Raw genomic sequence first — 132,029 nt, forward strand, 5'->3', positions numbered from 1 at the left:
AATAACCTGTAATAGAATGTAATCTGTAAAAAAAAACCACTGAATCACTATGCTGTACACCTGAAACTAATGCAATATTGTAAATCAACTAGACTTCAAATAAAAAAAAAAAAGACTAAGAATAGCAAGCCAAAAAAAAAACAGTTTTAGGTTTTGGTTCATACTTTGGCCTGGTCATTCTAATTTCTGAATTGAGCCTGTCTCTTATCTAAGAGTGAGCAGAATAGTTAAGAGGCTTTCCTGGGTTTTCTCCCAGGAGCAAGAGAATAAATTCTCCCTGCCCACTGGCCCAATAAAGTATAAAGGATGGCATCATGAAATCAAACTTATCAGGTAATCAAAATGCAACTTTATTCTTTTATTACATGGAAAGTTGTGGTTGTCATATAATATATAGTATATAATATACACAATAACATGTAAAATATGCAATACAGAATATGTACAATATACAATGTATAATGTAATGGGAGTTACACTCTCCCCTCCAATGGGACTAAATTACAGGGACCCAGGATTTTCCCTTCAAAGTCCCCTCAGCCTTCTTGACTCCAATCTAGAACAGCTCTACTCCCATCCCTTTGCCTCTGTACCACCAGTAGCCTTTCTTTCTAGGCCTCTTGAGACCCAGTTCAACCCCACCTACGGGTCCTGAGCACTTCCTCTACTTCTGGGGAAGGGGGAGGGACCCAGAGCCTTGGTCTCCTGTACCAGCCCTGGCACAGCCTTCTAGAATACTCACCACCTCGCTGACCCGCCAGGCAATCTCACTCTCTGTAGCGGGCCGAAGAGTGTCTCAAAAAAATTCACGTCCACCCAGAACCTCAGAATGTGACCTTATTTGGAAATAGGGTCTTTGCAGATGTAATTAATTAAGGATCTTGAGATGAAATTATCCTAGATTTAGGGTGGGTGCTAAATCCAATGACTGATGTCTTTACAGGAAGAGGAGAGAGGACACAGAGTGCACACAAGAGGGAAGAAAGCCATGTGAAGACAGAGGCAGGGACTGGAGTTAGGCTGCCACAAACCCAGGAACACCTGGGGCCATCAGAAGCTGAGAGAGAAGGAAGGATTGTCCCCTAGAGCCTTCAGAGGGAGCATGGCCCTGCTGACACCTTGATTTCAGACTCAGCCTCCAGAACTGTAAGAGAATAAACCCCTATCGTTTTAAGCCACCCAGTTAGTGGTACTTTGTTACAGCAGCCCTAGGAACTAATACACCATCTCCCCCTGTCCTTCCGGCTATAGCAGTATTCAATGGCCAACCCCCTGCAAGAGGAATGCCAAGGCTTGGGCTGGGGCCCAGTGCCCTCTGCCAAGCTTGGTAGGAGTGGGGGAGGAGGATGGGCTGTGACTTTCAAATGACCTTTCTCCATCCACTCTCCCCTGCTGAGCAGCCCCGGGAGAAAACCAGGCATCTGCTCCCCGGCCACCTACCGTCAACAACGCACCCAGAGCCCAGGGGGCCCTTCCTTCCTACTCCCAGTAACCTACCTCAGTCCCGTCCTGTGGCTGGGGAATTTTCCATCCCACCCCCAAGTCAAAGTCAGTAGATTTAATCATTAACAGGGCGGGTGTTAATTAGCAGGGTAGGGTGACCGTCCATGCTGATGAGGACACAGCTGGCCATCAAGAACGGCTGACCAGACAAGGGTGGGAAGAGCAGGATCCGGCTAAAAAGGGGCAGGGGGTGTTCTGCAGACCCCCTCCCAATGCTGAAAGTTTTGAAGCCCCCATTTCTTCGTCCCTGCCTTTTCCAGAGTCAAAGGAGGAAACATTAGCTAAGATGATCTCCTCTTTACTCGTGTTCCTTTCACAAGAGCTTGATGGGTGCCAGGCACTGAGCTAGGCGCTCTGTGGACATCACCTTATCCCACCTTCACTAGGATAGTAGAGATACCAGTTAATTACAGATAAAGAAACCAAGGCTCAGAGAAGTTAAACATTTTGCCCAAAGTGGCAGAGCTAAGATTTGAACCCAGGAGACGGTTATCTGAGCAATCAGAGGTCATATTGACCTTCCTCCTTCCCTGATGCACCTCATTCTTGTACTTTCACTTTGCAGTATTTGTCATTTATAATTACCTAGTTACCCTACTCCACCCGGAGCCCTGCTAGGCTGTAAGATGCCAGCGGACAGAGACTGTACTTGTTTTGTGCTCCACTGTATCCCCAGTGCTTAGCGCAATGTCTGGCACATATAAATACCTGATAAAGATTGGTTGGAAGTATAAATTCAACCTGTTAGAGAGCTGGGGTGGAAGGTGAGGGATTGGGTCTTCTAGACTAGTGATGATCACAGGGTTAAAATGCATTTCAAGAGGTCCTCTGGTCTATGCCCCTGCTTCAGGTTCAGCCGTTGCCTCCAAATCTGGCTTATTGGGGAAAACATTGGCATGGGTTCAAGTCCTTGGGAGAGCTGCTTCCTCTCTCTTGGCCACAGTTTCCCCTCTCTAGCTCAAGGAGGTTGGGTTGACTGATTTTTACGTCTCTTCCACCTCTACCAGTTTGTGGTTCAAGAAGAGGCAAAGCATTTTGGAAATGAGCATCCCCTCAGCTGGTTTGAATCACCAGCTCTGGCCCCATTCCCAACAGTGCCAGCTGCAAGGGGGTGTGCACCCAAGCCTGGCAGAATCACAGCAATGGGTTTTTTCGCAGGCAAACCAGGACTCATGCAGCTGGAGGAGGCTGGGCCTTCCAAGTCATCCCCTGAGAGGCCACACACCTACTCCAACGGTGCTGCTGGGGCTCACAAGAAGTTCTGGAAACTTCTCTTGCAGAGATGGCTTCTAGATGGGCTTTGGAGCCCCAGGGGGCAGACAGCCTCACTGCAGGATACCCACACCTCAGTTCTAGATCCAGTTCTGCTCCTCACCTGGTTTCCTTCCTTCTTCACAAGGCACAACCCCTAAAGACTCTCACTCATTTCCAGGAGAGCAAAGCCACCCCAAATGACAAAGATTCGCTCCCCAGTAAGGATTTTTCAGAGCAGATGCCACCAGTTCTGAGATGATTCCAAAAGAGTTTCCAGAAATGTTTGAGAAACTGCAGCAAATTGGTAGGAGCATATGGCTTCCCAGGGGACCACTTGGATAGGGTCATTACTCCTTTGGGTGTATAAAGTCCTCAGAGCTGAATGCGTGGAAAGTGCTCATGCATCATGTTTTCTTTTCTTTTTTTTTTTTTTTTTTTTGAATTTTATTTTACATCATGTTTTCAACAGGCAGGAGTTTAGCCCTGCCACACTGGCCAGCAGGGAGACGCAAAGGTAGAGGTAAGGGCTTGGCCTCCTGGGTTCTAGTCATAATTCCTGCCCTCCTTCCTGGTTGGGCGTGGGGATTAGTGAATTAATGCAGGAGAAGGTTAGTGGGGGGTGAGGATGACAGACAAATAAAAGCAGAAATGCGGAGAGCCACAAAGAGCAGCCACATGAAGCCAGAGTCCAGCTTGGAGAGTAGGGGCGGGTGCGAGCTGGGAAGCAATTGCATCACCGAGTCACATCCCTGTAACCTTAAATATTTCATGGACCCAGAAGTACACCACGTGGAACAGCTGCCGCTCCTCCGGTAGGGCCGGGACTGCGGCAGGGATGTGAACGCTTGCACACACACAAGCACACCTTGCACAGACACGTGCAAGCCAGGGAAGGGCTGGGACGGGGCAGGCTCCCCTCTTACTCATTCTAGGAAGGGCTCCAAGAGCAGGCATTGCAACTCCCAGCCTCATGTGCAAGCGACCCACGTCTCCTTCCACCCACAAGCCCAACAGACACCACAGTCACCCACCCAGCTCCGGGCATAAAAAAGGTCAAAACGACATCACAGGCCTTCACAGACAGACCCCTTCCAGCTTGTGCAGCAACCCCAGGACCAGAGGCTGCAACCAGCCACACTCCCCTCCCCGCTACCCATAAACGTTTTGCCCACTCACCCCCAGGCGCCTCCCAAGCCAGAACCAGGAGCTGCCTGTCCTCCCTCCCCGCTCTCTCCCCTCCTCTGCCTCTACCGCAGCACTGGCTGCTCCCAGGAACCCTTGTCCTACACAGCCCCCATCAGCCATCTCTCCAAAGCCTGAGCGCTCTGGGCCCTCTCCTGACCTGGAGCTTTCAGCGGAAGGGAGTCTGAGAATCTGGAGCTTGAGAAGGGAAACGCAAGGGTGGATGTGAGGCTTTGGGAGGAATTTCCATGACCAAACCCAAGTTTGAAGGGAACACGGCAAACTGGGTGACCGGGGTGGGTGTGGAGGGTCTTCTTTTGAGAACCTGGAAAGGTGACTCCCGTAACTCTGCTGTCCTGCCAGGAGATAACGCGACAATAGTAACAGCAGCTATCAATTAATTGAGGGCCTTCTATGTGCCAGCTGCCTTACCTCCTATGATACTCAACCTTATCAGTTAGGGACAATTCTGCCCATTTTACAAATGTGGAAATCAAGCCTCAGCGAGGGGCATCTGAGTCCCCAGAGACAGGGGTGTGGGAATCCTGGCTTCAAGTTCCAGGTTCCAGGGTCCTGGTGGAATGGGGTAGGGGAGGGACAAGTCACCTATTTAAAGGACACCTTGGACCCTGCTCTGTGTATGTGTAGTTAGGAGATGGCTGAGCGGAGGGAAAGCCAGAGAGAGCACCTGGGTCCTATTGGGCCCCCTTGTCCCCCACCCTAACCTTATCCTCTTGGCTTCAGTGTCTTCACACACCCTCCTTCCAATGTCACCTGGGAGGAGGGGAGCAACTGGAAGGGAGGGATCTGAGGATCCAACCAGCTGTTATCCAGACTGGCCCTGCTACCTCAAAGAGAGCACAAAGGGACCATGCACGTGTAGGCTGGGTGTAGGGGGTCATTCCTGGAGTCCAAGTGACAGCAAAACAGGGGTGAATTAACAGCAGATAGAGGTCTGGCTGGCCCACTGGGTCCCTATAACCCCAGCCTTGCCCTGAGAAAAGTGAGCCAGGCCTGTTTTGTGTAAAGGGATACGGTTAGGGGTAAGGGCAGGGGAGGTTATTTTGGGAGGTAAGACGGAAAGGGGCAATGTGAAATCCAGGCCAGGGAAGGGCTGCCTGGAAGAGGAAGCAACTGAGGATTTAGGCTGACCACTTAGAGGAGAGGATGATCCCAGGGTTCCCAGAGAACCAGGCATCGATCTGTACGGAACGTGCCAGTTGCTCAGTTTAAGACTAAAGAAACAGATCTCTGGCCCTGGCCTCTGCCCAGCCCCTCCCTCAGAACTCCCTGTGCCCATTTCTTCTCCTCCCCCAAAGATGCATCCAGCCCTGTTCCTCCTCAGTGCCCAGCACCTCTCCTCCCTCTACCCAGTGGCCCCCAGCCCCTGGCAGAGTGTCCACCAGCTCCGGTGAATATCCTATCTCTCTCACTCACTAGTATTGACATCTTGGTCCTACACCAAACTAGTAAGTTCTTCACACAGTCTCACCTCCATCCCTTCAGTTACAGCAGATCCTTTTCATTATTCTGCCAATAGTGGAACTGGAAACCAACCCCATCTATAAACAAGCCACCCCACCACAGGTGTTTCCCTCTCCATCCCCGGGGAGCATTCTCCCCTGGCAGGCCTTTCACCTGCTTTACATCCCCAGAATTTAGCAAGCAAGAAGAGAAACCTATTTCACAAGCATTACTGGCTCCCCACCCCCATTTCTCCTTCTGCTGAGTCCCAGATGGTCCTGCTCCCTGAGCCCTCCACCCACTGCCATCAGCACTTCAAGACAGAGGCTCTGGATATACCCTCTAAGGTCTTCTGTTCCCCCTCTCGCTGCACAGTGAACCCAGACCTGTGCCCAGACCCCACGCCTCCCCTCCAAGTTTCCACCTCCGCTCTAGCGGTTTCCTCTCAGTGGAAAGTCCCTCTCCTGGTCTAACTTTAATCCCTCCTGCTGCAAGCCTAGATCCCCTTTCTTTCTTTTCTCTATGAGGCGACCCCTTTAAGATCAGAAAGGAAATCTTCCTCTAGCGTTTGCAGTCTCCTCTCTGGCAGCGCCCTTCACATTCCCAGCCCCTCAATTCTGCCCCAGCCTGGAGAAGTTCTTCGTGGCCGCTCCCCACCTCCACTCCCCGCCCAGAACTCTGAGGATCCCCGGATACCCATCCGGGTTGTGTCCACTGCGACCGGGACCCAGGTTCGCCCGCCAGCGGGGCGGTGACCCCCGCCAGCCGGCGGCGCAGCCACCACGGGGTTAAGGCTCCGGGCGTGGGGAAGGGGAGGGGGCCGGGAGGGGCGGGTGCCGAGCCAATCGGCGGCCGCGGAGTCCCCGGGGCCGCGAGCCGGGAGCGCTGAGCCGGGAGCCTAGAGCCAAGCGCGCCGGGCTGGGGCCGGGCCGGAGCGGAGCGAAGAGGGAGCGCTCCCGCCCCAGCCCCGAGTCCGCCGCCTGCCCGCCCGCCGCCGCCGCCGCCGCCGGCCCAGCGGCCGCCGCCCCAGCCATGGAGCAAGACCACAGCCCCCGGAAGATCCAGTTCACCGTCCCGCTGCTAGAGCCGCACCTTGACCCTGAGGCGGCGGAGCAGGTGCGGAGCGGGGCGGGGCTGCAGGGAACTCGCCCCACAGAGGACGAGGGACCCCTGGACTGTGCGATCCGAGACCCTCGCTCAGTCCTCCCTTAACGGTGCGCCCCTGCGAGCGCCGGCGCGCTGTTTGGGGGGGGGGTCTTCTCTCCCCTCCCCCACCGTGGAAGCCCCGTCTCCCCGTCTGTGCTTCTTCGAGACGGACTGAAGGACGAGTGCCTGCCCTCGAAGCCGGTCCCCGCGAGAGTCGCTCCCTGCCTCCCCAGCCCTGGGGGAGGGGGCTTGCCTGAGGACACGACCCCTCCCCCCTTCGCCAGGCTTTCATCCCCTACCCAGTCAACCCCCCCCCCCAGAGTTTCTGAGCTCGGTAGGGGCGCCCAAAGGTGTCGGAGGGCCTAAGGGAGAGGGCAGGTAATGGAGGGAGTTGAAAGAGGAGAAAGAGCCCCCCCAGCCCTCTCCTAATTGGGGGCGACCCTGCCGGACCCCAGAGGGTGAGAACAAGAAGGGGCTGAGGAAAACTGCGAGGGCCGGGCTTGGGGGAGAGGAGTGGTCGTGTCTGCAGGCTGACTCCGCCGCGCTCTGCAGGTCTGGACACTGGGTCCTTATTCTCATCTCCTGCCCTTTGGATCGGTAATGGGGGGGGGGGGGGCGGGAAGGGGAGGGCATGGAGAGAATGGCCCTGGGGAGCGCGAAACGAGGGCTTTCTCGGGGCTGGGGTCCGAGCTGGGCGTGGGCAAGGGAGAAGCACTGTGCTGGCCTGGGCTCAAGGGGTGGGAGTCCAGGGCCCTGGCCCAGCCTCCCGGCCTGGCCTATTTTTAGCTCCGAGCAGCCTGGCAGAGGCGGCAGTGTATGAGACTGTGTGAGCAAGTGTGTGTATCAGGAAGAGTGAGCATGTGCGTGGAGACGGTGACCACCCGTGGTCGCTACTACCGCCCATTTGCCAAAGGTTTGCTCATTTGCTCATTGCTCCATCTCTTTTCGCGTTCTCTATCCATTTGCCTAGACATCCCTGTTCCTAAAGACTATCCATTTCCCGCAAGGTCACTTCTCTGTTTCCCCCAACCGGCTGCCAAGTCTCTGGCTGGGCCTCCCCACCTGAGAAAACTCTGACCTCTTGGGATGGGCTGGAGAGAGTGTTCTTTCTGCTGTTCCAGCTGTTTGGTGGAATAAGGTCTGATGTGAAGGGAAAGGTTGGGTACACACGCTCTCCTTATAATGTTAGCTTCCCAAAGTGTGGGGAGGGGTTAGGGACCTGTGTCTCCATCCTCTCCCTGGCCTCTGGGGGGAGCCGGATCTCCAGACCTCTAAGGTGTGACAGTAGGAGGGAGGGTGGTGAGACTGCAAACCTCCTGAGGATGAGGAGGGTGGAGAGCCAGGAGCATGGGAAGCGTCCCCTTGGGGTCAGGAAAAAGGCTCTTATGCCTAGGGGCAGTGGGCTGGCTAAGATAACCTCAGACCCAGGGAAAAGGGCCCAGGAGTGTGAGCTACGGGCTCAGGGGTGAGGTTCCAAGCAGAAATGCCTTCCACTGGCACAGCCAGTGCTCACTGCCTGACGCCTGCCTCTGTTTGGTGTTAGATGTGGCAGGTGTAGGTGTGCGTTGGGGGAGGGCAGGCCAGCTGGCCCAGGGCTCTGGGGAGCAGGGGAGGAGGATGAGGCAGTGCTATAGAGCCAGAGGGAAAAAGAGCTGGAACTTCAGCCTGCTTTTCTCTCATCTTCAGAAGTCTGTGACTGCTCAGCCTGAAATTCTACCTGCAGTCTAACTTCAGCCCCCCCTTGCTGTGTTACCCAAGTGTGTAGGCAAAAAGCTCCAGGCTTGGCAGGAACACCTAACCCAGACTGACATGAGAGGGTGGCAGGGGTTGGAAACTCTGAGTTATGGAGCACAGAGTGGCAGGCGATGGAGGGGTGCCCACAACTACCAGGTCCTTGGCATAACTGGTTTGGAAAGAAATCAAAGGCAAAGGCACCAAATGTCCTTGAGAACTAGGATTTGCTATCGGGGCAAGGAAAATAAGAGACCGCCTACTCATTTGCTAGTAGTTCAGGTGCCTGGGAGGTACTTCAGGAAGTCTAACTTTACTGCCTCCTGCTGTAGGACATCAAAATTCTCAAGGAGTCTGAGTGCTTAGAAATCTTGTCCAAGGCAAGGAAATTGGTTAAGGGACCTGTCCAAGATCACAGAGCCCAGCTGCCCTCTCAGAGGCCCTTTCTGTCAAACTTGCAGACTCCTTCTCAGGCTCCCAACCCCCATTAATCCCCACCCCCACCGCACCCTCTCCCTGTCTCAGCTCCCCTCCCCCAGGGCAGGAAAGAAATAGAGAGGAGTCCTCTCTTAGGAGAAGGATGGCCTCACCCCACATGCACGAAGCGCACTTGCCCACCTGCTGGCCCCCAGCACGTTTGCACCAGGAATAGCCAGCGACGGACTCACAAACAATGTCTATGCAGTGCATGCTTGTATGCACACACAAACACACACACTGAACTGGTATTGCCAGGGACCTTGAAATGCCACCAAAAACAGATACTGCTGGATTCTCCTAAGAAAACAGTGCCTACCCCAACCTACCCCCATTCTATGTACCCATTTCTACTCTCAGGAGTCCTTCTCTCAGATTAACCCTGCCCCCAGCTAGGGCTGATACCCACTTTCTGCCCTGGAGTGAGCTGCAGGGACTCCAACCCCACGGTACCCTTCACTTTCAAGCCTCCAGAGTAACAGAAAAAACTACGTGTCCCAAGAGTCCTTGGACTGACTTCAACAACAGTCAACTTTATTGGCAGCAAGACAAAAGAACAGAGGCGGGGAAAAGGGGCTCAGAGGCCCAGCAGTCAATCCGCTCTTATCTGTTACTTCCTTAGAATGGGACCCCAGAGCCCAGGATAAGATTTTTCAGCTTAGCTTTAGTCCCTGACCAGGGTCCTGCCTCACGCTTCTCCTCATATTATATACCATGACAAGGATTTCTCCAGGCCGTATTTCCTGACAAATCAGAAAGGCAGTGTGTACAAGGATAGGGAGGAGATGAGGGAGGGAGGGGCATGGGCCAGGTGAAGGCACGTTCAGACCTACCTTCTCTGTGCTGTCCTCCCAGGCTGGGTGGGGATCGAGGGGCGCTCTCCGCAGGTGCTGGCCCACGACAGGTTCATGTCCGTTTGGGGAGTGGGCTGGGAGACCAAGGGGAAAGCTTTGTGCCCTCTCGGGTTATTTCTGACCATTGATCCAGGATGGACGGAAGGACAGCAGGCCAGAGATTGATGCATTAGCACAGATATAGCTGCTGAGATGGAGAGCTGGGGCCAGGACCCGGGGAGATGCGGAGACAGAAAGGGGGTTGGGGGAAGCAGGGAGTGGAGGTGGTCTTCTGGGTCCCCAGGGCAGAGAGACGGGCCCAAGAACATCCACCTGGAGACCGTGGGTTCAGTGTAACGTGGCACTTTTTGAGGTGTGCTAAGTGGGCGGCCTGGATTATGTTGCTGAGTGTGCGCGGGGCTGTGATGCTTCCACGTGTACTTGACCTCTTCCCTCAGATCCGGAGGCGCCGCCCTACCCCTGCCACCCTCGTGCTGACCAGTGACCAGTCATCCCCAGGTAACCCCAGGATGGGTCGCTGAAGGGAGTGGGGGCTGCTGAAGACAGCTGGGTCCCAGTGAGAGAAGGTGGGTGTTAGACAGGAGGGCACATCTGAGGAGCCTGCGGTCTCCTCAGTCCTGGAGGCAGGGAAGTGGTGGCTGGGTTAGCAGGAGGATTTCCTCTGCTTTGGAAAGACAGAGCAGTGCTAGGAAGGAGACAACCTGGTTCCTAAGCCCCCCAGGAGTTGGGGTGGTCAACGGAGTGTTGGTTGCTGTGGCAACAGCCTTCCAGGTTTCTCCAGCAACTGAGAGGCTGCTGCCCCCACCGCCAGAGGCGGTGACAGCTGTGAGGGGGAGGGACCGTCGCCATCAGCTATTCTCATGGCCCCCAGAGGGGAAGGGGAAGGTTAGAAACAGCTCAGGGAGCAGCTGGCATTCTGGTCACCAGTGTCTCCATCAAGGTCTGGGGAGAGAAAAAGGTCTCAGAGAATGTCAGGAGCGCTGGCGAGAGAGTGGAAGAGAGGTAGTGATGGTAATGAGCCGGACTGGAATTCAGGATACCTGAGTCTCCAACTTTCCTCCAGCTACTAAAAAGGACTGTCCTGGGCCCTGCACAGGATAAGTTTGCTGTTCTCTATCCGGTGTTCCCTCCTAGGCATGTTTCAGTTCTGGATTGGGGTGGGGGGCTGATTGGAAGGAGACAGGGAGGAAAAGAACAAAAGGACCACAAATCCTGCCTTCGAGAACCTCCAGGTCTGAGGCAAGGATGTAGATGCAGACTCACCACAGAGGCAAGGACACGACTAGAAGCAGGAGGTAAAGCCAGCCAGCAGAGCAGGAAGGAGCTGGAGGGAAGAGGCCGGGGACAGCCACCATCAGGGCCAGCTTCCTAGGGGCAGATGTGAGGCACGGATCAGGAAGGAGGTGATTGCAGAGACTCCTCCCCTTGGGAAGTCAGTCTGTGGGACCCCCTGGATTTCCCATCCTCAACACTTTCTCCTTTCCCTCCTTCCCTCAGAGGTGGATGAAGACCGGGTCCCCAACCCGCATCTCAAGGTGAGCTGGCCCCTCCCGCTCAGCCCAGCACAGAGAACCCCCAGACTCATTAGAAAATTATTACTCAACGCCCCCATCTGTAGGACCTTTTGTCTCCCTCTTTCTTGTACCCACCCCCCACATGTTCTGGAGTGGATGTACACACATGGTCCTCTACGTTCTCCCACACACCGTCTCCTTGCTCACCATCATGGGGGTGGGGGCCGAGGAAGCAGGGGTTTTCTTCCCCCACTTGCTGAAGCCCACACCTACCCCCAGTCTCCAGTCCCAAAGCATGGCACGGCAGGGAGGAGGGCGAGAAGGGCGGACGCCCACCTGTGCTCTGTGCCCTTCACAGTCCACTTTGTCCATGTCTCCACGGCAACAGAAGAAGGTGACGAGGACAACACCCACAATGAAAGGTTCGGAAGACCCTTCCCCGCTATGCCTGATGCTGAGCAGTGGCCGGGATGACCCCTTTGGAAGGAGTCCTTGGGAAGTCATTAAATCTGCCTTTATTAAAGGAGAGTTGTTGCTGGACCACGCGGGGCTGCATTCCAGCTCTGCCACCCACTAGCTGGGTGGCCTTGGAGAACCTGCTTAACCTACAGGGGCCCTGAATACTACCTCACTTTGGCAGTTAAATAAAGTATGTGAACTCACCCGGCATAGTGCACAGCACAGAGGAGGTACTCAAATATTTCTTGAATCTAAATTGAGTCTTTTCTCCTGCCCCCAAAGGAGACCAGGTATCCCAGCAAGTCAGGAGGATCTTTTGATCTTAAAGGCTCTTCCTTTCCCCTCCCTTACCTTTGAAAAAAGTACATTTTATTGTCTAGCTTTAGTCCCTCCTTATTGCCCAGCAGATGTCCCTCCTTGTTCAATCTCAGACAGGAAAGTCAAACCACATGGGCAGTGTGTGCTGGCCCTCTAGTGGGGCTGTCAAATCTGAGGGTCCATGGAGGAGACTGGGCAGTCACGTCCATTGCTCTCTCCCTTTCTCTTCGCCCTCAGAGCTCCAGATGATGGTTGAACATCACCTGGGGCAACAGCAGCAGGGAGAGGAGCCTGAAGGAGCCGCTGAGAGCACAGGGACACAGGAGTCCTGCCCACCTGGGATCAGAGACACAGCAGCGGAGTCGCGGCTGGGCACCTCTGGGAAAGCACACAGTACGTTCAGGCTGGGGAGGGACCAACCCCAGGGGAGGCCAGCCTTACCCGTTGTAGGGAGGGGCCTAGCAGTAGCCAGAAACTGTCTTGAGAGTATGGATTTTTTGCATGAACGGTGTGTGTTTGCATCTCTTCATCTTTCTTTACTGAATGACACCATCCCCTCCCAACTTGGACTGCAGAGCTCCCTATTGTATCGGGGGAGCCCGCCAGAATGGGAGCAGCCTTGACGGGCTGGGATCCTGGCCCTGCCACTTTATCAGCCCAGAGGTCTTGAGCAACTTAACCTCAATCCGTAAAGTGACAATGATGGCGCCTATTGCATTGGGTTGTTTGTGAAAATTCAATGAGACTGGTCCTTAGCCCAGCAGCGAACACAAAGTATGCAAGAAATGGAACCTGCATGTCCACGAGTCCTTATCCCAGATGCAGGCCAGAAGTCAGAATTTTTCCAGTTTTATGAAGGTGACACGGTATATATACCATATGTTCCATAATACCCCCAGCAGAGCCCCCTGTAATCAAACACATGAATATTTCTGTAGGGACATGAATGGTCACACTAAGTGGGATAAATAGGCTCTCAAAAGCTCATCTCTGTTCAGGTCAGGTTTAGCCACACTTTGAGATCATACCCAAAATTTTAAGCTTTTTTTTAGACGGTTTTTTTTTCGATTGCAGATTGCAGATTTTTAAAAAATAGTGAACCTAAGTAGTCCTTGTGACCAGAGAAAACCCTGTTGGTCTTGCCCCGTTGCCCTCCGCTTGGTCTTGGGCTCCTCTCAGGGGTCGTTGAAGTATGGGCTACGGTGAGCAGAAACAGCTCCCTCCCTCCAAGCCCTCCTGAACACTACCTGTCCCTCCCACCACCTGTTCTCCCTCCTCAGAGCCTGCAGAATCCATCCCTAACACTCAGGAGAGGGGCAGTGAGAAACCCAGCACAGAGGAACCCTCAACCCGTAGACCACCACTGGATTCCCAGGGAGCCAGTTCGGTAAGACCCCAGGGCTGGGCTGCCCGGTCTGCAGGAGAGCAGGCTGTGTGGAGAGGGTGAGGGCTAAGATCTGGAGTCAAGGAAAAGGGGGACAAAGGACCAGCTTCAGTCACTGAAAAGCTGTCCTCTGTGGCCAGAGGATTTGCATCTCCCCGGAAGGACAAACGAAGAGAAATGGGATAAAAGTGCAGCAGGAGGGATTGAGGTTAGACTCTGTCTGAGGATTTCTGGCTCCTGGAATGGGTGATGGAAGTAGACCATGGATTTTCTGATAAAGGGCATATTGGAACCCAAAGGAAGATCCTCACCTGTCCAGGCTGGTGAGCAGTGGTCCTGCCTGGAGTGGAGACACTGATGAAATAACCCCGTGAGCTCTGATTTTACAGTCTCCCCTCCCCTGTGTAGACTGGACACGGGGCCAGGGACTGGTGTCAGACATTAGAAGTTAGATGCCTAACGGGATGGTTGGGCACACCAGCAGGGGAGGGGACAATAGGACCTCAGGCCTCTCACTCACCTTCTCTTTCTACCTGCTTCCCTCGCAACAGGTCTGAGAGTGAAGGAGGTATCTTGGAATCAAGACTGCAGTTGGGAATGCACGGACACTGGATTTGTTTCTTACTTCTTCACTTTTGGGGAAAATCTCTTGTTTTTAAAAGTGATAAATTTAGTGTTAAGTCCTTGGTATTTTCCTTCTTTCCCAACTTGGAGAATCTGTTCTCCCTCCCGTCTTGTCCTGCCCTCTCTGTAACCCCCCTCCCTCTTGCCCAGCTGCCTCCAGGAAGGAGGAAATAAGGAAGCTGGGCAGGAGCCTTGAGAAGGGAGGATTTTTTTCCCCAGCCTTGCCCTGACTTGCTAGGGGAAGAGAGCTGAGGGTCAGATAGGTAGGAGGACTGACTTCCGGGGTACCAAGAAGGAAGGATGGCCCCAGGCTCTCTTCATATTGAGGAAAAGATACAACCACCTGGCAGGGCTGCCCTGAAGCCTTGGAGCCCTAAGGCCCGGCTGGCTGCGACGCTGCTTTGGGCGCCATCTGCTGAACAAAGCCGGGAACTGCACCCTGGCACTTAGCCCATGGGAAAGAGGCGGGGCGTTGCGTGGATGCCTCCCTGCCTGCCCTCCAAGCCTCAGTGATTCCCAAGCTGCAGGATGTGTTCCCTCTCCAGCTGTGCGGAGACCACCACCCAGATTCCAACCTGTTAGCCAAGCTAGATTGAGGACACAGTGGCTATTCACGAAGAGGCCCTTGCTGGGAACTGGAAAGGTCACCTCTCCCCCTTGTCCGAGACACCGAGGGGCCAGGGTAAATGACGAAAGCTGAGCAGAAGTAAAGAACCTTCCTCAGACCCCACAGCCAGGCCTCTCCTGTCTACTGCTTTTGATTTTTCCAGGCAGTGGAGGGGAGAGGGGAGGAGGGAAGGCAAGATTCACCCCTCTTTACTGAAGAAGTAGTGTGATGGAGAGAAAAAAGAACTTCAGAAGTGTAAGGTCCCCTTCTGCCACCCTTGCTGTGCACCTCAGGCAAGACCTCACCTCTCTGGGCCTCCATATATAGCAGGATGAACACCGCACCAGGGTTTCATCAGCTTGAAGAGACAGTGCACGTGAAGATGCCCTGTGCACTTTCACCCGGCAAACAACACACACAGCCAGGCCAGGTCTCCCTTCTTTATTGATCTCTGGCTATAGCAGGATTCTGGGAGACCAAGGGCGCGGGTGAGTCACATGCGTCTCTGCCCCACTCAGGGTGGGGTAGGAGGGACAAGTGGCAGGTGGCAGGTCTAAGAGACCATGGATATGACTTCACAGGAACAGGGCCCACTGTACAAATGCATGGTTGGTACAAGACAGGAGGAGGGCAGTCACCTGGACTTGGGCCCTTCCTGGGACAAAGCGGGGTGAGAGGAGCCTGAGGAGAGGAAGGGGCAGGCGCCTGGCTGGGCTCTCTCCAGAGGACACGAGAGCAGCAGCCCTGAGCCCCTGCCCGTCTGCCTTCCACCCGCCACTCCCCACTTGTCCTGGGGAGGGGCCTCTTGGGCCGGGGCTAGGAGGGGGAGGGACCCTCTCTGTCAGCAGCACAGGATTACTGGGTTACACCTCACCCTCCCCATGCGCCCTTGACCCCAACCCAGCTCTCCCGCCTGTGCTCGTAGGATGTATCCTGAAGGTGCTTTGCTGGGGAGACTTCAAAGCACTTTACAGACATTGGTCGGATGGGAGCCTCCCAGCCCCAGGGGAGAGGAAGGAGGCAAAGGGTTCAGGACTCAGCCAGGGCAGGTGACAAGCCCCAGGGGCCTAGACCAGTCCCGAGTCCTTGGGGACCCCAGGAAAGGCCTCCTCTCAGCCCCTGGTGGCAATGGCTCCTCTTCCCCCGGTCACCATTTCAGAATGGGAGAGAGGGAAGATTGCAGGGTCTGGGCCGGGGATGGGACTGAAGCAGTGCAGGTCTGGGGTAAAGAGGATGCCCCCCATTCCCAGGCCCTAGAAAGGTACCATGCCCTGAAGGAGCCCACTCCCCTACCCTCACATAGGGCTCTGAAAACCCCCAGCTTCTTATCCTATTCCAGCCCTTCCCAGGGGAGGAAAAGGGGGACCCAGACCTGCCAGCTAAGGTCTGGGGTGGGGGCTGAGGAAACCCCCAAAATGTATTGCTTAGAAACTTGGAGGCAAAAAGGATGGGGGAGGACCCAGGGGGCTGGCATCTCCAACCCTCCCCCTCAGGCCCTGGGAAGCCTCCAGGAAGCTCCCCTCCAGCCGATCATCTGGTCATAGGGAGAATCCAGAGGCAGGGGGGATGGACACAGTGACCACTGGGAGCCTGAAGTTCCCCAGTCTTGCCGCTGGGAGATTAAAGTGCGCCCCAGTGGGTGTCGGATGGGGACAGGCCCTTTCCCCAATCCCGCAATCTCTGGCATTTGTCCTTCGGGTGGGTTGTCTGTTCCTCGACGTCCATGCTCCCTTGGAGCAGATGGGGGAGCCAGTCCCGATGGATGGTGCTGATGACATCGAACACTTCGGACCCGGTGAGGACCTGGAGGAAGAGGAGACACCTCGGTGCTCTGATCTCCGCCTTCATCTCCAGCCTGACTTACCTTCCTCGGGTCCCACCGGATCCCCACTCAGTCCCGCTTACAGTTGAGCAAAAAATGCCCTGCAGAAGGAGCTCAGCCAGGGCGCGAGCGGGGCTGGATTGAAAGTCATGCCCAGCTGACCTCCCGGAGCCTTGGCCCCTGACTGCTGCCTCTCCCCAAGCCCTCACAAAGGAGCTGCTCAGCCCCACTCCTCTCCTCCTGCAGGTGGGCAGACTCTGCTCTGCACTCAGGCCCCGGCTCGGGTCTGTGTGTTCACTTCCTCCATATCCCCGCTGGGAAAGAGGGAAGGACCGCCTTGCATCCACTGAACCCCAGAGATGACCCTTCAAAGAGGCCTGTGGGACACCCCGTTGGCCCGACTCCCTGCAGAACCTTAAGCCCTTCCCCGCGCACTGCGACAGGCTCACCTGGGCCAGCCCCCGGCTAGTCCAGATTCCCGTTCTGGCTGTGCTCATCGTCGGCAGGGGAGGCTGGGGCCTCTTCCTCACAGGGGGACAGCTCGTCAATGGACATCTGGTTGGTGACGCCTGCAAAGGGGCATGAGGGAAGCTGGGACCAGACCAAGCAGTATGTTTCCCCCAAACCCAAGGAATATGTGGAGACAAGTAAGGGATTCTCACACATCCCCCTTCCTTGGAGCTGAGCTATGTTCAACCCATGCCCACCCGGGAAGAGCCTCTCCAAGCTTGCTAAAATGCACAGCCCTCAACTCCCACGTTAAGGAAGAGATGTCCCAGCCAGGGCCACCAGGTTACCACATCCACAGGGCACCACTGACAGACCGCAATGCGCATGGGGTCCCTCGGGTCGTGGCATGTGGCTGTCCCTATCTTCTCTCAAGTCCGCATTCTAGAACAGTCCAGGCCAGTCAGCCAGTCAGTCGTTCCTGGGGTCTTACTGCAGCCTAGTCAGTTCCCTTCCCAACTCAGGGAAGGAGTCAGACAAAGGGTTGCTTGACGGGCTTAAGGAAAAGGGACCCGCTACTGCTGCGTCAGCCGCCCTCCCCGCAAGGCCTCATCCTCCCAATGGACCCACCGCTTGCCGCCCGTTCCTTCCATTTCTGCTTGTTCTCCTGAATGTATTTGGTCCAGGTAGAGCGGAAGCTGACCACGTCGGGGTTGGGGTCTCCCACTTCCACATCCAGAGAAGGCTGGCGCCACTGGAAGCTAAAAGCCCCACCCCCAACATTGCAGAGGTCAGGCCCTGCCCACCCCAGAGCCATCTTCACAGCCCTCGGAGTAGAGGGGATGGAAGACCAGGAGGCTCAGGGAGCCTCATCCTTCTCTTTTCCCTCTGCTAGGCACCCGCAGTCCCCATCCCTCTCCACACCTTCCCTCCTACTAGAAGGAAAATAAAAGCAGATTAGCAGAAAGGCAATAAAGACAGAGCTAATGGGAGAGATATAAATACGGCGGAGGGAACACAGGTGCAGACCACACTCCCTGCCCCCCATCCTTCCGCCCCTGTGTGTGACTCGCAGTAGAGGGGCTCCCACTTTTGGGGTCGCCTGCTTCTCCACGCCCGCCATGCCTGTACCTCCTCCCTGGGAGTCGGTGCTCTCTGTGGGTCCCTGGCTGCTGCGGCCACCCTCACCTGGGCTGGGTTTTAGACTTGGAGTCTTCATCCCCCATGGGCTGGACACTCTTCTCGGCCACATCAGTCAGCACAGAGAACGTGGGTTCCACGATGAAGTCAATGAAACCTGCAGTGCAGGGTTAACACAATGGAGCCATCTGACCTGGGGGGCTGGGCAGAGGATACTGCCGGCACAGCTGTGCCCCCGGCTGCATGTAAAACAGGGTCACCTGGGGCTGAAAAGTTCCCGGTGGGGGCAGCCTTTGTGATGATGTCTTCACGACCCCAGAGAACTCCACCCCAGGACCCCATGCTCTAGCACAGGGGGCTTGCCGCTACGGGAAGAATGGCTTTGAAGGATGCGGACTTGGAGAGGTCCTGACCCGGCCCAGCCAGCATCCTTTAGCCTTCGCCACTCTCTCCTCCCTGCGGGAAGGGACACTCACCAATCTGGGACTGTGCCACGAGAGTGGAAGTGCGGTCACAGAGCGGAGAAAAGGGCAGGCCCAGCTCTGCCTCTTTGTCACCCTGGGGGAGCAGACAGGGCGGGGAAGCACCTCAGTCTACCAGATCGAGGTGCAGCTGGGGGTAGAAGGGGCTGCCGGGGGAGAAGAGGGATCTGTGTGCCTTTGACCTGGAAATGAGTGGCATGCAAATGCCACTGCCAGCAATTACTGTTAAGCTTTTCGGAGATGACATTGTATCCCATGGGTCTGGGATCAGGTTGGCAGCGGCAGGCCACTGAATGAGGAGCTGGAGTAGGAACAGGGAACTTGGAGAACAGAGGGGAGAGAAGGCCCCATGGGGGGGCGGGGTGCGGGGGCGGGCAAAGAGGCCTCGTACCTGGCGGAAGAATTCCTCCATGAGGGCCTTGGTCCAGCGGCTGTGAACCGACCACTGCTTGGTTGGGTGGCTGATGTCAGCAGTATGGAGCAGTAGAGACAGGGCCTTGGACTTATCAATCCTGTTGGGGCAGATGGCAAGGGGAGGGAGACTGATCTTTTAGGAAAAGGAAGCTTGGACCATTCCTAACTTCCCATCACATGCCCTCTCTCAGATCAAACTTCAAACACCCTGTGAGGCTAGACACACACACACACACACACACACACACACACACACACACACATTTACATATGTATAGGAAGCAGCCCAGGCTCTCAGAATCAAAGGGCCTGGGTTCGAATCCCCACTATACCTATCACACACTAGCTGTGTGATGAAGAGCAAGTTACTTAAAATTTACATATTTCATTCTCCTCAATCCTAAGTGGAAATAATAACAGAATCTGCCACATAGAGTTGTTCTGAGAATTAAATGACATACAGCATATAAGTATTTAGAAGAGTGTCTTGCACCTAATAAGTGCTTGGTAGATGTAATCTATAATTATTATTATTATAATTATTATTATTATTTCCCAACAATGACACACTCTGACACTGCACACTCTCCCACACACAGACACCATACATTAACACACACCTTCAGGACACACAAACACAGTCTGTTCTCCCTTACATTTATATACTCCCACCCACTTTTAAGCAACATTAGATGTAATTATGGCATTTCTTCTGTGCTTTTTTTTTTTTAACCTCACATGACTCTACCAATAGCCCTATTAGAGTAGGAACTAGTGGCAAGCTATTGTGGAGGGAGGCATTACATTTTCACATTTCAAAGATACAGAAATGAGTCCAAAGAGTTGAATGCTTTTCCATTACATTCCAGAGTAAGCCTGACCTGAAGCTGCCCTGAGAACGCCCATCTCAGACCCCCAGCCCAAGCGCTCTCCAATAGACCGGCTGCCTGGGCTGTACACAAACCCAGGGCCACGTGCACACACATCACATACACGAGATACACTCAGATAGCTGGAGCCAGGAGAGTTTCTATATCCAGGTAAAGACTTGTCACACCCTTTACCCATGTGGATGCCCCCTCCCCAATTCACACACCCCTCACTCTGGCCTATGCCCAGCCACACCCCACCATATCTCACCTTTCCAGCTGCTGCAAGGCTGTCTTCATGGACTTCACTTGCTGGAAATGGCAGGACATGTCTGTGGCCAACACCATCTCAATGACCAGGGCCCGCAGCTCTCTGAAAGGACAGAACCCAAGTATTGATCAGCACTGCTACGCAGGAGTTCCGGGAAGTGGGAAAAGAGGGTTGGGGTGAGGGGGTCTCTAGGGATGCCCACTCCTGGCTTCTGCTCACACGAACTCATCCTTGGTGAGGTTGATGAAAATGTTCATCTCGTCGTCCTGCATCATTCGGAAAACAGAGCTGATGTGGTGATTCTCCAGCACGGAGCGATCATTGTACAGGATGGCGCATTCTGACCTGCAAAGCCCAAGCCACCGTGTCCGGCCCTCTGCACCTCCACTTGGCCCCTCCTGCCCCTGCCGCGTCCCCATCCCTCACTTGGTCTGGATGTGGAAGCTGTTGGTAGTGCCGGTGTGCTCATAGTCGTGGATGGCTGCAGCAAAGATGATGGCCAGGACCTCGATCTCCGACAGGCAGTGCTGGGAGAAAGAGACAGACGATGAGAGGGGGCGGACCCCCTGCCAGCCCCTGCCCAAAGACCTCCACACAAAGGCAGGACCGCTCAGCCCAGCCCTTCCATTCTTCGAGGCCAGCTCTTGGGCTAATGCAGCCACGTTTCTCAGCTCCCGGAATGGCCAAAGACCTTCCTCCATCCCAACCAGCAACATTCCCATCACATGCCGGCACACATCCCCAGCGCTGCCCATGAAGTTACGGTCTACCCAGGAATACTCTAGAGTGAGTAAGCCCAATCTGACTCTGTAAAGACTTTGGGATGCCAAAGGAGAGGAACCAAAGAGAGAAAAAAGGAAATGGGAGTAAAGTCTAGACTTCCCGGTTCTGCAGCCATAAGACCCTAAGTCACAGAAGAGTGACTTCCAGGGCACCTACCACCATCCCTGTGCGGAGCAAGAAGCAATGGACCGTCTGGGTAACGTCAGCTGCATGGATCTGGTTATGGTAAGGGTTCTTGTACTTCCCATAGCCTGTCTCCAAGGCATCCAGGAAAGTCATCAAAAACACAGTGGGAATCTGCAGTAGGACGGAGGAAATCGAGATTTGTGGAGGATGTGCGGGAATGGCAGCGGCCAAAGACAGAGGTCAGCAAGGCCCTTTCTTTGGAAGGCAACAGGGCATAGGAGAGCGCTGGCTCCGCAGTCGGGTGAACCTGGGTTCACATCCTGGCTCTACCACCTGCTGGCTGTGTGACCTTGCGCAAGTCACGTGCCTTCCTGTGCCTCAGATGCTTAACTGCAGGATGAAGATAATACCACCTACCTTGAATTTAACGAGATAAGCACAAGGCACTTAGTAAGTGTTCTCTAGAGAGTAGCTATAATTATTATTATTTCCCTGGAGATTTTTAAGAAGAGGAAAAAAGTTTCCCTCCTACCTTCCAACCACTTCACCCCATCCCCAAGCCAATACACTGGAGAGGGGCTCAGAAGCAAACGAAAGAATAAGATGACCCGGAGAGGCCCCTCTAGCCAGATGTGGATCACCCGCTCCTCTGAGAAGCCTTTCCCCACCCTTCGACCACCACACACACACACACCCAAGCACCAGGAGCCAGAGCTCTGTCGGGCCGCGGGCTACTCAATCCTGTCTCGGTCTCTGCATATGCCCTGGTGTACGTTTGCTTCCTTCAAAGGCCCAAGGTTCCCAGAGGGCAGGGCTGGTGTCTGTACCTGTCCCTAGATCTCTGAGGCTGCGAGGAGAGCGGGGTTCAGGACTTGAGGAAGCTTCTGTAGAGATGCACAGTAGTGACGAGACAACAGAGGATGTGCCACTAGTCAGTCAGACCCTAACATCCCCCGCCCCAACCCCTGGAGGGCTGTGCCCCAAATTCAGGGAATTTTAAAGGACTGTTTCCATGACAACCGCCCTTGCTTTTGCGTTGCCATGGTGTCCCTGGAGGAAGGGAAGGGAAGGGGAGGAGCATGGGAGGGGCTGGGTGCCCAGGAAGGGAAGGTGGAGCTTGAAAAGGGCGGCTCCAAGGGGTTCTCTACTACTAGAGCAAGAAGGCTCCTCTCTCTCTAACTGCCTTGGAGCAAGGTGGGCTGGGGCTAGGCCAAACCCAACGTGATGCAGTTACTCTCGGAGTTCCCCGAACCAGTCCTGCGGGGTGAGGAAGCACCCGGAGAACTTGGTGTCTGCAGTAAGCCTGAGAACCAGTCTGGAGAAACATGAGCTGGGAAAAGTCTTAGGAAAAATAAGAGCCTGCTATTCTCCGTCCTGGAGAGGGCAGGATTGGAAAGAAGAAAACGCAACTGCGGAAGAACAGGGCTCAGAGAGGCACTGAAGAAACTCTCAGCTGAGCATCTCAGGGAAGTTCTGGAAACCCCTTGGGAGTTGTAAAGGGAGGAGTCAAGGGTCAAGGAAAGGCTCTCACACACCAACAGTCTGTTATAGTGGAGTGGAGGCACAGGTGGCCGGGTGGCCTTCCAGAGCCCTCTGGAAGGGGCCCTCCGGCTGGACTCCTTTGACCCCCCCCAAACCCCTCAGAACACATATGCTCTCCTCCACCCTAACGCCTACTGTCACCCCCACCCAAGTGCTCACCAAATATCCCCATGGCGACTCCTCAGCCCCCCTCACCCTCCACTTCCAAGTGTGGTTTTTCCACATGCAAGTGATTTTTTACCAGCCCCTGTTCCCAAAAGACGCTCCCTCCTGGCACAGGATCTGAAGAGGACATTAATCCTGTACACTTCCTGGCCAGCCAAGCTGAATGGAGCAAACGGAGTTCACACCCTCCCTCCCCTCCTACAGCCCCACCTGGCCTTGCCAAGAGCTGACCCTCTCCCTAAAATTCCTCGGACAGAGACTAGAGCTGGAGGGGGAGGGGAGGGAGAGGCCCCCCCCTCCCCGGAAACAAATGGAGAGACGCTTGTCCTGCAGGGCACCAGCTGAGAGCATCTGGCCTCTAAGCCTCCAGCGTCCATGGGCAGGGGCAGGAGGGCTGGAAACAGGGAGCTGAACTTGCAGCCAGCCTGGAGAGGACAAGTTAGGGGACAAAGCAAAGGGCGAGAGTGCAGAATCCTAGGCTGGACAGTTGCAGGGCTAGAATCTTCCCCTAGAAAGCAATACATGAAGCCAGAGGCTGGGACTGCAGCAAGTGAAGGAAAGGCTAGACTGGGGTGTGCACGGGGCGACTTCCCTGACAGTGAGACGGAGCCAGGGAGCCTGTGGAACCTGCTGCTTGTTGGGACTCTTTGAGAACAGGGTGGTGGGAGTGGAGAATCCTACCCAGAGGCAGGGATAGGATGCTGCCCGACCTTAAAGCGGCTGATGAGGTTGTGCCGAGTCAGCAACTCAAAAACAATGGTCCTCAGGGCGTGGTCATCAGCTGCCCGGTTCAAGGAAAAGACATCAAAGCACCAGAGATCCAGGTTCTGTGGAGAAACAAGGAACTAGGCAGGGAGACTCCCAAGGGGGACATCCCCTGCAGCAGCAAGGGCTGCAGGTAGACTTCAAGGAGGACTTCCCAATGGTTACAGAGGCTTGGGAAGCAGGAAAACAAAGCAGTGGTAAATAGGCCTCTTTCTTCCCAGATATCATTCAGTATGGGAGTGACAAGAAGTCAGGTGTGTGCCTCTCGAGTGGGGAAAAGTTGTTTTGAGGAATACGGAAACAACAGTTAAAAGGGAAGGCAAAAATCATCCCGTAAAGAGTCTGAAAGTCCCAAGGACTCTTCCACCCCCGCAAGCTTCTCCTCTTGCCTGAAACCCCCGGGATCACCTTGAGACAGTTGAGGACCGCAGTGGAATAGGTGGGGCCCACAGAGGTGTACGTTCTCCGGAACATCCTGAGGGAGAAGAACGGAAAGGATCCCAGGTGTGAGGTCTGGGAATGGGGTCAGATCAGGCGGGGCTGTGCGGATAGGCCGTGGGCATGTGGGGCTGGTGGTACAGTGGGGTCCTGGAAGACGAGGGTGGCTGGGAACGAGGGACACAGCGAGGGGTAGAAGCGGGCAGGGCGTGGGTGAGCCTCACCGTTCCACGAAGATCCCAGCCTGCACCGCGTGCACGATGCTCCGGAACTTGGGCTTCTCCTCTGCTCGGCGGCCTTTGGCCCGGGCCTGCTGGGTGAAGGTGGAGGCCAGCCAGTCCCGCACCTCCGAAGGCACCGCGTCAGACCGCAGCTCCTGCAGCTCATCCTCCGTGTCCAAGATTTGCCTGAGGCCCCAGAAGGGGAGTCACAGAGGAAAGACGGCAGGTGCTTCTGCAGCCTAGAGGCCCGGGCCCAGCCACACCTTGGAAACTCTCACACCAGCTCTCTCCCTTCTCTGACCCTCCCTTCCCTTTCTTTCGCTAAGTCTTTTTACTTCTGTTTCTCTATCTGATGTCTCCAATAATGAAACAGGTCACTATGCGAGGTAGTGAGCACTCCAACTCTGGAAGTATTCAAGCAGACAGTGGAATGGATACCGCCCGTCGAGGATGCTACAGACCGGCAGCACTGTCCTCCGGAAATAAAATGCAAGCCACGTATAAGTTACTTTAAATTGTCTAGTAGCCACATGCAAAGGTTAAAAAAACAGGTGAAATCCATTTTAATGATAACGTTTCTTTAACCTAATACACGCAAAGTTCTATCATTCCAATGTGGAATCAATATAAAAATATTAATGAGATCGTTGACATTCTCTTTTCAAAATCTTGTGAAATCCAGCATGTATTTTACATACACACACATCTCAATTCACACTTGCCAGGTTTCAAGCCCCACAGCCATGTGTGACCAGTGGCTCCCACCCTGGGCGCGCAGGTCTGGAAGGCCTCCGCACTGGGAAGAAGGTTAGGACTAGATGAGCTTCAAGGTCCCTTCCAGCTCTGGAACAGTGTTCTCTTCTTGATGTCTGTGTTTGTCTCTGTCTCTGCAACTCTATGCCTGTACCTCTGCCGATATTTCTACCTATAGATCTATCTGCCCTCCCGCCCCTCCTCCCTGCTCTGCCTGGGTCAGGTTTCTGTCTGACTCCCCGGCCCTCCCTGAATCACTGTCTCTGTCTGGTATCTTTCTCCTCTGTGTGTGGGTTTCTCCCCGCAGCCCCATGTCACCACTCTCACCGCGTCTCATTTATGTAGACGGCCTCCAGCAGGGAAGCTGTGTACTCCAGGTTTTTCTTCAGCTCCTCAATGTTTACCTCCCCATTCTCCAACTGCTTCACCATGTAGCGCAGCCTGTAGGGGCCCGGGTACAGATAACCTGCTTAGGCGCTGCCACCTTGTCAAGAGAACAGGATACCTCTAATAGGATGCATTTTACAGAAACAGCCTCAGTCTTCCATAACCCATTAATCTTTCTCATAGAATAACAGCAGCTGGGCTTCCCTGGTGGCACAGTGGTTAAGAATCTGCCTGCCAATGCAGGGGACACAGGTTCGATCCCTGGTCTGGGAAGATCCCACATGCCGCGGAGTAGCTAAGCCTGTGCGCCACAACTACTGAGCCTGCGCTCTAGAGCCTGCAAGCCACAACTACTGAGCCCACGTGCCACAACTACTGAAGCCTGCGCGTCTAGAGCCCGTGCTTCCCAACCAGAGAAGCCACGACAATGAGAAGCCCGCGCACCACAACGAAGACCCAACATAGCCAAAAATAAATAAATAAATAAATTTATTTTTTAAAAAAAAGAAAAAGAATCCGCCTGCCAATGCAGGGGACACGGGTTCGAGCCCTGGTCTGGGAAGATCCCACATGCTGTGGAGCAACTAAGCCCATGCGCCACAACTACTGAGCCTGCGTGCCACAACTACTGAAGCCCGTGCACCTAGAGCCCGTGCTCCGCAACAAGAGAAGCCACCACACTGAGAAGCCCATGCACCGCAACGAAGAGTAGCCCCCGCTCGCTGCAACTAGAGAAAGCCCACGTGCAGCAACAAAGACCCAACACAGCCAAAAATAAATGAACAAATTAATTAATTTTTTTAAAAAAGAATTAAAAAAAGAACAGCAGCTAATGTTTTTCATCACAGGCCATTGCCACTGCCTGTACTAAGTTTACCTAGCCCCCAAAGTTAAATCTCGGGCTTTTCCACGGTCCCCACCCCCCTCTGACCTCTCAACGCCCCCCTTTTAGTCAGTGTTTCCTGAAAACTCTTGTTTAGATTGCCCGGGGCCCAGCAGAATTAGGCAGGTACAAGCTCCCAGGGTGATGTTTTGGGGATGCGCTGTTTCATAGTCTGAATAACCAAGAGCTGAAACTGCTTATTTCCCCCTAAGAGAGGGCTTTGGGATCAACAGCCATCAAAAGAGCCCCAGCATTCTTTCATTATGTCTTTTGGTCTTGGCGGGGAGGGGGTACATGTCCACAGCCCCTCTGTCCCTGGCAGGGATGGCAAAGACACAGAACAAAGACCAATCTGAATGCTTTCGCCTGGCCTCACTCCACCCTGGCAGAGCTAATCGATTATGATTCCAGAATCCATCAACCAGGACAAAGCAGGGTTAACCCCTGCCTCCCCAGTGCCACTCCAGAGAGAACCTCTGGCCAAGGGTGACTGTACCCATCCCCTACCTCTGCCCCGTGGCAGCTTCCCACAGAGCCAAAGTGGGGAGGGTGGGGTTGGAGGTCTCACTTACTGGATGCTTTGCCTGAAGGAACAATCCCTCATATTTTGCACTCATGAATTCCGGGGGATTAACAGGGAGGCTTCTTGAAAGTCCGGTCTGTGACTGCCTGAGTCCAGCCCAGGCAGTCACAAAGCAAACAGAGCTCTCTGACTTTAGATGGTGATTTTAAAGAAAGCGATGAAACATTCCCCTCTGGCTCCTTCCCCCAGCCCTGCCCCACCCCATCCCACCTAAAACCAAGGTGGCGTGAAATGGTGGCCAGCACAGTTCCCCACTGAGAGGGGCTTCAGAAACCCAAGGTCACCCTATGAGTCAGGGAGGAGAAGAGAATGAGTCAGGGACCGGAGGCTGAAATTAGCATCGATTCCCAGGGATGCCGGGGGGAGGGAGAACAATGGCATTCCTGAACAGAAGCTGCTCTAGAATCCCGGGGTCTCAGCAGCTTTGGAATAGGGGCGCCCAGAATAGCCAGCCCCAGGAAGCGTCACTGGCCAACTCTCACCTCAGGGACCAGCAGTCCTGGCCAAAGACAGGTCTGAATGCAAATGGGGCAGAAGGGAAAGGGGAAAAATGGGTGGGGAAAGAAGTTGGAGGGTGACGCTGCAGCCTCCTCGGTGGGCTATCTTCAAATATCACTTCCAGCCTTCCTGCTGCACCATCTCCATGTGGAAAGAGCAGGTGGTTCAATAAGGAAGAGTCCGGGTTCAGTAAAGCTCAGCCCCAGCTCAGGCTTCATTAGGGAGGAGGAATAGAGGCTGACAACATAAAAGGCTTTCCAGGGGGCTTCCCTGGTGGTGCAGTGGTTAAGAATCCGCCTGCCGATGCAGGGGACAAGGGTTCGAGCCCTGGTCTGGGAAGATCCCACATGCCGCGGAGCAACTAAGCCCGTGCACCGCAACTACTGAGCCTGCACTCTAGAGCCCGCGAGCCACAAGTACTGAAGCCTACACGCCTAGGGCCCGTGCTCTGCAACAAGAGAAGCCAACTGCAATGAGAAGCCCACGCACCGCAACGAAGAGTAGCCCCCCGCTTGCCGCAACTAGAGAATGCCCGCGCGCAGCAATGAAGACCCAACGCAGCCATAAATTAATTAGTTAATTAATTTAATTAAAAAAAAAAAAAAAAAGGCTTTCCAGCCAATGGGCTGGAAAGGAGCAACTGAGAGCTGACCAGAGATCACAGAGGAAAGAGATACACTCTGCCATTGGGGCACACGGCTTCCCTCTCCTGGTCAGTCCCCATGGCCAGGGACCCTCAACTCTGGGGATGCACAACCCAGGGAGAAAAAAAGGCCTCTGGTCCCATCTCTTCCCAATCCCAGACCCAGTCTTCCATTTCCATCAGCCCCTTTTACAGCGGAAAACTCTGCCCACTAGGGGTCAATGCCCACCACCAAAGTTCTTCTTTCTTGAGCCACCTAGGGAAACACGCATTCCAGCACAAGCTCCCAAGTGAACAGCCAAGCCCATGGGTGCTCATTTGCATGTATTTGCATAATCTCTGACAATGCTGCCAGCTCTACATTCTAAAAAGGGCTTTCTCCTACATTATCTCCTTTTGTCTTCACAATGGGCCTAGAGGGAGGGAGAGAGGGAGGCGGGAAGGCAGTGCTGCCCTGATTTCCAATGCAGAAACCCAGGCTCCCAGCACAACTCTGGGAGGCAGGACTCCTGGATGCAGACCTTTCACTTCCTGGCTCTGAGTCCTGGGCAAGTCACTAATCCTTCATCAGTGTCTATCAAAGTGTGGCCTGTACTGTGCTCCGCAACGAGAGGCCACGATAGTGAGAGGCCCGCGCACCGCGATGAGGAGTAGCCCCCGCTTGCCGCAACTGGAGAGGGCCCTCGCACAGAAACGAAGGCCCAACACAGCCAAAAATAAAATAAATGAATAAATTAATTAATTAATTAATTTAAAAAAAAAGTGTGGCCTGTAGACCACTGCATCTGAATCACCTGGGATACTTGTGAAAATTTTAGATTCTGGGCCTCACTGCACACCTATTGAACCAGAATTTCTGAAGTTTGGGTCCAGGGATCTGCATTTTTAACAAACATCCCAGATAATTCTCATTCACACTAAAGTTTGAGAAACTTTATTTTCAAGCTTCAATTCCTTCATCCGTTAAATAGTGAGGATAATAGTAAACCACCTGTTAATAAGAGGATTAAATGAAAGAATGTATGTGTACAAACCTGACTTGAGCCTCACAATCTCCTTATGGGGGAGGTTATAAGACTCGTCCAAGGTCACACAACTTGTCAATCTCACTCAGGTCGGCAAGCCTACAACTCACTCTACTGGAGCCTAACTGTGTCCCAAACACCAAAAGCGAGGCTGGACCCCACTGCATCACAGCTCCTTCAGGGTCAGTCGTCCATCCTTCCCGGGGTGATGGTGTCTGCAGACACCATCAGACCCCCAGGAAACTGGGGGTGTCTTGATGGCACTGACAGTGACTTTTCTATCCTGGCTGCTGCGCCCAGAGCACATAGTACATGCTCAGTAAATGTTCATTAAACAATAAAAGGGAAAGGGAGCAGATTAATCAGGTCGGGGGCTATCTGCCAGCACTCCCAGTTGAGATCTCAGGGCTTGGGGAGCAGAGTGCGGTTGTAGGCTGGCTTTCAACACACCCCTCCCTCCAAGTTCCTCCCATCTCCATCTCTCGATGTTGTCCAGGAGCTCTTTTACAGCTCCTGCTGAAATCTGAACCCAACATGATCCAGACACCAGAAGGAGGAGGGGAGGGAGGAAAAGAAAGATTAAAGAATAAATTTGCCAAATGGGGAGGCCAAGGAAGGGACCTGGACTCGGGCAGCTGGAAGGAGCCAGGTGCTGAACTTCTCCCTCCTGAAGTTACATAACTCTCCCCACGTGTCTCCCCACGGCACTTCCTGGCCTGGCGGGGGACCTCTCTGATTCTAACGCCCTTCCGAGTTAGGATCTCCACAGACCCCCCCAAAGTCCACACCTTGGCATTCATCTGCTTGGACGAGCAGGATGTTCACCCCTGTCCCGTCCTCGTCCAGACCTAAGGAAACCTGCAAGCTTCCCAGCAGCCCTTCCACTCCACTCCTAGCCCTGGTTCACCACCACCACTTCTCTCTCCTTTATCTTCAGTCCCCATACCACGACGGGAAAGCCTCAGGTCCTGACTGCTGGAGGCCCCAGTCTCTCCCAGCTCTAGGCAGCCAGCTGGAAAAGGCAGCTCTGAATAGTAATAATCCCAACGCCCCAGAAGAGTGCAGCTTCCCCAGTCCCCATGGGATGATCTGACGATTTCCAAAGTCCCCTGCCACTACTTCCAGCACCCACACTCCCTGAAAGATCACTGTAAGTAGGGGGCTTAGGACAGGGCAGCCTCAAGCTAAGAGGCTGGGAGTTGAGAGAAGAATCCTATTTCCCTCTGGAGGTTTTAAGACCAGATGAGGAGATTTTGGAGGAATATGAGGTCCTAAATGATGCTGGGGGGGTCAGGAAGGAGAGAAAGAGGGGAAACACTGCTAAGTCACCTGCCACTGCTAACACACACACACATAGCATATGGGGCTGTCAAATCTTGATCCCTCCCCTCCACCAAACTACAACTGGTAGACCCACAGCAGCCTGTCCTCCTCCCCCCATCTCCCTTCCTCATCCCTGGCGCCTACCTGAGGATGGGGCCCTGGAGGTGACTCCTCAGCACAGGAACAGGGCTTGCCATGGGAATCAAAGTTTCCTACTTCAGAGTATCAAAATGCTGCCCCCGGGCCCCCTGGGCCCCTGAGGGGAATGGCTCCCTCTTGGGTCCCTGACTTCCTCCTCCAGGTCTCAGCAAAAGTGACTGACCAGAGAGAATCTGGGGGAGGGGAACAGGAGGAGCCTGGCTGGAGGAAGGAGTGATGAGGCAGAGACCCAGCCCACAGCAAGTGGGTGAGAGGCCGCAGGAAAAGTTTCACATCTGAATCAGACTGAAAACAAGAATCTGTTCTCAGAAGAATCCCAGAAAGGACAGAAATAGTACAGGCCAGCCCCTTGCTCTGAGGAGGTGGGGCTCCTCTTTGGGGAGAAGGAAAGGGTTAGCAGGAGGCTTAAGGGTGCAGGGACAGGGAACCATTCTGAATTTGTCCATGAGAGGAAGTCTGTAGTGAAGGGAAAGGGCCCTGAAAGAGCCCCTCAGCGAGGCCAAGGCAGATTCGGCTCCCTCCCAGGGTCTTTTTCCCTGGGGCCATTCTTCAAAATGAGCTTTAATCCACCTGAAAGGATGGAAGCAAGACAGGAAGAGAACTACAAACTGCAGGAGAGGGGCTTGCTAAAGCTAGGGATCCGGGGATCCTTACCCAGAGATCCGCTCAACAGGGAGGGAAGCCCCCGCCCAAGTAGTGACTGAAAGTCAGAAGGACTTGCTCATCGAAACCGAGAGGCTGGGCAAGTTTCTTTAATACTCCCAGCCCCAGTTTCCTCATCTGTAAAACGGGGACTGGGGAATAACCGTGAATTAACTGGAGAGAGGTCAATCCAGCCCAGAGGGAGAAGAGAAGTGATGGGATAGCCTAGAAAGTGTCTGGGAACCAAGACCCCTCTTCCTCCTCCTGGCTTTGCTCTCGCTCAGGTTAGGAAGAAAAGAGCCCGGCCTCTGCGGCGCGAAGTGGACGTGCGTATACAGCTCCAGCCCGCCTCCGGATTGGCTGTGGGGTGACGTCACCAATACAAGTGCATTGGGGTCGCAATTGGTCAGCGGAGGGGCGAGGCGGGGCTAAGGAGGAGAGCCGGAGTGAAGCCAAACGCAGCGGGTGAAGAGAGTTCTGCTCGATTACAGTCTCCTTAATCTACGGCCTAGGGCTGGGGGTAACGTGGGGATGAGGAAAAGCGACTAGAGGGGATGAGTATGACAGGACAAAGAGAAAAGAAAAGAAACGGGCCAAGAGCCAGGATTTTATGATGAGAAGTCTTGCTCCAACCCCGCACACACCTGGCCTCGCACCCCTCCCCACCAAAAGCAGGGAGAAATTAAAATACGTTGTCACTGTGCCATAGCCTTGAAGGCTTATAAACAAATGAAGTTTGGGAAATTACTGGGACCAGCGGAAGTGGGCTTCAGCAGCAACAAGAAGCAGCAATGCAGGTTAAACGTCTACAAAGTTGTGTTCTAATAAACTCCTGGTAGCCATGCAGCGCGGCCGCTGCGCTAGGTAGTGTTTTTAGAGAGAAAGGACTAGACCCAGAGTCAGAGACCTAGAACTGCCACCCAGGGGATGAGGGACAAGTTATTCAGCCTGCCCCGTAGACAAGCTCGCTTGGAGAGATACAGATGGGGTGGGAGTGGGGCCAGGTGGTACACCAGCAAACACCAACCCAAGCCAGCTCCCCTCCCTCACCTGACTCCAGGCCCAGCCCCCTGAGCCAAGTAGGCACTAACCTCAACCATCCTACTGAAAGGTAGAGATTTCTTAGACTAGAAAAGCTCTAGAGAGGATGTCTTGTCCATCCCTCTGCTCTCTTGCCCAGTAGAACCAAAGATGGTTGTACAAATAACGGCTTACCACATCACCCCACGTGCATACATGCTGCATCATCCCAGCGTGCACCCCGTACATGCTCATCCCAGCCTATTATCTACTGTTCCTAATTAGAAAGGATATTGATCAACCACCATCCCTTCCTGGGAAAAAAAATTGTCACACGTATCCACTCACCCACACATATACGCACATGCCACACTCTACCTCTGTCTGAGCTAAGGAGACTGTTCCCTGGATGGGAGGCAGGGCATAGATGTGATGATCCCAGCATGAATTTTCCTTCAGCCCTTAAATGTAGTTTTAAAATAGCAAGGAGCCCAACTATAATGCCTCCCTCCCCGGTCCATCCCCACCATTCCCCACCTGCACTGAAGAACAGGAGCTGAAATAGGGGATGAGCAAAGCATAGGAGACTCTGCCTGTGGTCAGAGAAGAGGGGTGTAAGGGGGGGTGGGTGGAGGGGTGCTGGGGAAGGGATTACCTGGCTGATCTAAAGGCTCCAAAATCTCAGAAATTGAAAAAAATCAAGGAAATCATCTAAATCCAATAGAAAAAGGATATGAATTAAAATCAGGAGATTTTTGCCTGGACTTTAGCACTATGTGTGACCTTGGACAAGACACCCTGGGCTCCAGTTTCCTTGTCTGTAAAATGGGTAAATACACACTTCATAGAATTCTCACAAGGATCAAACGAGATCATATGAAAGCACCCTGGGAACTATAAAGTGATGCATAAATGCAAAAGATTGCTATTTAGTTTTTATTTTAGTGAGTTCATTACAAGTCCTCCATGAACAAAGTCTAGTTCATTACAAGTCCTCCATGAACAAAGTCCCCTGTGCCCACCCTTGTACCCAGGGCCCCTGATGTGGAAAAGCCCAGTCTCCCCGCCACCACCATTCCAGATGTCTGGGTCTCCTCCCTGGCTCCTTATTCCAGGGACCAGGAAAGCAGCGGAAGCGGAAGCTGGGGACATGCAGAGCATGGAGCTCCAGAAACCAGGAACAAGCAGATCCCCACCTTACCCAAGCACTGCCGCTCCCCTCACTCCCCTGGCTTCCCACTGCTATAAAGGCAGCCCCAGTTCTGGCAGCTGGCTGGGCACAGTGGCGGGGGTGGCTCCGGAGATAAAAATAGTCCCCCCCCCCCCGGTGACAGAGCTGGGGTGCCATCCCGGGTGGCGGCAGGCCTCAGGTTGACATGGCAGCGGTGGTGAGAGATCTCCAGGTACTGGACAGAGGAGCTGGATGGAGGGAGGGTCGAGGGAGAATTGGGCAGGGCCTGGGGAAGGCTGGTGGGTAGTGGGGGAAGGACAGGAGCCAGGCGAGTGGAGGGAGATGAGAGAGAGGGGCAGGAGGTATTAAGGGGGCAGGGAAGGAAAGAAAGGACACTTGAAAAGCGCTGCTGCAGAAGGTCTGGGAAACACTGAAGAAGAGGGGGACGAGTCGGCTCACAGCCTGCGTGTGGCTGAAGGCAACTCCCCCTCCGCCTCCTGACCAGACGCCCTTTCTAACACGTGTTCCTAGCAACGGCCCAGCACAGCTTAGATCAGCTGAGGCGGGGGTAATCTAAGCAGCTGGAGCCTTAGCCCAGACTAATAAGGACCCAGATACCCCAGCTGCCTGCCCAGCACACAAGTGAGTCACCTCTCCCTCAGGCTTCAGCCCTTGAAGGAGGGAGGAAATAGGAAGGGTGGGCAAGAAGGTCAGGGGAAGGCTAACCAGAGAGGAGGCTCCCAGGACCCAGCCCAGAAGACCTCTGTCTCTGGTTCACTTGCTCACTCCTCCTCGCCCTCCCTGCACTATTTAATTCTGCTCATTAACCACCTCCGCATGGACCACCCCACCGGCCCTCCAAACCACATCCCAACAGATGTTCCCAGCAGATGCCCTGCTTCCAGGGGACCTAACAGATGTTGAAGGTGGCCTTGGATGGGAGAGTGAGTTGGAAGCTTGGCAAGGTACTGACTTCCAGTGTGATGGGAGCAGCTCTAGATTGTGAATCAGCAGGATTTGAGTCTGGCCTCAGCCCTGCCCCCCACCTCACCAACTGTTTCTGGGCCTCAGTTTCCCCCTCTGTAACACATTATGGTTCTCAGAGTCACTGCCTGGGTGGGAGGCACTAGGGAAGTAGGATGCCTGGGTCTCGAGTCCCTGGTTGGAGTTTATCTTTCTGACTGGCTCACTGCTTCCCCCAACTTAGCCCTAACCTGATGCTTTAAAGGAGGAGGGTGGCTTTCTTCTTTACCTTAGGAAGGTTACATTCTAACCTCCATGAACTTTCCAGGAAGTTCTCCTGCATATCTATCTTCAGTCCATCTCGCTGCAATGAAAACAACAGCATTTTCTTGGCATTTCAGAGAAGAACAGAAAGGAAGAGAATGGGCAGGACGAAGAAGTCTTTGGGGTGAGTCTGGTGCAATTTGATTTATTATATTTCTTTCAGATTGGAATTTCTAAAGCTACTGCTTGTAGAGAGACGGTTGGAGCCTGATGACACTGTTGGCATGTGTGCTTACTCAACCCAGGCCCCGAGAAGTTTCCAAACAAGGTGGGCGCAGAGGAGAGAACTAGGCAGATGGTACCAAGTTAGATGATCAAGAGATGATAAACAGGGGAGCAGAGAAGCCAAGGAATAGGAAGGAAAGAAGCTTCTCTAGTCCCCAGGTCCTGCCTGCCAGAGAATCATTAAGCCCCCTGGAAGCCAAGCTCCCTTCCCAACCTAAATGGTGCCAACACCAGCTGGCAGGCTAATCCCACTGCAGCCACTGTAATTATTTGCAAGTCTGACTTCTCATTGCAGCTGCGGAATCAACTGACCTGGGGGCCTGGCTGGATCCAACAGTACCACCTGAGTACCCCCTTTCTAGCTTTTCTCCCAGCCCTGAGCCCCCAGGCCTCTCCCTGGATACGCCCTTTCTCCCCCAAGCCTGCTTCTGCACCAAAACCCCATCCCAGCTCCCTCAGTGGACCTCTGCCAGGTCTGGGATGCTGAAGTCATAACCTAACCTGCTGTTTTCTTCCCAGAGAGGGAGAAGATGCCGCTGGAACTGAGGGGAGAGGAGCAGCTGCAGGGCTGGGGACATGGGAGACAGAGGGGCAAGAGCACCGGCACTAGGGACCTTCCTGCAGTGAGTGGATCACAGCTCGCTTTTCTCCTTCTCCCTTCTCAGTAGTCCTTCTTCCCCGTCAAGTCCCATCTTTGCCCCACTCACTATTCCCAGGATTCTCCCCCAGTTCTCGGGGACCATTAAGTCTTCCTCCCTTAGGGGACAATCTCATTATATAACAACTGGGAGACCAGTCTCCCAGTGGTCTCACCTGCAGCCCACCTGCTGCCCTGGTTCTGTCCCTCTTTCTCTGCTGCTATCCTGAAGAGAGTTGGAAAATAGCTACTCAACTTCCATACCTGCGAAAATCAGCCCCCTGAGATCCAAAGGCAATTACCTGGCTTCCTCCCCAGAGGAGCTGGGAGGATGAGGTCACTGAGAAGGCGAAAGAAAGACCTTGCAGAATACAGGAGTTGAGGCTGGGCTCATAAGGCGGCCCCAAAGGGTGCCTGCAGCAAACTTGCCCTGAACCATCACTGCAACAACACCTGAGCCTGGGGAAGCCGGCGGGGGAGGGGTGGGGTCCTGGCTCCTGACCGAGAGAGAGAGGAAGAGGGACAAGAGAGGAGAGCAAAATAGAGCCCAGCAGAGACAGAGAAATGAGAAAGAGATGGGAACAAAGGAGGGAAGGGGCAGAGGAAAGGCTGCAGGAAGACTCAAAGAAGAGGAAAGCAGAGGGAGCAGAGAAGCTGCAAACAAATCCTTGACGATCCCCTTAAAGACTCAACAAAGGGGGAAAGATCTGTTTCAAGGCTCCCGGCGCCTCCATCCCAGTCTGATGGGAATAGCCAAAAATATAAAGAGCAGAAGATGAGACACAACCCCTCACTGCATTGACTTCAGGAGCTCCCTGGACCGGGGGCGGGTGGAAAGGGTCTAGAGACATCCAAGCTTCCTGAGTCTGTCTGTCACCTGGCCTTCCAGTCCGGTAGCATCATCCCCAACCTACTTCACCCTCCTCCTGGCAAAAGTGATAAGTGGCAACCTCAAACGTGGGATCTCCTCTGTCTTTTTTAACCGGCCTCCTGGGGCTCCCGGGCAAGCAGAGTGCTTTTGGGTTCTAAGGGACTTTAGAGATTCTCTAGAATAGGATGTGTCATACCTGGTCATATCACCCTCAGGCCTAGAGATTTAGGATAAATGCCAGAGGGGAATTCCTCCAATGCTCATAGAACTCACCAACAAGGTCCCTAGGCTCTCACACCCACCAAAACTTAAAATTGCTCCATCCACTTCTAGTTTGACCAATCGGAAAGAGATGACAAGGAGTAAGTTTCTCTCTTTTCTTTCGACCTCAGGGGCCCACACCCTTTGTGGGACAGCCCTCTTCCCACCCCACCCAGCCTTCTATTCTCTAAGCTCAGTCACCTGCCTCACCCCCTCCAGACAACCACTCATCAGCAAGACTCTTCCAAATCAGGTCCCAGACACCAGGACTCGAACCTATTAAGTCATTCATATTCCTGCCTCTTGAGTCTTTATTTTCTCCCCATCCAAGCCAATGGCCACCCATTTATTCCCATTCCGCTGCCTCTTCACACAGCAAGCTCTCCCATGCTGAAAGAACTTCAGACTTTATCATTTAACAGCCACTTTCATATGGACGCTACCAAATAAAGAACAGAGACGCAGAGATTATGTGACTTCAAGATCATGCAGCTAATACTTGGCAGAGTGGAAACAAGAACTCAGGCTCAAGTCTCCCAACATTCCCTCTGCTCTTCCACTGCCACCACTCTGGTCCCTGGTCCCCTCCAGCCACCTGTTCTGACCAGAGGTTTGTGAAGTTGTCCCCTTGGTCTAAATTTGAGTTCCCGTATCTCTGCACCTCCCCCTCACCTTACTGCAGGTGTTTTCCACCCTCTACCATCGAGAGATGCCTCATTCAAGACAAAGCTGGTGGGGGCAATAGCTGCCTCATTCAAGACAACAGAGGGGGATATAAAACCCAGGGAGGAGGGATTCCCTTTGCCATGGTTGGATATAAAGGAAGAAGGGCCAATGCAGGGAGGAAGGCACTAAAAATCATTCCCGCCGAGGCCTGGGAGAAATGATGCTCCTTTTTCTCCAGAGGTCCAGGGAGCCAGTTTATCCTGCAGTCTTCATGGCAGCTCCACAGCCATATGCAGAGAAAGGACAGCAGCACAGTTTTCAAAACTGGTAAGAGCCACAGAAGATCAGTCCATGGGGCATATACAAAATGAAGACAAGGGGTGGGATAAATCAGTGAGGCACCCAGCCCAGTCCCTGGGCTTCTTCCTCCTGTGCATTCGATCTCCCCAGGATTGTCCAAAATTTGGGTGTGTCACAAACACATACACCAGATCACACATACATGTTATCCCATTACCTATACACATACTCACGTACACACGTACATCATCTCATTCACACATAGGACAATTTCAGGTATTCAGGTAAGCGCGTGTTTATTATCCCAACATATTTATTATCACACATGCCATTTATAAACATAAAAACAGACATCGTCATGGAGCTCACACTCCACCAAATGTCCTTGTCACGCACATCAACCTTTACCCAGATTCATATGTATACACGTCAGGCATTCACAATTTCATCCTGATACGTCTCGTTCATATATCCAGATTGTTTCTGTATCCTCTCTGTAACTCCTTCAGTTCCAGGCTCTGTTCTGAGGTCCTCAAAAGAGAGGACCACACCTTTTGTACATCACCCTCTAAAAGCAACAACAAAAACAACCTCTCCCTTTCTTCCATCCCCATGCCTACTCCCCTCACCCCCTACACACAGGAACACACGCAGCACAGAATCAGAGACAGAACTGGGCTCTGTGACATATACAGGTATATTCATTCATTCATTTGTTCATTCCTTTATTTAAGAGCAATTTTTGAGTGCCTATTATGTTCTGGGTCCCACACTAGACTCTGATGAAACAAAGATGGGCAAAAATAATCCCCAACTGGGTCCTTGCTCCAGGTCCCCTGAAATGACCTTGAACCACAGCTTAGGACATTGGGTCTACACCATGGGACCCTGAGTGTACACCATGTGGAGAAAGGAGAAGAGAAAGGGATTGTGTCTATACTATCCCAAGGAAGAGGGAAGTTCTGTCTGTAAAATTCCAGGAGGAACTGGAGCAGAGAGAAGAGAGTGATGCTTGTACTATCCTGGGAGAGAGAGAGAGAGAGATCATATATGTGCTTTTCCTGTGTAGGTAACCCCCCACAGGAAAATATGAGGCAGATACCAGAATGGTTGAATTTTACCATTTGGATGGGTGTGGCAAAAACGAGGAGTAGGGTGCCTTCTCTACTCTCCACTCCATCTGTTGGAGTTGGTCCATATTACAAGCTCCACAGAATCAGGGACTGAGTCCATTTTGTCCACCACTATATCCCCAGCATCCAGCACATCACCTGCCCCACAGGGGGCACTCAATTAATAGTTGTTAAATTAGTGAATGAGCTAAGGATGGCAAACCAATCTCTGCTCATAGCTTTTCTTGTTTCACAAAAGACACCAAAAACCCTTTCAACTTCTACTGGCCCTTCCCCACACTCCTCAAGGCCCTCTGGTCTCAGAGAAGGGTGGGCAGGCAAGTCCAGTCCTCCATCTTAAGGTTAGAGATGCTGAAACTCATCTGGCCAACCCATCATCCCTGAACTGCCTGTCTCAGCCTCTCTCATGCCTCAGCCTATTAGTCTGCTTAGGTAGGAAAATCTTCCTGCTAGGTAGAGGTGAAATCCCACACTTAGAGACTCTCCAGCTAATATGCTCCAGATTCTGAATTTAGCTTTGGCAGAGTGCTAGTACGGGAAACAGAATTCCTGGATGCCCTTCCCAAGAAGAAATTGCCCTGGACAATTATATTCCTATGGGCTTTTTTAACCAGAGGAAAAAACACCAGGCCCAGGTTCCCTAAAGAGAATCTTGATGTCCCAGATTAGAAATTAAAAGGGTCGTAGGGGTGGGGGAGATAGGATATGCTGAGCATGGGAATCTATATATTCCATCTGTCTTCATTTCTGTTCAGTATCTAGTCCTGAGATGATCATGTCCATCTACCTCTTTCCAGACTAAATAGCCCCTTCCCACCCAGGCCTATTTGGGGACAGTGGTGACTGGGGGTGAGGGTGAGGGTTCTATTTCCATTTAAAGGAGGAAATGCCCTCTTTGCTCACCTCTTCAGAAACCACTCGACCCTGAGAGTTGTTTCCCTCTCCTACCCAGCAAAAGTCCTAAATCCTTTTATTTCCCTTCATCTGACTGGCAAAGCGCACACACACACACACACACACACACACACACACACACACACACACACACCCAATATTCAAACAGGGCCAAATCTAGTAAGCTATCAACTTGGGATCTAACTTGATATCAAGATCTGCCTCTGCTTTGAAAAAGTGAGACTGGGAGTCTATTCCTGGTAATTAACATTGAGGAGATGGTACTTTTCTGGGTAAGTTATTACATGTAGCTAGCACTCTTAAGGACCAGATTGCTGAAGTGAGTGAAAACCAGAAGTCTCATCAATAAGATTAGTGATCCTCGTCCACAGCGATCTCCTGTAAGGACACCTCAGCCAACACACTCTTTAGGGGCAGCTGCCTCTACTCCCTCCTTTCCCTGGGTTTCAGTGCCTCCTTGTGAGCGTCCTCTTCTCTTGCCATTGACCACTTCTCACACTAAAGGAAGAAATAGCAATTTGCTTACAGAAAAGACCTGTGGTTAGAAAGGTGTGGGAGAGAGTGAAATGGTAGAACCTGCTCATTTGCAGCTGTCCCTTACCTGGAACGGAGGCAAGGGAAGTACATGATGAGCCACTAGTGCTGTGGGGAAGCATCCTGGGACACCTTGAATTCTGCCACTTATAGACCCTGTGGGCCCTTCTTTGCCTTTTGACCACTTCCCTACCTACCCTTCTTCCCAGCTTAGTTCCTGTTAACAGAGCAGTGTTTTCTGTCAAGAATCACCCGGGGCTCCTCCCAACAAAAATCAGTTCAATCCGGTTTTCCATTTCTTCATCCCAGAACCTCATTCCAAGGCTGCAGTTCATGGAGCCCGCAAATTGCATTGGTCAGAGACACCAGAGGAGGGGACCGAGAAGCACATTTGGATTCCACTATGGCACATTTGTTGCCCACTATGCCTCCATTCTCCCTACGGCCTCTCTAAGCAGCTAGTGTGTAAATCAGACCCACGGGCCCCATATAAAGGCGTCATCTTATCACCACAGGTGAATGCTTTTTAAAAAACACAATCATAAACATCTATCCATATTCTACCCCCATCTCTCCCTCTGCCGGAGCCCAGAAATGAAAAACTTCAGTGCTCACCATTGAGAATGCTGGGGAGGAACTGGGTTTGGAGGCTGTGTTTCCTGTATTTCCTCACCAAACATCTGCAGCCTCTTTCCTAGGGCCATGGGAAGTCTTAGCAGGGAGAGGAGCACTTCCCTAGCTCTGGTTAAGAATCAACAGACTGCGGAGATTACCCGATGGCAGCTGACAGGGAGATAAACATGATGCATGGCTTGTCTTTGACCCAATCCTCTCCTTCTCTGATGAGCAGGAAGAAAAGTTCCTTTCCTTCCCTGGAACTGGAGTATGAGACACCGGAGTCCTCCCCTTTCCCATTTATTCCTCCCCACATGCCCTCTTCCTGCAACAATAAGATGCCTAAATGTGCTTGGAGATCCTTGGGAGACCCTACAGCAACAAAAAGGTTTTGACAGTTACCTTGCCCCTGTCAACAAATCTCTCTTCACCACCACCCCAGCTCCCAGGTAGGGGCTCCACCCCCTCCTCCTCCAGATCCCAGGTCGGGGTTCCACCCCTTCTCTAGATCCCAGATGGGTCCCCCATTATTAATATTCAGAGAGGTGAGCAGCTCAGGTATGGGGTGCCCCGCCCCCGCCCATCCCCTCCGCCCCCCACCCCGTTGGATGCAGGAGGCGGAAACCACCAATCCCAGTCGAGATACATATGACCCACAGGTTAGCACAAGTATCCCCATGCAGTAGAGCTGCAACTGTGTGCAATCACTCTACACACACCTCTGTGACCCTGGGACAGTCATGCACACACATGTGATGTGTCTCACATCTGCACACCCCTGCACATGGATACGTGTGAGTCAGCCTGGCACCTCCCGAATGCTGCCTGTCCGCGGCCCTGCCACACCGCAAATATTGTGCCGCCTCTCTGCGCTGCATGTGTCACCCGGGGGGTCCGCAGGCACATCGTTAGCTCTGCAACTCCTAAACCCGCTCCAACCGGCCGGCTTGCTCCGCACATGCCTTGCACATGTGGTCTGGCCACGCGTGTCAGGGCAGCTTATTTCCTCTCACCTGCCAACATGTGTGCCCGAGAGAATCCAGCGGCCCGGCTCCGGCTATCCCCCGCCTTTCCAGGCTCCCTAAGATCCCTTCCCCCAACTCCCCTCCCCGGGGACTCACAGAGACCGAAGCTTAATCCACATCTTCTTGCTGGGGGCTGACTTCAGCTCCAGGTCTGACGGGCAGTCCGACTGCAGCATCTCGGGAGGGCTGCTGGGGGACAGCTCCATGCTCAGCCTCTGTCTACGGAACAGAGGGAGGAGACAGCCCCGCGGCTCAGCCTCAGCCGCTAGCCGGGAGACCCGCGCCCTCCATCCCAGCCCCTTCCCACCTGCGGCTGGCGGGGACCAGCCAGGCCGGTGTCTCTAGGCTCGGCCCAAGCTGGCAGAGCTGCAGTTCCTGAGGCTCCTCCTCTCCCGCTGCCCAGCCGAGCTCTGGGCTCCCAGTCCAAGCCCTCCGCGCCGCCGCCGCCGCCGCGCGCTGCCGGAGCCGCCTCCTCGCCTCTCTCCTCCTCCCCGGGCCGGCTTCCCCTCCCTTTCCCCCCTCCCTTCTCCTCTGCCTGCGCGCTCGTCTCTCACTCCTCGCAGCCTCTCCTCCCCCTCCCAGAGGAACGCTTGGCAGCCTGGGGCACACACAGCCGGCTGCGCCCAAAGGCGAGTGCACGCACGCTGGCGCCGGGTGCGGGAGGCTGCGTGTGCCCCACGCGGGTGGATGTGAGTGCGTGTTCACGGAGCGCAGCGCAGGCGGCGGGCGGCAGGACTTCGCTCTGGACGGTGCTGTGGGTTCCCTGGGTGCGTGTTTTGAGTTTCTGTGTGTGTGCGTGCCGTTTCAGAGCCGCCGGTGCGTCCCAGGCGTGAAGGAGGGGTCGGGGACGAGTCCACAGCTCTCTGCCTGGGGTCCTGTGCACTCGCTGAGTGAGGCCACCCACCACCAGCACCCAGCCCCAGACCAGACCCTGGCATGTGTGGTCCTGCCTTTGAAGCGAGAAGTCCAGCGTCTGCTCTGAGTGGCCACGGTAGCTCACTCCTCTGCCCCCGTTCCCTCAGCGCGGTCTTCCTGACACGCACCCATCATGTGGCCTTCCCCCTGGTGCCTCTCACTACCCACCTGGCGGGTGGGAGTTTCTCCTAAGCTTAAAGCTTTCCAGAGAGAATTCACAAGAGCAGGCCGCACCCCATCTTCATTTGGCTATAGATAACTCCATAAGGGCCAGGAAATCATTCCTATCTCATCTCAACCCCTGCTGTAGCTTTCCAGTTTATTTCCTCTTATTCTGTCTTCTGTGAAAGAAATCTAATGGCTAAGGGCCCAACACAAAACAGTTTAGCAGCTTAAAGCATCTGTAGAATGTATGATCTGGAATTTGAACTCAAGACTTGTAACAGGGCAAAGCCTCTTCCATCAAATTGAGTCCTACCTGGAACTCTGGCAGGAACCACCTTAGGGTTCCTTAAACTTCTCCTCCTTAATGACCACCTACTTTGGCATTGGGGAAAATCCTATATAAACAGAAAGTGGAGATGTATTCACTAACGAATCCATGATCCCAGAATGTGAGTTTAATTTCAAGAACTCTGGAGGTTGGAAGGAGGGGTGATAAGGAAAAGATATGTACTCCATTCTAAATATCGGGTGGAAGCTCCCCTCTTCCCAAGCAATGGAGGAGAAAAGAACAGAAGTGGCAGCGTGAAGAGTCCCAACATAAAATGATTGCCTTCTAGGCAATTAGGTTAGGTCAGGCCTTCAGACCTGACAGGACAGAGAAGTATCAGCAGAACCAGCTCCCAGGAAATACAGAGGCAGAAGGAGAGAGCAAAGTCAGAGATGCAGAAAAAAGCAGAAAGAATACTGAGACTTCAGCCTCTCTGGCCGTCTAACTTCAGCACACACCGTTTCCCCTCCTGGCCAGTGGAACTGTCCCAGCCAAGACATAGATGCCTCTGAGATCTGACTCCTACACAATCCAGCTCTCAAAACTTGAGAGCAATCACCTTCCTTATCAACTGAAAAATAATGGGCTGGAAACCATAATTCTTTTTTTTTTCTTTTTTTTTTCTTTTTTTTTGGCTGCATTAGGGGTCTTTGTTGCTGCGCGCGGGCTTTCTCTAGTTGTGGCAAGCGGGGGCTACTCTTTGTTGCGTTGCGCTGGCTTCTCATTGAGGTGGCTTCTCTTGTTGCGGAGCATGGGCTCTAGGCGTGCAGGCTTCAGTAGTTGTGGCTCACGGGCTCTAGAGCACAGGCTCAGTAGTTGTGGCGCACGGGCTTAGTTGCTCCGCGGCATGTGGGATCTTCCCGGACCAGGGCTCGAACCCATGTCCCCTGCATTGGCAGGCAGATTCTTAACCACTGCGCCACCAGGGAAGTCCTGGAAACTATAATTCAAAAGAACTGCAAAATAAGATTACAGCTAAAGAGCTCTAATTAGGAAAGTAGGATTAGAGCTAAGGAGCTCCCCAAATTAGGCAGGTATTTCAAGTAGAAGAGGTGGGAAAGAGGCAGGAGATGTACTTCCCGAGGGATCTCTCAACATTTCTTGTCAACACAGTGGCATATCCCATCCCTGCCCTCTCAGGCCCCCAGGTCCTAATCCAGTTTAAGAAAAGGAAAATTCACTCACACACACACACACACACACACACAAATTATTCATGAAAGATACTTCAGAGTCCATCTAGTCTCACCCCATCCATTTAACAAATGAGAAACTAAGCCCAGAAAAAGTATGTGGTCCCACAGAGTCAGTGACAAAGCCAGGGCCAAGTCTCCTAAACTGTTTCTAGTGCTTTTCTGTTCTGTGGCTCTCTTTCTCTTTCTTTATCCCCGGCTCTGGCATTTAACCTCAACCTCATCCCTCTTGTTTCAATCCAATCCCATTTCTGCCTTACCCTACCTCTAGAGAGGTAAGAACAGGGTATGTCCGCTGCATTCATAGGCTCAAAAGACCACCACCATTCTTCTCTCCCTGTCTTTTCCCCTTGTCCTCCACCCCCAGCTTTCCCAGGCTCCTTCTGCCCAACCTCATCCCTCTCTTTTTCAGCTTCCAAACTGCCTCTGCCCCAGAGACCCTGCCTCCTCACTCCCCTAACCCCAGCCGACAAGTTTTGAGTTTGATAGAGACCAAAAAAAAAAAAAAAAAAAAAAACGATGCTTTGGCAGCGGGTGGCGGTGACGGCTGGATGTGATCTGCCTCCTACAGGAATGCTATTTAAAGGGGCAGCCTCACAATCCTCTCCCTCCAAAGTGACAAGAGAAAAGCCTGCTCCTCAATCTCTCCAGAGCTGCAAACTCAGCTCAAGTTAACTTCTGACTTCCTCAGCCTGCACCCTGGCCTGCTGCTTCTGCTTCCTAGTTAGGTGGGAGGGAGAGCACTTGACAACTCATCGAGGCGTGGGGGCTGAGGGGGGATTCATCCTCATCTCCTTTGATGACAGGTACTTAGGAGGAGCAGGAGGCCCTGTGGGGCGGAAGACTGGAAGAACACTCGTCCCCCAACCGCGTGAGTGCATTTCACCCAGGTGCCAGCTTCTTCTCAAAGTCAAACTTTGTTGGAGGAGAACTGATCTAGGCAAGAGGATCTAAGGTGAGGGAAGTCTTGTCCCTAGCGGGGACCTCCTTCCCTTCTGGGTCCCCGTGCGCAAACCACATTTGTTCTTTTCCTCCCAGGCAAAGTGCCAAAGGGTGAGATCCCCTCGGCCAGGCCCCGGCACCCCCTGCACATGAAGGCTGTCCTCACCCACCCACTGGACTGAACAGCGTAGTGGGGGAAGCACTGTTTTTACTGCCCAAAGGAACGGGAGCTCCTCTGCAAGCATCTCGCCCGGGGTCTGGTGGGAGGGATAATTCTATCTCATTGCCGCAAACAAGTTAATGGAGATTTTAATGAAAACACTGCACTGATGAAAATGCTGAGGCTAGAACCTACTCTCTGCCTGTGAGACAAAACAATCGGGGTCAGAATTTCTCCTTGATAATTCATTCTGCAGTTCCTTTTAGGCCTACATAAAGCGAGCTGGGGATCTGAGAGCAGAAAGCAGTTCATCGTTGATTGCATCCCAGACTGTAAGAGGTCAGAGACCCTCCTGGCCAAGGAAGTAAACTGCCTAAAATGCCTATGGGTCCTGTTACCTCATCTGTCCTCCACCTCTAGACAGTCACCTTTTGTTTCAGGTGGTAAAGGCCATATCTCCTCACCTTCTCCTGTTTTTGCTCATTCTCAGGTCTCTGGATTCTAACAACTAAGTCTTCCCAGATGAAGAGGCAGTCGGGGCAGGTAGAAAAGGTCTAGGACTGAATGTCATATTTGGGTCCCAGTTCCAGATGTACTGCTAAACATGTGACCTTCATTAAGTCATTTAACATCTCTGAATCTGCTTACTGGCCTGAAATAGGGAAGCCTTCCCTGGCTACCTTGCAGAATTGTCTTAAGGATGTGAGAGCACTTTGAAAATTTTTATGTGGTAGAGAAGTGTGTGTGTGTGATTATATGTTTATAAAAAGATATTATGTCATTATTACAGATATTATGTCTACCCTCTATTCCCCTGCAGCAACTTGTCTTGCTGTCCTCCTTTAGAAAAGGAGGACAGATTTGTGTTGCCAGGGGTTAGGGAAGGGGAAGGGGGTTGCAGGAGGGACATAAAAGAACAATATGAGGGGTTCCTTTTTTAAATATTTATTTATTTATTTATTTGGTTGCATCGGGTCTTAGATGTGGCGCATGGGCTCTTCTTTGTGGTGTGTGGGCTTCTCTCTTGCTGTGGCACGTGGGGCTCAGTAGTTGTGGCACACAGGCTCTCTAGTTGTGGTGTGCGGGCTCTAGAGTGCATGGGCTTAGTTGCCCTGTGGCATGTGGGATCTTAGTTCCCCGACCAGGGATCGAACCCGCGTCCCCTGCATTGGAGGGCAGATTCTTAACCACTGGGCCACAAGCGAAGTCCCTGAGGGGGTTCTTGCAGTGATAAAACTGTCCTGTGTCTTGACCATGGTGGCGGATGCGTGAACCTACATGTGATAAAGCTGTACAGAGCTAAATACACACAATGAAACGAGTATTGGGATTGATAAAGTGCTGTTGGCAACTTGTGATTAAAAAAAAGATGTAAACATGAAAAAAAATCCTGGTTATGATGGCATAGTATAGTTTTGCAAGATGTTACCTTTGAGGAAAACTGGTAAAGGTACATAGGATCACTCTGTATTATTTCTTACAAGTGCATGTGGATTAACTATCTCAATAAATATTTTAATTAAAAAAAAGTTATTATGTCTACCCTCTATTCCCCTGCAGCAACTTGTCTTGCTGTCCTCTGGGAGGCTCCTTTTAGCGATTCCACATGTATATGGAAAAAGGATCTCCCAGCTCCTCAACGAGAAGATGCCAGCAGAGATATAAGAGGGAAAGGGTAGTTGCTCAGATATTTCTGAGCTTTCTCTTCCTCATCAACTTTGCCGTCAGTCTCAGTAGGCCTGACCCTGAATCACTCCTTAATGTCCTTTCCATAGCACAGAAGAACAATTCGCTGACGCACGAAGCAGGACCCTCTGATGCTTCTATCCTAAAGAGTAGACAACTGTTGCTAAGAAAAACCTGTGTATTGATTATGGCTGCCAAGTTTAATGAGTATTGACTAAGCCTGGGTCTCGAGAAATAAAGATCAAACACACAAATATCTAAAAATAGCTAACAAATAGCTTTAATGAACTCCCATGGATTTCCTGAAAACCAAAAATCGCTTCCCTTTTATCATGGAAGTATAGACATGACCCTAATTAATCAATTAGTTAATTATATTTGCCCATTCCAACCACTCTAGACTTGTGACATATATGATCTGTTGCTCCAGTCCTCCCTGGCACTGGGTGCACAGAAGTGCGGGATGGGGGCCACTGTTTCCTGCCACGGAGTTAACTAAACCTAGTTTAGTGCTATCTTGAATGCCCTGGGCTTTGTGACACTTGAAATTCTAATTAGTGCAGAAAAGGGCTAAGCTGAAACAGCTTGTACTCCCTCAAGTATACCTACTCTCAGGGCCCTGTAACCTAATGAGGTCTATGAAATTTAAGATCTAGAAGAGAAATCCCTGCCTGGAGCAACAGCTGTACCCAGGATGACAAGGGGATTTGGGTTAAGTTAGTCCCTCCAAACAGGGGGGAGAATACCCCCAAATGCTATGTGACAGAAACTCACATGACACTGGTCCAATTAGTTGTCCTGTGACCTACAATTAATCTAGACTGACCCTCTGCTCTGGGTTGTGGCGATGTCAAGGAAAAGCAGGAGGGGTTAAAGTTAAACAGATGAGAGGACTTAACTGGTTACCTACAAGGTGTGGTAGGGCAGGTGAGGGGGGTTTGGGGCAGTGAAAATCTCTCAAGAGCACTTCCTCGTTGCCCCTGCAGGATGCAGAGCTGGAAGCAGAGGAAGAGACTCACGGCTCCTACAAGAGCTCCCACAAGGGAAAAAGGGGTTCCTTTCCTACTACTTTGCAGTAGGGGCAGGCCGAACGCTTGCTGAACACATTTGGAAAAGGAAGAGAGGAGATAATCATCCTAATGAATGTGCAGGAGACAGAAGCAGCTCCAGTGGGAGGATTATAGGCTCATTATGGTTTAATATGATGATTGATCATCTCTGCCTGCCAGCTTATCCTATAATAGTGATGAAGGTCGAAGAGACCCATGCCAGTCAGAGCTCAAGCTCTAGTCCCCAGAAGACAGAAAACATACTTGTGTGTCAAGATTTTTTCATTGCAAAAATTCATACCCGTGGCCCCAATCCCCTAACTTTTTTCCATTAAAAAATCCTCCACTCCCCGCCCCAGTGGGCCCCACTTCTCTATGATATCTCAGCCCTGGGCTGTTCCCCCATATTCCTCTTCACCAACTCTGGCTGATCCTCTCTCTAGTGACCCCAACCCATTCCCACCCTTTGAGAAAATAGCCACAGTTTCCAGTGCAGCATGGGCTGAGTTAGGTCCAAGGGGCCCTTCAGTGGGTACTGGCCGACACTCGGTTCAGGTGGAAGGCCCGGGATACCTCCCGATAGGCATTTCGAAGCAGGACATATGGGAAACAGGACTCCAGCATGTCCAGGGTCAGGAAGGAGGATTCCTCCACCACCTGGAAGAGAAAGGGCCAAGACAGATGAGGACCCCAGGTAGGGCATACCTCAGTGACACCCTGTTCCTCTTCATTCAGTTCCCTGGGCCCTCTGGGGTGCTTAGAGTTACAAGTGAATGGGGTTCCCAAGGCACTCTCCCCCCCCCCCCGTTCCTCCCACACTTCATTCCACTCTAGGAAAGCAATGTGGCCTCTTCAGCTCCATTATAATGGCCTCTGTGCCCCTCCTCAGGGTTATATAAAGAGCTCAGAAGCAGAAAGCAGGAAAGAATCACTTCTCTAGCAACGGAAAAGCTCCCATTCTGGATGCTAAAATACGTGGGTGAGCAGCACAGATGCAGGTAAGGATGGATAAAAGAGCTAACGACAAAGCTCTGCAGAGAAAGAAACAGTTGCCACTACAGGCCAAGAAAGAGGGGTCTGGAATCCACACGGGTCCTCTTGTGCTGGGCCTCAGTCTCCTCCCTCCCTTAGTGCAGTGCTTGGGGAACAGCAAGGATGCTGCATAAAGGAGCAGGCATGATTAATTAGTTTAATTAGAAGCCTGTGTGCTGCGGTAATCCCTGCAGCCCGCAGAGCCAAGCGGAATGATAGATGGAGATACCTGGGTAAGATGGAGGGAAGCGGGGCAGGGGGATAGTAGCGAAGAGCAGCACAGCCTAGCGTTGGGCCAGAGGACCCTCTTCCCTAAGGAAGGAACAGGGTGTCTTTCCTTCGGTACTCTCCTCACCCAGAGGGCCCCCTTCCCTAAGGAAGGAACAGGGTGTCTTTCCTTCGGTACTCTCCTCACCCAGAGGGCCCCCTTCCCTAAGGAAGGAACAGGGTGTCTTTCCTTCGGTACTCTCCTCACCCAAGAGGTTGTGGGACTAAAAACACACTCTGGAGAGAAGTGTCCCATATCCTCTGGCAGTTCACACAGATGGGCCTTCCCAATATGTCTGGTGTTTCAAGTCCTGAAAATTCACTCAGGGAAGAGAATCTACCGTCTCTACTCTAACATGTTTCTCTCCCTGAAGCCCTTTCAAGTTTTAAAATTTGTAAGATACTGCAGTTCTCAAACCATGCACACACAGTACACACAACAGCCTCAGAAGAGCAGACACCACAGGCTGAAGGAAAGGAAATCTGCCCGTAAAACTGTAGCTCTGATCTTGGGCTGGATGACAGAAAGAATTTCTTGCTACACACAAGACTTTCAAACCTAAAGCCAGGAGAGAGATACGACCTCTTTTCCAGGACATGACCCTTGGGTACGGGGAAATGAGTGGTGGCTTCAAGAAGGATCCACTTGCCCAAGACTTCTAATCTCCGCTCTATTAAGCACAGAAAATCACAGGGCTCCTAACTGGAGGAAATTCATGGTAGTGGAAACAGCCCTAGAGTGAAGGCCAAGAAATGGGCTCTAGTCCCAGATCTGCCCATATATTCTGGGGGAGACCTTGGATGTCATCTTTGCCTCCCTCTCACCTATGAATTGTGAGGACTGGATTAACTGCCAGCATCTGATCTGGTTCTGACATCTAGGATTCCATGATTCTATGAGAGTCATTCCTTCCCCCGTGACACCCAAGCCAGGAGCAATCTGACAATAGTGGGGGTGGGCACTGCCCAGGCTTGACAGCCAAGACAGAACGACCCCACGGAGAGAAGTGCCTGCCCAGGATTTGGGGCTACATGAGTAGCCTCTTAACTCAGAATACAGCTCCTTCCCTTCAGTCACTTCCAATTTCTCTGTGGAACCATTAGCATTTTAATTGCTTTGCAGCAGCTAGGCCCTCTGTCTCTTCCCTCCTACAAAAAGTGCCTGGTCCTAGCTCTGTTCCAGCTACTTCGCAGGCCTGTGATGCCATAAGGGGCAGACAGCTTCCCACACTTTGGGGCGGGGGGAGGGGGGCACTCAAAGCAGAGCGAGGAGACAGCACTGAGCGGCAATACAGCATCACCTCCAGCCTCACAGAGGTGAAAACTGCCCAAGGGAATGAACAGGAATGCCTAAATCATCCAGAAACTAAACTAAGCAGCGGAGAGAGGGGACTAACATTTATTTAGCCTCTCTTATGTACTAGGCACTTTTATACATACTGTCTCATGAATCCTTGCCCCTCTATCATAAAGATAATTGCCCACTTTCATGGCTGAGGAATCAGTCTCGGAAAGGTTACTTAACTTGCCCTAGGTCCCACTGCTCTGAAGACTGTGCTCTATCTAGCATACTACACTTGCCTTCCCTCTGCCCTCCTTTGCCTCCTGTGCCTTCTCACCCCTCACCTCACCACCCCCCCCACCTCAGGTCCATTCTCTTCTCTTCTCCATCATAATCCTTAATCAGCCCAACCTAGGCCTCTTTCAAGCTGGAGAAACTGAGACACAGATACCACTCAATGCCTGTGTATTTAAAGAAGGAGACCCAGAGGGAGTTCCAGGCTTGCCTGCCCCTAATATTTGTCGGCCTGGCCAAGAGTACAAATGGAAGCCCATGTACCATATGACTAAATAAATCAGACAAACTATTCTTCCTTGTGACCTTTGCAATATGTAGTCGTCTCTCAATATTCATGGGGTACTGGCAGGGGATTTGTTCTAGGACCACCCCTGGAACTAATTCAGGGGATTCAGATACCAGAATCTGTAGATGCCCAAGTTACTTATATAAAATGGCATAGTATTTGCATATAACCTACAATATGTTCCCATATACTTAAATCATCTCTAGATTACTTATAATACCTAATACAGTGTAAATGCTGCGTAAACCGTTGTAAATACAATGTAAATGCTTAAATAGTTGCTGGTGTGGGCAAACTGAAGTTTTGCTTTACGGAACTTCCTGGAATTTTTTTTTTAAATATTTTCAATCCATGGTTGGTTGAATCCATGGCTGAGAACCTGTGGATATGGAGGGCTGAGTGTACCTTTACAATTTCATGGAAGACAGGTTTGAATTAAGAATTCTTCGACCCCCCAGAGTTCTGCACCAGAATAGGGGGAAGAGAGGGAATCAGCCTCCAGCCTGGCCCCCTTCTCCTCCCGGCCCCAGTGCGGGGGATCTGTATACACACATAAACTTCCTGTCTGCACATTTAAACTCCAGCCATACATTCCGTGGGCTCTAGAGCACAGTCTGCCTCAGTAGGATGGACTTGAAGAAGCTCAGCACAAGCCCTACAAGCGGGCTGGAGCTGCTTAGCAGAGAATTCTGAGGCCCTAGAAATCTTTAGTGGGGGCTTCAAGGTGGGACACAGGCTCCAGGTGGGCATGTCCTCTCCCTGTAGGCCAGAGGGGGGCCACTTAAACCCAGGGCCCCAGACAGGAGCCTCTGCTGTCCACGTCTAAGTGCAGCACTAACCAAGGGAATCAAACTTTAGAGCAAAAGAGTAAGCATGTTGAAGAGGGAAACAGGGTCAAGAGGAAAAGATTTTTTAAAAGTTAATTGGGTCAGAGTTCCCAGAACTTTCTGCCAAAGTAGGGGAAAGGCCACAGCTTGGGAAGACAGAAGAGACAGCAGGAGCTGTCTGATTCATGGCCCACCTGGCTCCCTGCCTTACAGCTTTTCAGCTAAAATCCCATCCCTCCTCTGAGCCCCCATCCCCCTCCCCCAGTTCAGCTGTGTGCTACTCAGCACCTTCTTCATGGTACGCTTAGGAACAAGAAATACAGCGGTAGGAAGTGGTCAAGTAAAACCAAACATGTACTGGACAGATAGTTATGGATGAGGGACACAGCTGCCCCACCACGTCAGACTCAAGAACACTGCAGGGAAAGGGGCCCAGTTAGCTAGGGGCTGGGAAGACACTGTCCTGCAGAGAAGTCCTCGAAGACTCTACTACCTTGGGATTACAGGACAAGTCTAGAATGTTAGCCAGAACGTAAGGCCTAGACCTCCTCAGGCAGAATTAAGCTCTTAGTTAATGCTTTTGGGTGATAACAATGGCTGGGAGTCAAGGACCCTAAAGAAGAACCTCCTACTGGCCCTTCCTCTAAGACCAACTTACACCAGATACATACCAAGCGCATGAGCAGAGAAATGGATTCCCGATTTCTGGTTTTAAGCTTGTCAGTCTCCTGGCCCAGCTGCAGGAGGCTGACGGAAGCTACCTGTAAGGGAAGAATTTGTTAGGAAGCAGATTTTTATGGTCAGAGTAGGACAGCCTCAGACTACAGAAGTCAACAAAAGATCAAGGAGGTGAGTTAAGAAGTGCCGGGATGTTCCTGGAGGCTCAGGGTGGGCAAGCAGCAAATCCCTCAGGTTTCAGAGATGCACACTGCCTCTAAACTAGCCAGCGCAGACAACAGGAGGTTGCTGGGGATGCTGGAGGAGAGGCTGCAAGGGGCGAAGAAAGAACCTGCAGCAGAGGCAGGTAATACTGTATGCCAGGAGATTAATCTCTTTTCCTAGGCGGTCTCCAGACACCACTGTCATCAGACTGTTTACAGCTGACTCCCCACCCGACCAGAGACAGAGCTGGGCCTCTGATTCAGACACAGTGTTCTTGGTATTCTCCTCCTGTCAACTCCTGAATGGCTGTCCTCTTCGTTCACCTTCAGGCCCCCAACAGATCAAAGAGGGAGAAAGAAATGTCACTAATTGCATCCCAGGCCCAGGTTACCTGTATTTAGCAAACAAAGAGGGTAAAAGGGGAAAGGTGGCTGGGGGGGGAAGGGGGGGCAGGTGATTCCCTTCTCACTCCATCTTAGAGATCTGGTGTGAATCCTCTTTCTATCCAAGATGCTCAGAGCCCATTTTGTGTGGCCTGTTGTCCCAGTTTAAATAGAGACCTTCTCACTAAGCTTCCAAGTCCCTGGCATGTTCTTCTCAGGTCAAGAGTGTGATTCCCTAGAGCATATGATCTACTGTTTCCTCCTAAAAGAAGACAGATAAGGACCTAGTTTTTAAATCAGGACCATGCTTTGCAAAAGAATAAGCTCCCTATTGCTGAGAATGCTCAAGCAGGCAGTGGGTACTGGACCATGTTTCAGAAGTGTATGGAGGGGATTCCTCCATGGAGTATTTAGAATGGGAAGCTCTGGGGCCTCTTTGAACAAAGGAAAGAGATTACTTATTCTGTGATTTTCCAGAGGCAAAACTTAGATCAATAATGATAGCTACAGGGAGTCAAACTTCGGCTAAAAAAAATTTTAACAATTTTTTTCAAACAAATTGGACATAACCTATAGTAAAATCAGCTGCTTGATTGTAAGTTCCAGTCCCTAGAAATCTAGACCAGTGATTCTCAAAGTAAGATCACAGGATGGGCAGCACCAACATTACCCGGGAACTTGTTGAAAATGCAAATTTTCCAGCCCCACCTCTTATCTACTGAATTAGAAATTCTCCAGGTGATTCAGACTTACAATGAAGTTTGAGAATTTGAAAAAAGCTTGACTTTTTATCAGTATTAGAGTTGAAAAGGGCCTTATAGATTATAAAACTCAGCGTCTCTCCAACTTCACTGTGCATCTGGTCTCCTGGAGACCTTGTTAAAAACAGAGGCCTGGACTCACCCTAGAATATTCTAATTCAGTAGGTCTGGTGTAAGGATCAGAAATCTGTATTTTAACAAATTCCTCAGGATAATGTAATGCACACCAAGGTAGTGAATCATGGATTCAGTTTAATCTTTCTATTTAATAAATGGGAAAGCTGAGGCCCCAAAAGTTTGGGTCTTCAGAGATCACACAACTGCTTAGTGGCAGATCCAAAACTAGAACTCAGATTTGCTAACTCTTAGTCCAATGCTCCTTCCAAGTATTTGGGCAGAGGCTGAAATACCAGCTGTTAGAGAATCTAGAAAAAACCCCTGCCTTTCACAAAGTGGCCTCTCACTACTTAATGAATAGGATGGGAGGTTAGGCTCCAAGGCCTGCTCAACAATAACTGTCTATGGATTTAAGTCAAACCAATTCCCACCAGACTTTGCAATCGTCCATTCCTTATAACGTATACCCACTCACCACCAGAAATTCCTTGAGGTGAGTTTCAATGTTCTTGTTGTAGAGGGTGAAGAGGGCAGCAGACACCTGGATGATGGCTTTGGTCAAGCAGTGAATATTGTTGCTGTAACCTAGGTTATTATTGACAAAGAGGGAGAGAAAGGAAAGGAAAGTGAGCCACCCCAGGCGACCCCAGCTGGTAACTTCTCGTTTTTTCAGGCTGGGCCATCCCTATTTGACACCAAAAGGGCTGGAAGGCATTTGAGGATTAGGAGAAGGATATTCCCATGTAATTTCACTGGAATTGAATTTTAGGGATAGTTCATTCTCGAGTGCTTTTTGAAACAGAACTTTACATCTGAGTCAGAAGTCTGTGTTTTCCAGACAAATGTCTCCGTCTCATCTCCCGACCCCAGGACACTAACCTAAACTGCACTGGTCCCTCAAACCTACTCCTGGGCTTCCCTGGTGGCGCAGTGGTTGAGAATCTGCCTGCCAATGCAGGGCACACGGGTTCGAGCCCTGGTCTGGGAAGATCCCACACGCCGCGGAGCAACTGGGCCCGTGAGCCACAACTACTGAGCCTGCGCGTCTGGAGCCTGTGCTCCGCAACGGGAGAGGTCGCGATAGTGAGAGGCCCGCGCACCGCAATGAGGGGTGGCCCCCGCTCGCCGCAACTAGAGAAAGCCCTCACACAGAAACGAAGACCCAACACAGCCATACATAAATAAATAAATAAATAAATAAATTTATTTAAAAAAAAAACAAAAAACCTACTCCTTACTTACCATCCTTCTCAATGCTATAGAAGGAAGCTGGGTCCATGGCAAGGAGGGGGAGGGAAACGGCAAGAAAGATCAAGAGCAGGCAGGCCACCTTATATTCTTCCTCAGGGGATGACGTATCTGGAAAGAAGGAAAAAGGAAAAGAGAGTAAGGTCAGCAAACAGGAGTTTTCTTCCATGGGGTCCTACTTCGCAGAATTACTAGGAGGATCACATGAGAAAATATCTGTGAAAATTACTTGCAGAGCACTATAGGCAAGTCATGACTGCTGCAGGGGACGGTACTAGCTTCCACTGATGGCGAGAGGCCTGAGCCCTGGAGGCCTCCCCTGGTGACTGAGCACAGCTCTTGGCAAAGGGTTCTGCTGACACGCAGTCTGAGGGCACTCTGTCAGCTGCCTGATGGGGTACAGAGGCAGGAAGGAGAGGAAAGAGTCTCACCAAAACCGAGAGAGAAGAGGGAGAGCCAGTCTGGCAGTTTTAAAAGGGCTTACTACCAGCCCCCTGATTCCATCCTATTCTGAGTGTGTACAAGTATGAATGTGCTAATCCGAGGAAATGTGTAATGGAAATATAAGAGACAAGTGTGAGTCCAGGGGAGGAAGTGCATGGTGTCAAGGTGATTTTAGGGGAGGGGAGAGCACAAGATCATTCTGGGGAACTTGGATGCTATACCACACAACTTAGTATGAATTCACGTCTACTGTGTATTGTTCGCTCATCGTTTCATTTGCATGACTCATTTCCCCAACCAGATTGTAAGTTCCTTTGAGCACCTGCTGAGTACCAGACTCTCACTTAATACTTTTTAGCTGATTGACAGATCAACTGGTTAGAATCTGACTAGAAATCTAAATTGCCTGTGGAAGTATTTTCTGGGGATTAGAGACTATGCTTTAAGTCTTTCCTTAGCTCCAATTTTATAACCTCTGAATTCACAATCCCAAATAAAGGCTTCTTTGAGATTGACATTTTTCCACCCCAAAATAGGGCCCAAGCCCTCCGTTGTCCCCTTTCCCCAATCTTACCAGTTTTCAGATTGGCAATGGCAGCCACCAGAGCTGGGTCAATGTCACAGCCCACCCCTGCAGCAGATGCCAGCTCAAAGACACTCAGGGTCACCTGGTAGAGAAGAAAACAACATTCTGGAGGGTATCCCCTGGAGAGAAGTGCTTGACAGAAGCTACAGGCAGTCAAGACTCCTGGATCACAGATTTTAAACTTTTGGTGTCCTATCATCTTTTCTAGGTATTCCTTTCATAGATCTCCCTAACCTACACGGGAAAGAGGAAAAAAAAAAAAAAAAATCCAGTGCTTTAGCTTGGCATTCAGATTCTCCACAGTACAAATTTATTTTTTCAACCTTATTTCCTCAAATGCTTCCTACAGTCAATGCAGCCAGGGTAATTTATTCACTGTCTCCAAGCTACAACTTACTTTCTTACTTGCATGCTTCGGTTCATGTGCTTCCCTCTTCTAGAGTGTCCTTTCTTCTTGAGAGATGATAGAAAATATATATATTGGTCCCTGCCCCTGGTTCCTGACACAGGGCTCCTAAAACCCTTATAATTTCCTAAGTGATAAAAACACTAGGAGCATTTTTTTGTTCTTATGCGGCAACTCTGGGTGCGCTCCCCAACAGCTCCTGGATGGCGGCTGGTCACCAGAAAGACCAAGCTTGGTTAGAGGCTGGGAATTTTCATCCGCACCACACCCCCACTTCTCCAGAGAGGGGAGCGGGCCTGGAAATGGAGTTAATAATTGATCATGCCTACGTGAGGAAGCCTCCATAAAATCCCAACAGTACGGGGTTCAGAGAGCCTCCAGGTTAAGAACACATCCACGGACCAGGAGGGTGATGAGCCCAACTCCACGGGGACAGAAGCTCCTGCCCTCAGGATCCTCCCAGACCTCGCCCCATGTATCTCTCCATCTGGCTGTTTATCTTATATCCTTTATCACATCCTTTAATAAACTGGTAGATGTGTTTCCCTGAGTTCTGTGAGCCACTCTAGCAAATTAATGGAAAATAAGGAGGGGGATATTGGAACCTCCGACCTACAGCCGGTTGGTCAGAAGCACAGGTGACAACTCAGGTTTGCAACTGGCTTCTGAAGTGGGGAGTAGGTGCAGACTTGTGGGAGTGAACCCTTAACCTGTGTGATCTGACACTATCTCCAGGTAGATAGTGTCAGAATTAAGTTTCAGGACACCCAACTGGTGTCACAGAGAATTGGTGTGGGGGAAAAACCTCCACACATTTGGTGACCAGAAGTGTCAGAAGTAAAGTGTTCTGTGTGAGAGGAAAGAAGACTCTCAGGAGAGAAACACACAGGTAAGAACTGGGTTTTTCCCTACATAGGAAGGAAAAAAGTCTAGAGTTTTTCCTATTTACCTCTCCTCTACTTATATCTAAGTGACACCCACACTTGAGGCCTAACTCAAATCTCATATTCTCTATGGAGCCCTCCCTGTTGACTTCAGCCCAAGCTCATCTCTCCCTCCTTAACCTGGCACCGCTTACTTCGCAGTGATCACACGCAGCACTTGGTATCATCAGTTTTCTTTTCAGATTGGAGGTGAGACGTATGGCTTATCTCATCAAATAGATTACAATTTTTTTTTTAACCTCATGGAATAGAGAGGGGAGAAAATGCCTTTGGAGTGAGAAGATCTGGGTTCAAATCCTAGCACCACCACTTACTAAATGTGTGACCTTGGCTAAAAGTTACTTAACTTCTTCGAGCCTCCATTTTCTCATCTGTACAAGTGGGATAATGATACCTACCTCACAGAGTTGCTGTGAAGATTAAATTAGACCACATGTGTAAAGCATCTACCCTAGTGACTCACAGAGTCACCAAGAGACTAATAACCATTATCCCTTTCGCTCTACTTCCTTTCTCTCAAAGCCAGGAACTCTGCATTTCTTTTATCCTCTCTAGGTTTTAACACAATGCTAAGCACATAGAAGGCATTCAGTTAATACTGATTGATTGATTCCTGAATCCCTCACTGTACTTAGAATCAGGTTCCCAAGATGTAGCCCCAAACACCCACCCACCCACCCACCCACCCACAAAGTACTCAGACCCCTTTTGAGGTTAAAAAAAAAAAAAAAGGACTTGAAAATGTTCTGAGAGAACAAGGATAACTGTTTCAACAGTAGATAACTAAGTAGAGTATCTTATGCAAAGAACCCCACAGACATAACAATAAACACACTGCCTGTGGTGCTGGACACAGGAAGTTAACCTCAGCCACATCCTGCTCTGCCCTTTATTTAAATTCCCTACTAACTAAATAACGCTGCTTGTGGCACCCATGACCTAGGAGATCAAGGACCTGGTCCATGACCTGTGGTTTTCTGGAGGAAGAAAGTGATCATTGGAGGAGCTTCTGTTCTCTTCTCCTAATCTTCTCACCCCTCTGAGGCAGTAACAGAATCTCTGACGGACAGGCCATCACCCGCGCCCCCCCGACCTGCTTATTCTCCCAGGCAGGCAGAGCCTAAAGCTCGGAGCTGCCTGGAAGATGCCAGCTAGACACACTCCTGACAGGCCAGAGCGTTCAGCCCCGCCACCAACAGCTGCCCGAACCCCAGGCTCACCATGACACCAAAGACCTGGCCTGAAGGAGCAGCCCGCCCAGTGAAACGTCACCCCCTCAGGGCCCGTGACCCCTTGACCCTCATCATCTGATTTCAGGCAGAGAGAGGGGAAATGTTCACAACTCTTTTGACCTCAAGGTAAAGGAAGTTTTTTTTCTAAGTTTTCTTTTTTTTTTCTGACTACTTCCTGTTAACCAGTTTCCTCTTCTCACAGACCTCCCTCCGTTGACGGAATCAATTATAAGAGAAGTGCCCTGCCCTGTGCATTTGAAGGTCCTTGTTCCCAGCCTTCAGCTGTATTTCCTGCAAAACATACTTGTTTGTTCTAGGTGATTCAAAAGGCAAGCTGACGTGAGGTGGGGGAGGGGGAATGGATGTTTAACTAGGGTGCTTACAGAGTCCCCTCCGCCTTTCCCCATCTCTAGAGGAAATGAGGCCCAAGGCAGGTGACACACGCACAGAGGAACCAGAATGTTTCAGAACTAGGAGGAAGAAAAGGCCAGAAAAAGACAGGAAAATCTGAGGGCAGGCAGGGTGGGTAGGAATGGAAGAAACAAATTTTACAAAAAGTACCCAGGCTCCTGACTAAAGAGGGGACTTGTCTGCATATAGTTGGGTATCTAATTTGCACATCTTAGGAGAAAAGCTGTAGGAACTATCCTAGACCTTACTCCTCTCCCTCCAGTAACGTTTCCCTAGCCCCCGCAGGATCTCCCCAGGGCTCCCCAGCTGTGCACCCTCGCGTCTGACCAACGCCCCTCCCTCCACAAAATCTTCCCCAACGTGTTTCTATTCAAATTCTGGCTCTTCTCCCTGCAGTATTCTTCAGAGCCCTCTCTCCCTTACAAGATCCTAGCTCCATCCTTTTTCAACAACAAAAATCTCCTAATTAGATTCCACTTTGCACTCTCCCGTACCTTGATATCTGTGTCTGGGGTGACAAACTCCTTCAGGCACTCAATGGGACCCATAAGAAATGGGCAGTGGGAGGAGAAAACCTGGAGGAAAGAGAGTACAAATGAGTCCAAGGGACAGTGGCCGGTGCCCTCAAACAGGTGGAAACAAAGAAACAAAAAAAGGGCCTCAGCTTAGATAAGAACTTAGCCAGCTTCCCATGCTACTTCTCTCCTCATGCGTCTAGGTTTCTTCAGCTCATCTAGCCTCAAAGAACTTCCAGGACCTCTACCGAATTAAGCTGTGTTCTCCTCAATGCTCACCAACCCTTTCCACAACTTCTCACACAAGCCCTACCCAAGGCTTTATCCTGTGGCAGCCCCCTCTCCCCCAGCTCACCTCCCGAAGTCCCTCTTGGGCCATGGCCCTAAAACTGAGGATAACTCCAATGATGGTCATACGCTTCAGCACATTATCAGCCCCTGAGGAGAAAGAAGAGCGTTCAAGAAGAGAACTTAGGAGAATGGCAACGGTGTTGCTTCTTCAGACCCAGCCTAGGCCCCAGAGCCCCCAAAACCCATCATCCACAATGCTTTTCCCACAGTTCCTTCTCCCTTTAGGAGACGTGCTCACCCATCAGCTGGGGAAGCAGAGAAGCCATCAAGTCTGCCTTGCTAAAGTTGGATCTGATCTGAACAAGTACATCCATGTTTTCCACCACCAGCTTCTGCAGCCAGGACACAGAGCCATTAAGCACAAAAAGATGAGACCCATGGTACATCTTCCCCCCGGTCTCCTACCCCTACCCTTCTTCCCCCGGGGGCTGGACCTTCTTCCCGGGGACTTGCTTCCACAGTACCTTCAGCTCCACAATCTGAGAGGTCACATGCCACATCAGGTTTTCACTCAGGAACTTCATGCCATAGGGGCCCAGGAGTTCAGCCAAAGCCCGCAACTCTGCAATAGAGTTACAGAGGTCCCAGGTGGGACTCAGAGGACACTGGTGCTTTTGCACAATAGCTATAGGGTAACGTGAACACCTTAAGTGTTTTTCAGCAAGGAAAGGAAGTGGGAAGTTGGAGAGCAAACGTAGCCTGAAATCCTGTATTCAGGTGACAGGTCTGGCCTGCCTGTGGGACAACTTACCCTCTCCCCACTGGTACTCACACCAAGATGTACCACAAATGATAACCATTTACTTTTCATTCCTATGAGAATCTAGACTTTCCCAGTCCCTTTACATGGCACCAGGGCTTTACTCTTGCTGCACTAGCTGCACTAGCTTTATCAGATGTTAAGCCCCTCTCTGAGCCTCAGTTCACTTCTCTGTAAAATGAAGAAATTAATATCCACTCTGAATACCTCACAGAGTTGATATGATAGCATAATCAGTACACATCCCCAGACTCCCAGCTGTCTTTTCCCCTAAATTCTTCTTCCCTCAAGTCTGCCCTATTACCTTATCCCTCCCTACCCAGCCTGCTTCTGGCCCGTTGTGAATTAAACAAAACCTGGCTGAGGAAATCCCACGTTAGAAACACTAGTGACAAATTCAGACAGGGAAGAGCTCCAGCTATGATCTTTGGCTATGGGCGGTCCCAGCAGAGAAAACCATAAAGACCAGAAGTAACAAGAGACCAGTAGAGGAAAGGTGAGTTTAACATAGTTAACAAGAGTTCAGAGGGAAAAGGAAATCAAGGCTCCACACTCAAGTGTTTAAAGGCAGGACCAGTTGGTCTCCACCTCTACCATTGACAAAGGAAGTGGAACTGGTCACAGCAGCTGACACAGAGCCTCACGTGGAATAAATACTAAACATTTTTAGAGTCACCTATTTACGATAGGAACAACTGAGCTGAGAACTAGAAAAGGATTTCCTAACTGGCCAACTTAGATAATTCTAAAATGGCTGACAGAGAGGCAGAGGGGCTGAACTGCCTTCTCTGGAGAGAAGACACACTGATCTACTGATTTGGATCTGCCAACTCTCCTTACTCTAGTCCTCTCTAGGCTAGTAACCCTAGGGCATCCTTCTCTATCCATCTATCTATTTTTGCAGCAGCATTGCCCCATCACCATGGTAACCCAGGGAAATTGGGGTGGGGGTGGTAAAAGGGGGAATCAGCGTTACCTCCTGCTGCTCGTCAGTTGTCAGCGAGACCTAAAGCTGATTTTAGATGCTGCCTACAGTCTGTGGGAGGAGTTGATAAGAAGGGGACATCTGAAGCCTCCAGCAGGTAAAGGGTAGGGTCAGCTCACTGATGGAGTCAGTATGAGGGTAAGAAGAAGGTAAAGCTGGAAAACAGAACTGTATACTCTGACTTTCATAACACCCCCCAAGGAAGGGGAATAATGGGGAGGGCAGGGTCATTGAAACATCTCCTACCTGTCTCAGATACCACGCGGGGTCCATGATTTATACGGAGGTGAGAGGAAGCAGGAAGCAGTGGGATAGTTCATGAATCAGTCAGTCAGTAAAACAAATCTATTAAAAAGGATCTGCATGGCTTCAAGCCCTCTTTAAAAAGAGGATAACTTCCCAACTCATTCACGACACACTCATCTGCCTGCCTTGAGACACAAAAGCACTTCTATACACTGGGAAGCAGCGTGACAGAGTGACTAAGCACCCAGGTTCTGGAATTTGACTGCCTTGAGTTGAAATCCCAGTTCTACTATCTATGAATGATGTATGACCTTAATCAAGCTCCTTAACCTCTCTGTGTCTCAGTGTCCTCATCTGTAAAATGGGGGTAATAAGAGTACCTACCTCAAGGCTGCTGTGAGGAGTAAAGGAGTTAAATACATGTGAACATTTAGAACCAAGCCCACACTAAATGTCATCCATTATCTCATCATCATTATTAAACATCAGCAATCCAAGCACTAGCTAAGGCTCTAAAACTTATCCCTCAGGGAGAAGATGCCATGACGTCAGACCACTGTTTAATAATTCCAAACATCAGAATGTCCTCCTTACATTTATCCTTTACCCCTCATTATATGTCCTACTCTTTACTCTTTGTGGAAATGGAAAATAACCATTTACTACCCTTCGAAGAATAAATCCTTTCAGTGACTTGAGTGCCCCTGCCTAGCTCCTAACTCCCCTCATCCTCCCTCTCCACCTTCAACTCCCAAGCCACTCCTCAATTCTGGGTCTCACTTGAAATCTCTTTTTACTGTCCCTAAGGTAGAATCTAGCAGAGATCTAGGAGAGTACAGAATGAGCCTCTGGGAAGGTAGGAGAATTTAGATGGGATCCATAGGTTAAGATATTGTATTGAGGGGAAAGGTTCGGCTCCCTGACAGGAGACCAGGCTCTGGGCTCACCAGAGATGTCAGAGAACTCCTCTGCGCTGAAGTTCTGCTCCCCTTCTCTGGGGAGGCTGATGAAGGCCTGCATGGCTGGTGAGAGGATAATGGTCCCACTGCTCGCCTGTCTAAGCAGACTTTCTAGGTACCTACAAGGTTCACAAGAAAGCACAGAAGATTAGTGTTCAATCCTTTCTCCCTACCACCACCACCAGGCTCAGGAAGAGAAACTCCACCAAAGGCTGGGGTGGGGAGAAGAGACTCAAAGAAGACAGTACAACACTCTAATTAACACCCCAAGCTGTTGGCTCAAAAACAACTGGCAGTAGCGTGGTTCCACTTTGCCTCTAATCTGCAGGGCATTTGGCTGTGCTGTCAGACGTAATGGTGTGCACGCCCTACCACCTTTTCCAGCTACTGCACACCCCTCACCTTTGGCCTTCCTCTGTCAGGTGAGACAAGCCTAAGCTGACGAGACAAAAAATTCCTACTAATTGGGCTCCTCTGAAATATACTTAGCCTCAACCTCTCCAACGAGAGTGTTGGACTAAGGGCCTAGGACCCTGGAAGCAGGTCTCAAGTCAAACCTCCTGGACAGAGAGAGGCCCTGTGAACACTTGTCATCCAGTCTCCAAATATGCCCTCCTGACCTTTGGGCAAGCTGAGAAGGCCTCCAGCCAGTGTCAGCAGAGGGCGTGGCAACGCCTGCCACTTACCCAGGCACTAGCTCCGGGCCTAGGTCTTACAGAAGTCACAAGCTAACCAGGGGTAGGTCAAAACCAGCACTCAAACGTGAGGGTTTTTCCTTTTAATTTGAATTAGTTGTCAAATTTTGGAAACTGAGAGATTTTACATTAAAATAAGGATTTAGTGGGGCAGCGATCAGATGGAGCTAAGTGGCGGCTGCCGCCTTTTAGAGGGGCATGCCCTCTCCAGCTATTCAAAGTCCCCACCTAGCCCACAACACCCATTTACCTTACCTGCCAGGCCCCTGTTGGCATTTTATTGTAAACCTTGTCTCAGTCTTTCCCCCTCCTCAGGGGGTTCTTTGCAGCCGGGCTCCTGCCGAGCTGATACTGGATTAAGAACGCCACCCAGTGGCTTAGGGAGGTAGGAATCCAGCTCCTCTCCATCCTTAACCCTCAAAGGAAATACTGCTGACCCCTGTCTCCTCCAGTCTGGGGGAGGAGGCCCCTTTCGCTATGAAGAACAATCTACTAGACGTGACACGGTCATGTCAGGAGGTAAGGAGCAGGTAAGGAGACAGTGCTCCGGAGAGATGGTGTGAGACAGAATGGTCTCCAGGGGGAGAAACTGGACAAAGAGAGAAATAAAGAGAACTTCAGAAAGAGGAAGAGAGATCACTTGAAATGAAAACAGTAAGAATCCAGAAAAGGAAGGTTAAGGACGGCAGATTAAGAGGAAAAGGGTCAAATTGCTACAGAGTAGATCAAAGGATGTTACATGGAAGCTTAGAAAGAGACCTCATGGTGGACAGAGGGGATCTGATTTTGCCCCAGCTTACAGCTCCAGTCCGTGGGCAGAAACAAGCTTCTGTTTGGGGGTCTATGACCCTAGGAGCTAAAATGCCTGGTCCCGAGGTCCTACTGCATAAAGGAAAAAGTGCTAACAAAGAAGTAAGGCAGTGAGAGAGGATAAGCAACACTGACCAATTTGTGTAGAGAGTGGTGATAGTCTGTTCCCCACACGAGTCCAGTGGCTGCGTCTGCTGCAGGAGGGCGTTGCGGATGACTCTGGACACATCTGCACCCAAAAACTGGGCCAGTGACTTTATGAAACCGACGTACGCTTTGACTCCCGCCAAGAGCTCAGAAGGCCTGGCGATCTCCTGGGTTGTGGCATTGTAGCCAGCCAGCCACACAATGGCTCTAGGTGACAAAAACCATAATCACAATCATAATGACAAACACAGTAACAGTTATCACATTTATACTGTGTTCTGGGTGCTGTACTATGATTTAACTACACGCATTATCTCATGTAAATCTCACAGCAACCCAATAAGGTAGGTACAATTATTATCCCCATTTTACGGATGAAGAAACTGAGACACAGTAAGCCACTTGCCATCTGTGAAGACCACACAGCTGGCAAGTGGCAGAGCTGGGACCTGAATCCAATAACATTTGATTCTCAATCACCATGCTCTTCTGCCTCCAACGGAGAAATTAAATCAGGTGGTAAAAGACCTGGGCTCCCAAATGCCATCTAACTGTACATGCTTGCTTACAACCTCCTGCATTCTCAGGGCCAGCATTTGTCTTTTCTCCTCGGAAAAAATTAGTTCCAATCACTGTCAGAAATGGAAAACCACACCCAGAAATCCTTAGAAGTGCAGTGCAATCCCAAGTGGCCACAGGATGCCAGGTGCAGAGAGAGTACACTTGGCTGGCACACATCTATAGCCAACCTTAGAGAAGGCAGAATAACTGTCCACACTGTACTATTTTAGGGGCACACCAGGAACACCCCTCCTCACTGGACTCCCAGCCCCTTCCAAAATACCTTCCCCAGGAACCTGAGAATTCACAATTAGAGTCAGTCCTCTGCCTGAGGCTTTCTTCCTTGTTAAAATGTAAACAGTAGGGGAAAGAGGGACATTAGACTTTGCCAACACAAGCTTTTGTCAGTCATCTGCACATCAGTATGAAAGAGTCCATCAGGTTCTCCCTAAAGCCATAGATGTTTGGGAGTTTTTTGTTTGTTCTGTGTTTTTGGAAAACTGTTTATGGCAGGGGAGGGGAAGGGAACAGAAGGGCCTACTCCCCAGATGAAAAGGAAAAGAGAAGAGGTACCACTTGAGGAAAAATACTACGGAAGGGACAGACGGGAGGCAAGCCTAATCTATTTTAGAGTTTTCATTGAGGCCAAACCTTTAGGCCAACTTCCAGGCTTTAGGAACCATGATGCCAGTGACATGCTGCTCCAGGGCCTAAAAACCATTGCCAGTTTCTGAAGGTTTACGCATGAATGATTATCAAATTGTCATCTTCTTGACATTTTATATGCACCTGAGACACTTCCTTCCATATAGCTGAAGTGTACAGAATGAAAACAAACTAATTTTACTGTCACCCAAGCAAAAAACTAATTGAAAAATTAGCCTGCATCTCCGACAGTCAAGGCACAGACTCCTAACTGTTCTCCCTACTCCTGTCCTTGGCCCCCCTAGTGCAGACAGAGTGAACCTACTGAAATGTGGAGTGAAATCATGTTCCTGCTCTGCTCAAACCCTGCCTAGGTTCCCCGTCTCACTCAGAAGCAAAGCCAAAATCCTTACAATGGCATAGAGCCACCTGAACAGTCAGTCTGCCACTCCTCCAGCCTCTCTGACCTCACATCCTACCAGTCTCCCCCGGGCTCACACTGGTCTCCTCCTTGTTCCCTGAACATACCAGGCGTGTTCCCACCTCAGAGCCTTCGCACTTGCTGTTTCCTCCGCCCAGAATGTCCTTTCCCCAGATAGTCACCCACTTGGCTTCCTCAATTCCTTCAGGAGTTCACTCAAACGTCACTTTCTCAAGCAGGCCTTCCCTGGACACCCTATGTAAAATTTCACCACCACCACCGCTACACACTTCCCATCTCCTTTTCCTGCTTTAACTGTCTGCTTAGCACTTATTTTCTAATCTACTATATATCCTACATTCTTATTTTGCTTGTCTCTAGGGGAAGCTTTATGTGGCCAGGAATCTTTATTTCTTTTGTATACTGCTGTATTAACAGCTTCGAGAACACTGATGACACACAATAGATGTTCAATAAATACTTGTTAAGTGAATGAATAAATATACTACGTATTGCAAAATGAAACACAGAAGACTAGGAGATTATTCATAAAAACTTTTTCCCCTCACTCCCCTAATTTGCCTACTATAGTGCCCAATTTCAATATAAGGACTGTTCCTGCAGCTTCAGGGAGCAACAGAATGAGAGGAAAAGTGGAGGGAAGGGAATTTATTTTGTTGAGGCCTATATATGTCACTCATTATTATCTTTAATTTTCTACCAATTCTCAATTACAGGTAATTCTCATTATAAGGTAAATATCATTATCCTTACTCTATAGGGTAGGAAATAAAGGCTCAAACAAGTTAGATAACCTGCTCTGATGTCTTAGCTAACAGCATCAACACAGATCTGCTGACTGCAAAGGCCCCACTCACCCTACTAAATCAGTGATGACCAGTTCTGGTTGTTCATCAAAACCACCTATAGAGGGACTTCCCTGGTGGTCCAGTGGTAAAGAATCCGCCTTACAATTCAGGGGACATGGGTTCGATCCCTGGTCAGGGAACTAAGATCCCACATGTCATGGGGCAACTAAGCCCACGCACCACAACTACTGAGCTTGAGCGCCTCAACTAGAGAGCCCGTGTGCCACAAACTACAGAGCCCACGCGCTCTGGAACCCGTACACCACATCTACAGAGTCCACATGCCCTGGAGCCTGCACGCCACAACTAGAGAGAGAGAACCCGCACGCCACAACTAGAGAGAAGCTCACGCGCTGCAACGAAAGATCCCACACGCCTCAGCGAAGATCCAGCATGCTGCAACTAAGACCAGACGCAGCCAAAAATAAATTAAATAAATAAATAAATAATAAAATAAATCTTAAAAAAAAAAAAGAAACCTATAGAGGTTTGGGGTTCTTTTATTTATTTGTTTGTTTGTTTATTTATTTATTTTTGGCTGCGTTGGGTCTTCGTTACTGCGCGCGGGCTTTCTCTAGTTGCGGCGAGCAGGGGCTACTCTTTGTTGCAGTGCACGGGTTTCTCATTGTGGTGGCTTCTCTTGTTGCGGAGCACGGGCTCTAGGCACACAGGCTTCAGTAGCTGTGCACGCGGGCTCAGTAGTTGTGGCTCGCAGGCTCTAGAGCACAGGCTAAGTAGTTGTGGCACACGGGCTTATTTGCTCCACAGCATGTGGGATCTTCTTAGACCAGGGATCAAATCCGTGTGCCCTGCATTGGCAGGCAGATTCTTAACCACTGCACCACCAGGGAAGTCTGGGTTCTTTTCATTTATTTATTCTTAATAGAGATGCTTGGGACCTATGCCAGATTGACTGCATCAGAATGACCACCAAGATGGATCTAATGGAACCCAACTTTGAGAACTACCATACTAAGCAAACAGAAGACAACAAAAGAGTGATACCTGTTGAGTCTGGCCTCCAGATGGCTGCTGAGATACTCAGAAGGGAAGATGGTGTGTTCAAATACACAGAAGCTGTGTACATGATTCATTGTCAGCGCCAATTCTGTCAAGTTTAGGTGTAGCTTGTCCATGCTGGGTAAAATTGAGAAAGTAAAATGAGCCTCCATTACAGGTCTGGCACTGCCTGCTAGTATCTGGGGAGGATCTGTCAGGCCCATGACCCTCAGACCCCTTTCATCTTCTGGAAAAACTCAGCCTAGAAGAGTACACATTGATGGTGACTTCAAAGGCAAAGTAGAAAATTCATATTTAAGCGCTTTTCCATATCTGTCATTCCCCACCACCACTTCCGCACTCTTTTGCTGCATCACCTTCCCTCTTTCCTGTTCTCCCTTCTTTGAGGTAGTGCCCTGCTGGCCCCCTAAGGCCTAGGTCCTCACTTGGTGACAATGCTGCGGTTCTTCCGGTGACTCTCAGCTCCTGGTTTGTCCCTCTCAGGCTCTCCTTTTCTCGGAGTCTGCCTCTGCTTCATGGTTTTCTTGTTTTTGGCCTTGCTGATGGTAGTGGCACAGTGCTTAGGTAGAAGCTTTAGAAACAAACACAAGTGAATGGAGATAATGAGATTCATTCCTAAAACTGCCGAGTAATCCATCTAACAGTTATAAATAGGTCCCTCCCTTACTGTCTGTTCTTTTCTCGTTCTGCCTTTCTCTCTCTTTCCTTCCATGCATCTCTTCATTTGGAATTACTCTTAGCGCACGATAGCATCCATGAGAAAACTGGTTTTCTTGATAGTCACACTTGTTTTTTTTAAAATCCAAGCTTCTACTGTTTCCAAAAAATCAAGTCTACCTTGATGGGCAAAGGTGCGTCAACCTTGAAACTATGCAAAGCTGTCTGTGGTAGATTCTGAAAGTAGTTCCAAAAAACGCAACTCCATTAGTAATGGCAACATCACTATTTATTCAAAATGATAACTTTGGAGGTGCCAATACTCATTTGCAAAAGTTTTGGTGTGTGTGAAAATAATACATAATGTTTTAGTCAACCCTGATACAGCACTGAGCAAATATCTTTAACCGTGTCCTTTGCATGTAGTTGGTATTCAGGTTGAGCAATGAATATACCCATAATTGTACTTGTTTACATATCTTCCTTGCATTAATTATTAAATTTCTTTCAAACATGTATTTGTACACTTTTCTCCCTTAAATTGGGACGTTCCCCAAGGGCAGAAATTGTGTACCTTTCCTTCTGGGACCCCATCCCAAAAACCCAGCACAGGGCTTAGTGCCCAATAAATACCAAATAATATAGCAGCTAACATCTATTGAGAATTGCATACCAAATATTTAACATACGCTATTTCATTTCACCTTTATGATACTTCTTTTAAGAAACTATTTTTGGACTTCCCTGGTGGCACAGTGGTTAAGAATCTGCCTGCCAATGCAGAGGACACGGGTTCGATCCCTGGTCCAGATGGATCCCACATGCCGCGAAGCAACTAAGCCTGTGCGCCACAACTACTGAGCCTGCATGCCACAACTACTGAGCCCGTGCACCACAACTACTGAAGCCCGCGCACTCTAGGGCCCGTGCTCTGCAACAAGATAAGCCACCACAATGAGAAGCCCACAAACCGCAATGAAGAGTAGCCCCCGCTCACCACAACTAGAGAAAGCCCACACGCAGCAACGAAGACCCAACACAGCCAAAAATTTAAAAAAATAAAAAGAAACTATTTTTATCCCCATTTTACATATGAGAAAATGGGAAGGTTAAGTAATAATATAACTGTGCATATGTATACACACACACATACACATGCACATGCACACAACCTGACTCCCCTCCTACCAAAGTTGCTACAAAGCCTGACTCAAACCCAGGAAGGGTGGGTAGTCTAGGAAACCTGAAAGAATCCAGGGCAACAGCGGAACAAGTTCTTCATTTTCAAATTTCCTATAAACTTAGGTTGAGCTAATCATGACCGGGTGCTATGAGTCAGTCAACGGAGGGGAGGGGAAAACAACAGACAAAGACACAAAAGTAAAGCAGAAATTTCCAGCTGAAAATCAGCAAACAGAATCCAGAAGCAAAGTGAAGAATAACATTATGATGGTGAAGTATGTTGAATCAGTGATTCAATATTAAAATCCATTAACATAATTCAAAATACTAATAAAATCAGGAAGGTTGACTCCTCAAAAAAAAAAAAAAAAAAAAAAAGACACAAAAGCAGCCCTGAGGATAAACACAGAGGAGGTGCCTGAAAATGTTCAGATAGCTACAGATTAGGGTACAGGTGGACAGAAAGGTGAGACAAGACAGGTGATCTGGGGCCACTGTTCTAAGTATGTGTACACAGGGCAGAGAGAGGAGGGGAAGTAAATTAGAAAGTTAACTCATCTCTTGGAACACTTCAAATGAAAGCACAGATTTTGTTGCAGTGCAGCTGTTCCGATTAGAGTATTTTTAGACACCTCTATTGAGCCCCAAGGGAGTAAAGACTGCCGATGGGACTACACTAAAAAAAGAAGCCTGCCATAAACTCATGTACACAAAAGCCCTAGCCCTACCTGAAAGGGTTAGAGAACTTGGTGTTTGAGAAGAAGATAAAGGTAGATAGAGGGGAAGGCGCCAAGGGACTGCAGAGGGCAGACTGAAACAGAGAGAGGGCTGAGCCTACCTGCTCACTCAGGTTTCGCTGTTCAGCACAGACCTCCAGGACACAGTTGCTGGTCTGCTTGGCCAACTCTTCCAGGAAGGAGTTGCAGTGATGAAGACCATGGTTCTTCAGGTGGGGGTACTTTGGGAAAGAGGACCCAAGGAAGAAACTGTCATCACCAGGACAACCACTTCTTCCTCATAATACTGTTCTGAGCCCCAGCCTGAGCCACCCACTCCCACAGAAGAAGAAAATGAGACCCAGAGAGAGTACACATTCTACATAAAGCTGAGACATTTAGGGACTTGCATCAGATACCTATGTTTGTACCCTTCCTGGGACCAAAATCAACCCTTGGAATTGCGTTTTGGGGGAATAAGAATGAGATGTGATTAAAGAGATGACAGGGTTTGGAGTTCAGGGTACTCACCTCCTCTGGGCACATCTCATGAGTGCAGTGGACAAAGTGAGCACAAATCAGGGGAAAAGCAATGGCATAACGCAACATGGCAGGTTCCTCCAGGGTCATAGCAAACATCTTCTCAAAGGTACGAAGATGAAAGCTGAGGAAAAGGGGGAAGGACACTTACAACCAAGGTTTAGGAGCTGGTCCCTTTGAGATAGAGAGAATATTCATTCTTTCAACAAATATTTATTGATATTCACCCCTCCCTCCTTAATTTCCCTACCCTTAAGGTAGACGGGAACCCAAGAAACTCAACCCTTTCAGACTTTTTTACTGGATCCCAGGACAGGTTAGTATTGGGTTGGCCAAAAAGTTCGTCTGGTTTTTTTCTGTAAGATGGCTCTAGTAGCACTTAGTTGTCTTTAACTTCATTTGAAACAACTTTTGTTAGATTGTATTGTGACAGCTGTCATTATCAGCATGCCTTTAAAAAAAACTTATCAAAATTGGTGAATTTTTGTGTAGCCATTTTAGTATTGAAGATGAGAGAAAAAAAGCAACATTTCTGGCATATTATGCTTTATTATTTCATGAAAGGTAAAAACGCAACTGAAACACAGAAAAAGATTTGTGCAGTGTATTGAGAAGGTGCTGTGACTGATCAAAGTTGTCAAAAGTGATTTACGAAGTTTCGTGCTGGAGATTTCTCGCTGGACGATGCTCCACAGTCGGGTAGACCAGTTGAAGTTGATAGCGATCAAATTGAGACATTAATTGAGAACAATCAGTGTTCTACCACGCGGGAGGTAGCTGACATACTCAAAATATCCAAATCAAGTGCTGAAAATCATTTGCACCAGCTTGGTTACATTAATCGCTTTGATGTTTGGGTTCCACATAACTTAAGCAAAAAACAAACCTCCTTGACCATATTTCCACATGTGATTCTCTACTTAAACATAAAAAAAGTTCCATTTTTAAAACAAATTGTGAAGAGCGATGAAAAGTGGATACTGTACAATAATGTGGAACGGAAGAGATCGTGGGGCAAGCGAAACGAACCACCACCAACCACACCAAAGGCCGGGCTTCATCGAAAGAAGGTGATGTTGTGCATATGGTGTGACTGGAAGAGGGTCCTCTATTATGAGCTCCTTCCGGAAAACCAAATGATTAATTCCAACAAGTACTGCTCCCAATTAGATCAACTGAAAGCAGCACTCAACGAAAAGCGTCCGGAATTAGTCAACAGAAAACACATAATCTTCCATCAGGATAACGCAAGACCACATGTTTCTTCGATGACCAGGCAAAAACTGTTACAGCTTGGCTGGGAAGTTCTGATCCATCCGCCGTATTGCACCTTCAGATTTCCATTTATTTCGGTCTTTACAAAATTCTCTTCATGGAGAGGATTTCAATTCCCTGGAAGACTGTAAAAGGCACCTAGAACAGTTCTTTGCTTAAAAAGATAAAAAGTTTTGGGAAGATGGAATTATGAAGCTGCCTCAAGAATGGCAGAAGGTAGTGGAACAAAAGTGTTAATACGTTGTTCAATAAAGTTCTTGGTGAAAATGAAAAATGTGTCTTTCATTTTTACATTAAAAACCGAAGGAACCTTTTGGCCAACCCAATAATACCTCCTTCCCTTTTCTTGTACAAAATTTGCTATTCCTCCCTCAGAACCTCTGCATGATTTGGGCCCTGATTTGGAAGTCCCTCAGTATTACTAATTCACATCCCTCTCAAAATTTGACACTCAGGCTCCAGAAAACTTTCTCTGATTAATTTCATGAGACTGATCTTTCCTCAACCCTGTATTCTCTCAACATCATGCACATTTGCCATTATTATGTAGATGTCCTTTTCACATGTGGGTATTATACCTCCCCACTCATGCTGAATGCAGAGAGCAGAGCCAACATATTGTGTTGTGTGTTTGATCCCTCAAAGGGTAGAGTTATGAACAACAGTGGTCACTTAGTAAAGGCCGAATGATACCCAAGGAAGACAAACTCATTTGCATTCTCTAAAGACCCTGTTCCCCAGCCCTCCCAATTATTTTCAGTCCTCTCCACTAAACTTCCAAGTTTTCCATGTCTCTTTTAAATCACAATGTCCTAAGAATAAAAAGAAGAAGGAGGTTCCACATATAACCGTGAGGAAAAGACAATCAATGAATTATCCCAGAGAAGAGAAGGCTGTGTAAAGTCCAACTGGCTTTCCTAAAGAAAGCCAACACAAAAGGGAATCAACTTCAAATTCCTACCACTTGATAAAAGCTGGAAAGAAGAAGCTGTGGAGTTTGAGCATCCGCCTTTAAAGAGATCTCAAAGAAAACAAGCCTTTCCCGTGTATCTGGGGGAATTAGAGTCCTCCACAGAGGCCAGGCAAGAGATCGGGTCAATTGATAAAGAGCTCTGAGTCAGGACATACCAGAAAGTAGATAAATCAGAAGTTTCCACCAGCATATTCTCTACTGAGTCCAGCATTTGAGAGTGAAAGACAATGAGGTTCATCACCTTGGCTAAGTCAGGGTTCTCGTGCAGGTGCAGGGGAGCCTTAGCCACACTGGTATACGCCTATGGTTGGAGTTCGGAAAAGGGTGGAGAAAAACAAGATAAATGAAAAAGACTCCCAGCCTTGGGACTACAGTTTGGCTGGTATTTGTCCTGTCCAATCAGCAGTTTTCAGTGTTGAATCATTCCATACAGCAGAGCTTAGGAGTTAGAAAGAGAAGGGATTGTGAGGGAGAAAAATTCTTGAGAATGGGGGACCATTAACAGAAACAGACCTACCTGTAGACGGAACCAGTCCAGCCTCAATCCAGAAAATTCAAATTTTTCTCCATTATCAACTGCAAGAAAAATAGAAGTTTAAAAGGAAATAATAAAACAGCACCTCTATCCAACTGCATGGAATGGTATAATAGGTCCTCTTCAAAGTCATCTTGGCTATTCCCTGGCTCAAGAGATCAATATTTCTAGACAAAAAGATGTTTGCCCTCACTCTTCCTCTTCCAATTCCCTCCAGTTACCTTGTTTGAGATTCAGAGAGGAGAGAGTATTGACGAATGAGGACATTATGATGGACTCCTCCTCAGGACACACAGACAGGTTCTAAAAGAGAAGGTGGAGTTACCGTCAAGGAGGTATAAGTTCCACCAGGAGAGAAACAAGGACCACAAGGCTCAGTCAGTGTATGAAGGTAGAAAGAGCTGCCAAGTGCCACAGACAAAGAGAAAGAGCCAAACAAGACATGGAGGAAACTCCCTGAGTTCCCTGCCATGCTAACACCCAACTGCCCTTTACTTTTCTCTCCTATTTCTATGCAGCCTCACTTGGGGAAAAAAATTGCTAAGATTATTAGTCCTTTTTTAAATTTTAACAAACGTAGAGGGGAAAATCAGGCTTTTTGACACACAATCTACAGAGCATGAGATTCAGCCAGGGTGGCCCCCAGGGGAAAATGACCAGGGATCACCCCAAAATTTCCAAAGTATCATCAATTAAACATACTTGAATGATGTCACTGAGCACAAGAGCATCAAATCTGGCCAGGTACTGAAGGTGGTATTGCTCTATCACCTTGATGTGTCTTCGGACCAGAGCCCTAATCTCCTCCAACAAGAAAAGCAGTTCTGCAATGCTCCTACAAAGTTGAGGATGAGAACAGAGAGCTGTATGAGACTGAAAACGTGACCCGAAACAAAGACAGCGACAACAGGGCAGAAACTGAGACCTCCTGAGGTCATTTGATGTCCCCCCGTCCCTTTTCCCAGTCCATCTAAGGTCAAGATTCTTAACCATGCCAAGTACTAACGAGTCAGTGTAGTCCTCAGGGGTCTTCGTCTTGGTGACATTTTCTGCGTGGCGAACCAGCCAAGTGACCTCATCACGAATGAAGGACAGGGCCATGAAAGCAAAAAGGGCCTAAGGAGGGGACAGGGACTATGAGAATTTTCAACTTTAAAAATGGATTTCAAAGCACAGAGAAAACTATCATGAAAATATGCATATGGATACAACTGTGTAACCATACCAACAGTGGTATCCAATATTAAACACAGAGACTCACAAAAAACTATCTGTCTTCAATTAGTTCACAGTCAAATAGAGGATAAGACAAGTACACAAATAGCTATAATATATGATATACTATGATAGTGCCCAAAAAAGAGATACAAGAAGTTTTAGGTTACTCTAAGAAGATTCAAGGGAATCAGCATATACATACACAAACAGAACAAAAAACTCAGAAATGCAAAAACTCATGAATGCCAAGTCATCCCCCACATAGGAGTCTTTTATCATTGAACATCGTCCCCCTCCCAACGTTTCTTTCTCTTGCCTTGGGACCCAGTAGTCCTGGTTCATCGGTTAACACAGTCTCCAGCTCCTTCACAGCCATCCGCAGAAATTGACGCCTTTGAGAGTGAAACTGGCCACTGAGGAAAGAAAGTGGAAACTAGAGAATACTGCCTCTCCCACCCTTAAAAATCTTCCAAAGGCAGTGCAGAAGACAGCTGCATTTAGGAAGGGGTGTTAGCTAGGAGGAAGGTTCAATGCCACAGTTAGACCTGGTAAGGAAACACAAGAATCTGTGGGGCAGCAGCAAGTTCTTGGGTTGAGACAATAAGGCTGTACAGAAACTTGGGTGAGAACGAGGAGAGGAGAGAACAATCTCAGGAGAGATTCCTATTCCATCCCCTCTGGAAGAGCTCATTCCCCGTCTTTACCTGTTTGCAATTGCATGTTCCTTGCTTTCCTTTACGTCCGCCACTCGCTTGCCATACCTGAGGATTGACATACGCACAGAAGGGTTGACCATACCACCAGCTAAAGGCCTCGTCCCACCTTCCCAGTCCTCAGAGATTCCAAACTACAGCCTGCAGGGAGCATGGGCAGCCCTCACCATCAGGATCTTTCCAAACCTTACTTTTTACCCTGACCTATTAACAAGAGACTCATAGAGCTTAGAGATTATCTAGTTCTCATCATTATTTTGCAGATAAAGAAAATAATACCTGCGGAAGAAAACTGACTTGCCCAAGGTCACATAGGGTTTTAATGGCAAAGCTGGGACTAGATTTCTTGTCCTGTGCTCCTGCCTTGACACCTTCATGCTGAAGTACTCTTCCAGGTTTGAGGGAAATACAAAGCAGCAGTGCATAAATATGACACAGGCCCTGCTCTCAAGTAAAAGTAGTTACTCCAGCTCTCCCCTGGGTCCCATTCCCACCCATCTTCTCTTAGAATTTAACCTTATCAGTTACCTTTTTGTCACTTCAATCTCTCTCTCTCTCCACTGGTTTATTCTCTTCTCCCAATAAGCCTTCCTTATTCTAAAAGGAGCCTCGCTTGACCCTGACAAGCTACTGAACTTTGCTCATTCTCCCACACCACCAAACTCCTCCAGAGAGACACCTTTACTCTTTTTCACCTCACCTTTCACTGACCCTTGAAGCCCATATGACCTTAGACACTAAACAAACTGCTCTCTCTAAGGTCACCGTCAACTTCTGAATCACCAAATTAGATGGCCTTTTCATTGTTCTTTGTTTATCCGTAACATTTGACTCTCCTGACCATATTTCTTTTTTTCAACTAGTGACCCATGCTCAAAAGACCCACACTACTTTAGGCTCTGTGCTCTCTATGTCCCTTATATCTGTCTTCTCTTGTCCTGCATCTGTTGCCACCACATTAGTCAAATTTATAACCTTTCGTTTCTCTTCTCCAAACCACCCCTTATTGAGCTTAGCACAGAATCAAAGAAATTTAGAGTTGGAAAGTATCTTAATCAAATCAGGATTCTACTCCACAGCATTCCTAGTGGGTAATTATTTCATCCTCTACATGGTACAATGGAAAGTGAGAGGAATAAGAGTCAAAAAATCTGGAATGATTTCCTAATTCCATCTCTTATTAACTGAGTGACACTGAGACCGAGCCTCTATTTTCTCATTTATCAAAGAAGATATTGGGACTTCCCTGGCGGTCCAGTGGTTAGGACTCGGCACTTCCACTGCAGGGGGGCGCGGGTTTGATCCCTGGTCAGGGAACTAAGATCCCGCATGCCGCGTGGTGCAGCCAAAAAAAAAAAAAAAAAGAATATATTAAACATATACCTGAGTATAAGTAACATGAAGATCAAATTAGATCATTTATGTCAAAGAACTCCCTAAACTATAAATCTTACATGTTAGTGTTGTTCTTAGTGATGGGGAACAACACACGCTTCAAACATCCCTTCCATTCCCCAGAAGCGGTAATCATTAGAAAGTTTTTCTGTATATCTGTATCTATTTACCTCCTGTAACTTCTAATTATTCATCTTAGATTTACTCTCTCTTAAATCTGGCAATGAATTTTTAATAATACTCAGTTGTTGAGAGTATGAGGAATACGTATTCTCATAGATGGTAGATAATACATCTGTTTGGAGGACAATTTGGGAAGAGCTATTAAAATTTGAAATATGCATATCCTTTACCCCAGCAATTCCACTTGTAAGAATTTACCCTATAGAAATGTTCACAAAGATATATGTCTAAGGATGTTCATTTCAACATTGTTTGTAAAGGTTTTTTTTTTTTTAAAAAAAAAAAAAGGAGGGAGAGAGGGAACACTTCAAATGTCCATCAATAGTGGATTCGGTAAATTATGTTACAACCACATAATGAAATACTGTTTGACTGTTAAAAAGAATAAGTCTCTATAGACTGATATGCAAAGATATCCAAAATACAGTAAGTAAAAAAAAAAAAAAACAACTTCAGAATATAATGTAGAGGGGCTTCCCTGGTAGCACAGTGGTTAGGAATCCGCCTACCAATGCAGGGGACACGGGTTCGAGCCCTGGTCCGGGAAGATCCCACATGCCGTGGAGCAACTAAGCCTGTGAGCCACAACTACTGAGCCCGCGCCTAGAGCCCGTGCTCTACAACAAGAGAAGCCACTGCGATAAGAAGCACGCACACTGCAACAAGGAGTAGCCCCCACTTGCCGCAACTAGAAAAAGCCCGCGCGCAGCAACGAAGGCCCAACGCAGCCAAAAAAAAAAAAGAATATAATATAGAATGTGGATCCATTGCTTTTTATCAATTGCTTATATAAGGTTGAAAATATATGCACACCTTTACATGTTCATATATATACACAAGCATCTGGAGGACATGCACCAAACCATTCTGGGAAGTGAGACTGTAGTCAACTTCCTCTTTGTATTTTTCACATTTCTGGTGTTAGTTTTGCAGCTACAAAGATAATAAAGGTATTTGATCCCTTCCTTAATCCCACACCTCCTTCTCATTATAGCTCTGTCTCTATTCTTCCCTTCAAGTTCAAACTTCATGAAAGAGTTACTTACTAAATTCCTTATCTCCCATTTGGTTCTTTTTTTTTTTTTATTTTTTTTTTCACATTAGATTATTTTTATTTGTTTTTACCACATAGAGAGGAAATAACATGTTAAAAATTGAAGTACAGTTGATTTACCATATTGTTTTAGTTTCTGGTATACAGCAAAGTGATTCAGTTACACATGTATATGTTTTCCAATTCTTTTCCATTATAGGTTATTACACGGTATTGAGTATAGTTCCCTGTGCTATACAGTAAATCCTTGTTGTTTGTTGATTTTATATACAGTGGTGTGTATCTGTTAATCCCATACTCCTAATTTATCCCTCCCCCTTTCCCCTTTGGTAACCGTAAGTTTGCTTTCTGTGTCTGTGAGTCTGTTTCTGTTTTGTAAATAAATTCATTTGTGTTATTTTGTAGATTCCACAGATAAGTGATATCATATAATGTTTGTCTTTCTCTGTCTAACTTACTTCACTTAGTATGATAATCTCTAGGTCCATCTACGTAGCTGCAAATGGCATTATTTCATTCTTTTTTATGGCTGAGTAATATTCCATTGTATATATATACCATATCTTCTTTATCCATTCGTCTGTAGATGGACACTTAAGTTGCTTCCGTGTCTTGGCTATTGTAAATAGTGCTGCAATGAACATTGGGATGCATGTATCTTTTCAAATTAGTTTTTGTTTTTTCCAGATATGTACACAGGAGTGGGATTGCTGGGTCATATGGTAACTCTAGTTTTAGTTTTTTAAGGAATATCCATACAGTTTTCCATAGTGGCTGCACCAATTGACATTCCCACCAAGAGTGTAGGAGGGGTCCCTTGTCTCCGCACCGAGAGGAAATAACATCCTAATAGCACAAATGTATCAAATCCTGTTTTAAAATCATTCATTCATTAGGCAGATGTTCATTGTGTGTTCACTCTGTTTGTTGTCTGCTAAACTAGAAGGTTGGCAATAGAGGTTAAGTTATACATATCGGGGTCAGCTTTTTAAGGACCTTTTTATTCTGTGTCAAGAAGTCCCATTTGGTTCTAAACCCACTGCAATCCAGGTTTTGACCTCAGCACTCAACTGAAGTTATCCACAAGAAGGGGACTAAGACCATCTTTACAGCCAAATTCAACAAACATTTTCCTGTCCTCATTTTATCTGACCTCTCAACATCGTCTAACATATTTATAGATAACTGGTCCTTTCTTCTTAGCATGTCTTCTTCCCTTGCCTCTCTTATTCTTCTTCTCAGCACCTCTCACTGATTTCTCTGCCTCTGCTGGCCCTTAAATTTCAACGTTCTCAGAGGTTCTATCCCAGTCTCATCCCACTCCACACATTCTCCGTGAGTAATCTCACCTACTCCCATGGCTTTGATTACCATTTTGCCAACCTTTATCTGAATCCAGATCTCGCTCCTAAGTTCCACAATCACAAGGTAAAAGGTCTACATCTAACTTCAATGTGCTACAAATACTTCAAATTCAAACTGCTTAAAACTGAATTCACAACCTTTCCCCCACAAACCAGCTTTTATCGTATGTTCTTTATCTTAAGGAATACCAAGTATCCAATCCAGAAACATTGACTTGATCCTCAATTCCTCCTAATTTACTTAATTAACCCCTGCTTCTAGTTTTTTTCCACCTAACTTCTTTTCTTCCCTGCAGCTAGAGTGACTTTTTCTAAAATGCAAATATGATTGTGTCACTCCCCTGTTTAAAAATCACTCAATGGGGACCTCCCTGGTGGCACAGTGGTTAAGAATCTGCTTGCCAACGCAGCGGACACGGATTCGAGACCTGGTCCAGGAAGATCCCACATGCCGCGGAGCACCTAAGCCCAAGCGCCACAACTACTGAGCCTGCGCTCTAGAGCCCGCAAGCCACAACAACTGAAGCCTGCATGCCTAGAGCCCATGCTCCACAACAAGAGAAGCCACCGCAATGAAAAGGATGTCAGGAGGGGCTAAAAATCCCTAAAGAAGATTAGTTGGGATCTCATATCTCACCCTTTGAAACCGCTAAACAGATCCTCGGTGACCTTGTGCACTTGTAGCACATCCTCCCGTATGAGGGTGATGTACAGGGAACCCTGCAGACACAGCTTCCACAGCTTCTGGCACTGGCTATTGGAGTTGAGGCACCCGTGACAAAGAAGAAACCCAACTGTGGGTGGGTAAAACAGTGCAGAGGAAGACTGTTAGAATTTGATCTCCATATAGCATGCTATGTCTGTTCCCACCTCATCCCACAAAACTTACTGACAATCCAGCGCTCCATCACTTCCACAGACAGGTACTCACAGGCCATCTATGAGAAGAGAGGCAGAGATGGTCTAGCAGTTATTTAACCTGGTCTACGCTAAAGACTAAGGCAGTCAAAACAAGGGCAGTCAAGCTAGAATTTGAGTATCAAAACCAACTTTTATTTTACCAGACTGGATAAGGGCACTCTGATAAGCCAATATCTGGGAAACCTGCCAATAATGGAGGTGAGGCACTAGAAGTGGAGTGAGGAAAAAAGAATATAGTTGAGAAAAGAAAAAGGAACTTGGACTGGAAGTGAGGACAAACAAATGGTTTGACATAACTTCTCTTCAACAATTCAAGAGAGTAATACTCAAAATCTCATGATTTCCCTCTCCCTTGGATTCTTTTACCATGTAAAGTATACATCACTCGTTTGGTGCTTCTCATACACTTGTACCGTCAGTTGTATTTTTATGACTACATGGCATATCTTCCTACTAGATTATAAATTCTTTGAAGCAAGGACCTTGGGCCGATAGTGGTTGAATAAAAACATTTGTTAATTAATTGACATCTATGCTCAAGTTCCTGCTGGGCTGAATAGGTGCCTAATGACTCAGTTTCATCCATTCATTCATTCTATGAACATTTATTAAATTCCTTCTGTGGGCAGGCACACACTAATCCTGGTCCAAAGAAAAGGTCCAACCCAACTATGATTTTTTTAGCCACAAGAGGTGATCAACTCAGAGGCATATCCTAGAAGAGTGCTAAAGCACTCTTAGGCTGATATTTCCTGAAAAGAAGCACCCTCTAAAGAGATGGCCTTGGAAAGAGAATGCTTCCACTGACAAGAGGAAAAGGGAACTCACTGTGTCTGAATTAGCAGGGTTAATCATGGCTGCAGGGGTGCTGATGAGACTTAGAAGCTGGGCACTGCGCCACTGCTCAGCCCCCTGGTTCCTCCGGACAAACAGAAAGTGCAAAGAAAGCAGGGCTCCACTCACAGCCTGTGGAGGAAAACAAATGAATCTTCAATGTCAATGATGGGGACAACATCCTTCTGCCTGAGGAATTCTCCACTCTCTCAAGAAACTTGCCTTTGTGTGAGGCCCAAACTCCTCTGTCAGCTTCTTCAGAGGGTGGTCATACTCCAAGACCATCTGACCCAGACGGGCAAAACTGGGGTCACTGGACGCATAGGAAAAAGGAGTTACAGCCCTCCCTTAAACATGACGTAAACTCTCATGTTTGCATATAGGATAACGATGTGTACATAGTCTGGTATTCTCCACCACCTCCAAAGATACTAAACTGTGAATTACATATACAGATAACCCACTCCAGGCCCAGGTATAACTAAGATAGAATCACATGATTTGGGGCTGGTCCATGAAAGTTTCTTCCTTATAAGCACCTGAATAAGGTTGGACACATGACAGGTATTCTATAAATTCATATTGATTAGTCACAAATCAAGTAATACGGCTGGACCCAAATCTGTATACAACCCAAAAGAATATATATACATTCAAAGCGAATGGTAAGTCATGTGCCTAGGTATTCATGTAGGCACATGGGAATACACATCATACATAGAACAATGTTCCACGGCCCACTCTGATCCCTCTGTTCTTTATTTTTTTCAGCCCTTAAATACTTTTATTTGCACTAATGGAAAGGCAAAGAATTGCAGATAATCCAAAATCCATTTATATTTGGCTCCAAATGTATTTTCATACATTACTTACCTCTAATGGCTTTAACTTTACTAATATTATTCCTACCAATATTAAAAAGAATTTTCTTTGCCTTTCGCAATAACCTCAAAAGTAGAGTGGCAGCCAGCCCAGGATTAAAAACTCGTTAGAGACAGTGCAATTGTTTTATTTTGCCTGGGTTATCATATAGATTATAGATTCTCACATGAGAAAGCATGCCATCTATTTCTCTTGTATCCACCTTTACCTCATAGCACCATGTATGAGATTCTTCATCTTGTCACCTCAACTCAACTCACCTATGTCCATGCAACATCTCATGGGCACAGTTGTACACGCCAATGAGTACCCGTCGATCCTCAATCCGTGACAGAAGTAAAATAACTGAGGTATAAGTCACTATCAAGTCCAGGTAACTCCGAGTGAAGTCAAAGTTGAGATTCTACAAGGAAAATACATAGGAACCCAAGAACAGCAAGGCCTATTAACCACTATTTCCCCAACCATTCCAGACAGTGCTAAACAGACTCTGGAAAGATCTATTTAGAAGGAGAAACTGACAAGACTGCAAATTCAGAAGGAGAAAATTTTAACAAAATTCAGGGGCTAAAAGTGAACTCAAGATATAAGGAGGCCAGGAAATAAGGTAGCATTTAGAGGTTGGAGGAGGTAGAATAAGAAGATTTTTATGTGAATTCTGGATTAAATAAATCACATTGCTGATCTGCTTAACATGTAAATACACTTTAACTTCAACATTTTTACAAAAGAATTATAGTCCTGGAATTAATAGCCATTCATTCATTACACAGTATATATTATATTATATATATTATATTATAATCTTGGGGGAATAGCCATTCCTCCAGTCCCATCTCACCCCACACTGTCCCAACAGAGACAATTTCCGTGGCTCTAGGATAGAAGAGAATTGCCAAGAATCTTACGATATCAAAATGGCACTGGCAGGCATCAATCGTGTTGAGAAGTTCATATACATGATCCTGGGGGTAGAATCGGAGATGAGAATGAATAAAGAATAAAGAGAAGATGACATGTACTACCAGAATTTGAGGGGAAGGTTCTCTCCCTTGGAAGTCCTAGAGAGCCACTGAATAACATAAGAGAGGCTTGCTGAGTAGAGGGAGTTCCTCCTCCGTAAGCTGTCCGTGGGCCCCTATCAGGCTACCCTACTGGATGCCCATGTCTCCACAGGCACAAGTCACTACTACATTACGCACACTTTCCCTGATCTTATCATCCCAGTGCCCCCTTCCTCCACAAAAAAAGGTTACAAGATACAGACTATCTGATAGGCTGTTTCTAAAATACCAAAAATCAGACCCATTTTTATTGATGAATCCCAAAATCCCAGTCTGTTCTTTGATTCTGTCTCTTATTCTCAGAAGTTAATCATTAACAAATGGGAAAACTACCCAACTTTCTACATGTTTCTGTTTACTGATCACCTACTATGTACTAAGTACTTACTAGGTAAGTTGCATATACTTCATTTCACCCTCATTTCAGTGTGAGAGGGATTCTTTTTCTTTTCATACATAATTTTACCTAAATAAATATGCAGTTTTACTGTGGACACTTTCCTCCCCGCAACATCAGCACCCACCGCCATCCTGCCCAACCCTCAGGTAAACCAGTTTAACAACCTGGTATGTCCTTTCTTAATTTTCATCCTATTTATATAATCCTATTCAGATAGGGAGAAAAAGAGAGAGAGGAGTCTTTTTGAAAATCATTTGTGTTAAAAATTTGAGATAATATTACACTGTTCTTATCATTTTACTTTTCTTATTCAACCTTACCTGCTAAAAGTCCTCAAGTCATCTGGTAGAGCACTAATGTACTTCTTATTAATGGCCGCATAATAGCCCATGGTATGGCCAATTCATTCAGCCTTTTTCCCACTGATGAGTGTTTGCTTTGTTCCAATTCCTGGCCCTATCCACTGCACATTAGTATTTTCATTTCTACAAAAGTGGAACCGCTAGATCAAAGGGTATATATATTTTTATTCTTAAAATACGTTGCCAAAAGATTTGAACAGGCTCTTTACAATTAAAAATATAAAAATGACGAATAAGCACATGAAAAGACGCCCAATAATATTAGTCATCAGGGAAATGCAAATTAAAATCACAAGAAGATATCACTACACACCCATCAGAATGGCTAAAATTCGGGAGTTCCCTGGTGGTCCAGAGGTTAGGACTTGGCACTTTCACTTCAGTGGCCCAGGTTCAATCCCTGTTCAGGGAACTAAGATCCCAAAAACTGTTTGGCACGGCCAAAAAACAACAAATAAAAAGAATGACTAAAAGCAAGTGTTGATGAGAATGTGGAGCAACTGGAACACTAATATATTGCTGATGGGAAGGGAAAATGGAACCATGACTTTGGAAAAAATGTTTGGCAGTTTCTTATAAAATTAAACACATACATACCATATGATTTAGCAATTCAACTTCTAGATTATTTACCCAAGTGAAATGAAAAATGATTTGTACTCAAATGTTTATGGCAACTTGTGCATAATGGCCAAAAACTGGACACAACCCAAAAGTCCATCAACAGGTAAATGGATAAACAGATTGTATCCATACAATGAAATAATGCTCAGCAAAAATGGGAAATGAATCATGAAACATAAACAAATCTTAAAAACATGCTGAGTGAAGGAAGCCAGACACAAAAGAAAACATGCTATATAGATTCTAATTATATATATGAACCCCTGAAAAAGAAAAACCTAATCTGGAAAGCAGACCAGTGGTTGCCTGGGGCCAGGAGTCAGGGAGGTAGGAATTGACTGAGGAAAAAAAGGTGCAGGGAAGCTTTGGATTGATGGAAATCTTCTGTACTTTGTGGTGGTTGTTACACAGGTGTATACATTTGCAAACTTATTAAATGTATGGGGGAAAATTGTTTCCAAGTTACCTTCCCCAAAAGGCTGTATCTAAAGTAACATATGGGGAAACTGGGGCTAAGAGCAGTTAAGAAACTCCCCAAAGATCACAAAACTAGTAAGGTAAAGTATCAGAATTAGAACCCGGAGGCCATGATCTTCTGTCTATACTACATGATCTCAAGACCTCTGTCTAGGTCTATGCTGCCTCCTTTGCTGGGAAGGCCTGTCTACAACTCCTTCCTGCAACCCAATTCCCAAGGGATATAACTGAAGTTTGCTTTCAGCCTCTCATACAGCCAGTGTCACTATACTGTAAAGACAGAATCAGAAGGAAATGGATTTAACATCTGTTTGGCCTATTACTTTATTATATGCTAAACACTGTACTAGATGTTTTCAATGTGTTATCTCATTTAATTCTCACAAATACCCCATGTAGTAAATCTCATTTCCCCTTTTATAGATAAAGAAACTGGGAGTCAAAGAGTTTCTTGTCTAAAGCCATACAGTTTGTAAGTGATGAAGCTGAGATTTAAAACCAGGTCTGTCTGATTCAGAGCCTACCTACTTTACAATGCACAATACCTCCATGTCTCTATTTCCCTTCCTGCCCTGAATGAGGCATACTAGATTCCTTGGGCTCAGAACTTTACCACTGCAGCAACCAGAGGTATCCTAAAATCTCCTTTGGACAAATTTTCTAGTAATAGACTTTTTATATGCTTCCAGCATTCTTCTACTACCTCCACCAGTGCCTACCTGCTTCCTAATCACTACTCTCAATTCCAAATGAATTAACCTCTGACCTGACCCTCCTTCAGACCTTACGGTCTTCCATGTCCCAACTTCTCTCTTCATTGCATGATCTAATGAACAGCCTGGATTAGCTCCCTAGAGAAAACACAGGACACCCAAAGCAGGGTCCCATACTCTTGTACCATCTGAAGAAATACTATAATACCATCACAAACTTAAATGGCTCAGATGACTAAAATTTGTGTTATTTCTTGAATACATAAATAATAGGTGTTCATTGCAGAAAAATTAGAAAATACAAACATAATTTCAATTTATTTTTAAAGCCACTCATAATCTCACTATGTAAAGAAGTTCCAGCCTTATTTATATGCATTTTTATCTATGTAAAATATACATTTTAGGGACATCTCCTGTCGTAAGCTACATTGTAATTTGCTTCTATACTAAAGAACATGTGAAGAGCATTTTTCCATGCTGATTAATATAAATATTTGTTATCTTTAACAGCTGTATAATATTCATTTATGGACATATACTTTGAACTTTTAACTAAGCCTCTATTTTTTTGAATATATCAATTATCAAGTTGTCACTATCATAAATAATGCAACAGAGTACATTCTTGTACATATACCTTTGCACTTCTGATTGTTTCCTTAAGACAAATTTCTAGAATAGAATTGTTACATTTAAAAGTATATATTTTGGGGGCTTCCCTGGTGGCGCAGTGGTTGAGAATCCGCCTGCCGATGCAGGGGACACGGGTTCGAGCCCTGGTCTGGGAAGATCCCACATGCCGCGGAGCAACTAGGCCCGTGAGCCACAACTACTGAGACTGTGCGTCTGGAGCCTGTGCTCCGCAACAAGAGAGGCCACCATAGTGAGAGGCCCGCGCACCGCGATGAAGAGTGGCCCCCGCTTGCCGCAACTAGAGAAAGCCCTCGCACAGAAACAAAGACCCAACACAGCCAAAAATAAATAAATAAATAAATAAACTCCAAAAAAAAAAAAAAAGTATATATTTTTAAGACTTTTGAAACACCATATCGATCTGCCCTTCAAAAACACTGTACTAAATAATTTTTCACAGTTTATGTTTACAAAAATAGTACATTGTTTAAAACTCAATTTATCATCCATGTATTATGCTACCAAACACTGTTAACAATTAGACAAATCCAAATTGAGAGAAATTCTGAAAAATAACTAGTCTGGATGCTTCAAAAAGGTCAGCGTCATGAAAGACAAAATAAGGCTGAGAACTATTCTAGATTAAAGACTAAAGAGACATGACAACTAAGAGACATGACGTCAATTTAATGTATGACCCTTGAGACAACTAGAGGAATATGAGTATGGGCTATATATTAACTATAACATTGTAGCAATTTTACATTTCCTGAGTTCGATAATTGTATTAAGGTTAGGTAAGAAAATATTCTTGCTCTTAGCAGATTTATGCTAAAGTATTCAGGGAGGGAAATGTCACGATGCCTGCAACTAACTCAAATGGTTCAAGAAAAAAAAAAGGTAAGCAAACATGGCAAAATACTAAAAATCAGGCGATCCAGGGGGAGAGTAGAACAATATTCATTGTACCATTCTTGAAATTTTTCAGTAGATTTGTAAAAAACTATTGGGTAAGAATACTTAAAATTTTAACTCAAATAATACAAAAATATATAGTGTAATAAATTAAAGTCAATCATAATAATCCACCCCCAAAGGCAGGTATTTTTAACAGTTTAATGTGAAATATTCCAAATCTTTCCTATATATATATACTAACACTATGTGTATATAAGTTTATTTTTTAAAAAAAAAATAAAATTGTATCATACACTATTCTGCAACTCACTTTCATTTAACAATACAACTTAGATATCCCTCCATGTACCAATACATCTTATTTTTTCAAGAAACAGGAATAAGGAACATAAAAGAACATCCAAACACTGGGGACCTGGGCTAGAGAGAGCTCACCCGAAATTCCATAACGTCCACAAATGACTGGTAGTAGTTGGTGAGGAATCTAATTATCTCAGATTTTTCCCGATGTACTGGTCCTAAATGTTGCTGAGAGAAACAAAATAAAAAACACAAATTAAGAAGACAATTGATCAAAGTAACCCAAGAAGAACAGGGGTTGTACCTAAAACATTCTTAAAGAGGGTTAAAATACACTGACAGAGGAAGTTGGAAAGTCTTCCAACTCTGAAGGTTTTTAAACAGAGAATATTCTCTATCTAGGCAGGATGGTTGCATGCAATCCTGACTGGATATAGAGTGTGAAATGAGAGGAAATTTCAAGGTCTCTTTCAGCTAAAGAGGTTTATTATTCATATCAAAGTCAAAAGGAGCTGAATGAGAAGATGCTATAGGTAAGATGGCAAGAAATCTAGGGCTAACATTTAATAAGGGAGAAGTAAGGGGTATGACACTAGATGCACAACTCTAAGACAATAACCAAGAAAACACTGAGGGGGAAATAGGAACAACAATAAAATATATGCAACTGCTTCATCGATAGAGCTGTGTTTCTTGGTAAGAACAAAGTGTTCTTGTGAATCTTACAATGGGGAAAGGGGCAATGCTTTGCTCCAGTTTACCCTAGGAGAATCCCATCTTATCTCAGAATTCTTAAGACTACAACAACCTGAAGCCCTGTGGTTGAGCTTAGGAAAACTGAAAGAAGGCTACTCCATCCCCTGCCAAGTTCAAAGAGAGGCAGTCAAAAGAGAGTTTGAACCATCCAAGCACAGAGTTATTTCAGAGAAAGGAAAGAAGAGAAACAGCATTCTCACCGTGCTGTTTCGGACATCTATGTTGGGAAATTTCTTGTTGATGTACTTGAGAGATGATTCCATGGACTTTTCCAGTAAGAAAGGGGGCTTGGATTTGGGGTCTGAACAAGTCTGCACAAATAAATAACACTATATTTCAACCCTTTCTCCCACTCCTTGGAAACATACCTCTTCCTGCATCATGCATTCTCACACAATCTCTCTTAGGGAAAGGGAATCTGGGAATTAATTATAAAAGCATAAGAGTAGGTCAGGAACAAGTTCCAGGACATTAAGCCAACTATCAGAAGAGCTAAATAACCTCGGCATTTCGTCTTGCTGGGTAAAGCTTAACATCTGCTCGCCCGGCACAAAGAGGAAGCTCTCTCCTCACCCCTCAGCTGAAGCCGGAAGGAGTGAGAAAAGCAGCTGCTCAGGAGTTAGACTCTGTGGGAGAATCAGTGTCACAATTATGTCCATTATATAAGCATCTTATCCCAAAGGGCATTTATAGGGGGCATGGAGACAGAGAAACTATGTCCCCAGTGATTTGTTTTATTACGAAATGCACCAAAGTCCCCTCCCCCAAGTCCCCTATTTTCTCTTCCAGAAATTCCCCACTCCCACCCGTCTTTATCTCTTAACTTCACTAGGCCCAGCCCCTAGCCCACCTCTTGCCACCAGCTTCTCCCAATTCCACAGTTCCTATGCTAAACACACATATATATAACCACAGCAAGAACTGTCTCAGAGTCTAAATCCCTCAGAAGGTACCTACTCTTTTTTTAATCCAAATATCATATCTATTTTTTCCTTTTAGGGAAAGTACTTGTACGAAAAAGTTTTTGCCAGAGACCCAACTTTGGCTGTCTTCAGAGTGTGGGGGACCAGCACTAAACAAGAGTGTGGGGGACCAGAATTCTAGACCCAGACTTTTATCCCGGAACACAGTTATTTCCCATCCCACCTCTAACCCCAGCAGGAAGCAAACACCCTCGTTGGGGTGAGAATCATACCAAGAAAGGCGGAAGCCCTGAAAAAAAGCCTCCGCTTCTGCCTCCCAGCACTGGCTGTCCTACATAATCCGAGTGACTGAAGGCCACTTAAACTAGTGAGAAAGAGGAGCAAGCCTAACGGCTGGACCTGCCTCAGGGTTCCCTGCCTTACTACTGCCGGAATAGTTAGTACTAGTCCAGTTGCCTGTGCTTACCTTCTTGATGTTATACATTCGGATGAGAACCCCCTGACCTCGGTCATTCAGGATAGTGAGCTTCTCTGCTAATTTATGCTGGTAGGCAGAAGTCAAAGACATGATGGCCACGGAGAGAGAGGAGCATCCAGACAGCAATGCCTGATCTCCCCAGACACTTTCAGCTGGGGTGGTGACACCCTCTGGGCGGAGGCACCCAGCCTGGTTGGTGCGCTGGTCTTCCTGTTGCCTCTACAATTGGCTCATGGCTGAAAGCAGTCATTACACCTCACAGGCCCTCCGCATCTTCTGTGCTTCCTCTTGCACACTCAGCAGGGGAGACTTCCTCTTTCTAGCTGTGCAGCATTTTTGGTAAGACGGTAAAATGTATGGAAGTGGGGGAGAGGGGCAGGCTTTCAAGGCTCTTCACAGTCTGCCACCAACCTTTTTGGCCTTACCCTTCCACTAGTGCCCTATATAAAGCTCCACACCAGACAAAAAGTATCAACCACCCCAGGCCCATCCACCTTTATACTTTCCCTCTTTCATATCCCCATCAAGAATGCCTATGTTATTCTCTCCTGAACCTTAAGCCTATTCACATTTTAGGGCCTAGATTAAATTCCAACTCCTCCAAACTACCCCATTCAATGTCAAACATTATATAACACTGTATTCCTTGTTATATTTTTAAGTATATGTCTTATCTCCCCAACTACATCATAAGCTCCTTAATGACAGGAATTGTATCTAACACTTCTTTATATCTCTCTAGCACAATGATTCTCAAAGTGTGGTCACATTAGCATCACCTGGAAACTTATCAGACATGCAAATTCTCAGGTCCCACCCCAAACCTACTGAATCCAAAACTCTGGGGTAGTATCCAGCACTCTGTTTTAACAAGCCCTCCAGGTTAAATTCAATGCTCTCCCAGGTTTGAGAACAATGATTCTTAAACGTGCTTAAGAAACTGAGATCAATCCCTGTCTCCTGAGATTCAGGATTGGCAGGTCTGCAGTGGGGTCTAGAAGTCTGCATTAACAAGTACTCTAGGAGGTTTTGGTGCAAATGTTCCGTTGGACACATACTGAGAAACAATGATCTAGAACACCACCTCTTAGACACAATAGCCACTCAGTAAATATGCTGATTTATTTGTTGAATTATTAAGACTAAACTGGGAAATAGGCTCCATAAAGAAGAACCAAATTAACTGAGATTAACAAGGGGAAATTAATGACAGACTTTAAATCTTAGAAGACTAGATAAATTTTAGCACTATAATATTTTTGTCATTCCAAGTTAGGCCTTAACTCCCTAACTCAAGAAAATCAGCTCCCTTTCAAGTTTCTTTTAAGGCAAAAAGCAGAAAGTCCTCAGAAAATTCTAAATCGAACAGAATTGTCTTCATATCTACCTCCTTTCCAATACCTTTTCAAATAAACAAGAAGATGGAATAAAATTTCAAATATCTCTAAGGTAGACTTTGCATTTTCGGAAAACAGAATCTGCCTTCCAGCTTATTTACTGCAATTGAGTCCCTAGAAGGCTATGGGCCTAGCATAAGGTGATAGTGGCCCCAAATATTTGAATTACCTGCTGTTACCAACGGAACTCAGGTTCTACTAAAGAGATCTGTGAGGTTTCTATTGGTCTTTCACCTTGATGGAGGAGAATAAAGGGCAGGCAGTAAGACACCAATATCTACGGAGCTGACCAGCAGTATAGCAGCAGCCTCCTTATGGGTTACTATAGTTCCTATTGGATCTTTCTCACTTGCATTTCTTATCCTCATCCAAAAAATTCTGTTAAAGACGCTCCATGCCAAGCCAATCTTATGCTCTGCTGTCCCCTATTATGTACTCACCAGCTTAGTGGGGACCACGCTCTCCGTGTCCTATGCTCATTTTTCATTTCTGCCTTTCTCATTTATGTATGCTTTCCCTCTTGCTGACCCAAATCCCAGTCAATCTTCTGGATCTAGCACAAACAATGCCAAGTCCAGCCCTTGCTGAACTCCTACAGCACTTGGTCTATAGCACATATTTTACACCTAAATTAGTTTTCACCTTTAATTGCCCATTTCATATTATACTGCCACCTCAGCTGAACTGTAAGATTGCTAGAGCCTAGAAACACTTATTTGCCTATACTTGGCATATGGGAAAAGCCTACATTTTGGAATCAGACAGAATTCTGGGTTCAACAAGCTGAGTACAGTGGGACTGAGCCTTATGACTTAGAGGCTAGGATCCCAGGTTCTAGAGCCAGATAGCTAGCGTGAGTTCACATCTGAACTCTATCACTTAGCAGCTTTGATCCAGTGTCCCTGTCTGTAAAATTGAGATGATATTAATGGTTCCTATCTCTTGGGAGTACTGTGTGTGTTAAGTAAGTTACTGCATGTAAAGTGATGACCTGGTTATTTACTATGTACCAGGTACTTTAAGTGCTTGACATGTATTACATCAAACAATAGTAATAATGATACTCAAACACTTGCTAGCTTTTTTTTTTTTCAGAGAAAACAACTGACAGTATTTACTGCCACTGATAAAATACAAACTGTCAAGCAGAAATGACAATTTTGGAAAACTTGTATCCCCTACTATGAGCCTGACAGATTCCCAATACTTAAAGACGTTCCTGATGAAATCAACACTTACTAGCTTTGTAACTTGAAGCTATCTACCACCACTGAGTTGGTTTCCTAATCTATACAATGGCAGTAATCCCTCATACAACTGTGCAAGTAATTATATGACATGGTGTATGTAAATATTTGGCTCAAGACCTGGTACACTGGATTAGGAAGGCCAAATATAAATTTTTGATTTTTTTTAGCATGTAGTGAGCTTATGTTGCTTTCTGTGGAATTCTATTTGGCACCCCATAAGGAAAAAGGCCAGGTTTAAAGATGAGACTAATCATGCCACAGGTAATCTCTAGAGAAACTTCACTGGAAACATTATGTGGCAGGTCCTGCTGGAAACTGGAGGAACCCTTCTAAGAGGAGTTTAATTACCCCAGAGCAGGGTCTAGTAACCCTGGCTACAAATCAGAATACCCTGTGGAACTCTTTTAAAGCCACAGTTAGCCAGACCCCATTTGTGAAGATTCTAATCCAACAGTTCTGGAGTGGGGCCAAAGGCTCTGTCACTTTAAAACTACTCAGTGATTCTCATGCACAATCAGGCTTGAGAACCACTTCTCAAGACCTAACTATGACATCAAAAACTTCCAAACCTCTGAGAAACCAAAGAACATATGATGGGAGAAAAGGAATTGAGTAGAAAGTTGCTTCACACCACTTGAACAGAAAGTTGCTTCACATCACTTGACTGAAAGGTACTGTGCTTTCCCTCCCGTCAAACTTCAGCTATTTGCCTTGTTTTGCCTTACAGAAGGACTGTTCTCCTGTTCAAGTGACCCTGCCCTTCAGATTCTTGAGAGTCACTGCTTCAAGAATAAGTTCGGTCTAAAAAGCCTTTAGACTAGGTTTAAGTGTCAAGCTAGCATCAAGGTTGGAATACTCTTGCCAAGTCTAACAAATAGTATTAAACCAAACGGCCTCCATTATAGTGTTGGCCTCTCTACATGGGATATTCAGCTATCAATAATTAGGTGAACGATCCCAGGTCACCAATTCTCGAGGCCTATTCCTGAAGCACTCTTTGTTTATTAAGACCAGCCTTTCAGTCCAATCAAACTTCAAATTTTTCTAGGCTGCTGGCTAAAAATAAGGGTTTGAGGTTATCTAAAGACTACATTTAGGTATTAAAGCTCTTTTTCCATTATCTTTAAGAATCTTCATTGTAAAACAACTATACCCCAATAATAATAAAAAGAAAAAAAGAAGATGAATCTAAAGATAGCTATGCAGTATTGGATTATACTGCGCCTTTATATTCAGGGAGCCAATTCACTTCAGAGTAAGTGTTCACGGCTCTAATATAACCATTAATATGCATTGTAAGCTTTAAAAAAACACCTTGGCTTGTGTTCCTGAAAGGTACCTGAGTTTAAATCCCTAGACTTAATCACCTAAATGCCCTCAGGAAAATCTGACATTTAACAGTCTAGCTCTGTGCCCTTTGTCTATGCCCTAGGCATGATGTAAAGTAGAATTGAAATGGGCTATTCTAGGCACTTTTCTATCCCTACTGCTTATGGCAGTCTGCCTTGATCTTTTTCCCCCTTATCAGACTGTGCTGTCTCTGCTTTGCAGAAATCTCAACTGTAGCTGTTGCCTGGAAACTTGGGAGTCCTTGAAGTGAATGTCTGCGATGCTAAAGACAGCTAGCCATAAGGGAGTGTAGGCCTCCTATTGGTAGTAAAATGAGGCAGATTTGAGACGGTGTATTCTTAGTTCACTTCTAGGAGTCTTCATATGTTAATACCTACAACTTTAGAGATTTCAGATGGGCATTCTCAGATAATTATAAAGTAGCCTGAACTTGAATATGGTAATGTTCATTCTTCCAAATCCCTCTCCCCAAAAGTGTCTATGCTGACCTATCTGACAAGTAGCATCCTTGTCTGGAAAAGAGCTTAATTTAGACAGGTTTGGCAGAGAGATGGAAGGGGGCAGTGCTGAACAGTAAAAGAACCGGCTGCCCCAGCCCTTGCTTTCTCCAGCACTCAAACTTATGGTGTTAAACTTCACCTTACCCCAGTACTGTGAGTTTTCCAAGGAATCCTGTTTATTTAACATGCTAATGAAGGGCAAAAAAAACTATCTAAAACAAGCTATATAATATGTACAAATACTAATTTTTGGCCTTCCGAGGCAGATAAGCAGTGAATTTGTCCTATTATCCTATTATCTAACTGGCTAGGCTATTGTTTAGTTATCCAAAACTTTCATAGGTAAAACTTGAGACACCAACATCTTTCACACTATTCTTTCTCTGAGAACAAAAAGTAGACCTATGTCAAGATTACTTGATCCTAAACGTCAGTATTTTCTTTGCCAACCAATGGCTCCTGCTATTTAGGCCTCATGGAGCTAGAAGTCTTGGAAATATGTCCTTATGACCCAGAACACAGGATGTCAGCCAGCAGGTTACAGTACCACCTGGCATCATGTAGAAAGGTAAGTTTTCCTGATAACTCTTAAGTCACTGGAGGGAGAAAACTAAGCTCAGAATATAAAAGGTTAAAGACCTTTAAAAAAAAAAAGAACAGGATTTCCCTGGTGGCGCAGTGGTTAAGAATCCACCTGCCAATGCAGGGGACACAGGTTTGAGCCCTGGTCCGGGAAGATCCCACGTGCCGCGGAGCAACTAAGCCCATGTGCTATAACTACTGAGCCTGAACTCTAGAGCCCGCAAGCCACAACTACTGAGCCTGCGTGTCACAACTACTGAAGCCCGCATGCCTAGAGCCCATGCTCCGCAGCAAGAGAAGCCACCGCAATGAGAAGTCTGTGCACCACAGTGAAGAGTAGCCCCGCTCACCGCAACTAGAGAAAGTCCAGGCACAGCAACAAAGACCCAACGCAGCCAAAAATCAATAAAGAAAGAAAGAAATTAAAAAAAAAAAAAAAAACCGACTTCTGAGTATACATAGCACCTGCAAGTTCTTAATGTTGGAACATGGTGTGTCTTTAGCATTTCCAGAAAGGAATGGAGGGTAGAATACAGGCAAAACCTAATAGCCATTTAACAAGAACTTCTTCCTGTTAGAAAAATCCAAAGAAAGTTAAAAGATGGCTAACTGCAAATATAATGCTTGTCATGTGGTCCCAGTCAAAAGGCTCAAAGAACATGAGGCTAACTGTGTCAATAGAACTGCTATAGATAACGGTAAGTTTTTCATTTGGGGGACAGATAAGTGGAGTTGAGTTCTATTGCCCCCCCTCACCCTCCATATTTCATAGCTATGGACACCTTAGCCAAATGAGGAATGAAAAACAAAAAGAAGTTTCCACTCTGCTTCTATAACTTCTGGTCTGCTTTATTTCAGAGCCATTTAATCTTCCAAAGTTTACTTCTGCAAGTTTGGAACCAAGTGAAAAATTTTCTGACGCCGCCAATCAGATTCCTGACCCTGATGTCTGGAATGTAGGTAAGCAAGGGTGAGACAGTGAACACAGTCCTAAGTGAAGGCTTGGACCCTAAGTCCTCTATAGCTAATAAGTATGGAAGCCCTGCAGTAATTAGTCTTAATACTCCTCCCACAAAATCCTTCACCAAAGCAATCAAAAGAGTAAATCTGAGAATTTCATCTCTCTCTGGAGAGGCAACCCAGCAAAAAGGAGTCTAATTAAATCTAAATTCACTTATAACAGTTAAAAGGTTCTTATCTTACCAATACCCAGTCACTTTCCATAGAAGTAATTTTTTACCTGTAATCTGAAAGGTTAGGATCTATCCTATCTCAAGTGATATCCTTTCTCTAAGATGCAGCATGTCATATTGGAGAATTCACTAGCTTTTCAGTCAGATCTAGGTTCAACTATCTGCTCTGGCCTTAAGGAAAGTTACTTCTCAAACACATCTTCTTCATCCATAAAAGGAATAATATCTACCTTATCAGGTAGGTTAATATTAAATAAAGATGTATGTATGTGCTAGAGCAATGCAAGCCCCTTTAACAGATAAAGTACAAACTGTGTTAATGTCATGATTTAACACAACAGAAGTTCCGTTGTATACAATCCAGTGCAAGTATTCGGTAGGAGTGGTGATTCAAGAACAGAGGCTCTTCGACTTTTGACTATCACCTCCCACACCTGGCTTCCCAAGCTGCCACAAAAAGAGAATGGAGAAAGTACAGCACCTCTTAACCACCTCAGCCCAGAAGAGAATATTTCTACTCACATCCCATTGGCAAAAACTAGTCACAAGACCATACCTATGTCAGGGAGGCAGGAATGTAGGCCCAGGCAGAGCAGTCACTTCCCAGCAACAGCTATGGAAGGGAGACTCAAATCTCCTGCCAGCTAGCCTTCTCTGCAATAATGTAAAAATGCTTAGTACTTGTGTTACTTCATCCTGATTTCTTTCTTTCTAGATAACACACATCATTCTCCTTCATTTGTCCTTAAGACATTTGCTCCAAAAATGCTGGTTTGTGAAAGGTAAGATAAATCATCCTATAGAAGTTATTGGAATAGAGAGTGGAATACCTTTAATACCTTAGGAGAATGGCCACTAGATCATAGACATGGCAGATGCCTAAGCTTCAATTACAAATTTTAAAAGAGCTGTATTCATGGGCTCTGAGTATTTCCATTCCTTTCCTAAGGCTCCACTTAGGACTTTAATCCATCAAGGACTTGATTACACAAGGTTCTCAATTCTGTGTAAGATTTTCAAGGAAAAAAACCCCCAATTCCTAAAGCTACAAAGGGGAAAGAGCTAGTATACTATACATAGGCAAGGTCCCCAACCACACAAACTTGAAGGGCACAGCCAAGAGCTCGAGGAGCCCTCAGTGGAGTTACCCCCTGGATACACAGTGGGGAGGGAAGGTGCAAAGGAACTATATAAAACAGAAGCTAGCACAAAACCAGTAATTCCTACCCTGACATGTAGTAGCATCAATTATTTTTGTTAAAGTAACTTTAATCTCCTAGAACTGGTTATCTAGACTAATTCTCTAGTTCTGATTTCCAGCTAACTTTCCTCCTTTGGTCATCTTCTACAGCGACTCAAGAGACATAAAAAAAGAGACTATGGATGATAAACATCCTAACAACCATAAGTCCTGGAAAAAAGGTAGAATAACTTTTTTAACATCACAGTTTTAACATATATTAACATAGATTTTTATATTAACATAGTTTTAACTAATATCACTAACATCGTATTCTAAATCTTCAAAGATTCTTAGACAAGCTTTTCTTCTTTAAACATTTTCAAAAAATAAAACATAAAAAATAAATAAATAAAAATAAACGTTTTCTATTCAAAGTCCTCCTCCTCTCACAATAGAATGCAGGGAAAGTCCTGATGGCTTTAAATCAGACTGGAGAAAGAGCTGTCTAGAACTCTATTTGAAATGCTATTAACACACATCAAGCTTAGGTCTTCCATAAAAACGCTTGCTATCAAAATGACACTGCCTCAATGTTCTCTTTCTATCCTTAGGTCAGAAGAACTGACGGGGAAGTTGTAGATTAAAGAGCCAGCAGATGGAAGATTTATTAAGTCTTTTTTTAAAACTTTGGGGAAATCTTTACTGTCAAGTTTTAGGTAACAACACTTGTCACTGTTGGCATCTTAACATGTTTTTATTTATTTAAATAAAGAGTATTTTTCCTATGACAAGCTTCATTTGGTTTTTTTATTCTTCCTTGTTGTCATATCATCATTTTTCAACCAAAGGGCTGGAGGGCTGATTTGCCTATTTCTCTTTGTAGGGGAAATACAGTCACCATGTGGTCTATAATGCTATTCCTTAGTTAGGTTCTTTATCCCCCAACTTTTTTCTCCTACCTCCAAGTCATTTACTATATGACCATCATATCAACCTTCTTCAATCAATTCTCCATACGAATCTTCCATGCTTAAAGGATATAGTTTTGGGCTTCCCTGGTGGCGCAGTGGTTGGGAGTCTGCCTGCCAATGCAGGGGACACAGGTTCGTACCCTGGTCTGGGAAGACCTACCAAATCTACCTTCCTAACTCTGCAGAAGTCAGTTTACACCCATGTTAAATATGTTTTATTCTTTTTCACTCTGTTCATTTTAAAATGTCACCCCTTGCCCTTCAACTATTCAAATCCCTGTTCTAGCTTTTTTTAAGTCCAATTCTTAATCCTCACCTCATTTAAACCTTCCTTGTCTCTGACCTCAACCAAACCACAAACCTTCGTGAAGGAAGGCAGAATCACATACTGCTTTATATTTGCTACCTCATTAGACTAGTGCTGTGAATCTAGGAGAAATTCAAATACTTGGTGCTTAAACTGAACCAAGACCCAATTTAAAACAGGCCAAAATTAGTTCCTCTTAAGCTGTAATTTTTATTGCAGCTAGCTAATCCTTTTAAAATAATGAGTTTGGGGTTTTGCTAGTTGACTGACTAGTTCAGGTATATTTAGACTTAAAGAAGTTTTAGTCAAATGAATATTTTCTGCCCTTAGGAGTCCTATCCTTACCTAAGTATTTTCTAGATCCTTTTCAAACGATCTTTTTTTTTTTTCTTCTGCTAAAATAGAAGGGAGAACACTAGACACTTTTAGCATCTAGCACATTCCAGTATATTTTGTACAAAGTGGAGGGGGTAGGGGACTACTGACTTTCTCACTTAGCTTTACATAATATAAACAAGATTTACTTTTATCTCTTGACTAAGACCTTACACATATTTTGAATTTTTTAAATTATACTTTGGTATATTAACACCAGACTACATAAAAACAAAAGGTTGTTTCCCAGGAAAAATGGCCCTAAAAGATAAAACTGTCTTCCTTTATCATATTTTAGCTATATGGAATCTTCCCCTAAAAGAGCATGCAGTCTTAACTGGGGGACCATAAAATTTTTCCTCCAAACCAGGATTCTCTTGAGCTTGAAAAGGGGACAATAATTATCCTGGGATAACAACCAGACAAACCGAGTCAACCACCCTAATAAGTCATCACTTATTAGGCAGTTGTATCATTCAAAACATGGGTGCCAGATTTACTCAAATCTTGCTTTAAGAGGTTTTGAGTCCCTTGGAAAAAGGCACAATAGAATCACTTCTTTTGGTTTCTAACATAACATTTGGTCAAAGCTTCAAAAAGACCAAATTAACTTATGGAAAAATACTTTTTAAAAAAAGCAAAGTTTAAAAATAATTGCCTCAAAGCGTGCCTAGATTCCCCAAAGTCCTAACTATACCCCCAGGCTCCCATAACAGGTGGCTTATGTCTCCTTTTAACCTCCTTTCATTCTGATTTATTACTATTAAACTATAATATGCTTTAGGAGAGGCATGATCTTACTATGTACTAGTCCTATGCCCATACAAAATCAAAGCTGCTGAATGTGGAGAATCTATACTTTATACCCATGGTGTAGTAAAAGAGATTCAGTACTCTGGGCTAAATATTTATACTGAAAAAAAATCAACCTTTCAAAACCCTTGGTAACCAGGTTCACTCATCTTCACAGAAAAGTTCTATCAAGGTGATTTAAATTATGTTTGTGTAACAGTAATAAGACTTTCTGGCTATAAAGTTTCATCCCTAAAATCAGGTTTTAGGGTTTCTACTCTTACTTTCACAGTATGAACTATGGGGAAAAAATTGCTAAGGACCATTACTCATGTCCTAGATACGTACCAAAACATATCTCATTGGTTCCGCATCTTTTATCCTTTTGTTGGTCCATACTTTATGGGCCTTTTTGTTCAGGCTTTCCAAGCAGCTGTGGTATAAAAAAGGGAAAGAAAACAACCTCAGATATTTTAGTCTCTTCTTCCCACGTATTCTCTTACAAGACAGATGATGTCTTACAGTTGCTGCAGCCCCTGACAAAATATACCTGTGCTCTCAAGTCAAATAATCAAGTATCTACTAAGTTTGGGACACTATGTTAAGAACTATAGTAGGGGCTTCCCTGGTGGCACAGTGGTTAAGAATCCACCTGCTAACGCAGGGGACACGGGTTCGAGCCCTGGTCCAGGAAGATCCCACATGCCGCGGAGCAACTAAGCCTGTGTGCCACAACTACTGAGCCTGCGAGTCACAACTACTGAGCCTGTGTGCCACAACTACTGAGCCCACGTGCCACAACTACTGAAGCCTGCGCACCTAGAGGCTGTGCTCCGCAACAAGAGAAGCCACCACAATGAGAAGCCCCTGCTCACCACAACAGGGGAAAGACAAAGCCTGCGTGCAGCAACAAAGACCCAATGCAGCCAAAAATAAATAAAAATAAATAAATTTATAAAAAAAAAAAGAACTGTAGTGGCCTTGGTTCATTATGAGGGAAAAATGTTGACAACTATAGTTAATATAAGGCGACAGTTCTCAAACTTCAGTGGATATCAAAATCACTTGGAGGACTTATTAAAACAAAGATTGTAGGGCATCTCACCCCTGAGTTTCTGATTCAGTAGTAAGGCCCAAGAATCTGCATTTTTCTCAAGTTCCCAAGTGACGCTGATGCTGCTGGTCTGGAGATCACACTCTGAGAACAACTGGTATGACACGCAGTTTAAGTGCTGGGAGGAAAGGAGGTTATAAGAAAACATAAGAACTTAATCCCAGGCAGAGCTTAGGAGAAGGCTTCAAAAAGAAAATGACCCTTGGGTTTAAACATTTGACATTCCTTAAAATAACATCAGAAGAATAGTATTGGAATTTTAGAACTGTTCCATACAAGACTAGCCCTTTACACAATTATTAGAAGGTAAAATTTCCTTAGCGTAATTCTGCCATTCTACCATCTTTTCAACAAACTTTTAAGAAGTTTCCATTTTCTTACCTATCTATTCATTAAGCCTTGCCAAAACAATACTAACAACGGTTTGCAAACTTGGACTTACAATTTACATCTTACATGCCAGCACCAGAAAGGGCATGAGGGGCTATTTGTTGCTGAGTCCCAGGGAAAGAAATTACCTAGAAGTCAAGGAAAAACACAGAGAACAGATTGCTCGAGTACACTGGCAACTATTACAGGCAACGTGGATTACACAGCTATATAATATTTACATATTAGGACACAGAATGAATTTAAAGACAAAAATAAAAAAGTCACTACTGGTTTTTCTTTTATCCTGTATCATCCTGTGTTTGTGGAGGGGGTTGCTGGCTATTCTTGGCAAACTCTCATTAATGACCCTTTTTTAAACATAAATTTATTTTCAATGGCTCCCTGGTGGGAACACCTCTCCCTGCTACTTTGCCTGAAAAATTGTAACCAGCCCCAACTTCTCACCCTCCTCTACAGCAATACCTCCCAATCGAACCTCACCAATGAGAACATCTATTATGTTCCCCCATAGATCTCTTTTTGAAATATTTTGCAATTGCATTTATTGAATAATTTTCCTATTTTAAATTATACACTTAACAACCAATCAGAAATCATAATTAGATGAGGGAACCAGGACTTAGTTGATAAAATTTAAGCCAAAAACAAAGAAATTTAATGTTTTAGTCTTCTGATGGGCAAAAGTTTAAGTTTTATCAGGCTTTCTGAAACACTGAAAATCTCTAAAGAATCTGAAAGACTACTGGGATTCCTTCAATCCTAAAAACTGAGAAAACTCATCTTCTAACAAAGTTGGGTTTGTTTTTTCAGTCATTAGCATACAGATCTGTCGCTTAACTCATTAGTTCAGTCTTTATTTTTAACTAATAACTCTAAAAATATAATTTATAATTTAGGGATAAATGCAAGCATATCTAGAGATATGCATATGTGCAAGCATATCCAGAGATAGAACCAGCAAAGATCAGATTCAGTTTAGGGTATTAATCCCAACTAGCTCTTAGAATGACCCTGTGTAAATGCCTTGGTCTCTCTCTTTTTTTTTTTTTTTTTTTTTTCCTTTTCAAATACATTCAACCTGGCTGGAAAATCAGTCTGAAGGAAAGCTCAGCAGGGATATCAGATAAAGCAGGAACTTTCTGGGTTGGAAAGGAATGAACAAAGCATTTAAGAATAGAAAGAATAGATGTGTGGTGCATTTTTATTTTAATATCTCCACCACTGAAAGACAGGTTTGGTTCTTTTGTTTGTTTGTTTGAAAGTCAGTGGGCTCATTCACTGGTGCTAAATGGAACAGCTTTATCAGTTGAGGATCCTGTCACCCTGACAAGGCATTACTGAATGCACTGAAGCCTGACTTTGGATTCTGGTTTGGTACCCACTCCCCGTCCTCTCAAGCTCTTAGCTCTTTCTTCCCCAGAAATTTCAACCTGCAGGTATCTGAATGAAAAGTTCAGATGGGTCACAGAAACAGTGTCAACAATTTCACCAGATTACCTCAATTTTTTTTTTTTTTTTTTTTTTTTTTTAATTTAACCTCAATTTAAAGTCTGAAAAACCGAGCTTCCCTGGTGGCACAGTGGTTAAGAATCCGCCTGCCAGTGCAGGGGACACGGGTTCGAGCCCTGGTCCAGGAAGATCCCACATGCTGCGGAGCAACTAAGCCCGCGAGCCACAACTACTGAGCCTGCACCCTAGAGCCCGCGAGCCACAACTACCGAAGCCCGTGCACCTAGAGCCTGTGCTCCACAACAAGAGAAGCCACTGCAATCAGAAGCCCTCGCACTGCAACAATGAGCAGCCCCCCACTCGCCGCAACTAGAGAAAGCCCGCGTGCGGCAATGAAGACCCAACACGGCCAAAAAAAATAACTAATAAATAAAGCCTGAAAAATCACATTTCATTTCAAGTCACAGTGGCCCCACTAATTCTGCATGAATAATGTTGTGATAAATCCAGAGGTTTAAGGTTTAGGATTTCGTAAAGATTACGTTAAGATACTCCTAACAATCTGAAACTGATTTGCCAAAACAGCAGCTTTTTCTAAAATGCTTTGTGCTAAGCTTGTAAGGAAGCTTTCATTCTTAGCAATCATCTTTCAAGAAGCACTTTAACAGCTTGCTCCTTCTTCACAGGAATCATCTAGGCCACCCAGGCGAAGAACAGCTTTTGTAAGTTCAAAACAGTGCCTAGGTCAGTGGTTCTCAACCCTGACTGCACGTTAGATCATCTGGGTAGATTTTTAAAAATAACTATGCCCAACCTTTTAATTGGTCTGGGAGGGGAACGTGGCACAATATGTTTTAAAATCTCCCCAGATGATTCTAATGTGCAGGCAAGATTAAGAACCAGTAGCCGGGCTTGCCTGGTGGCGCAGTGGGTAAGAATCCGCCTACCAATGCAGGGGACGTGGGTTCCAGCCCTGGTCTGGGAAGATTCCCACATGCCGCGGAGCAACTAAGCCTGTGCGCCACAAATACTGAGCCTGTACTCTGGAGTCCACGTGCCACAACTACTGAAACCCGCGTGCCTAGAGCCCGTGTTCCACAACAAGAGAAGCCACCGCAATGAGAAGGCCACGCACCGCAACGAAGAGTATCCCCCGCTTGACGCAACTAAACCCTGCGTGCAGCAATGAAGACCCAATGCAGCCAAAAATAAATAAATTAATTTATTTATTTAAAAAAAAAAAACCAGTAGCCTGCAACAAGAATGGCTTGTGCTCTGCTTGCATCAACGCATTTCTTTTTTAGGGTCTTAATATGAACCAAAGGCTGTGAAGCACACTCTCTTCAGCCCAAGGGATGATAATTAAACAAAAAACAGGACTTCCCTGGCAGTCCAGTGGTCAAGACTCCGCGTTTCCAGTGCAGGGTGCTTGGGTTCCATCCCCGGGCAGGAAACTAAGATCCTGCAAGCCGCGTGGCGCGCACAAAAAAAAAACAAAAAAACCCGATAACAATGTTTACATATTATTCATGTAAAGGTAAAATGTCCCACGACACTTTTCACTGAAGCCACGTTAAGTTCGTGCTGTCAGGATAAGTTCTCCTAAATCATATGTAGGCTCCAGAAGTCACTGAAATGTTCTAAAACCCCCAATATTTCAGCACCCAGACTGAGCTCCCAGACTGCCTACCTTGGGCAATACAAAAATTTGTCATATCACATCTTTTACTTCTTGGTTTTGAAAACTATTATTACCAGATCTACCTGTAGTGTCAGTCTCTTCATTTTTTCTGTCTAATCTTCAAAGGCCACACGTCCTTTTTCTCAAAGCCTTCCCCAGGTGACTCTGGGTCCCATTGATTTCCTCCTAATATGAATTTACAGTCTCAACAACTTTCTTGGCATCCGTTACACTACCATTTAACCTTTCACTGTGGGGCCTATTTTCCTAGCACCTTGGAGACAAGAACCACGGCTTGCACTTTTTTTTTTTTTTTTTTTTTTTTTTGGGGTTTCACAGTTTCCAGAACAAAGGCTCACAATATATGTTTCGTTTTCCACTATCAAATTATAACTTTCTGGCCCTTTTTACCTCGAGTTCTCTCCTCAACTCTAAAACTCGCTTTAATCTGACTAGGGCATCCATCCTACCACGCATTCTCAGATAAAACCATTATCAACTTTTGAATTTTTAAATTCTACCTACAACGAGTGCTAAACAAAAACAACTAGGGCTTCTCTGGTGGCGCAGTGGTTGAGAATCTGCCTGCTAATGCAGGGGACACGGGTTCGAGCCCTGGTCTGGGAAGATCCCACATGCCGCGGAGCAACTAGGCCCATGAGCCACAACTACTGAGCCTGCGCGTCTGGAGTCTGTGCTCCGCAACAAGAGAGGCCACGATAGTGAGAGGCCCGCGCACCGCGATGCAGAGTGGCCCCCGCTTGCTGCAACTAGAGGAAGCCCTCGCACAGAAACGAAGACCCGTCCTTGGTGATTCGTTTTTGGGGGTTGGCGTGGGGGGGGGAGGGGGGCCTGTTGTGTCTGCTTATCTCCTTTTCAATTTTCCTCTTCCTTCCAGTCAAAATCTAAATTATCTTTCTCTCTGGACAACTTCCACAAACAAGGCTTCGTTCTCACCAGTACCCATCCATCGACCCCTAACGAGTCCCGGCCCTCCTCTAGCGCCCAGGTCTCAGCACTCGTTCTCCTTTCTAAGATGGCTACCCCAGAGCCCGGCAGGGCAGCGCGAGTTCCACCCACGCAAGGCCACGGTAATTCCAGGGGTCAGAGAACGACGGCCCGAGGTGGGGGGCAGGGGTGGGAGAGCCGAGGAAGGAGGGCCGAGGAGACCCTCTGCGGAGCCCGCGCCTCGCTCGGTCAGAACCCCGCCTCCGTCACAGGAAGTGGAAGCCCCACCCCCTAACGTCAGGGGCCGGAAGTGAGCGTTGCTGGGCGCGGGCGTGGGGTGAAGGCGAGTGTGAGCAGAGTGTGTCTCGGCCAAGGTAGGAATGACGCGCGGGCCCCGGCTTGGGGCCTCCAAAGACCTCACCTTTAGTGGGCTGGGATACCTTCACCTTCTAGTATCTTCCCTTTTCTGCCCAGAGCTTTCGGCCTCGTGGGTTCTCAGCGCGGCTGTTTTGGCACCCGGTGGCGCTGCCGCTGCTTCGTCCCCTCGAGGTCCTCCCTGGCTCCTGTGTCTCCATTCTTTTAAGTTAACCATCTTCCCCACCTTCTCCTGTTTAGTCCCATTGTTTAAATCGACTCTGTTTTGTTTAAAGGAAGAAAAATGATGGTTTTACCGAGACCCCAGCTCGGTTAAGAGTGTAACCAGTTGCTTCAGGCTGCAACCAGCCCCTAAGCTTGACTGCTGAGTATCATTTGTCCATTACACCGCTGTCTAGTACTAGGGAAAACGTAAAAGACTCACTTGTTAACAGTTTAATATGGAAGATACTTAGATGGACAGGGCTGAATGATGAGGCTATAGGTTCCAGTGCCCTTAATCTTGTGTAATTTAGTCTTTTTGCCCCCAAAGGATAGGATGGCTCCCTACAAGTTGCTGAATCTGGCACTGATCGCTCCTTTAAATGACTTAAAATCAAGGAACATAGTGCTTGAGTCTTTCTTCCAATTCTCTTTTATTTTTGTTGAAAAAGTATAAACTAACTATGTGTAACATGTCAAAAGGAATGTCAGAATTTCTTAATCCAGACATGAAAAATATTTTTTATGACAGTTTCACCGATGATTGTCATTTACAGATGAACTCTGCAGCAAATTACTAAACGAGTTCCAGCTGATCACTTGTATTTCCTATCATAGGTTCCAAGGCTGCTTATGTCATAGAATGGGGGGAAGGGATGTGGAATTGTATGAGGAGGCAAAGGAGAGCTGGCTCTAGAGGCAATAGATGTAAACCTAGCCAGTTTTCAGAAGTTTCCTATGGAGATGGTTTTATATAAATTTAGTCTTTTCCATAATGATAAGTTTATTTAATCACAGAGCTCAATAGGGGGGAATCTTGGGTGGAAGAGGACTGAAACTAAAAAAACATTTGTCTTTTAATCTTCCACATTTCTGTTACAGACTTGTTCTTTTATGACTGTCAACTATAAAATGGACAGTTCTCGAGTCCTAACATTCAGAAGTTTTTCCTCAATGCATAGAGGGAATGAGTATTAACTGGAGAGATTTAAATTACCAAGTCTATCCATTTTAGCATAGGAGATTTGGGGAGGGGGGTAAAGCATCACTGGAAAAAGTATGGTACTTCCTAATCATGTTTAAGAAAAGTCGTAGAAATAGTAAACTAGAACGTCTCTGGACATATTGGATGGATTGAGTGTATAGTCTGACACAGGCTTCCAGCATCCCCAGGTCCCTGGGGGAGAAGCAAGACTGGCAGCCTGCCCATCCTGTATTTTTGAGGACTTGAGAGGAGAGCTTTAAAATAGTACCCTTTTCCTTTGTTTATCCTGAAGTTTAAATAACAGTATTCTTGTGGGCTTGACTTGCCCCCTCTAATGTTAAATAGCATCAAACCCTAATAGATGGTAAACAGTGACAGGGTGTTGTAATGGCACTTAAAATAGACTGACATCTTATCACCTGAATACAGTTTTAGTAGTCATATTTGGTTTTTCTTAACTGTGAGCCCTAAAATTTATTCCAAGAGTGTGAATTGGGCAATGATGTTAAAATGGTTCAAAGTAGTAAAGAATGCCTTCAAGGGGAGAAACTTACTGAGGGGGAGGGAGGTGCTATAAGGGTTTTTTATATTGAACTTGGGTGACTTCAATTCTAGTTTGAATCCAGGTTTGACTCCACTTCTTAGGGCTACTTTTGATACATTTCATTTCTGATTCCCTGATCCACTGCTTTTTTTCCCCCCCAGCACTTGGATTTGGCTCCTTCATTTCCAACATGGAAGACACTTACAGTACGTACTTCTTGTTGCTTTTAGAAAATAAGTTAAATTACTAACATGTAGTTTTCTGTCTGACAAGACTTTTACTGTGTTGGGAAAGATTCACTTTTCTCGCCAGACTGCTGAGAAGAAAAGGTCTCCCCAGAGACCGTTTTAGTAATGTAGAGAAATGTCCAAATTTGAAATACGACACTTGAAATTTAAAGAAAGAAGTATGAGAAGTCATCAAGCTTTGAGAAAGCTGTGGTTGGGACACCACACCATAGTGTGTTTAACACCATGGTGTTTAACACCATGGTGTTAAACTATATTTTTATTAAATGAAGCATTTTCATTCCTCAGGACTTCAGTTTCTCCTGTTAATGACACAGGGATAGTCATTAACTAACTAACTGGTTTCTTTCTATTTTGTGGGATAATATGATATACATAATGTTGATGTACACTGCGTTTTTAGACTTAAAGAAATCCTAGGGAGAATTCTTGTTTCTCAAGTGATCCAGGAATCTAGATGGCCCAACAAATCAAATGGGAACCAGGAGACCTAGGATCATACAAGTGTAGCACCAAAAGAGACCTGAAAAATCATTTCATTCAACGTTCGAATTTTACAACTGAGAAAACAGAACCTAGATTAATTGATTTGTCCTAAAGTTACATAGTTAGTTGGGGACAGAGTCAGAACCAGAGTCTTATATGTTGTTTGTATGTAGTGCCCTACTTGCTGCTACAAAGCACCATGGTTTCTAGACCCTGACCAAGTTTGAGGAACATCTGAGTGGATGAAACTCATCAACAAGGCCTCCTTTGTTTCCTACTTTCTGTCTTGTTCAGAATCTCTATAATAAGTTCTAACTAAAGGGTATTTTAGTCCCATTCTACCTTCAAGGAAGAGTCCAATAGAATCTTTATCACCAACATGTAGAAACTACATGGAAACAATCTTTATTAAATATCTACAATAGAGATTCTTAAACTTTAGCATGCAGCAGAATCACCTGGGAGGCTTGTTAAAACACAGGTTGCTGGACCCCACCTCCAAAATTTTTGATTCAGAAGGTCTGGGACCCAAGAATTTGCACTTCTAACATGTTCCCAGGTGATGATGCTAATCTGAGGACCATACTTTGAGAATAATGGATCTCATCCTCCTTGATCTTCCGTAGGGCTTCCTCCTTCACCCCCTTAATTTTTCTAAAAATATGTTAATTAAAATCTGAGATTTCCATGTGAGATAAATATGAGAGATTTATATTTATTTATTCTTGGAAGCTTACTACTCTATTAAATTAGAAAGCAACATCTCCCCTTTATATCTCTATTCATTACTTTTGTCAGTGGTGATTTTTTTTTTTCTTAGAAAAATATCACCTGGTTCTTTTAATTACTGTATTGCTACATAACGGAAACTTTTTTACATAGTGATAATCAGTAGATGTTTGTTAAAGAAAGAAGGAAATGGTGAATTTTGCTGTATGTTTACAATTTTATTTAAGTTTTGTGATTAAGTTTAATAAGTTGGCTTGTGAAGAATCAACTCCTTTAAGTCTATAGCATTTCTGTTTATCTATGTCTTTCTTAATAAAGCTTCAGTGTTTTAAGACTTAAAAAAAAGAAAAAAAAGAAAAATATCACCTGGAAGTAGGTTAGAAATGCACAACCTCAGGCCTCATCTCAAACCTGCTGAATCAGAATCTGTATTTTAACACAGTCCCCAAGTGATTTAACACCAGGAATCATGTTAAAGTGAGAAACAGTGCTTTAGAATATGTTTGACCTTTTTCCCAAAGTGACCTAAAACTCTAACGTTAATCTGATAGATTCCTGAAGATCTCCAGCTTCTTCTGTCTTTGGGCGGTAGCTCTTAGCTGATGATACTCTCGTCAAGTCTAGTTCCTTATTTCCGTGAAGTTTCCTCCATTTCTCACCATGGGTTCTGGGCCCTATGCAAGTGTGAGGGACATCTGAGTCTACGCTCTTGGAGGAAGGTTGTCCAGAGGGCCTGCTTTGTTTTCCAAATTAAGTTACATTCCCAGAAAGCCACTCAAGATTTTTGCTGAGCAGTTCGATAGTATTCATTACAACTTTAAATGCATATATACTTCGTGTAGCACTCTTAGGTATCTGCCCAAGGGAAATACTCGTACAATGCACAAAGAAGTATATGTTAGATTGCTAGTCACAGCATTGTATATAATAGTAAAAAACTGGAAGCAACTTAAATGTCTATCTGTAAGGGAACTGATTAAGAATCTATGGTACAGGGGCTTCCCTGGTGGCGCAGTGGTTGAGAATCTGCCTGCTAATGCAGGGGACATGGGTTCGAGCCCTGGTCTGGGAAGATCCCACATGCCGCGGAGCAACTGGGCCGTGAGCCACAACTACTGAGCCTGCGCGTCTGGAGCGTGTGCTCCGCAACAAGAGAGGCCGGGACAGTGAGAGGCCCGCGCACCGCGATGAAGAGTGGCCCCCGCTTGCCACAACTAGAGAAAGCCCTTGCACAGAAACAAAGACCCAACACAGCCAAAAATTAAAATAAAAAAAAAAAAAAAAAAAAAAAAAAGAATCTATGGTACATCCGTATGCAGCAGTGAAACATTTCTTAACATACTGACATAGAAGGAGCTCTAAAATATGTTAAGTTAAAAGAAAGCAAATGGCAAAATAGGTACAGGAAATCTTGTCACAGGCTACACTGTGGATGAACTTTGAGGACATTGTGGGAAGTGAAACAAATCAGTCACAAAAAGACATACCATATGATTTCACATATATGAAGTGTCTAGAATAGTGAAACTCATAGAAACAAAAAGTAGAATAGTGGTTGCCAGGGTTTACAGGGAGGAGGAAATGGGAGTTATTTAATGGGTATAGAGTTTCAGTTTTGCAAGATGAAAATTTCTGGAGGTTGGTTGCACAACAGTGTGAATATACTTAACACCACTGAACTGTATACTTTAAAATGGTTAAGATAAATTTTACGTTATGTGTATCTTATTACTGTTAAAAATTTTTAATTAAAAATAAAATTTTAATCTAAAAAACCAGTTTAGAGCTGACCTAAGTTATCAGAGACCAAAAAGTAAAGCATTTTGGTAGGAAGTTATCATTATCAACTCTGATGAATACCACTGTATGGGCAGTAAAATGTGTATGAATCATAAAGTACGTCCAGTCTGTCAGCTGCTGACATGGCCTATCATTTGCTAGTGATGGAATGGATTAAATGAAGGAAAACGAACAAGAATTTCATCTGTAAACTCTTCCTGGAGCTTCAGAAATATGAAAAGATTGCTGGTCAGGATGAGCCTGGCTGGCATAATAAGCCTGCTTGTCCTTTAAGACTTTTCGTTCCTATTCATTCTGTCCTTCAAGTCACCTTTCTGGCTCATTTGCATCACCATCATGGTTAGCAATTTATCCTATGTTTACCACTCTTCCAGTGAAGCTGTCTGTTTCAATTCCCCACTAGCTTCTGATTTTCATAGCAGTCTCCTGGTTTATAAGCTTCTTATCAAATGTGAATTGTTTATCTTATTTCACTTTTATTATTGCCTTCAGTGTGGTGGCAACAGCATTTTATTAGGTTGCCTCTTGTCCTCATAATATATTCAGAATGTGCTTAACCATTTAATTTCCCTTCTTTAACCAGGCTTCTTAAAATTTGGGGCTCAGTCTGGACATTTTGCAGAACGTAAGGATAGTTTTACACGTTCAGAGAAACTTCTCTAGTTTCTATTCACACTATTGAAATGGTCCCTAAAAGTATAGTCTTCTAAGGGTACTTTTAAATAGCGTGATATAGGTTAGGGGCTTTCTTTCACACAGCAGCCCCGTTAAGGTGTCTGCAGTTGTCTTAACTTAAGGTTCTCTTTTTGCAGATTATTCTACTTTTTTATCTGGCCAATTTGATAATCACTAGGTTAAAGAATTCTCTGTCTTTTTCTCATTATGTTCCAAAATATGAAAAGTAAAACCACCGATCTGGTAAAGGTATTGGTTTCATTTGAGAGGTAACTAGATTAACCGAGATCAGGAACTACTTATAGAAAAGTACATTAAAGCAGACAGACAAAAAAGAAATCTATCAATGAATATTTCTCAAGCTTCCATAGAATGTATAACTGATACAGAGCAATGCTTACCAACTTTTTTCATGTCATAGCATACTAGTAAATAGACAGGGATGCTAGTGTAGGGGATTCACTACCCTCAACTTACCTAGGACTGGTTGGGGGATAGGGGACACGTGTGCAATGGACCCCCACAGCAGTGTATCAGTACACTGTCCATTCCAACTTTCAGCATACTGGCTGGGAAGCTCTGGTTGAACTAGCTAGAGATAAGAATGACCCTGAATTAGCACTTTTTTTTCTTTTTGGCTGCGTTGGGTCTTCATTGCTGCGCGTGGGCTTTCTCTAGTTGCGGCGAGCAGGGGCTACTCTTCGTTACGGTGCGCGGGCCTCTCATTGCAGTGGCTTCTCGTTGTGGAGCACGGACTCTAGGCACACGGGCTTCAGTAATTGCAGCACACGGGCTCAGTAGTGGCGGCACGCAGGCCCTAGAGCACGTGGGCTTCAGTAGTTTTGGCATGCGGGCTCAGTAGTTGTGGCTCGCAGGCTCTAGAGCGCAGGTTCGGTAGTTGTGGTGCACGGGCTTAGTTGCTCTGTGGCACATGGGATCTTCCCGGACCAGGGCTCGAACTCGTGTCCTCTGCACCGGCAGACAGACTCTTAACCACTGCGCCACCACGGAAGTCCTATGACCCTGAATTAGCACTTTTAGAAAAGGAAAAGATGTTTCATTTAATTTTTTTGTTTATAATAAGGATAACCAACAATGAAAACAACAATATTTATGTACAACCAAATCTGAACTAGGACCCCACCCCATGATTGCTGGTTTTGCTGGACTTAATGAAGATTCGATGATAACGCAGTTTTATCTTCTCACAGTTACATTTTTATTTTCAGATGTTTAGTCACCCTTTTAAAAAAAAAATTCCAAGCCGTCGTTAGACTGTCTTGTTCAACTCTTACAGATTCTGTTGAAAAAATCCAATGCGCCGGGGATGCTGAAGTTTTACAAGGGCCTGTTAAGCTTTATACTTACCCTATTATTCTCTCTTTCAGTCGATACCCTGGACCCTGAAAAGCTGTTACAATGCCCCTATGATAAAAACCACCAGATCAGGGCCTGCAGGTTTCCTTATCATCTTATCAAGTGCAGAAAGGTAGGGTATTATTTTCTTAATTTGCCCTGTGATGCCCTCCTGAGTTCTTTTTAAAAGCCAAATTTTGTAAATATCAAATAATTTTAACATAAATGTTTTAACTGAATGCCAGAATTGCTTTGGGTTAAATACCAATATTTATAGAAAAGAATTTGTTTACTTCTTGGATAGGTAAGTTTTTCCTTGTTTTGGTTTTCCCCCCACTAGTGACAGAGCACCCTTCCTAAACAGCTTCTCTAGAGTCTTCGCAGCCTTTGTAAAACAGAGGAAACACTAATTTTTGCTAGCAGTGAGAAATCCCTCATGCCTTGTGAATTTGATGTGTTCATTGTCCTGATAAGGATTGAGTATTGTAATACACTTATTTCTGATTTTTTTTGTTTGTTTGTTTAGAAATTTTAGAGAAGTTGAACAGCTAGAGGTTAACCCAAGAAAAGATCATTCCTAAAAATAACTGTTTCTCCAAGTTTCAACAGTAAGCATCTTTGGGGGAAAAAAAAGACAGCTCAAAGATTTTTTTTCCTCTGGTCACCCTTTTGTAGACTTAGCTGATGTAAGCTAGTTTAATGCTGATATATTAATTGAGGCAGTTTGAAAGGATTGTTAGAATATAGATGTCAGATACAGAGGCCAAAGTTCTGCCAGGGTTTATGCTTGGAAAACAATTTTGGTATTTAATCTAAATCTGCATACAATTCAAGTATGCATTAACATTCTTCAAAGGATGTTTCTCTTGCAGTCCTGGAGACATGATTATAATGCCATTGTTGATTATGTCTCAGCTCCTTTTAATCTCTAGAGCAAGGATTCCTTAAGGTTGAACCTGGGCAATATGGACTAGCAAATACTACCACAACTTCCTCCCCTAGGCTCTCAAAAATGTTCCGAGGATAAAGGTTGGGAAAGGGATCCAAGTGGTAAAAAGACATTGTCATAACTCGCCTATTCTAATGCTCTTAATTTTCAACTACAAAACCTTTGCATTCGATTGCCTGATATCCCTTACAAAAATCATGGAGATACCTGCCCTCACAATTTTCTCCATCCCCTATTTTTTTCCACCCTTCTCCCCACTTTACATTATTTTTACTTTTTTGAGTATCATTTATGATATATCTTTTGCTTCTCCTAATAAATTTCTTAATTGCTGGTAAACTTACCATAGGATTTGGGTGATATTAAACATTTTGTTTTGTTTTCTTGTTTTGTATTAAAATAAGGAACTTGGTCAGCAGAGTTCTCTATCATTTGGGCTTTTCCTTAGTGAAATAGCTGAAATAAAGGTCACATTGTTCAGAGCCTCATTTCAGGCATCATTACTTTAAATAAGCGTTCCTGTGTTAATCTGAAAAATCATTGGGTTTGCCTCTTCTGCAGCTCCCTTCCAACAGCTGTTTTCCTGCACTATTGTACTGCAGTAGCAGGGGCACTACTGCAATGCAGACTAAGTGTGTTTTAGTGTTGCTGTTCATCCTGAATATCAGCTTTCAAAGACGTCCAGAGAGCTCTACCATTACAGGCTGTGCCGCCTGAATCTTGTGACCCTGAGAAGTAAACGGGGTGAAGATATGTTTCAAATACCCCATCCTAAATTCACTGTTTACTTCCATATAAGCCACTTTAACCCCAGTATCTGTGTTGTCAGTCTTTATAATCATAACAAAGAGGCTTAGCTTTTGATGATTCTGAGGTAATGTCTCTGTGGTCCATATGAGTGATAAATAATTCCCTCTTAATGTTCTACTATGAGTTTACCTACCAAGTTAAGCCACAAGTTTATTGACGGACCCCTTTAATTTTTTTTCACAGAATCATCCTGACGTCGCAGACAAACTGGCTACTTGTCCCTTCAATGCTCGCCATCAGGTTCCTCGGGCTGAAATCAGTCATCATATCTCAAGCTGTGATGACAAATGCTGTATTGAGCAGGATGTAGGTAAGACTGACTAGCTAAATGTTTCTGTGTTGGAGGTTAGCCCCTTCAAATTTATATGATGCTACGTTATCACTTTGATTTTGGCTTTCATCATTTCAGAAGAACAGTGGTTTTCTGCCTTTGAGATTTTTATTTTAGCAGCAAAAGGTTGTCAGGTGGTATTTGTCAGACTGCTTTCTCTTCTGAACAATCTGATTTCATTTTACTAATAATTCATCTAAAAGTGAAAATTCTTTTATTACCATAAATATGGCAAACGTCTTTGTTTCTGCTTCTCTTTCTTGTCTTCTGTTGGCAAGGGGATAAGACCTCTCTGTTTAGCTTTCATCCCGTCCATTTTTCAGAAACAAAGACCCTGCAACCTTTTAAGCCACTAACCCCTTTAAACATAATAACTTGGCAGTGTTCCCTTGTTAAGTCAGAATCTCTCTTGTCTTGCAGTCAGCCAAACCAGGAACCTCGGACAAGAGACTCTGACTGAGAGCACATGGCAGTGCCCTCCTTGCGATGAAGACTGGGATAAAGGTGAAGTGCTCCCACATCTTTTTCTTCACAATGTCAAAATCTCAAGTCATTTGCTTTAGATAGAAGGAAGATTTTCCTTTTTTATGAACATACCATGTTGTTCAGAATGACTTGTTATTTTTACTGGGCCCCAATACAAGCACATTTGTCTCTCTGTGCAGACACGTGGAACAGCCTATCCCTCTTGACTGGAAAAAGCACTTCTTTACATCTGTTTTTTTCCATAAATTGTGTTGTACCATCTGTGTTTGGTTGCTGCTAGGCACATTTATTATTATTTATGTCACTTGTGTTTATATCCTTCAATTAAATTCTTGCTACTCTGTCACTTAAGCCGGGTACTTGATCAGTTATTACTTGCTTCTCTAAACTTATGTTTATTATTTCTCATCTTACAAATTCAACTAGCATGAATTGCTGTTTTACCTAGTAGTACCACAAACCATGTTTTGCTTCCTTTGGCAGATTTGTGGGAACAGACCAGCACCCCATTTGTCTGGGGCGCAGCCACCTACTGTGGCAACAACAGGTAAATGAAAGGGCCTCATTCCCACCTCTTCCTCCCAGAATCACAGTGCTCTGTTACCAATAGAAGCCACCAAAGCATGTATGGACCGCTTTCCTTGATGATGTTACTTGGTGGTAATTTAGTCTAGATATAGTTTTGGAGGGGTTTTTTCCTTATTTATTCCTTGATTCATAAAAAGGTCGCATGCTTTGTGTTAATTACCACGGGAACACAAAAATACTAGCTTATAGTCTAGTAAGGGAGACAGTGGTGCCAGCTATTCTTATGTCTTAGTTGGAGTTTTTGCTAAGTTCACATTATTTTAATGCTTTGAAAAAATTCTCTAGCTATGCCACATGTATCATTTTTACTCTGGGTAACTAGTGTCTAAGGAAAAAGTAATCTTAAAAGTTCTATTTTTTTTAATAAATTTATTTTTTTTATTTATTATTTTTGGCTGCATTGGGTCTTCGTTGCTGTGTGTGGGCTTTCTCTAGTTGCAGCAAGTGGGGGCTACTCTTCGTTGCGGTGCACAGGCTTCTCATTGCAGTGGCTTCTCTTGTTGCAGAGCACAGGCTCTACGCGCGTGGGCTTCAGTAGTTGTGGCTCACGGGCTTCAGCAGTTGTGGCACACAGGCTCAGTAGTTGTGGCTTGCAGGCTCTAGGGCGCAGGCTCAGTAGCTGTGGCGCACGGGCTTAGTTGCTCCGCAGCATGTGGGATCTTCCTGGACGAGGGCTCAAACCCGTGTCCCCTGCATTGGCAGGTGGATTCTTAACCACTGCACCACCAGGGAAGCCCAAAAGTTCTTGATTTGAGATTGGGCAATCCATAATACCAAATGGGTAGGAAAGAAAACGCATCTCTTCTTCCCACTGATTTTGTATCTAATTTAAATCTCTACGATTTTTCATTACTACTTGATCTTCAAAGCTTAAAAGATCATGTTTCAAATTCCCTGGCAGTCCAGTGGTTAGGACTCCGTGCTTTCACTGACGAGGGCACAGGTTCAATCCCTGGTTGGGGAACTAAGATCCCATAAACTGCATAGCGTGGCACAAAAAAAAAAAGATCATGTTTCAAACCCAAATGAGATTATTTCTGGATTAGAAAATGAAGGAATTAGATGCTAGACTTCATTTTTTTCCTCAAATAGAACACTTACCAATATTTATTTTTTAGCTCCTGAAGTCAGTTAGTTATAATAAATGTATCTTAGTCTGTCTATGCACTGAGATAGAAAAACTTAAAGATGAATTCCATTGGTACAATTTTAATTTTATCTCTGTTCTGTGAGATTTGTTGCCTTTAGTTTGGTTGTCTTGGCATTTTATTTTATCTCTTTTATCTATTGAGTTCACGAGCCTGTCATACAACTGAACAGTAGATGGCATTGCTGTTTATCTCAATTTCTGGAAAATGAAAATGGTTAGACCCATCTTAATGCCTGTACAGAAGAGTGAGCTTTCCAGAGAAGCTGGTAATCATTCTCATTGTGAGAATGTTTTGATGGAAATGTGTTTACATTTCAGAATGTAGGTTGTTGTTTTCCCCCAAATTACAAAAAACGCATTTTGATTATCTTGTGTGCGCCTGCCTGAAGAATACAGATATGCTGACATAGTCGAATTCATCTTTCTTTTTGAAGCCCCGCAAGCAACATAGTTATGGAACATAAGAGTAACCTGGCTTCAGGCATGCGTGTTCCCAAGTCTCTGCCATATGTTCTGCCATGGAAAAACAGTAAGTGAAATAGAGGCAAAATGCATTTACTCTGTTTGTTGTGCTAAATACAGTTGGTCTTGATTATTCAAGGACATGTTCAGTCTGAACACCTTGTACCCACATGACCCTGAGAGTGAGTGCCTCCTTAAATTTTGCACCCCAAGCACCTTACTCACTTCCCCCTACTCCTGGTTAGTAGCAGGAAAGGACAAGATCACAGAAGCATAAAGAATATTTTCAAGATGGGGTGACCACTGACATCGAATACCATGGGTAAATTTGGGAACCAGTAAAAAGGCTATTGATTTTGGCTAGGAGGAAATCATCCCCAATTCTCAAGGCATAATATTGATAGGGAATTGGGATTAGAAATTGGATTGCAGGGGCCTAAAAGGTAATGGGTAGAGACAAAATGAAAGTAATAAGTCGTAAGAACCAGCATAAGAATGGTATTCATATGTGTTTCCTAGGCTTCAGAGACCATGCTGAGTAAACAGGTGTGAAATTCATGTCATACCACCCTAGTAAAGAAATTCCTACATATGGTACACCCAAGATACTGTCATTTTTATTTAATACAAACTTTCTTTTCCTAATGTTGCCCCCAAATTCAGATTCTCTTGATTTCAGTTTTTGTTACTGTTTGAGCTAATTTTTAGATGGCTAGAGGATCCCCTTTAAAACATTTCCCTTTGGATACTTGCATTACTCCAAAAATGAGATCACCAAATCATATGCCATAAGGCTTGATAGGTAGAGGACTGTTTCCTTTTTCCATGCTCTTGAGTGGAATCCAATTGCTAATTTTAAATTCTTCTACTTTTATATTGTAATTCCATATACCCCAGGAATAAGTCATTCGTGTTTAGTAAGAATAGGAGATGGAGTGATTTTCAATTGACATGACGTATTTATTTTGAAATATTTCTACTCCACAGATGGAAATGCACAGTAACTGAGTATCTATCTCAAGTAAGTATTTCAGTTTTATTTCACTATTTTTTTTTCCAGGTGGTAGTAAGATTTAACTGGACATAAAGCAATTTGGGTCCAATTTTCTTTCAGATTATGGTACCAAATTAAAGCTTTGTATGTGCCTGTGTTTTTAAGTATATAGCCTCTGTTATGGCTTTACACGCTAATGAATAGGCATTTAGTTAAATTAGAATTCTGTTACATGCCAAGTTGCTTTCCCTAATGTTAGTACACACTGCCTCTTTCCTTTTTCTTTTTTTTTTTATCAAAGTTGCATTCTAGATCTATCATGCCTTTTTAATGGACTGAGATTAATCAGACAACTGTGCTTCACTGCTCTGCAGTTCTCTCCCTGTGCAGTACAGTTTAATGCTCATCAAAAAATTCATACTCCTTTGAACGAGAACTTTAAAGTTTGGGTCTCTAAGAGTCTCTCACTGTTGATCTTATCTGAATATTTGATTTAGCAGAACCTCACAAAATATATATAAAGAGTCCAAAATCTTTTAGTTTTCACAGATGAAGCCTTTCTTTGAGGTCACCCTGTGTACCCATAGCAGAGCCAGGTTTGATGCTTCAAATGCTGTCTTGGCTGAGGCTGCCCAGCCACACTGCTTCTGGCAGAAGGAATATTGTTGGGCTGGGAATGGGGTGATAATCCCCACTGTCTTGCAGGTAGTAGGCCTTCAGTGAATATTTAGTGAATGAATGAGTAATTGGCCTGTTGCCTTCTAGTCCATTTACTTTCTCTGGACAGTGAAGTAGATGGATCTTCTGCGAGTTAGGGTTCATTTTAGTACCAGAACTGATGTTTCTTCTGGTAAGAAGCAGAAAAGAGATTCTAAAAGCAAACACCCCTTAGCTATGAACAATAATATTTATCAGTTGCTTGTAGGTACTGGCCATTTTTCTTGGTAGGTTCTGACATCAAATTATTAAATATATCTGGAAGCCAGAAAATTGGATTTGATCCCAGAAGGGAAAGACACAACTGCACTGGGGTGTGTCAAGAAAGCATACACAGACATGGGTAAATGGTGAACTTTGAATCCTTCTCTGACACACTTCATGAGAGCTTGGTGTTCATAGAGTGTGGATAGTTACCTAGTAAAAATGGCTACTCTACGGTGAAAGCCTAGGAGAAACTTCTCTCTATCACTTAAGACTAAACATTTTTCTGCTTTGGAACTTAACTCTTTGCTAATAAACTCCTTACACACTGATAATTTTTTTTTCTATGTAACCCCTGAGGAGTAAGGAAAAAAAGATAGGTACGAATCCTTTAACAGCCAAAGACCTTCTTATCTTCTTATCCCCTTAATAAAAATAAAGCATCATTTTTTGAATGCCTGTTGTTGCAGAACTCTCTTCTTTGGATAGATACACACACAAAAAAAATGTAAGACATGACTTATTCCCTTAAGGAACTTAAGAGTGGGTGGAGAATTTTTTTTAATGCACATGCCTGAAAAGGGTTTGTTCACCTTGCACTTAAATGCTTTATCCCATTTGTGTTTTTATCAACAACTCCAATTTTTACTAGGTAAGTGCCTCAAAAGCAGGTAATACCATGTTAATTTTTGTTCCCCTGATGTACATTGTAACAGCTTAAAAATATTATTGAATTAATGAGTAGATGGGTATATGAGAAGAGAAAAAGATCAATATAAGTTAATTGGAATTAATCCAGAATTGTCTGGAGAAGTCAATTGCCTGGATGGTCAATTCTGATTTTCTCCTCACCCGTGAAAACTGTTGACACGAGTGTAGGTTGATCTCTGTATAGAATGTTTTTAATTCAATTAACAAGTTTCTGTGTGCTTAGTGATACTAAAGAGCTAAGGGTCAGAAAGTACTTGGTGTTCTGCCATTAGCAACAACAGATTCTTCCAGCAGACCAAGAGACTTTAATTGGGCTGTAGTTGTGTGGCCCATTGTCAGATATAGTTGATGCTTTTGTCATTGATAGGAACTAAGAACTCTTTTTTTTTTTCTCATTTCCTTGCAGATGCCAGACCCTAGAAGACTCTTTGCTTCTTCCTGCTACAGTGGGTTCTTCATTTTTTTCTCCTAATCTAATTAGAGAAAGATAAATTGTCTGTGACTTTCAAACTGATAAGTACCTTTCTTTTCCTCCCTCCTTTGAGTCCTTACTCATTTGATGCAAGAAAGAACCCTCATGCTCAGAACTGTTTCAAATAAACCATCATTGTAAATAGCTTGATAGTTTGGTTAAGTACCTGCAGCCCCAAGATCAGAACTCATATCTCATTCTACATTAATGAAACAAAATCATTTAAAGTTATCTTAAAGGAGCCAGCTAAAGCAGGCAAGAAATTTGGGTTGGAAAAAGTAACTGTGTATATATTTGTGTTCTCTGACACACATGAACCAAATTCCTTTTAACATTTATAGGAATGGACCTTTTCTGATTAGTGCATTTGTTTATTGAGTCTTTGATGTTGATAGCATTTATATATAGAAATATACCCTATTCTTGTTTAGAATCTTTAGGACATCTTGTTCCCTGAATATTTGTAACCTAGGGTAGGTTTCTTTTATTTCTTTTCTCTTTCCCACATTCCAGCTAGAAATTGTACTAGCTGTCAAACCAGATGTGGATTGTGTAGGAGTGAAGATTGGAATGGAGAGGAGGAACCAGTGTACATGTGCAGAAGAGATAGGCTTTTCAACTGTGTGTGAAGTTTGATTAAGCTTCAAAGCTGAAGTGTGTGAAGGCCCTGCTGACTACCCTGGGACGTGTGTATAATAAGTTAGATTTCTGAGCTCAAGGCTCTGGCTATCCTCGCATCTTGTTGACCCTCACAAGGAGACTTCATAATCTCCGAGACCAGTTTTTTGTTTGGTTGGTTTTTTTCAGGTTTGGTGTGGTTTGGTTTTAAAACCATTTGGCATGGGAAGGGATTTGGGATCTGGTATAGATAGGGAGTCAGATGAAGCATACTGACCAATGATTCCAAAACTGATGTGTTGAGCATTGTTTGTAGGGGGAGTGGGCTCTTGTGGAATGCCTCTTCCACAAGTTTCACACAAAACAGGATTCTCTCTTTAATGAAGCAGAGCTATCTGTTTATTTCGTTGCAATCTCTAAAAGCAGATTCAAGATAAGCCCTAGTACAATAGTATTTCTTCTTCTAGCTGTATGAATAAGTGAATAAGTAGACCATTTCTTCTGGAGTGGGTGGTATAATGTATTGAGGAGGGGAAAAAAACACCCATTATTCTCTTAATTCTGGTTACTTACGTTTGAGTACCAGTCAGCAACTCACATTTAACTTTATTTAAAAATAATTTTAACTAGAAAATACAAAACCCTTCTGATTTCATTTGTTTGGGTAATGACAACCCAAACTGTTCTACACTACTCCTGTAACCCAGAGCTTCCTAGTTTAGGAAAAACAGGGGTATGAGTCATATTGCAAAGAATTAGCTACTTGAGTACAACTCAACAAAGGAATTAAATAGAAAATAGTTACTTTGTGTTTTTTAAATATCTAAAGGGGCAAGAAAAGCTAGCATCTGTCATTCATGAAAAACCTTATGTTATTTTAGGAGGACACCTCTTTGCTCACCACTATGAGAACTTAACCACAACACATCTGACCTTTGCCAGTGTGAGTAACACTCACTATGGGAGAATGCCTGCCTATGTTAATTTTGTTAGCTCACAAAATAGATAACCCAGTTGTTCGTTAGTAAACTAATGATTAAAGCAGCCAATTTGTCTTGTCCAGGAGCTTTCAGAGACTGCTTAGGATTTTTATTGGGCCTAGGATTCACTAGACTGGATTTAGTTTGCTGAAGGTTTTTGGACATTCCTAAAAACTAGAACAAAGAAGTGACTGTTTAACTCTTGTCAGAAGTTGGGAGAAGAAGCTTACTTATTTTTGAGACCTTCTTCTTCCCTTTGGAATGTGAACAGTGGAAGGTAAACAGTTGAATATTCTACCTTAATTTCAGTTAAGGTCAAGTGTTATGGTTAAAGGTTAAATGCAGACATGTTTCAAAATTTTGAGCTTATCTTAGAGAGCCTTTGAATCCTGCATATTGATCTTATCCAGGGATTCCATACTCTACCCCAAGGAGAGGATTTGCTTTCTGGAAGATTACCTTTCTCTGTAGGTATTCTGGAAGTGCCACCGTGATTTGCAAATGTTCTTACCAGGAATAAACAAATGTAGGTAATAAATGATACTTAGTTCTCCTGGTAGCTGTACCTGAGCTAAACAAGGAGAGTATTTGGATTCAGTTTCAAATAGTGCACTGCAGTACCCTTCATTGTTGAGAGAGAACAGTAGCTGCTTGTGTTAGTCTCTTAATACCTATACTGACATTCTTAGAGTCCTTTAGTTGTACTTTTCACAATTCGTATTAAGCTCCAAAGTAGACAGAAACCAAGGAGATGACATTATACTTCTTATTACCATTTTTAAAGAGGCAGGTTAGGGCTTCCCTGGTGGCGCAGTGGTTAAGAATCCACTTGCCAATGCAGGGGACACGGGTTCGAGCCGTTGTCCGGGAAGATCCCACATGCCGCGGAGCAACTAAGTCTGGGCTCCACAACTACTGAGCCAGCGTGCCACAACTACTGAAGCCCGTGTGCCTAGAGCCCATGCTCTGCAACAAGAGAAGGCACTGCAGTGAGAAGCCCATACAGCACAACGTAGAGTAGCAACGAAGACCCAACGCAGCCAAAAATAATAAATAAAATAAATAAATTTAAAGAGGCAGGTTATAAAAATCAAGGTGATTTGTATGCTATATTTTAAATGATTGAAGCAAGACTGGCCTTGGGAAGAAGATACCTCTAAGAAAATATGTTTTCTTGTGCCAATTCAATGGATAGAATAAGGAAAACTACTGAAATTCCATGAAAAAATTACTGTAGTGAATGCTCATTCTTTTGACCACTGTTGTCCTGATACTGTTAAGGTTCAGAACATACTCACATCCTACTTTACAGTCATGGCCTCTTCAAAGGCCACTGAAAACACATTAACCGGTTACCTTGTACCAACAGTCTCAGCTGACTTTCTATTCCAGCCATACTGAAGTCTGATAAACGCAGACCTGTGTATGAGCGGGGCATTTATTTGCCCTTGGCATAGCAATTCCAGTGCCTGGTCCAACTCACTTAACTCTTATCAACTTGGTAACTGGTGTGACAGATACAAAATCTCAGGTTGTTTACAGATAGGGAGAACAGCATCCTAGGCCAGACAGTCACCCTAGAGGAAAACCATATATGGTCAGCAGATTTGCATTTTTGTTTACCATATTTAAAGATGGTTTTTTATGAAACTAAAATAGTGTTAAGCACCTTTGATGAAAGTTAAAAAGACAAAGTTAGTTGTTTTACTTTATACTACTTATATATACACATGTATGTGGAAGAAATAAATCCAGGTTGTATTAAAAGCTACTGCATATGAACCCAGCCATGCCTCTTAATTTTTATTAAAATACTTGTCACTGAAATAAAGTATGCCTTCCCAGTTCATCTGTTTCAGTCCTATTTCTTCAGGCTTGAGTTTCAGGATTTCATTGGACAGGGTCCGGGGCTTAGATTATTTAGCTCCTTGTGTTGGTTTTCTCTAGAGTAGAACTTTATAGCAGAGGTGCAAATTGAAAGTGATGGAAAGTCTTGATCCTGAAATTAGAAGTTCAGTTGAGGGGGCTTCCCTGGTGGCGCAGTGGTTAAGAATCCTCCTGCCAGTGCAGGGGACACGGATTTGAGTCCTGGTGCAGGATATCCCACATGCCGCGGAGCAACTAAGCCCGTGCGCCACAACTACTGAGCCCGCGTGCCGCAACTAATGAAGCCCACGCACCTAGAGCCCGTGCTCCACAACAAGAGAAGCCACCACAATGAGAAGCCCGTGCACTGCAACGAAGAGTAGCCCCCGCTTGCTGCAACTAGAGAAACCCCATGCACAGCAACAAAGACCCAACGCAGCTGAAGATAATAAATAAATAAATAAATAAATAAATTTTTTTTAAAAAAGCACAGACTCTTTTAAAAAAAAAAGTTCCATTGAGATATCCTTTTGTTGAATTGGAGATTTCAACAGAAGAGCAAGTGTTTTAGCTTAATAAAACCCTTGAAAAATAAACATTGATATGGTTCTGCTAGGTATGTAGCTTTCCTATCCACCTATCATATCTCATATACTCTTAAAGCTAGAAGGGAGTTTAGAGAGCCGCTAATCCAAAGCTTCATCTTACCTATAAAGAAACAAGCCCTGTACAAATGTGGAACATGACATTTTTTTTAAGGTAAAAGAATGATAAGTACAAAATTCAAGATAGTTATTTTCTCTAGAGGAGAAGCCAGGAGGATGGGATCAGGAAAAAACACAGTATATTAGTAGTATTCTGTTTAGTAGGTTGGGTGGTGGGTTTCCCAGTGTTTATCTTATTATGCTTCATATGTGTGTATTAAATAGTATATAATTTTAAAACATCTAAGAATAATTGCTAAAATCATTGCAGAGTGCTTACTGTAAATAAGCCACTGTTCTTAGCATTTTACATATTTTAACCAAGGATGAGGGGAAAACAGGCCTTGAAAATTTTCTCTTTACCAAGGATACACAGCTTGTTAATAGTGGCCATAACCTGCAACTTCTGATTCCTAAGTTGCTGCTTTGGGCTTCTATAACCATTCTGCTTCTCTAAATGTTGATTCTGCACTCAACCTCTCATTCTCTCAGGCTGTGCGTTTCCTCCTCAACTCATTTCCATGTCTGCCAGTTTGGACTCCATGGTCAGTCACTTCAGTGGCCTAAGTCAACACCCTGAGTTCCCTTGACCCTGTTGTTCTTCTACTGTCTCCACCTCACCAATTCTCAAGTCAAGCGAAACCCGCCATCTCTTACTTTATTTCCTCTAGGTTATCAAGCGTAGTGATAGAAAAATCACAAAAATATGCCAACTGACTCCACTGCAGATGCATGATTTCTTAAGCACTCATTCCTGTTTGGCTTTTTTCAGCTTTACCTGGTAACTATTGCACCCTTTTTATTGTTTTCCTCAACTTTATAGTCCCTACTTCCCACCCCTACTTTCAGCAGATGGCATTGCCTCTTACTCTCTTGAGAAAATACTGGTCATCAAACTTAACTTCCTCTTTTCCCATCACTAGACTTGCACTCTTGTGACATCCATCTTTTCCTTTACCTCAGAGGTATACTTCTCCAAGGCTAACTTCACCCCTGTACTATATCCCAGCTATTGATGCCTAACAAATTTCCCCAAAGCACAGTGGATTAAAACAAAACTAAATGTTATTACCCTCCCAGTTTCTATGGGTGAGGAGTTCAGGTGTGGCTTAGCTGGGTAATCGTGGCTTGGGATCTTTCATGTGGTTGCAGTCAAGATGTCAGTCAGGGGGCTTCCCTGGTGGTGCAGTGGTTGAGAATCTGCCTGCCAATGCAGGGGACACAGGTTCGAGCCCTGGTCTGGGAAGATCCCACATACCGCAGAGCAACTGGGCCCGTGAGCCACAATTGTTGAGCCTGCGCATCTGGAGCCTGTGCGCATCTGGAGCCTGTGTTCTGCAACAAGAGAGGCCGCGATAATGAGAGGCCCGCGCACCACGATGAAGAGTGGCCCCCACTTGCCGCAACTAGAGAAAGCCCTCGCACAGAAACGAAGACCAACACAGACATAAAAATAAATAAATAATAAATAATTCTTTTAAAAAAATTAAAAAAAAAAAAAGATGTCAGTCAGGGCTACAGTTTTTCTGAAGACTTGACTGAGGCTGGAGGGTTTGTTTCTAAGGTGGCTCCCTCACATATTTGGCAAGTCAGTGTTGGTCGTTGGCAGAAGGCCTCAGTTCCTCGCCATGTGGGACTCTGCACAGCCTGTTTGAGTGCCCTCACAACGTGTCAGCTGCCTTCCCCCAGAGTGAATAAGTTAAGAGCAAGGAGGAAGCTGTGAATTCTTTTGTGACCTGACTTTAGAAGTCACACTCCATCATTTCCATAACATGCTTTTGGGTACACTGGTGAGCCCTTTTCATTGTAGGAGGAGAAGTCGAAGGAGCATGAATACCAGGAGGCAAGAATCATTGAGCCATCTTGAAGGCTGGCTCTCAGACACTTTTTCTGTCTTCCAATATCTTCTGTAAGTTATTCCCTCTTTTCCTTAATTCTATTTCTTTTTCTTTATATGTTATATTTTTCAGTAATAAATAGGTTGTCTTCTTTAATCTTTAACTCTTTAAACTACAATAATGCTAATGTTACATTTCATTCTTTAAAAAAACACATACCCTCTCCCCCGTATTAATCAGGGTTCGGTTGCAGAAAACATCTATTTGAGCTAGTCTAAGCAGGAAGGGACGTGTTATAGGGCATTAAATGGATCACAGAATTATTGGGAAGACTGAAGAAACAAACTCTAGACTGGACTTCCAGAAATAACACCCAGGAAGCTGCTGCTTCTACTACAGTAAGGAAGCTGCCACTGCAGCTGCCAGTTCAGGAAGCACACTACCTCTGCCACTGTCAGCATCCCCAAATGGATGCCCTGTACCCTCTCTTAATCGCTGCTGGCTTTAGAATCATACAATAGTTCATCTGATTGGCAGAACCGAAATCACGGCTGAACCCTAGTTACAAGGGATTATGGGAAATGTAGTCCAGCTTTCCAGAGTGGTACACTAGAAGAGTATCATGTTAAGCAAACCAATACATAGAAACCTCCACACTCCCTCTCGAGCTATTGCTTGCTTGCTTCTTCCCTTCAGTGCCCGATTTCTTGAAAGAATTGCCTATATAGTTGGTCTGCAGTTCCCACTTATCCCTTAATCCATTGCAGTCTGCCCACTCTGTTCTGTCTCCACCCAACCTACTAATTTGCAGGACCAGTGGTCTATTTTAGTCCTACTCCCTTGGACATTCAAGGAGCAGCAGGTTGTTTCTTGTGTTGCTTGTGGTAAGAGCCATATCAATGTGATGCACAAAAGAATTACTTAAGGCCACTCTCCTGGAACAGGCCTTGGACTTGGAGGCACTTAGAGCCTTGAGCTTCAGCTGCTATCTAGACCTGCTCTCCCTCATACGTGACTAGGTTAATGATGTTTTTGTTCGCCTAGTCTTTTCAGAATCCCTCACATTCAATTAGTCATCAGATCCTGGAATTTCAATACCAATGATGACTTCTGAAGCCAACCAGTTCTTTGTATCTCCACTGCCACTGCCTTATTTCCGATCATCATCCCTGCCTGGATTATTACAACAACCTCCTAAGTAGTCTTTCAACCAGTAGGTTTTTCCCATTTCAGTTTATCCTCCACCTGCCTTCAAGATATTTAATAATCGGTTTCCAGTTTACCTAATGATAATAGCAAAAGCTTTTTGAGCACTTGGTCTGTGCCAAGCACTGTACAAAGCACTTTATATGCACTGTCACATTTAATTCCCCATGAAGTAGATATTATTAGGTCCCCACTTGGTAGATAAGGAAACTGAGGATCATAGAATATACAAGATTTGACCATTAGTTACTCCATGGAGGAACTGGAATTGGAGTCAGGTCTGCTACCCCCCAAAGGCAGTATTCTTACTCCCGCCACATTTTACAGTTGCTCCAGCCTCATCTCTCCCGACCCCGTTCATAGCCCAGCCGTAGTGAACTCCCCATCCCTCTTAACGCATCGTGCTCTTTAATGACCACACCTTGGTGCATCTTGTTTCCCTCGCTTTGCCAGTGATTCTCTGCTTAGCATATTCCACCTTCAACTTCCAACTCAAATGTTACCTATTTGGGTAACTCCAGGCTCTCTGGTCTAGGCTCCTGCTGTTCTGTTAGTACTCATTTTGAGTTGCGTTGTGATTAGCTTCTAAATGCCTGTATCAGCCAGTTTAGAACAGGAAACAGAAACCACTCTCAATATCTCCATATTTTAAGCAGAAAAGAAATTTAATACAGAGAATTATGAAGTGCTTACCAAATCCTTGGAATAGCTGGAGAAGCAGGCTGTAGCTGAGGCCTCCAGGGCTGACTCACAGAACACTACCAAACTAACCCACCAACGGAGCTACAGCCTTGATGGCCGTGGGGATACCGAGTGTGAGAACATAGCACGCTAATACCACCCAGGGATCAGGAAGCTGCTGACAAACAATCCCACGACATATATAATGTCAGACTTCTTGCAGAGCTACTAACCAGTGTAAACATGCAAATGCGTAGTCAGCAGAGGGAGGAAAAAGGAAACTGGATAATCAGAACCTGGAGCACTGAGGGTTTGTTCTAGGGTGGGTTGGGGTTTTTGAATGTTTGCTTTCAAAAAGTAAGATTGAGGTAAGACTTTTTTTTTTTTTAAGGGAATAGTTATTTTCAAAGTCCACAGGAAAAGATAACCATATGCCAACCTCCCCACTCCAAAAAAAAAAAGCCAAAAATTCTGTAGCTGCAGTACTTGAGTACTAAGTGGGCAGGCAAAACCACTTGAGAAAAGTGGTTATGAAAGCAATTAAGAGAGGTAATGTTAAACTAGGAGTCAGTACAAACTTACTTTGAATCTAAGACCAGCCCTGTGACCTTGGAAACATCATTTAAACTGTCTGTGCTTCATTCTTCTTTTCTCTGACCTTCAATCCAACCCTAAATTTTTGGTTTGTTAGTTATTCAATTGAAAAAAGCATTTTTAAAGTAAAGAGGAGGAAGATTATGCAACCATCTCTAGGGCTGTCTGTACTTTTGATCATTCTGTAAAATTTCCCTGTCAACCTTAAAACATTCTCTGAGGCCATCCAGATGAGGTGAGAGAAGCAGTGGGGAAGAAAGGAACCTAGAAAGTGGAGGGGATTTTGCCTTCACCATATTGAATCAAATACAGTCTTCTAAAACGCACAGAGCAGCTTCGGAATTCCCTAATTTCCCAATTTGGAGTTTTGGTTAACCTGTCCCCTGAGTTAAGGGGGAAAGAAATTCTTCAAAGATTCTAGGAGCTAGAAGGGCTCTTCACAACCTCAGAAGCCAAGCTTGTTATAAAAAGTGCATTAAGAAGCATCCTCTAGGCTATGTTAGCTAGGCCAGAGATTAAATGGAGCTTTCCCCAGGTCCCTGCAGCCTCCTTTGGGCTATTTGAGGTGCTTGCTGTATTTTCTGGCCTAATTTTTTTTTTTTTTCTGCAAGACTTGTCCTTCATCTTCTTGCTTCTCTGATGTAAACGGCTTTTCAGAACACCATTCCCAGACAAACCTTCAAGTGTTAGTGGAGGGTCAGTTTGCCAATACTGTTTTTTGTTGTTGTTATTTCCTTCAAAATAAGAGACTGGTGCTGTCTTCAGAGAATGCTATGGCATGACGGGAGCCTTGCGCAGCCCTTCATTTCTCCCCTGCTAATATGCTTCCTTAGTTTGCTTCAAAGCTTGTTTACCAACTCTAGCTTAGTCCCTGGACTCTCCTCCCTTCACCCTGCCCCCTGCATTGTGCATTTCAAAAGGTAGAGAAAAATAACAGCCTCTTCTCAGCCCTCTCCAGTGAAGACAGCAGAATTACCAGGGCCTATATGTCAAATTGTACAGCCGTCACCAAACCTGTGCCCAGAGATATTTCAGGTTAGTAAAAGAAAAAGCCACTTCACATATAGCACAAGGGCCTCTAACAGACAGGGAGGCTCCAGGGCTGCCTCTCCTCGGTGCACAAAAAAAAAAAAAAAAAGAGATAAGAGTGAATAAGCAGGGTTTAGTTCTTAGCCACAGATGATACAAACCCAATGATACATCTATTGCTACATGCAGCCAAATTAAATGGGATGTACACATGAAGATTTGTTATAGTTACAGCCCTACCCTCAAGCCATTTATAGTCAAAGGCAGTGTTTCTCAAAGCATAATCCAAATACAACCTACATCATAATTACTTGGGTGCTTATTTTAAAATGCAGGTTCCTGAGCTTTCATCCAGATTTCCTGAATCAGAATATCTGGAAGCAGCACATAGGAATCTATTTTTCACAATACACCTCATATAATTCTTAGGTACAGTAAAGTTTCTGAAACCACATATTACTTTGAATAAAGGCTTTTTAGGAATTTACAAGGAAGATAATTATACTATTTTGAGTTTTAAGGCCCCAGGTCCTTAAAAAAATCTGCACATTAATCACAAAGTAAAGAGTATAGCATAGGGCTTCCCTGGTGGCGCAGTGGTTGAGAATCTGCCTGCCAATGCAGGGGACACGGGTTCGGGCCCTGGTCTGGGAGGATCCCATATGCCGCGGAGCAGCTGGGCCCGTGAGCCACAATCGCTGAGCCTGCGCGTCTGGAGCCTGTGCTCCTCAACAAGAGAGGCCGCGATAGTGAGAGGCCCGCGCACCGCGATGAAGAGTGGCCCCCGCTCTCCGCAACTAGAGAAAGCCCTTGCACAGAAACGAAGACCCAACAGAGCCAAAAATAAATAAATAAATTTATTAAAAAAAAAAAAAAAGAACAGGAGTATAATTAAGTGCAGTACCCGAATCATAAGATCATTTAAAGGTATAAATGGGGGAAAATGCATTAAAGTTTTTAAGAGTGTTCACAGTAAGCACTCAATACATTTTAGCCGTAATGAATAAACTGAGGGCACCTAATACACAAATGACGTGACGTACATGGAGCACAAGATTATCCCCATACACTGTCTTGACTCCTCGATTTCTTCCTTCTAAAACAAAAATGTGAAAGACATTAAAGGACATCCTCTCGGTCAAGGTCAGGCAACCAAAAAATAAAAATGGCTGCTTTTTACTTAACCTGGGTAAATCACAATATCAGCTGGGAAAGGAGAGTAGATTTCTAGATCTGCTGTCATTTGTTTGCCTAACCCTGTAACCTCCTCAGATTGA

At 46.0% G+C, this 132,029-nt stretch overlaps 4 protein-coding genes, 3 long non-coding RNA genes and 1 pseudogene across 13 annotated transcripts; 5 read left to right on the forward strand and 3 right to left on the reverse strand.

The window, feature by feature from the left end:
- Positions 1-6,277: 6,277 nt before the first annotated feature.
- PPP1R1A (protein phosphatase 1 regulatory inhibitor subunit 1A) lies at positions 6,278-13,969 on the forward strand. 2 transcript variants are annotated; one of them, XM_082421911.1, is made up of 7 exons: positions 6,278-6,519; positions 10,049-10,109; positions 11,109-11,146; positions 11,514-11,547; positions 12,140-12,295; positions 13,183-13,289; positions 13,838-13,969. In XM_082421911.1, the coding sequence occupies exons 1-7, from the start codon at positions 6,436-6,438 to the stop codon at positions 13,841-13,843; spliced, it is 486 nt and encodes a 161-aa protein (XP_082278037.1). In that variant the 5' UTR covers positions 6,278-6,435; the 3' UTR covers positions 13,844-13,969. The 2 variants fall into 2 exon arrangements, with proteins under 2 accessions (XP_082278037.1, XP_082278036.1); XM_082421910.1 differs by having other exon boundaries at positions 6,282-6,519; positions 11,484-11,547.
- Positions 13,970-14,943: 974 nt separating this feature from the next.
- Positions 14,944-42,050, reverse strand: PDE1B (phosphodiesterase 1B). Of its 3 annotated transcripts, XM_082421815.1 has the most exons (16): positions 41,866-42,050; positions 41,655-41,777; positions 25,083-25,196; positions 24,006-24,188; positions 23,752-23,818; positions 23,289-23,405; positions 20,902-21,042; positions 20,389-20,489; positions 20,182-20,307; positions 19,963-20,064; positions 18,800-18,920; positions 18,403-18,484; positions 17,975-18,083; positions 17,417-17,547; positions 16,789-16,908; positions 14,944-16,320 (listed from the first exon to the last, which is right to left on the reverse strand). In XM_082421815.1, the coding sequence occupies exons 2-15, from the start codon at positions 41,762-41,764 to the stop codon at positions 16,805-16,807; spliced, it is 1,608 nt and encodes a 535-aa protein (XP_082277941.1). In that variant the 5' UTR covers positions 41,765-41,777; positions 41,866-42,050; the 3' UTR covers positions 14,944-16,320; positions 16,789-16,804. The 3 variants fall into 3 exon arrangements, with proteins under 3 accessions (XP_082277941.1, XP_082277942.1, XP_082277943.1); XM_082421816.1 differs by lacking the exons at positions 41,655-41,777; positions 41,866-42,050 and adding an exon at positions 30,242-32,380; XM_082421817.1 differs by lacking the exons at positions 23,289-23,405; positions 23,752-23,818; positions 24,006-24,188; ... (1 more) ...; positions 41,655-41,777; positions 41,866-42,050 and adding an exon at positions 21,699-23,264.
- On the reverse strand, positions 25,766-28,770 carry LOC309641673. Its single transcript, XR_014252731.1, has 2 exons — positions 28,519-28,770; positions 25,766-28,338 (listed from the first exon to the last, which is right to left on the reverse strand). It is a non-coding gene; the product is annotated as an uncharacterized lncRNA (long non-coding RNA).
- LOC309641666 lies at positions 32,399-40,521 on the forward strand. 3 transcript variants are annotated; one of them, XR_014252723.1, is made up of 3 exons: positions 32,399-34,644; positions 35,121-37,363; positions 40,228-40,521. It is a non-coding gene; the product is annotated as an uncharacterized lncRNA (long non-coding RNA). The 3 variants fall into 3 exon arrangements; XR_014252724.1 differs by having other exon boundaries at positions 32,399-34,500; positions 37,275-37,363; XR_014252725.1 differs by having other exon boundaries at positions 32,399-34,054; positions 34,381-37,363.
- Positions 42,051-42,509: 459 nt separating the features above from the next.
- LOC309641667 lies at positions 42,510-46,637 on the forward strand. The gene is made up of 2 exons (XR_014252726.1): positions 42,510-45,114; positions 45,198-46,637. It is a non-coding gene; the product is annotated as an uncharacterized lncRNA (long non-coding RNA).
- A 77-nt stretch (positions 46,638-46,714) lies between these two features.
- Positions 46,715-90,712, reverse strand: NCKAP1L (NCK associated protein 1 like). Its single transcript, XM_082421763.1, has 31 exons — positions 90,467-90,712; positions 89,278-89,388; positions 88,457-88,549; positions 83,736-83,792; positions 83,088-83,230; positions 82,168-82,258; positions 81,940-82,077; positions 81,080-81,128; positions 80,828-80,984; positions 76,186-76,242; positions 75,798-75,894; positions 75,270-75,379; positions 74,966-75,098; positions 74,485-74,566; positions 74,246-74,304; positions 73,884-74,029; positions 71,472-71,604; positions 71,063-71,182; positions 68,811-68,956; positions 68,371-68,502; positions 64,858-65,076; positions 63,206-63,336; positions 60,732-60,829; positions 60,506-60,599; positions 60,272-60,354; positions 59,896-59,976; positions 56,397-56,490; positions 55,373-55,489; positions 54,606-54,715; positions 52,659-52,748; positions 46,715-48,653 (listed from the first exon to the last, which is right to left on the reverse strand). Exons 1-31 carry the CDS (start codon positions 90,566-90,568, stop codon positions 48,522-48,524), a joined length of 3,405 nt encoding a protein of 1,134 aa, XP_082277889.1. The 5' UTR covers positions 90,569-90,712; the 3' UTR covers positions 46,715-48,521.
- Positions 90,713-95,446: 4,734 nt separating this feature from the next.
- LOC309641661 (gametocyte-specific factor 1-like) lies at positions 95,447-99,192 on the forward strand (annotated as a pseudogene). The gene is made up of 5 exons: positions 95,447-95,543; positions 96,136-96,255; positions 96,416-96,517; positions 97,466-97,532; positions 98,102-99,192. The product of its transcript is annotated as a gametocyte-specific factor 1-like (transcript).
- Positions 99,193-106,264: 7,072 nt separating this feature from the next.
- GTSF1 (gametocyte specific factor 1) lies at positions 106,265-121,381 on the forward strand. The gene is made up of 9 exons (XM_082422490.1): positions 106,265-106,337; positions 108,230-108,274; positions 113,395-113,495; positions 115,305-115,431; positions 115,873-115,956; positions 116,422-116,485; positions 118,111-118,205; positions 119,126-119,159; positions 121,171-121,381. Exons 2-8 carry the CDS (start codon positions 108,259-108,261, stop codon positions 119,140-119,142), a joined length of 504 nt encoding a protein of 167 aa, XP_082278616.1. The 5' UTR covers positions 106,265-106,337; positions 108,230-108,258; the 3' UTR covers positions 119,143-119,159; positions 121,171-121,381.
- The last annotated feature ends 10,648 nt before the right edge of the window (positions 121,382-132,029 follow it).

The sequence above is a fragment of the Balaenoptera physalus genome, assembly GCF_965194825.1.
Source record: "Balaenoptera physalus genome assembly, chromosome: 13".
NCBI classification, from domain to species: Eukaryota; Metazoa; Chordata; class Mammalia; order Artiodactyla; family Balaenopteridae; genus Balaenoptera; species Balaenoptera physalus.

What these genes read in the sequence shown, in the direction of transcription:
- NCKAP1L (XM_082421763.1), bottom strand. Translation starts at nt 90,568, where the DNA reads ATGTCTTTGACTTCTGCCTACCAGCATAAATTAGCAGAGAAGCTCACT. An exon ending in TAGATGTCCGAAACAGCACG is followed by an intron (nt 88,550 to 89,277) that starts GTGAGAATGCTG and finishes TGTTTCTCTCAG; the next exon opens with CAACATTTAGGACCAGTACA. An exon ending in CAGGACTACTGGGTCCCAAG is followed by an intron (nt 75,380 to 75,797) that starts GCAAGAGAAAGA and finishes TCCCCTCCTTAG; the next exon opens with GCCCTTTTTGCTTTCATGGC.
- PDE1B (XM_082421815.1), bottom strand. Translation starts at nt 41,764, where the DNA reads ATGGAGCTGTCCCCCAGCAGCCCTCCCGAGATGCTGCAGTCGGACTGC. An exon ending in GTCTACATAAATGAGACGCG is followed by an intron (nt 24,189 to 25,082) that starts GTGAGAGTGGTG and finishes CTGGGGCCTCAG; the next exon opens with GCAAATCTTGGACACGGAGG. An exon ending in GCCTTGCAGCAGCTGGAAAG is followed by an intron (nt 18,921 to 19,962) that starts GTGAGATATGGT and finishes CTGCCCCAACAG; the next exon opens with GATTGATAAGTCCAAGGCCC.
- GTSF1 (XM_082422490.1), top strand. An exon ending in ATCTTATCAAGTGCAGAAAG is followed by an intron (nt 113,496 to 115,304) that starts GTAGGGTATTAT and finishes TTTTTTTCACAG; the next exon opens with AATCATCCTGACGTCGCAGA. An exon ending in ACCTACTGTGGCAACAACAG is followed by an intron (nt 116,486 to 118,110) that starts GTAAATGAAAGG and finishes TTCTTTTTGAAG; the next exon opens with CCCCGCAAGCAACATAGTTA.
- PPP1R1A (XM_082421910.1), top strand. Translation starts at nt 6,436, where the DNA reads ATGGAGCAAGACCACAGCCCCCGGAAGATCCAGTTCACCGTCCCGCTG. An exon ending in GACAACACCCACAATGAAAG is followed by an intron (nt 11,548 to 12,139) that starts GTTCGGAAGACC and finishes CTTCGCCCTCAG; the next exon opens with AGCTCCAGATGATGGTTGAA. An exon ending in CACCTCTGGGAAAGCACACA is followed by an intron (nt 12,296 to 13,182) that starts GTACGTTCAGGC and finishes CTCCCTCCTCAG; the next exon opens with AGCCTGCAGAATCCATCCCT.